At 43.8% G+C, this 121,896-nt stretch overlaps 1 protein-coding gene across 2 annotated transcripts; it reads right to left on the bottom strand.

Annotated features, from left to right (window-relative positions):
• Positions 1 to 24,181: 24,181 nt before the first annotated feature.
• DMBX1 (diencephalon/mesencephalon homeobox 1) lies at positions 24,182 to 63,140 on the bottom strand. 2 transcript variants are annotated; one of them, XM_074961807.1, is made up of 5 exons: positions 62,297 to 63,140; positions 41,314 to 41,478; positions 35,148 to 35,342; positions 32,205 to 32,559; positions 24,182 to 30,482 (listed from the first exon to the last, which is right to left on the bottom strand). In XM_074961807.1, exons 2-5 carry the CDS (start codon positions 41,464 to 41,466, stop codon positions 30,082 to 30,084), a joined length of 1,104 nt encoding a protein of 367 aa, XP_074817908.1. In that variant the 5' UTR covers positions 41,467 to 41,478; positions 62,297 to 63,140; the 3' UTR covers positions 24,182 to 30,081. The 2 variants fall into 2 exon arrangements, with proteins under 2 accessions (XP_074817908.1, XP_074817909.1); XM_074961808.1 differs by having other exon boundaries at positions 35,148 to 35,326; positions 41,313 to 41,478; positions 62,297 to 63,136.
• Positions 63,141 to 121,896: the final 58,756 nt, after the last annotated feature.

The following is a 121,896-nucleotide window of genomic DNA, read 5'->3' as shown; positions in this document are numbered from 1 at the left end:
GCGTAGATGCACCAAACCGCTTGTGACAACCAGTTCCGTTCTCGAGACGTGGCCGTGCTGTTTGAGTGGGTTCGGCAGAGGCAAAGCAAGTCCATCCCTCAAGTAAATGTGGTAGATTGTTGGCATTTGATTTTTATTTCTTTTGTAGGATTTCACTTACAAAAACAACAGCAGCAAAACCCCGAGCTGTTCACCTCTGGGATGCGCTATAGGATTCCTTAGAGGAGGCAAAGCCTTCTGTTTAATCAGGTCTGGCATGAAAGGGGTTAATGAGAGAATCTCCAGGCCCTCTAACACAAAGAGAAAGTGAGTTTCCTGATCCATAAAGGATCAGTCTGTAGGAAACCCCATCAGACTCCTTAGCGTGAAATTACACAGCAGCAGGGGGCTACAGTCCTTCTACTGTACAACATTAAAGAGATGAATTAGAACTTGACATTCGTGTGTTTAATATGCCTATTCCTGGCATTATCCAGCCCGGACCAATCACAATCAAGGACTTATGGTCATTGGGTCTATGAGGGTACTTAGGCTTGTTCATTCGCTTGCTGTCTCCATCCAATCTATCTAGCCGTCCTATCTAATCTCCCGATGTTTTGAACTGGAAAGCAGTATCTTCGTGCTTGTATCTCACAGCAATTGATTCCTCTGAATAATGGTAGCGGCTTTGTCATTGCACAAATAAATCCCAAGGAATTTCTATGAAATAGGTAAAAAATACCATAAAAATGTGAATTTCACTATTTAGGAAGATGAGGGGGAAGGAAATGAGGAAGAATCTTTGACTAGGATATTTACTGTTATATAAACTTTAAAGTACAAATCATCTCCACACCGAACTCATGGAAAGTGAGCCATTGGTCAGTGTGCACCCAGGATTTTTAAGCAAGTAGTTTTTAAGTGAGGTGGAACTTGGGGGTACACTGTATCCCTTTCATAAGTGAAGCAGTTCAAGCACAAGTTGGTGCATCCCCATTAGTCATGATGAATTGGTTTAAGTTTTGCCCCCCTAACAGTTGTCCCTACACTGTGTTAGTTGCAATAGCCCCTGCATACCTACCCCACAAGTCCTGGCTCAGCTCCCAGAAGCAATGCGTCCTGGGGGATTTCAAAAGGCAACAGGTGCATTATGGGACAGTATCCGGTGGACTAGTCCACCCCTTTCAGCTTCTCTGTGTCAGTGTTCAGACAAACCTAGTTCCGGATGAACTGTTTAACTTTGAACCAGCTGCTAAACCTGCTGGAAGGTTGTCTGTTCTGACTGTTCATTGGGCCATTCGTAGATAGGAGGGAGGTGTGGATGCAGATGTCCTGTGAGCTCTCCAGGTGCTCTCACTGGTTTAATTTCCCTAGAGTAGACCAGGCCACATAGTTCTGCTAGCATGTGAACTGTAGATTACGTGCCTCATGGAACCATAGATACCTTGAAAGGTTAGATATAAGCAGGTAGAGCAAGAGGATAAGGAATATGAGAGAGGAGGCACTCAGACTTTCTTTATTTTTCAGCATCAAACTCTGTGGAGACCCCTTTCTATTTAAATTTAAAATACGGCGGCTCTACAGCTGAAGGTATATACTGGAGTCAAAATGCATGCTGGTGTTCTCGCTCTTGTTTGTATGCTTAAGGAGAGCCAGGTTAAAGCTTAGTAATCAGTGAATAATCCATCTCTTGTGGATAACATTTTATTACCCAGAGTTGTCCTCACTGTCTCTGGGTAGGTCACATTGGCCAGAGTCACCATCTCTCTGGGTACTCCAAGAATGTTCACATGCCCGCCAACCTGCCACAGTTTGCAGGTGTTCCGAGCCGTATCATGGCTAGATACTAGGCTAAACACATCAACGCTCTTCATGGGTTGGGCATGTCCTTCATTTCAGGGCTCATGTGAATTCTCCTGAAACAGGGTTGTGGTGCGATCCATGATGGAATAGCCATAATGGTGTCAATAAAGCAGCATTTTGCCAGGGAACAAGAAACGAAACAAGCAGGAAGTATAAGAATAAGAGGCTAGAAGGTCACGTTTGCATGCCTGATGCCTCGCCTTTTGGAAGCACATGCTTTACCTATGTAAGACATTTAAGAGTTCAGTTGAATCTGTGCGCAGCTTGCTTTTAGGTGACCGGAGGACTTAAAGGTAAATTAAACATAAGTGGGAACAATAAGTTGAGCAGAATGAATGTTTATTGGCATCCTGGCATTGCCGTGTTTTCTGATCCTTCTGTCCTCTTTGTGTTGCAGAGATGAGACGCGCCCTTTTGCATTCAATGTTCTGCGGAGGGAAAAACAAACAAACCAAAAACAAATCAGTGCAAAAGTGATTTAGAGCTCAACCATTTTGTGATAAAGCTGCCCAGTCTAAAAAAAGAAAGAAAAGAGTGACAAATTTTAAATGCTTTTGGCTTTTGTCTTCAATTAAATTAGAGGCCACCCCTGAGTCTAGAGTTTCAAGTCGGGGTAGCAGTTTCTACAGAAAAGAATTTCCATTATTGTGTTGGAAACACTTACTTAATCCTGCTTTTGCCGCAGATCTGCCCGAGATTTTCACAGCCACCAGGACTCTGGATTCCATTATTAATCATGGAAGACATTTCAGTCAACCTGAGAAAGAAGGAGCCGGGCTGTGGATCCCATAGGGAGAGTACCATTAACCAGTAGCTGGGAGGAGCTCATCGTGAGTGTATCATTAACAGCTAGGATAATTAACCACTGGAACAGTTTGTAATGGATTCTCCATCATGGGCAATTTTTAAATCAAGATTGGATGTTTTTCAGGTTCTAATTCAAACAGGAATTAATTCAGGGATGTTCTCTATTTGGTATTATGAAGGAGGTCAGACTAGATCAGTGGTCACCAACCGGTCAATTGCGATCGACTGGTCGATCTTAGAGGATCTCCCAGTTGATCGCGATCTCCAGTGGTGGCTCCCTCCTACCCCGGCCCCACTCCGCTCCCGGAAGTGGCCAGCGCGGCCCCACGGCCTTGGGGGCGGGAGGGCAGGGGTCTCCCTCCATGCGTTGCTCCTGCCTGCAAGCACCATCCCCGCAGCTCCCATTGGCCGGGAGAACGGTGGGGGCAGTGCTTGCAGAGAGGGGCAGCATGCGGAGCCATGTGCACCCCCCCCAAGGGGCTGCAGGGGCACGTTGGCCCCTTCTGGGAGTGGTGGGGAGCCGGGGTAGGCAGGGAGCCTGTCTTGACCTCACTGCTCCCGCTGCCGACCGGGAGCCGCTGGAGGTAAGTGCTGCCCAGTGAGAGGCCGCACCCCAACCCCCAGCACCCTCCCAGAGCCAGCACCCCATACCCTCTCCTGCACCCTGAGCCCCCTCCTGCACCCCCATCCCTGACCCCCCTCCCAGAGCCTGCACCCCAAATCCCCTCCTTCACCCCATCCCTGATCCCCCTCCTGGAGCCAGCATCCCATACCCCCTCTGCACCCCGAACTCCCTCCGGCAGCCCAAGCCCCAGCCCTGACCCCCCTCCTGTACCCCAGCTCCCTTCCAGAGTCCATATCCTGCACCCCCTCCTGCACCCCAACACTCTGCCCCAGCCTGGAGCCCCCTCCTGCACCCAACCCCCTACCCCATTCTCAGCCTAGAGCCCCGTCCCACACTGCAAACCCCTCAGCCCCAGCCCAGAGCCCGCACCCACTCCTGAACCCTAACCTCCTACCCCAGCCCAGTGAAAGTGAGTGAGGGTGGGGGAGAGTGAGCAACAGAGATGATGGATTGAGGGGGGTGGAGTTTTGGGGAAGGGGCAGGGCCTTAGGGAAGGGGCGTGGTAGATCCTGAGTTGCCCTTAGATTCAGAAAGTGATCTTGGGCATAAAAAGGTTGGAAGCCACTGGACTAGATGATCATAGACTGGCTTTGTAATCTGTGAATAGTGGAACCTTAATGCCACACGTGGTATGAAAAGTAAATAGATATTGCTAAGACACTGACTGACCCACTGGGGAGAGATCTCCAAAAATACCCAAGATTAATACACTTCTCACACAGGACGATCTTGTTCTCAGATGCTCCAGTTCATCTTGGGATATAGCAGCCTCCAAAGGATGAGGAAGCATGGTGCACTGGTGAGACCAGAGTTCAGTTTCCCTGCTCTGTCACAGACATCTTTTGTGGTCTTGGGCAAATCCCTTAGTCTCTACATGCCTAGCTCCCCATCTGTAAAATGGGATATCAACAACAGAGGATGAAAACATTAAAGATTGTAAAGGGTTCATGGTAATGGGGCTTATAAGTACCATAGACAGGAATTTGCTATAGCAATGTTTTTCAATGGACAGCTGGCACCGAAGTTGCATCTTATTGGAGGGGATGGATGTGTCAATATTAAATGCAACCAATAAGATGCTCAAAAATGGTGAGATTGCAGAGACCTAGCACATATTTAGGGCTAGACTGCTGGTGGTGATAGCACCCCCTAGTGATTGTTCTTTTAGCTAGCTCTTGATCAGGTGTACTGTGGTAGCAAGATCGTCAGCTGTTGGACGTGGAGTGTTTCTCTAGCTTATGACTGTTATCCACCCAAGCTTGTGTTTGTGGAAAGGGTTGTCTGGCTTTAGAAATATAATGGGAATAGCATGGAACGCACTCTAGGAAGACTGGAGTTAATACCAGGGACCTAGCAGACAACTGGATGGAGGACTTGGATCTTGGTGCCATTTGGGTGCGTAAAATTGCTTGAATGTCTGTCAGAGATGGACAGTAGTGCATCAGAAGGCTGCTTTGGTGGCTGCTTATTTGCTCTTCCTTCTGTCAAGAAGCACAGGACTGGAAGGGACCTCTGGGGTCTTCAGTTCTAGTCCCCTGCTGTTTCAGGCAACCCTATCCTATAATCCCGTTCATGACTCATCAAACTCTATCTTATAACTCGTTAGGGTGTCCCCACAACTCCTATTGGGAGGCTGTTCCCGAGCCTCACCCCTCTGATGGTAGGAAACCTTCTCATTTCCAGTCAGGGCCAGTTTATCCCCATTTGTTCTCGTGCCAACATTGTCCTCTACTTCAATAGCTCTTCCCCTTCCTTGGTGTTTACCTCTCTGATGTATTTATACAGAGCAATCAGATCCCATCTCAGACATCGTTTTCTGAGATTAAACTCCTAGTGCTTGTCCACACTTGAAATGCTACAGCGGCACCGAATCACCGCTGTAGGGCTTCTACCTACACTGTGGATGCTACCTACATTGACAAGAGGGGTTCTGTCTCCCCGAGAGGTGGTAGCTAGGTTTACAGGAGAATTCTTCCATTGACTGAGTGTTGTCTACACTAGCGGTTAGGTCGGCTTAACTATGCAGCTCAGCAGTGTGGATTTTTCCCACCCCTTGGCGATGTAGGTAAGCCAACTTAATTTTCTAGCATAGACCAGGCCTTAGGGCATGTCTACACTTACCTCCGGAGCGATTGATCCAGCAGGGGTCGATTTATCGCGTCTAGTGAAGACGCGATAAATCGACCGCCAAGCGTTCTCCCATTGACTGCGGTACTCTGCCGGCGCGAGAGGCGCAGGTGGTGTCAACAGGGGAGCGTCAGCAATCAACTTACCGCAGCGAAGACACCGTGGTAAGTAGATCTAAGTACGTCGACTTCAGCTACGTTATTCACGTAGCTGAAGTTGCGTAACTTAGATCGATCCCCCCCCCCCGCCCCCCCCCGCACAGTGTAGACCAGGGCTTAGTCTCCTCTCATACGATCAGCCCTCCATTCTCCTGATCATCCTAGGAACTCCTCTCTGTGCCTGTTCTTACAGCCTCTCCTGGGTTGTCAATCGGACCTCACTCCTGCATCTAATTCTGTAATAATAGTCCAAACCACCACAGTTTAGCATAATGCTACTGCAGTGTCTAAAGTGCTTATTAAGAGCTGATCAAGATTTTTTGTTTGCAAAATTTTCCATCCCACCCTTTTAATAAAAAACAAAATATTGAAAAAATAGTTCAGCTCTACAGCAGGTTGAAAAATGGAGGGAAATTAATGAAACTGCCATTAAAATATGCTTTTTTAATTTCACAATTTCAACTTTAATCTTTTATGAAATTCAAAAGCTGTAGTGAGTACTTTAGTGTCCTTAATAAGGTGCCATTTGTTGGTATGGAATTCACTTTAAATATTTAAGAAGGAAACACTGAACCAAATCACACCCTGCGGTCCTTCTGCCGTACTAAGTTTATGTTGCAGAATAATTTGGTATTGTCTGGTTGCTAAAGATTTCCAAGTGCAGAACTTGCATCATCTGATGCAAATCAGGGTGCTTTGCTGTCAAACCCTGTTAAAGGTTGCTTAGGACCAAATGGCAAATGGTAGAATGTCTGTGCTGTATTGTGATTAAAGCTTTTTTCTCATTGGATGAGGTGAGTTCTTGGAATTTGAAGCAGCATCAGTCCCAGCTTTCTCTGGAAGTAGCACCGTAAATATGAAGTGTGTTAAACAGAAGGAATCGACTGCAGCTGGAATGTGAAAATTAAAGCGACAATTTAAATGAAATATTCCGGTTAAGGCAAAAAGTTTGTAGGCAAATGCAAACCATCTGGACTGTACGAAGCAATCTGTGGTGATGCAACGTCCTCCATCCAGAATACTGCAAAGGCAAATGAAAGTTGTGGTGTAAACTCAAAAAAAGGAACAGATTTCTGTTCTCTCGTGGGCTCATCTGGCAGATCAAAGGACCTGATTCAACTGCCATTAAAGTCAATGGAGAGACTCCAGAAGACAGAGTCCAGAGGACAGCTACAAAAATGATAAAACTTCACCTGTGAGGAGAGTTACAAAAAACCCCCAAAAACGGTCATGGTTAGTCCTGAGAAGAGAAAACTAAGGGGGGGTCTGATAACAGTCTTCAAATACGTTAAGGGCTGTTATGAAGAGGACAATGATCAAATGTTCTCCATGTCTACTGAAGGCAGGATAAGAAGCAATGGGCTTCATCTACAGCAAGGGAGAGTTAGGTTAGATATTAAGAAAATCTTTCTAACTATCAGGGTCGTTAAGCTCTGAAATCGGCTTCCATGGGAGGTTGTGGAATCCCCATCACTGGAGGTTTTTAAGAACAGGTTGGACCTGGCAGGGACAGTCTAGGTTTCCTTGGTACTGCCTTAGCGCAGAGGGGTGGATTAGATGACCTCTGAAGGTCCCTTCCAGGCCTACATTTCTATGAGTCTATTACACAGGCCATAACATCTGATTGAACGAGAGGCTATCTTTTAGAAAGACATCCAGTCTTGCTGGACTGAGTTCCCCCTGTGTTTACAACTGGATACAGGATTCGTCTTTGCTGCCCTGCACTCAGCTCATGCTCTGCCCTGCACTTGGCTCATGCCTCTGCCCTGTTGAACAGCTGCTGTGTTCCATCCCAGTGATGAGTGGCATGACCCTGGTACAAAACCAAATCCTCCTCTTAGCTTCCAGAGGGATGACTCAGCCCATCAATGAGAGTTAGTTTTCCTATTACTCAGTGAACACCCTGACCCCAGGAGGACTTTGGGGGCCCATAGCAATAGCTAGGGGGGGCTTGGAGGCATGAGGCCCTCTATACAGATCTCGCAAGATCTGGAGTTGTAGGGGCAGAACTCCCTGCCAGTTCCCTCTTGCCCAAAAGAGATCATCAAGCAACAGCTCTGTGTGTCCAGACTCACCGTTTCCTGTCCCCTTTGAATAAACAGCAAAGAAGCATGGAATGTTGCAGGATGGGAGGCCCTATATAATTGCAAGAACATTATAATTAGCCTGTATGGACACTAGGATGCAAGCTCCCCTATGCAGATTTGAACCTAGTCTTGGTTAAAGGAGAAATCTTCTACATTAATCCACTGGCAACAGCATCTCTCTTCCATCTCTGGCCTGAACAAGCTGGTGTTTTTGTGTAAACCCTAGAGCCTCCATGCTTTTCCCCCAATTTTCACTGGAGAAAAAACATGTCAGGTGAGAGCCAGATGAGCAAACATGGCCCCTAAACAAAAGGAAGAGGCTTAATATGGGTGAAAGTGTGTAGATAGCATCGGGTTTTCCAAGGGCAACGTCTTAACAGCTCACTGGCAAATTCCACTCAACGCAAGATAAACATATTTGAAAGGACATACTGCAAATGAATGACCAGGAAGGACCTTTCCCCAACTCTCCACACTGGCTTCCATAGAATACTGAATCAGGTCTCGGTCCTTGTCTTCAAGGCATTCAATGAGCTGGGTCCAGCATGTCTAAAAGATAGAATCATAGGACTGGAAGAGACCTCGAGAGGTCATCTAGTCCAGTCCCCTGCACTCATGGCAGGACTAAGTATTATCTAGGCCATCCCTGAGAGACCCAGATCACCTGAAGCTCTCAGGTGAATATTGTGGTCAACTGCTCTGCTCCTCCAGCACAATGGAACTTTCTGCCATACAGTTTAAGCTTGACAGGGCAGGAGACAGACCTTTCTTGAGGCTTTCTATTCTGTCCAGGAGGTCAAATTGGATGATCACAATAGCGCCTTCTGGCCTCATAATGTATGGTAGTGAGTAGCTGTTGCCTATTTCCTTTTGTGTTGGAGTGCCGTGCTTGATCATCCTCCGCTTTGTTTTTAATTATTACCTTTATACTCCCAGCCGTGGCTATTGTCACATAGGGTTCTACTGGAATCTCCATCTCTCTGGATCTAGGGCAATTTCACATTTATACTGAGCTCAAACTCTCTCTTTTCTATTTTCTTCCCACCTCTATTTCCTGGGCTGCTGATTCTTTTCAGTCTCAACTTTTAAAAACCTGTTAAAATTGTGGTTTTAACCTGAAAAAGGAAGTTGTGAAAAGGACATCATAGCTCAGTGGTTTGAGCATTGGCCTGCTAAACCCAGGGTTGTGAGTTCACCCCTTGAGGGGGCCATTGGGGACTGGTCCTGCTTTGAGCAGAGGGTTGGACTAGATGACCTCCTGAGGTCCCTTCCAACCCTGATATTCTATGATTCTATCTCTCAGCGCCTATCAGATCAGTTTCTAACTGACTGGGGTTTTGAACCTGGAACGTACAGACCTAAAAGCCGACTGGATGGCAAATTTAAATGCTGTTCGTGGCCTCAGACAGTGGCTCATTCCCCAAAAATGATGCTGAGTGAGTGACATAAGCCAGTTCTTATATTACAAGGCTTTTTGGGGCAGGGCATCTGATTTTGTATGTTTATGTACAGTGCTGTGCACTATGGGCCCTGATCCTGGCTGGAGCCGCACTATAGAAAGGAGAGGTGGCTTTTGTGATTAAGGCCCTGGATTGGAACTCGTGACATCTAGGTTCAGTTCTGAGCTCTGCAACAGACATTTGTGTGACCTTGGGCAGATGATTTAATATTCCTGGGCCTCAGATCCCTGTCTGTAAAATATTCTTCCTTTATCTTCTCTATTTCGATTGTGCAAGTTCTTTGGGGCAGGGACTGTCTCTTACTACGTGGATGTACAGTGCCTAGCACCCCAGGGCACTGATCTCAATTGGGGGCCCTTGAGGTGCTATTGTAATAGACATAACAACATAACGCTGGGCAGGTCTGGATGGCTGATCTTCAGAGTGCAGGAGAGAGTCCGAAAAGCTTTGGAATGCAATCAGAGAAAAATGCAACGAGGTGGGCGGTGTCTTTCCACCAGCCCCTCTTTCTCCTGCTGTGTGAACCTACTGTAGATTTCTGAATCCCCTTTGATGTTTATCTCCCTAGTAATTCTATTTGGGGGATTTGCTAAAGCGACAGTTAGAAGAATACAGCATGGAATTGGGAGGCCGAGTGGCGAAAAGAATGTTGGAAACAGGATTAGGATCATATTCTACCAGCGCTTGTCAGGTTGTGAATAGGGCTAAAGTTCCTTATCGGCCCAGGGTGGTGGGACTCTTTTGTCCCAGATGGGATTTCTCCCCCCTCTCCGCGCCCTCCCCTTCACGTAAAGCTTTCAGTGTAATGATGAAAGAATAATCATTGCCTTGAATGGGGAGATGTGATATTGGAAATTCCACCCGATGGAGCAGATGATGCTCAGATATACAACAGAGTTAGGCAGGGATTCCTGGGAGTTCTAGGTTGGGCCCCCCTGTTGCTTGAAAATAAGTCAGAAAAGGCTATGGCTGAGGTATTAAGGGAGTACCAATTTTACAGTAGCAACTCCAATTGGTCAGACTGGTCACATGGTGGCGTTTGTTTAATTTGAACATGTTTAACTTTCCCCCAAAGTTTCTTATTTGGAAAACAACAAAGTTCCAGAACAGCAGAACACTTTGGAAACCAAAACATTGGTCAGGTTTGCAAACCAATGGAATGCAAATGCTTTTGAAAGTTTAGAAATTCTGGCGATTTTTTGGGGGGGCAGGAGTGGGACTCACCTCTACATAACAATAATAAAAATGCACCATCTCGGATATACTGGTCTGTAATGTTCAAACTGGATGAAATCTACACGGGAAATATTCAGGTGCTAGCCTCAGCAAGCTAAGACCAGAGGGAGTCTCAACTTTTTCACCTGTAAATTTGAAAGCTTTGATTTAGCTATGAACCTAATAGCAGCAAAGATTTGCTGGATCCTTTCTTCATAAGGTCTGGACCAGCATTAGCACCTTTCTAAACCATCTGGATAAACAGACCCTTTATTCGCTCTATGTTAAACATACACGACCTGTTTGAAAATGCGAGAGCAGATGAAGTGTAATCAATGATCCTTCAAAGAATAGAAGATTGGAAAGTGCTTTCTTCAGGGCATAGGATGTACCAGTAGAAATTAGGTAGCGAAAGAGAGAAATGGATAAAAATATTCAAGCCCTTTGAAGGGAAACTGCAAACTTTGTTTCATCCTAGAATTTAGATTTTTGTTTTACGTTTGACGAAATCTACGTGAAATGAATAGAAATATTTTCATGAATTTTGTTTTTAAATTTCAGTGAAAACAGTGTATGGGGTGCATTAATAATAATTAAAAAACAAAATTCACACAAGCACCAGAAACCCAGGACTAGCGGCATTGCATTAGTGCATCAGAAACAGAAACTCAGTGTTGCCAGCTCTTGCAATATTTTGGTGTTTTTCTTAAAGCCCCAGCTCCTGGAATCTTGTGAACATGTGAGAATCTTAGCTTTCATTTAAAATAAAAAAGGTTTCTAGCCCTCATGGTTACAGTGAAAAGATAGAACACATGACCTGAGTGTAACCTACAGGCTCAGAACCAGAAGGCAGAGAAAAAGAACCCCACATTTATTATTTATTACAAATCTCATGGTTTTTAAGCCAATCTCACGATTTTTAGGGCCTGTCTCGTGATTAGGACTGGGAACTGAAACTAACTAGAACTGGGAAGTGAAACTCACTGATCTGGTTTCCCTGCCCAAGCTGAGTGAAATGCAGGAAAGTTAAACAGCCAGCAAAAATGATGAAATATACATTCAATTTTTAAAGTTCTTTCCTTTTTAATTGTCCATGGGTTTATTTTTAGTAACACAAACAACAATTTTTCTTTCAAAATCCGAGGCCATGTTCTGCAGTCTTTTACGCCATTCTTATCTATTTCACTCGGAGTTTGGCCTTAAATAAGGCTTGGGTCAATGATTTTTATTTTGACAGTGTCTCTTTATATCCAATATTCATACTTATTAGTATTTTAATTTGTAGTACAGTGACCTCTGTGATGATCAGACCCCATTGTGTAACTCAATGCACACACACAGTAATAAGGGACAACGAGATCACAAACTACATAGACAAAATGGACAAAAGGAAGGAGTATTATATCCACTGTGCAGATGGGGAACGGAGAGAATGTCGACACTGCAATAAAAAACCTACAGCACTGAGTCTCAGAGCCCAGATCAATTGATGCGGGAAAGCGATAATTAGTCCTGTAAATATTTTGAAGTTGATGGAGTTAACAGCAAGGATGAATTTGACCTTTTAGCGCTTTGTATCAACAAAATATGCACCACTGTCTTTTCGTTCTGGGTATGTACAGCCCCTAGCACAATAGGGCTCTGATTGGGCCTTGTGTGTGATATTATGGCTATGTCTGCTACAGTCATGGTGACGTGTAGAGCACAGGCAAGTGTAGCTACACGCTGCAGTGAAAGGCTCTGGTGAAGGGGAGGCAACAGGGAAGCAGTGTAGACTAGGAGGCACTGCTTGGGAATGTAGAAAGCTCGTGTAGGGTATATACCGGGGGGTTCAGTTGTGTAAGGCACTCTAGTCTACTCTACTCAGCTAAGCTGGGCCTCTCCGTCTACACTGCTGTTTATATCCACACTAACCGGGCGTGCAGCGTCTGCACTGTACATACCGCCGTAAGTTTAGACCTTATAAACCCAATAATCATTGTCAAACTGGTATAGCTCCTGTCTTTATTCCCTTCTTCTTGTATTCCTCTTGTAACCAATACTGATGTAATATAAAAGTTGGACTGAAGGCATCCTCCAATAAGGGGGAAGCTACCTGAGTCAAATACTTTTTAAAAAGGGTGGGAGGGGGAACACCTCTGCTCTTCTATGCCCACAATGGTTAAGGAGAGTAACAGCATGTGGGGAAGTTTGCATAAACAACCAGCACAAGAATGAAATTATTAGGCATCAAAATCTTTCCCGTTCGGTACAACTTAACATACTGTGAAATACTCTCCCTTCTCCAGGCCACAGAGCGTTCAAAGCAGCCGTCTCATGGTACCGAACCAAACCCGCAAAGATAAATATTTCATTTCTCAACACCTGCCAATCCTCTTTAGGGCTGCATGATTCCAATGTGCTTTTAAGTGGCTTAACACCATTTTAACTCCGCTGAGGTCAGTGGGGTTTACTCACATGAGTAAAGTTGCTCCTGTGTTCAAAGCTAGGCTCACACCCCAGGTTTGCAGGGTTGGCAAATAGCACGGCTGATTCTAAACACATGCTTAAACACGGTGCTATTTGCCCACTAATCAGTAAAACAGAGCGCGCGATGTTAAGCAAAATAATAAATTGTGTGTTTGGCTTCAAACTGGATTTAAAAAAAAAAATGTTTATTGTGTGAGGATTTATTCCGTTTGACAAACCATGCTGTTTAGAATACAATAGTGGCATAATCACAGCCTGCGGCTGTCATTTTTCATGATAATGGGATACTTATTCATCTAAGGCAGGTACAGGTCTGTCGTTGGCCTTCATTTTACAAGATTACATGTATTTCTGTCTCACTTGGAATAGGTGATATCTGACAGGAAGCAATTTCCCCCAATTTGGCGGGGTCTTATATATATATATATATATATATATATATATATATATATATATATATATATATTTAACTATTTGCTGCTGATACTTCTGCTCCAATTCTTGATGTAGGTTTGGCAAGGAACCCAAAGACAAACGTGAGCAAAAAATTATTTTGAACTCTTTCCATAGCATGACAATTTATTAGCGAAGCGTGACAGTGCAGGAATTTTTCCAGTGCATCCGACGTTTGGGCTGGCGTGTGTATTCGACTCCATCCTTAAAAAGAAAACGGTGCCCATTTTTGCTCTGCCTGAACCTTCTCCAGACCAGAGGCACCGCGGTCAGATTGCGAAAGTTATTGTTTGAAATTCCGTTTGGCGTCGCTGAGCGGAAGTCTGATTCAGCAAGGCACTTCTGAGACAGAGATGCGCCTGTCCTGAAGTGCTGCGCAAAATTGAGGTCCTGATGCCGCAGCCAGACAACTTGCTGGAAAGTAATGTAAAGCTGATTGAAAATGCCAATATTTTTCATGGGAATTTTTTTTAAATTTTGTCCCTTCCCCCCAGGTTTCCCATGGGAAAAACATCAGTTGTTTGAAAATAGTCAAATTTCAGTTTCCAATTGTTTGGGGGAAAAAAAAAAGAACCAAAATGGAATTTTTCTGCAAAAATTGTTGCTTGAAAACCCATTTATGGTCTAAAAAAATATTTAGATGAAAAAATATCAATTAGTGCTCATCTGTGACTGGTAGCCATTCTGCAGTTCCCTGTTAAACACATCACTCTCCACTCTTCCTATCCCTCCTTCCTTCCTATCATTCCCTTTCCTCTATCTAATTCTACCTGTCTGGACTTTGAGATTATTTCTTTGTATTATGGGCTGTGCCTAGAGATCCAGCCAAAATCATGGCCCCATCGTCTTCGGTGCCGTGCAGAGACATAAGAACAGACAGTCCCTGCCCAGATTTTATGGTGTAAATACATAAGACACACGATGGCTGGGAGAAAAGAAGGGTTACTAACCTAATTTTACACGTGGGGAACGGGGACACGGAGAGATTAAGTGACTTGCTCAAGGTCACACAGGGAGTCTATGGCAGAGATGGGAATCGAAAGCATGTCTGCCGCAGCTTAGTCTAGTACTCTTATATCCCCACGCAGGACAGAAGATTTGTTCCCTCTCTCATCCCTCTCCCATCCATGTGTTCCCTGCTTATGCTCGGAGCAATCTCCTTCCGCCTGTGTTGTGGTAGGCTCTTTTCGTTCAGTCTAAAAATGTTCTGCTAGAGAAAAGTAAACGGCAATGCAGATACACGCTCGAGGTTTATATCTTCCGAATCTCTCCCCCTCACCCCGCCCCATCCCACCCCCCCCACTCCCCCACACACACTTTGTAGCAACTGGAGCATTTGTGGCCCTACCCCCTCTGAGCTGTGGTTACAATGCTGGGCGTGTCGGGAGCTCTCCCCTAGCACTCCCTGGGTTGCTGCCACTGGTGTGTCACAATGGGGGTAGGGAAGTGAGGGGGGGGGAAAGACCCTCCCATAGGCACATCCAATGGGCACAGGAAACCCGGGAAGCTCTATTCATGAAAGTGATGTGCACCAGCCATCCCCCACCATTGACCCCAGCCATCAGTGTCTTGGCAGCTGGGATTGTTTTGGTTCTCCAGTCTATCATTTTAAAATAGCCCTGGTCGAACAACGCTCACAAAGAGTTTATCATCTACAGGGTGGGTTTTCTACTGCCAGCCATCGCCGCAGAACCTGAGCACGGAAAATCCATCACAACAGCAAAGCCCCTAGCATGACAATTTCCCTCCTGTCAATCATTATTTTAGGGAATGTGCTTTTTCACTATTCCCCCCTGTGCCAATGCTGACCATCTTCTGTTTAGGGTGGAAGATCCCCCAAACACTGTGAACATGAAGATCCCCCAAACATCGTTACTCTGTAGCAACTTGGGCCATTGCTATTGTTTGTATTTCAGTAGCATCTAGGAGCCTCAGTCCAATGTGCTAGGTGCTGTACAAACACAGAATAAAGAGACAGTTCCATTGGAATGCTTTTTTACATAAAGGCTACAAGTTATTTGGCCTCGTAACTGAGCAGTATTTGCTCCAGTGATGCTCCAGTTCCTGTCTAAGATTTTGTCAGGCACTGCTGTGATTAGTATAGAAGGGCCCGATCCACAGCCCATTGAACTCCGTGGAAAGATTCCTGTTGATTTCGATGGGCTTTAGATCGGGCCCAGCGACCTTTACCTGTTGGAAGGGAGGGAGGCTGTCCAGTGCTTAGGCTGCTCGCCTGGGACTCAGGAGATGTGGGTTCAACCCTGACCCATCACCAACCTTCTTCTGTGCCTTGGGCAAGTCCCTTAGTCTCGACGTGCCTCAGTTCCCCATCTGTGCAATGGGGATAATCAGCCCTGCCTCCCAGGGGGTTGTGGGGGCAAATGCATTAAAGATGCTCGGATACTGTGGTAATGGGGGGAGGGCATGAATACTTTAGACAGAGAATTAGTGAGGAGGATTCTGTGTGCCACGCAGGGGTGAGCCAAACCTGGTTTTCCCAGCAGCCAAGTACAGGCATCATAGAGTATTACGAGGGGATAATCTCTGGCCTCTGGGAGGAGCAGTTCATTCAGTTCACAACACTTGTGTGTTTGTTGTGGCTGTCCTGTGTTACCCTCTGTAACCCCATCCTTCCCAGAGTTAGCATGTAGCAGATTCGTACAGAATGCGAGGCCCAGACCTGGCACTTTATAAACTTCCTCCAATGGGGCTGTTAGCGTAATTATACGTGTCGCGCGATGATCAAGTCCATACAGGCCGCTCATGAAAGGAGACCTCTCACGACATGCCTTATCTCAGGGGTTTCGTCACAACAACAGAAGGGGGCGGAGACATGGAGTCCAACTCTCCTTGCCCTCCAGTTTGTCATGTTCTCGATCTATACCCCTGTAGCTGAGAGGAGAACCAAGCCTGCTTTGTCTAACGGCTAAGGATTCTGTGTCCTGTCTACGGTCTATGGAGCCCTGGCTCCGGCACCGCTCCGACAGAGGTCAGCGGCAGCTGGGCTTGTGCGTCCGAACACCTTCCATTGAAGACCTTGGGAGTCTTTCCATTGACTTCAGTGGGAGCTGGCTGGGGCCTTGCGTGAGGGCTGCAGGATTCGTCCCCATGGTAGCGAGGCCTCTCCTGGTTTGTACTGTAAAGGCAGCTGGTAGGAAGATCACCTTGTGCAAGGAGCGTAGGTTCCAGCAGGAACAGGCAGACAGTTACATGTCAGGCCCCGATTCTGCCAGGCGCTGAATGTCACCACCTCACCCTCACCTCTGGCGGAGCAGAGAGTGCTCAGCAGGATGGGGCCCCTTGGGGGGAGGGGTAGCTCAGTGGTTTGAGCATTGGCCTGCTAAACCCAGGGTTGTGAGTTCAATCCTTGAGGGGGCCATTTAGGGATCTGGGGCAAAAATTGGGGCTTGGTCCTGCTTTGAGCAGGGGGTTGGACTGGATGACCTCCTGAGGTCCCTTCCAACCCTGATGTTCTATCATTCTATGACCCCAGGAGAAGGTTCCAGAAATAATCTGGCAGCTAGAGGGAGCTGGATTAATTAGAGGGACAGGGGAGTTAAATCAGTGGGGCCTTCAAGCCAGGTTACAAGAACCAAAAATCCTACATGTGCACCATGACTATTAGCCCAAATGCAGGACTGAAGCCAGGGATATAAACAACAAACAGGGTGAGCAGCAGCCCAAACCCTAATGGTCTGGCACCCATCTGAAAGACCACTTTTCCCTCTCATCTGAGGTGCTCTGGCTGCTGGTCCAGGCCACGCACCTGTCTAGGACCAGCTTTAAGGTGTTGTCAGCTGAGGGCTTCAGCATGTAGAACTGGAGCAGGACCCTGGCCACCAGAAACCTATGTATGGCCATCTCAGGAGACAAGAAGGCCTTTAGGGTAAATGAGCCTCTAACGTGTTTATTTCAATAACTGGTTATCGTCAGGGTTTAGGAGCTTCCAGTCACATCAAAGGGGAACGGATTCTATGAGGTGAGCTCCGGGATTTAGCTCAGGTGAGTTTGTTGTTAAATTGAAATCCTGAGGCAGAATGACATACCTAGGGCCCGGCTTTTTCCTGTTGCTCTCAACGGAAGCTGCTGGGGACCGCTGAGCAGTTCTGAAAATCAGGCCCCACTTTCGAGTGCTTGAGAACTTGTGAAAATCTTGACCCTCCCCTGGTTCATATGGCCAGAGTTATAACAACACAGTTGTGTGAGGCAAAAAAGGCAAGCTCCCTGGGAGGTTAAAGCACAGGTGAGAGCAAAGCAAGCAAACAACATTGGGGACTTGAATGAAATCAAAAGCACATCTCTGATCTCTCTGTTTAAACAGGTTAGAGAAGCTTGGCTGAGATAGAGGTATTATTTTTAGGCAGCCCTGACACCTTTGAGTGTGTGTGTCTGAAAGCAAAACTAATTCTCTCTCCCTTCTGCTTCACTGGTTCTTCAACCCTTTGTTAGTCACTAATGTAATTTTTTTTTTTTTTGGTCCTACTTCAGAAACATTCCTGCTTGGGTCGTAGGCTCCAACATGGGGTGAGTGGGGTGGGAATTATGGTGTTATTGTGGGTTCAGGGATGTGTCATGTTTCACCATAGATCAGAATGCCTTTCTTTAAGGTGGGTGTGATGGGGATCTTAGGCAAACATGTTAGCAGGATTTGGGAGGTGTGAGGAGAGAGATTCACGGAGCTGTAATGTTTCCTGACTCTCCCGTGCTAAGCCAGTCTCAGGCGTAGCAATAAACCTGCTCCACCGTACACAGGTCTGTCCACAGCAGATGACCTCGATCAGGATAAGCTTGGCATCCCTGGTGGGTTCTGAAAGGTGAGCTCAAGTTAGTTTGCACAACAGCAGGTCGGCAAGTTCCAGTTTTATTTCTGCAAAAAAGTTGTGGAACGACACAAATGCCAGTGGAGATTCTCTCCATCCCCCCGCCCCTCCCAGAATGTTTCAGTGAAAATGAAAAACAGATTTTGATTTTGGTTTTGAATTTTTTCAACAAAAATCAAGAATTTGGACTGAAGACGTTTGTTTTATTTCTTATTTACCTGAAACCACATTTAAAAAAAAAATCAAGTGAAAAATTTCAACCAGCTACTTAATACTATGTAAGATATACCTATACCCCATTACTGTAGTAATCCTCACAACCTCTCTGTGAGGTGGGGAAGTGCTATTGTCCCCAATTTATAGTTAGGGGAAACCGAGGCAGAGAAGTTAAGTGGGTGAGTGAGGTTCTGTGACGGGGATCTTAGGCAAACATGTTAGCAGAATTTGGGAGGTGTGAGGAGAGAGATTACTTAGTGGGTGGGCGACACATTACTTCTGTGGTCGACAATGTTCAGGAGGTCAGACGAGAAGATCATGATGGTCCCTTCTGGCCTTAGTCTATGAGTCTATTATGGTTACGTTGCTGAGATCACATGGGCAAAGGCTAGTGTGCAGCTTGGAGGAGCACTTTTAAAAAAAAATAAATTCAGTATTTTTGTTTGTTTTATGACAATGTAGCTACAGAAGTGAGTCTCGTTATTTATATCCCAGAAGCAACTTCAGGCCCCAACTGAGATCAGGGCCCCATTGTGGCAGGTACATAGTAAGAGATGGTCCATGCCCCCAAAGAATTTACAGTCTAATTAGGCAAGATGGACAAAGTGTAGGGATGGAGACCAAGGAAGTGACTTGTCACATGTCAGGTCAGTAGGTGAGGTGGGACTAGAACTCAGGTCTTGTGAGTCTCAGGCCTGTCTCTTATCCATCACATGACACTGCTTTTCCAGTGATGGAGTGGGAATGCCCTGGTGTATGGAAGAACAATCTATGGTGTGACAGGCAGTGTTTGGCCACAGGCTATAGCATTCCATGGGGAGTCAGGAGACACCTGGCTTCTGTTCCTGGCTCTGCCACTGGCTTGCTGAGCGGCCCTTGGCAAGTCACTTCATCATTCTGTGCCTCAGTTTCACTACTACTAAAATGGGAATAAAAATACTTTTGCTTTGAGATCAATGAAGAAAAGTGCTATATAAGAGCATATTATTCTTACGATGGAGTGAAAAAACGGTCATGGATGGGATTTACCATAATTAATGAACTTGTATTTCTGTTTCACATTGATAAATATAAAACTACCTGCGTTTCCCTTTCATGTAATAGAGTGGGAAAACTTTTCCCTGATTTTCCCATTCTGATTCCTGTAAGAAAAAGCTTGAAAATATGGAGGAAGTGTTAGTCTCCGAGGAGACTGAAACCCCAAGCAGAATCACACTTCCTATTGGTTGTTTAGCACTGTTATTTCCCCCCCCCCAACACCCATCCTCCCCTTTTATTGAGTCTCCCATGTATTTTTGTGTGGATACAGTGAATCTAGCAAAGCAATATCTTGCTTTACTAATAAAGACAGGATGTGTTGGTAACGAATTACAGCTCAAGGGAATCTCTTTGCCCTGCTACCGAACTGGGCAGCAAGGGTGTCTCCCAGGCAGCTGGCAAGCTCTCTGTCCCTACCCTGGTGAGCTTGCTTTGTTTCATAGATTCATAGATACTAAGGTCAGAAGGGACCATTATGATCATCTAGTCTGACCTCCTGCACAACGCAGGCCACAGAATTTCACCCACCCACTCCTGCGAAAAACCTCTCACCTATGTCTGAGCTATTGAAGTCCTCAAATCGCGGTTTAAAGACTTCAAGGAGCAGAGAATCCTCCAGCAAGTGAGCCGTGCCCCATGCTACAAAGGAAGGCGAAAAACCTCCAGGGCCTCTTCCAATCTGCCCTGGAGGAAAATTCCTTCCCGACCCCAAATATGGCGATCAGCTAAACCCTGAGCATATGGGCTCTCTGTCCCTGCCCTGGTGAGCTTGCTTTGTTTCGAACCCAGACATACCCGTTAAGGGATGGGTGACGAGAAGGTGCCACCAATCAAGGGCAAGCCTCAGGGCTGTGCTGGTAACACTAGAGAGACCAAGGCCTGCGTACACAGACTCATACATGTGTACGTGAGCAACTTCACTGGACTCAGTGAGACTAATCGTGTAATTCAAGTTAAGCTCATGGGTCAGTTCTTTGCAGGATCGGGACCTTAGCCACTAAGATGATAAGCACAGTCTAGGTAGGATGCGTTCTTACCCTTCCATCATCAGCTCCTCTCTCCCCTTCTCTACAGTCTTGCCACTACCAGTGTGAGAGTCTTCTCCCGTGCAACTCCTGCCGCAGACACAAGGATTACTCGCTATAGGGGCTATTGCAGATTAGGCCTCGAAACTGTAAAGTAGGAGTGTCTGTCTAGAGTCATTAAGGTGACAATACCCTAAGGGAATTTCTCTAGAAGTAGAACTGATATCAGGATTCATATCCACTTATTTCATTAGGCTGAGCAACAAGAGTGTTTTTATAACGCCACCACATATCCCAAAAAAACAGGTGGCAGGGGGCACAGCAGAACCCTGACCATATGGGGGAATGTGCCAAAACAGGTGCCTAAGTCCCTTTATAAATCTGGCTAACTCCCATAGACAGCAATGGAAATTCCTGTGAGGATCTGGACCTAAGTGATTTAGGTGCTTATGTTCCAGACACCTAAATCACTTAATCGCTTTTGAAAAATGTACACACTGAATTTATTAATGTAGGGTGAAATTCTCTGATGTGTGTTATGCAGGACGTCAGAGTAGATGATCATATAATGGTCCCTTCCAGCATTAATCTATGAAAATATAGACAACTCCAGCATCTAATAGGATCCCATTTTCTTTCCTTATTTTGAATAATATTAAGGGTAGTTGGCATAGATTTTTTTTAACTGTTAATGCAAATGGGAAAGATTTTTAACCAGGGTCAGATAATAAAGTCGAAACATGACGGATAGACGGGAACCTGGGAACAAAACCAACATCAGTACCATGCAGCTCCCTAGACATTCTTAGAAGTAATGCAACACACAACAAAAAATTGAATTACATTGAGCAGCAATGATGTGGTAGACACTGGATGTGAATCTTAGTCAGGAGTGCATTTTTATGAGAGTTTGAAAAATATATATGTATTTATTTGCATTGATATGTTTATATGGCTTTACATATCAACTTAGACAGGAAAAATTGAATAAAATGTCTCAGGTCTGGGAAATGAGAGGAGATTATGAAAAGCAGATTTAATTCGGCACCGTTTTTTGATGTTTGTGGCACATTTCATCACATTGCCGGAGACACCCAATTACACAGTTTGAAGAGGAATCAGCAAATGGGGTATCCATGGGAGAATATTAACTGTGGTTGGGTTTTTTTTTAATTCCCCCTTCCTACAGCAAATATTATGTATGCGTTATGGAAATGGATCAAAATACCACATATGCTCTTAATATTGAGCTCTGAATCTTTCTCAAATAGTCTTATTTTTCCTCTGACATATTTTTCTGGAACAAACCTGTCAGTAATTTTAGGGGATGGCTTTCCTGGCCTCGGCATCAGGTATGATTTCCTGGAACTATAGATTCCAGTCTCAGAAGGGGTTGATTGAGCCTTTAGCCCTGTCGACTCCCTGTTGTAACAGAGTCAGAGGGCCCAGTCACAGGGCAGTTGTCCCCTCACCAGGTGCCATTATGATCAAAATAGAGTCAGACCCTGTATGTCTCTCAACAGCCACGTTGAATCCAGGGATTGACCAAGACTTTAGCCCACTGCCGGTTCTATCTGTACTGCAGCTTTTTAGTGTGTTCTACTTGAGTAGGGTGACCACATGTCCTGGTATTAGGGGCTTTGTCTTATATCCGCAACTGTACTTCACCACCACACTCAAAAAAAAGTGTCCCGATTTTTCACATTTGCTCTTTGGTCACCCTATACCTGGGGCAGGGGACAACTGTGTTATAGCTAGAGTTGGTTGGGAATTGTTCAAAGGTCTGTTTAGAAAAAAATGTTCTGTTCCTGACTCTGTCACTGGTTTCCTGGGTGACAAGTGGCATCACGCTCTCTGCCTCAGTTTCCCCATATGTAAAGCTGGGATAATGATCCTGCCGTATATAAAACTCTTTGAGATCTGTGGATGAAAATGCAATAGGTGCTAGCTAGTAATTATTTATTATGACATAATTTGCATTTCTTTGCCAAAATTTCAATATCTTTTCTGAAAATTTCAAAATTCAGAAGTGTTTTGAAAATGAGGACAAAGATATTTGTGAAAGTTTGGTTCGATTTTTTTTTTTATTATTATTCAGCAATAAAGTTTAATTGAAAACTTGAATGTTGGTAAATTTAGTCAGAAAAAGTTTGGAAAAGTGAGTCTTTCCATTGGATTAACTGGGCATTGGATTAGGCCTTTTAACTCACAAATAGGGTAGGTGTGTTACTGCTCGCTGCACACCATCTGTACACTTTTCACTGGCTAGATAGATTGGTCTCCCTGTCCAAATGAACCTGGAGTTAAGAGCAGAGAAAGAGTTTTATATAGATTTCTTCTTCACTTCCCTGAGACTTGCCAGCAACCATCATTTGTCATTCTTTGGGCTAAACTGTGACTTTGCCTGGAACAAGAAAGAGCGCATTGTCATGCTGTCGTAGGAACAGGTTCCTCATTTACTCTGAGAGGCAAGTCCTCTGAACCAGCCATGTACCTGGTGTAGCCTAAATGCGTTGGCACAATAAAGCTTTCTTGTCATTCAGCTGAAGAAGCCCTGGTCTGTATGACCCCAGTGTGTTAGAAACAGTGATTCTGAGACATGGCAGCTGGAAATAACCAGTTAGGTTGGTGTGATGGGGTGTATTGGCCCTTAAAGACTAAAGGCTGGGCCAGAAGACGCTGTCCCAGGGATGTTGGTGTAAGCATGAGCTCAGGAGCTGCCCGAAACTGGAAGAGAAGAGGTTGTCCTGGGCAAAGGGGTAGTGGGGCCAGAATACCATTTTGGCACTTATACAGAAACTAAAATGGTACCCTCCGCACAGCGTGACATCGCACGCTGCCTCTTAGCACTGGGTGCGTGCTGACCGAGGAAGGAAGGCAGAGCCAGAATGCTAGGCTTCTGCTAGATAGAATAAAGGCTCCGCAGTCAACCAGCATGGTGGAGATGGGCCCAAGCTATGGGGCTGCTAGAATGGACCTTGTGTTTGGGACGCTGAGGACTATTTTGAATTACTTTGGGCTACTGACTCAGTTTCCGGGGATGGCTGATGACTACCCTGAGAGAGACTGTACAGCAAGCACTCCTGAGGGGGCAGACAGAGGGCCCTGTGGAAACACCTCTGGCCACAAGAGAGAGTGAAATGAATGGTGGCCCGACTACAGTTGGCTATTCTATACCCAGCTGCCAATGAAGGTTCCCTACTCTGTGTTCTCTAGAGTTTTGTCTGGTCTGGTCTCCTAATTGACTCAACTATGGGGCTTTTTACCATGTGCAAGTTCCTCTGCATTAGGAAATTTCCCCATACACAGTAGAATCATAGGACTGGAAGGGACCTCGAGAGGTCACCTAGTCCAGTCCTCTGCACTCATGGAAGGACTAAGTATTATCTAGACCCTGAGAGGTGTCTGTCTGACCTGCTCTTAAAAATCTCCAATGATGGAGATTCCATAACCTCCCTAGGCAATTTGTTCCAGTGCTTAACCACCCTGACAGAAAGTTTTTCCTAATGGCCAACCTAAGCCGCCATTGCTGCAATTTAAGCCCGTTGCTTCTTGTCCTGTCCTCAGAGGTTAACGAGAACAATTTTTCTCCCTCCTCCTTGTAACAACCTTGGCATAATAATGATGATATTCAGCCAAAATCGCCACAAAGCCAACACAAAACAATTCAGGCCACTCACCATCTCTGTTTCTGTCGATCCGCCCAAATCACTTTTAATGAATGACTTGCGAGGGGCAAACAAGCTTTCCTTGCATTTTTTTATTAGCTGAGTATGAAAACAAGCACTAACTATACAGAAAGCAAGACTGGCACAAGTGGTACATAGTATCATGCGGCCGCTTTTTCAAAATGAATATAAATTCTTGGTTTTTCTTTTAGCTATCAGAATAAATAAATATACACGTTTGGGTTTGCAGAGAGTGACTTCTAAAGCACAAATTATTACACTACAGTTTAATTTTACAGCAGTTTGTACAGTACATAACTTTGATTTTTTTTTCCCTTTAAAAGTCTTTGTTCCTTTGCAAGATATGTTTGACACACACATGGTTACACTTTGGAGCTAACTGGACAACTCTGGTCAGTAGTCAAAAGGGCCATCAATACTCTTGGAGAAGAAATACTAAAAAATTACTTTAAACTGCAAAGACACATCTAAACTTCAGCAGCATACGGCAGCCTTTCTCAATAGCTAGAAAGGTTATGAAAGGTGTGGCCATGAATAGTACACCAAACAGGAGATTAACTTCCTGTGGGGTTAATTAATGTCTTTATCAAACAATTTACAAATGGCTGTTTCACTGGGTGTGTAGTAGATCATCTAGGCTGGAAAGATGGTCTATTTTGAGTATACTACAAATATGCTGTATTCTTGGGCTGGGTTTTGTTCTCAGTTACATAGATGTGAATCTGGCATTACTCCAGTGAAGGTGGTGGAATTACTCCAATTTTACACCAATACAATTGAGAGCAGAGTCTGGTTCCTCCTCCAGCTTTTATAAGTAATAACTGATTTCGCTCCACGTGGCTCATAGAAACCGATAAGATTTCATGCAAGTGGCCAATCCTGAACCTTGTTGGCACTTTTGGGCATAAGTCAGCACAGCTCCATTGGAGTCAATGGAGTTGCAACTCATTCACGGGAGTGGAGAATTTGGCCTCTTTGTCTTTAAATCAAGGTTAAAGCTGTCCCTTGGCGTAGTGTTAGAAATCTGAGAATGAATTGAGTGGCTCTGGCCATATGGTCAAGGACAAAACAGTGGATCTACAGAACATCTGTTGAATATACAGAATGTTAATTGTTACTAGATTTGGTTTTGAATCTGATGGAGAATCCTTCCCAGTTGCTATGGTAGGATTCCTTCGCCTTTTCTCTTTCCCGAGCCTATCATTGTGCTTTGGATTCAGGTGTGAACCTCAGTCACTTAAGAAATAAATAGCTGTTTAGATGTACCAAACAACACAGGCTTTTTGTCTCCTTCCAGAGTAAATTGTAAAGACCGGCAAAGAGGCACACAAGGGGTAAAAAGACTAACACAGCTTGTATAGCCAAAAGGAAAATTCTCTGAATTCACTAGTTTTGGCTAAATAATTAGACCTTTATATCATGGTGGTTTTGATTTTGGTTTTCCTTCATAAAGGTTTGTTTAATCCTTTCACACATTAAACTCCAAGGACGATCTTTTTGTCTTCAGTCTTTGTTAAAAACTCTGTCATGACAATGAGAGTCTGATGCAATGCTCCAGGGTAGAAAACAGCCCCAAATTTCCCACTTATGCCCATGCCACTTCGGTGTTTCCTGATCAGAGATGCACAAGTCTGTTTGGCTGCCATGGTTACAAGAACCTAGAACCGGCAGAAATTCTTCAGATGTTGAAATTTTTAAAGTAAAAAAATAATAATGTTGATGTAACATTTGCAGTTTTTTCAACCATCTGTAGACCTGCCTGAAATGTTTCAAATTGGAAATTTTGAATTTTTTGGGGGGAAAAGAAATGCAGACAAAATTTGCCCCTTTTATTTCAAATTCAGGAATTTCAAAGATTGTTTGCAAATAAATCCCCTGCCTTTTCCCCTCCCAACCAGCACTAAAAGAACCTTCTGTGGTAGCAGGCCTACTCAGAATCAGCATTTCTTCTCTAAGCATCTAATTCTACACTCTTTTACTTAGAACAAAACTCCCACTGATTTCATTGGTCCCAGGACATTTTCCTTGCATCACAAGTTAGTCAGTCTTACTGCAAACTCCTACTCTGCATTGTTTTAACCCTTTTACTCAGTAGTTTTCTCAGGTGGGATCTGATCCTATGAGGCACAGAGGCTCGCAGCAATTCACAGGATGGGCTCGTACTTGGAAAATCTATTCTGAACGCAAAATTGTAGGTTTTGGCCACATGTGGTGCAGACGGAAGGTAATATGAGCAGAGTTAGAGGGGAAAACAAAAATCTCATGCACATTGACACAGTCCCCCGGTTCATATTCTTTTCATGGCCCATGTAAAATAGAAGTTGTGGAGATTCTGGAGGTCCTTGCCTGGTCATCGATAAGGAAGCCAACATGTTCATTCCAACATCTATGCTATGCGTTTTGTTTGGGGAATATTCTTCTCCCCAAACAATTACATAAACCATAAAAGTTAATATTTGACAGTTTGCTGTGGACTACAAAACCCTGCTAAGTTAAAAAAAAAAAAAAAAAAAAAAAAAACAACCCAAACCTTTCATTCAGCCCCAGAGTAGTGACACTGTCAGGGTGATGGTGGGAGAAGCGTAGGGTTTGTTTTTGTTTTTTTCAGTGCACTACTTCTGCTTGGAATGCTAGGACAGCAAATTGAAAGCAAGATAAAGATAAAGCACCATCTAACTTGGGAGGTGCTATCTGCACTGATCATTACACTGTCTTCTACTGAAGTGACATTTGGGTCTTAGTATCTGCACTACGTGTGATTTACACGTGGTGTGTCAACATCTAATGTGAACAAGTGATAAAAGGGGAAAAATTGTGAACCAGAAAATTTTGACCAGATCTATGGCTGATTTAAAGTGGTGGTGGTGGGAGTTAAAAAGGGGGAAATCTTCCAAAAAAATCATTGAAAGTTTTCCTCAGTTTTGTTTTTGAAAATTCATCAAAACTTTGAAATTCAGTCTAGTTTGGTTGAATGTAAGAGAAGATGGAACAAGGGTACCAGATTTTGTCAGACTGAAATGAGGGGTGATTTGGAACAGGATTCTAATTTATTTGCACACCTACATCTCCTGGGAGTGGGATACATGATCTGTCTTCCTTATGTATTTATGGTTGTGGGCTACACTGGCAAATTTGGCATAGACAGTCCTGGAAATAAACAAAAATGTACAATTTGGAAAGATTCCTCCCTAGAGAGTGATGAAGATTGAAATTCTCTGCCCCGGGATCAGCTGCCATTAGGATTAAAAGAAGACCAGGAGTCTGACTCACTGTTCTATTGCTCCAGTTTTATCCATGTGACACTCTATTGATTTTAATGGAGTGACCCGAGCAGAGAAGGGAAGGAACTCAGTGCTCAGAACAGGACCTGTATCTTGGATACCAATGCTATCTCCGGAGATAAATGGGATTAGATATGTAACATGATACACATAAGGTTCAATGGATTGCTACACTGCGATCCTCCTGAGGCAAGATGACAAGAACCTTAGGGAAGTTTCTGCTTCCTCTGGAGGACTGAGGGAAGTTTATTGTAGGGTCAGGTGGGTGTATCTGCCACACTCCATTTCCTGAGCTTGCTGAGGGCTACAGGCAGAGGTCGGGCACTGACAGATTTTGATCCTGGTAATCTTCTATGGTGTGTTTCTATATCCCCTAGCGTAACAATATTAGTGTCCTGACCTGCAAAGGGATGTCACTGACTCCAGTCGCACCATATCAGAACTGAATGGCATGTCCCTTAGGCCACCCTTCTCGATGTCTCGCTCTATCACCCTTCCTGGTCTGCCATCAAAGTTGGTGTGTGAGCATGAGAGGGAAGGAAAAAACAGCTTGAGTAGCTCATCAACTCAGTTCCGGGGGCAAAATTTAGCCTTGGGTGCTTAAAATGCTTTTCAATTGCTCTGCTGTATTAAAACCATCTTCACACCTACCCACCATCATCCTTAGGGCAGTAGGAGATGGGAGGAGAGGAAACAAACAGGTAATTTGGGGGAAAATAAAATTAAAGCTCATATTTGGTGTCCGTCATTTTGGGTGGCAGGACCCAAGTGCTATAAAAAATAAAGACTGGGATTTTCAAGAAGGCCTCAGGGAGAGGGTGCCAATATGGTTTGGGTTCTTTGAAGATCCCAGACAAAATACCCGGTATAGGGCTGCATCTTGCAGCGTCGGTGACGTGCGTAATCCTGTCAACCCCTCGAGCCGAATTAACATTTTCCATCAAAACGTTTGACTGAACTGAAGTTTACACAAACTTATTTCCACTTTTGTTGAAAATGTGTCTTCAATAACTCACCCCCCATGGGGGAAAAGAGTTCTTGTTGAAATTTTTCAAAGAGGGGGAGGGAAATCCTTTCCCAACCAGGTCTGGTCACCACTGGTAACTCACCGAGAGAGACTTTGAGCAGAACAGCTTGAGAGAGACTGTTGTAGTCCAGCAGGTTGTATTCTTTTTTCCACATTTAGAGAAGTGAGTTGGCCATTATCCTCTGTGCTAGTGTAATCGCACTGGTAATGGAACAGAGCTAGGCAAAACAGAAATCAATAAAAGCTTTTAGTTCATCAGATACCCATGGTGTGTGTGTGTGTGTGTGTGTGCATACACACACACACACACTAATCACATATGGGCCAGATTTTAGCTGGTGTAAACTGGCATAGCTCCATTAACAGTATCAGCGATGATCAGGCTCATGTATAATTTTGATTCAGATCTTCAGCATCCCACTGGGTTGCAGGATGTCTGGATCTGGGATTTTGGTTTGGCCTTCTACCGAGAGGAATGGCCATTTGCAAAATTGAGATCCGCCTCTGGGTTTGGATTTAAGTCATCTCCTAAGCTCAGGAGTGTTCAGATCTGGGTATTGGTTCAGGTCCATCTCTAGTCTATCTGCATTCATTCTCTACTTAGTCAGTTTCTGAGACAAGCAGGGGAGCCCCCAGGGTTTGTGGTCTGAGGACAGAATTTGGCACGGAGGCAGTTTTCCTAAACACAGCTTGAATTAATCACGGTTTTGAGGAACCGCCACATAATGCAAATGGTGTATGAACACAGCAGGAGTTCATACCAACTTTTTATTGTTCTTTGTTGTCCAAGTTAGACCAAAATGCTTTTTTACACATCATTTATAAATAGCAGAGTGTACACTTCAGTGAAGAACAAAGCTGCAGCAACCTCGGTAAAAGTCTTGTGAATTTGACAAAATCTAGTGCTTTCCTTTTTCCTTGCTCTCTAACCAGCAGAGCCCGGTGGCAAATTCTTTATCCTCTGTCTTCAAAGAAGTGCTTAAAAAAAAAAAAAAAAAGAGTCCCTACCATCAGGAAGTGCTTTAACAGGAAACAACCCTTTACATCATTTCCTGGCGTTTGCAGGATTGCTTTTAACGGAGAACTGGAGAAGATATGATAATGGCATTCAGAATCTTTTCTCTGAATTTCTCTTGCTAGACTCATTCAGAACTCTGGCCAAAAAAGCACCACCCGCTCAGAGCCTGCGGGGGTTTTTTTGGATTGTAATTTTGATTCTAGCTACTACAAGTATAAATCTGAAAGGAAGGGGGAGGGAGGAAAGAGCAAAATGCTCCATAGTTCTGCATAAGGCATCACAGACAGCAACACACAAGTGAAGGATGTTTTCAACAATAGAATCTATATACAGTACGAAACTGGGGTGGGTGGGGGGACTAGGTTTTCCAGAGAACAAAAATAAAACAAAAATCACAGTCGGCACATTATCACAGTATCAACGAAAGAGGGATCTTTCTGGACATTACAGTTTTAACGCCTCGGTCCTCAGGAGAGTTTTTTAACATCTAAGTACATGCCCTCTTTCCTTCCTTATTAAATACTTCTGTGGAAGTGGGGGCAGGAGCAGTAAAATGGAGTGAGTGAAGAAGTAAAGGATTTAAAGTATCCCCCGAAAGGGAGCACCTTGATCCAGGTGGAGATGAGAGCTGTGCATTGGCAAAAGAGCCACACGTTTAGTGCCAGCGGAAGGTGCCTTCTCTTGTGGCTGACGGTAGGGTGGGCATTCCCCTGCTGCCTTGCGGTCAGTTTGGTAAGGTGTCGAGTCCGAGGGAGGCAGCGTGCTGCTTTGCCCGGAGCCTTAGATTCTCAATACTTGTCGTTTTACTGTTCAGGGTAGGGAGGGAGCTAGACGCCTGCAAGATGGGCGAAGACCAGACCTGCTGGGCGTGGGAAAGCGACTGGTAATACGACTGGCAGTGGAGAGAGCTGAGGGGCGCCATGTTGACATTCATGCCCAAGTAGGGCATGGCCGATGGGGTCCCCATTTCAAAGGAGGAGTAATGGACCAAGTTGTTAGTGGCTGCCATGTGCTGGCGAAATTGCTCCTGGAGACGGAAGAGGCTCAGAGGCGAGGAGGAGTAGGAGCGAGTCTGAGACATGCCACTGCTGGAGGAAGGAGTCACCGTGGCGCTGATGGGAGAGTCTGCGTTAGAAGACAAGATGTAGGGAGCGGGGTTAGACATATGTGGTAGCTGAATAGAACAATCTCCCTAAGGAGGGTGGTGGTTGAGGTTAGACATATGTGGCAGCTGATTTACAGAGAAGGAGGAAGGAGAGGGATGCAGTGGACCTTTTATACAAACTAAGTTCTCTGGAGCAGGGACGGAGTATGCAAATCACCTCACACATTTGAGTGCTAATTAACCAGAAGCCAAATTGCAGCGAGGGTGTTGATGAATGAATTATCTGGACCAGCGTTCCTGTAACTGCCTCCCCTGATCCTTTCCAGGCAAGGCTCAGACAAGCTCATGGAAAGCGACAAAGTGGGGCTATTATTGTGAAAACCCAATAGAACCAGAATGGAGCACTGATTTTTCCATACTGACTGTTCAGAGGAGACCTTGTTTGCTGAGTCCATGGTGGAGAAACCCAAGCAAACGAGACTGGGGCCCTATAATACTCTTCCAAGTGGCACCACTCCAGATTCAAGACACCTTTTCTCAAAATAAAAGAATGGGAGGGGTGCAGGGTTGGGGATGTCATTCAAGGAAATTGAAAAGTGACCAATTTAAATCTGACCAGAAAGGAAATACTTTTTCCACAGAAGGCACAAATTGGCCTGGGGAACTCATTGCCACAAGATATATCTGAAACCGAGAGATACACAGGAGTCCCAAAAGGACTGAATATTCAAAATCAATAATAATAATTAATAATAATTTGGAAGAGGCATAAACTCTCATGTTTCATGTTATAAGCCAATCTCTAACTGATGAACACTAGGAAGAAACTTGCCATGGGCAGATTTTTCTATAGCTGCCCACTGCAAGAGCTGGCCACCATCAGAGTCAAGATTAGATGGCTCACTAGCTGGATACAGTCTGTCAATTTCTACGTTCCTCAGTAAGGGCCATCTCTGTATCCCTGTGGCCTTCCACTTCATTCTTGAGAGGGTTTACATGTGTAAGAGGGACATATTTGTTCTGTGTTTAGTGGGGAAATGCATTGGCCAGGCATGAGCAAACCTGCCACTGTCTTCTCTGGAGAAAATAGGCCTGGTTGTCTGTCTTGCAGGTTTTGTGGTATATTCACAACAAGCTCTTGGAGGGCTAGGATTTGACCCCTTTCTGACCCTTTACAAGCCATTACAGTCCATCAGGAGAGGAGATCCTGATCCCATACTATGAACTATTTCTGTGCTAAACTCTTTGGTCATGTTTGCCCTACTGGGTCACACACAACTGGCACCTACCTCATTAAAGTGCCTGGCAGACCTGGCTTGCGAGAGGGAGCCAGGTTTTTTAGCAAGTGTGTATTCCCCAGGGGGCATTTGGACTCTTATCCAATGGGGAAGTGTGTGCCCAGTATGCCTGTGAATGGCATGCTGTCACTGAGCAGTGTTCTCCTGTTCTCATCTAATCTAACAGGGGGATCTCAGCCCTCTCTGCACTGGGACCCCATGTTACAACAGAGAGGACCTCCCTGCATCGCGTCTAGCCATAAAGAAAGGAAGAATGGTCATCACACACCTGGACCAGTTTGTTTTCCTCCCAGGGGATTGTGACCTCCCCCTTCCAGGCTGGGGGAAGCCCATGATCTAGGGCATATCATACTGCACTAGCCAATACTCAGCCTCTGGGATTACAAATGCTTGGCTCCCAATCTGGCCCTGTGACCAGGCCTCCACACGCGCATTGACCCTCACCTGCTTTTGGACTGGCTCTCTTGCAGTTCAGAGCTTTGCTCTCCACACCGGGACCTTTGTCTGCTTTGGACTCCTCCAAGGGGTTCTTAAAGTCCTCCTCTCTGTCCGTCTGGTCCTCCGCTGCGGACTCGCTGGCCGACTGCTCTGACAAGGTGAGGTTCAGCTCCGTGCTCACTGCGCTCGGCTGGCTCTGTGGCTTGTCTGTGTCAGGGGTGGACGTCTGGCTTTCCAGCACAAGAGCTTCTGTCTTCCCCTCGCCGTGGCTCCCTTCTGAGTCCTTCTGCTTCTGCAGCTGCTCCTTCTGGAGGCTGCGCTGTTTCTTCCGGAATTTGGCTCTTCTGTTCTTAAACCAAACCTTCGTAGCGCAAACAGCCCCAGGGAGACAGGATAAAAACCCCAGTTAATGCAAAAATCAAAAAGTCAAATAGACTGGGATTTTGAAGAGGACCCCAGGCACCACTGCATTTCAATGGAATTTGGGGGCCTAACTCCCTTAGATATGTTTAAAATCCCAAGACTTAATGCTGGTTCTTTAAGAAAACACAGCTCTGTCAAGAAAAAAAAAAAATCACATGTGATGTATTAAACCATGCCTGTTACCCACAGACCTGAGATATTAAATAGGTAGAGAGCACAATGTTCCGCTAGCTTTCTAAAAACAGCCTGTATCACGTTAATTTGTACCAGAACTACATAGAAACACAGTCAGAATAAGTCGTACTATAGAGGACATACATACGCATTAATTACTGCCAACACTTTAGATTATTTGTCTTGAATGATTAGCTGAATGGATTTAAATAACAACAACCTCTTATGTAGTGCTTTTCATCTCAGTAGATCTCAGAGCTCTTTACAATGTAGGTCTATAGTCTTATCCCCACTTTACAGATGGGGGAACTGAGGCACAGAGGGGGGAAGTGACTTGCCCAAGGTCACCTAACAGGCCAGTGGCAGAGCTGGGACTAGAACCCACATGTCCCGAGTCTCAGTGTTCTGTACACTAGAATACTCTAGAGTCTCTAGACTGTAAGCTGTCTGGGGCATGAAGTATGTTCATGCATATTAACTAGCACTAATACCTTGATCCCTGAGTGTGGACTCTAAGTGCTACCACAAAACAAAATGATACATTTTGCAATTTAACTGATTTTGTTATATATGTCGTATACAAGCCCCCTCTATGATGAATGCACCTCTGTTGTGGTACTGTGGTATTTCGAGACTGAACTGGGAACCAGGTCTCGAGTGGTTTTTACCCTTGCTGGGCCAAATATATATCATCTGTGTGATGCCATGTCTCACATTAAGATATCTGGTCTAATCCTTTAAAGCTATACAGCAGGACATTTGTATCTGATATCATAGGACATTTGACTCTAGTATGCCAGGTCAGGTGGTGAAGGAAGTTTCCTTGGTGGGAATTGAACCAATAACCCTTCGGAGCAAAGTCAAAGGTTCTTACTCTTAAGTTACAGGAAAATATCCAATTGCTAATACTCGTACAACCTCTGTTCACAGCTCCAAGTCATGGTGTGTGTGTATGTGTGTGTGTGTGAGTGAATGAGAGAGAGAGACCTTTTCAACACAATATCCCGATGTATCTCAATTTGGGAATAAATTCAGGAGACAACCTGCTCAAGATTGTAATTTGTAGATTCCAAAGCCCGAAGGGACCATTGTGATCATCTAGTCTGATCTCTTGTATAGCCCAGGTTGCAGAACTTCCCCCAAGTAATTCCTAGAGCAGATCTTTGAGAAAAACATCCAATTTGAGTTTAAAAATCAATGATCGCAAATCCAGCACAACTTTTGGTAAATTGTTCCAATGGTTAATTGCTCTTACCATCAAGAATTTACACCTTATTTAGCCTGAATATGTTGAACTTCAACTTCCAGCCATCGGATCATGTTATATCTTTTTCCGCTAGATTGAAAGCTCATGTCCCCTTCCCATTTGTCTCCGTTAAGGCTGGCCTGCTATGTAGCGCCTTAAACCCATACTGAGCAGGCACTCATACTATCATTAAGTCATGTGACACATTCGTATTTGTAGGGCTAGGTGAGAAGTGGTTTTCCCATCCCACAAGGATTTGAGATTTTGAAGAATATTTTCACCTCAAATTGTGACAAAAAGTCCATCTCAAATTTTCAGGAACAAAAAATAAATTCAGCTCAGGTCCATCAAAATGAGGTTTTGTTTGGACAATTCTGTTTTGGTTTTGATTTTTGTCCTTTCTATTTTCCTTTTTTAAAAGGTAAATTTCTCAAGAAGAGTAATGTTGATCCAAAACCTAGAACTTTTCAAATTTTGTTTTTTTTGTTTTGAAAACATCTCATTTTGACAATTTCTAAGCTTTTTTTATTATTATTATTTTTTAATTCAAACTGAAAAACCCCTCATAACCAACCGCCTCTTTCAAACAATTTCAATTCGGATGAATTGGCAGTTTCCACTGCAAAAAGTTTTGTGAAAAATTTCCCGACCAGCTCTCGTTATTTGTTTCACTGGAGGAGAACAGAAAATGTTGGACAGATGGTCTGAGATGTTATAAATATTGACATGGTTGGGAGGGAACAGCTGGAATTACTTGTGCTCCCAGGCCTCTGAGGATGCCAGAGAAACAGTCATATAAGTAAATAAATAAATAAGTTGACTTTTGTGGCCATTTCCCCTCCAAAGAGAGTTGGAAGCACAAATGAAAGCCAGGGCTACCCTCAGACAACACAAACCCTCAAAAATGTGTGTGTGGATTGTTTCTTTTGCAGCTCCCTGAGTCTGAAGGAAAGATTTAAGTCCAGTTTTTGCTGCAGAGAAAACCCTCCTCCTTTGGTTACTATGGAAGCATTTTGAAAGAACTACAGATCAAGCCAACCCAGTGGGCCCTATTCGTATAGCTCTTAAATAGCCCTATTAGAGCAAGCAAGGTAGAACGTGGATACCTGTACTCTGGCTTCTGGTAGGTTGGTGCACATGGCCAGTCGTTCCCGCATCACCACATCTGGATAGTGAGTCTTCTGGAAAGTCTTCTCCAGGGCTTCCAGTTGTTGGGCAGTGAAGGCTGTGCGGCTTCTCCTCTGTTTGCGATGCTGGGATCCATAACGGGCCTCCAAAATGATGTCTTGAAATGTACAGCCGTTGGAAGACAAGAAAAGTGGCCAATTTAATTATTGGAATTTGCATGTTGACATCTGAAATAAGGCCCGTCACTGGCATGAAACGAACAAGGAGGTGGGGATTGTGGCCTAAAGGTGGAGCAGTTCTCCCAGTGGCCCTGATCTTGTTCTCATTGAAGTCCAACTAGCTTCAATTCTGCAGAGTCAGGCTCTGTGTCAATTAATGGGGTGAGGACATGTAACTCATAAAACAGCTGCCTCTGTTTTGTTTTGTTTTGGGGTTTTTTTGGGGTCCAGCTGTTAGGAGGCACACTGCTGTCAGAACTAGAGGTCACTTTGGCTTTTGTTGTCTCTCATATATAACTTATCACAGTCCTCAGAGCACTAAGTTGGAGAGCCAGACTTTAAGGTCATGGGCCCTGATACAGGAAAACACATACACATATACTTAAGTCCCATTGATTTCAATGCACAGGCTTAAGTGCTTTTCTAAATAGGAACGCTTTAGTGAAAGTAGGCCTATACGTTCCCATCCTCTCAACTCCCCCCACATCAACCCATGTTCTTTGGCAGGGTAATGAGTCTTGTGGATAGGAGGGAAGTGGTAGACGTGGTATATCTTGATTTTAGTAAGGCTTTTGATACTGTCTCACATGACCTTCTCAGAAAAAAACTAGGGAAATACAACCTAGATGGAGTTACTATAAGGTGGGTGCAGAACTGGTTGGAAAACCCTTCCCAAAGAGTATTATTAGTGGTTCACACTCAAGCTGAAAGGACATATCGGGTGGGGTCCCACAGGGATCAGTTTTGGGTTCTGTTCTGTTCAATCAGTGATTTAGATAATGGCATACGGAGTACACACTTATCGAGTTTGTGGACGATTCCAAGCTGGAAGGGGTTGCAAGTGCTTTGGAGGATAGGATTAAAATTCAAAATGATCTGGACAAACTGGAGAAATGGTCTGAAGTAAATAGGATGAAATTCAACACGGATAAATGAAAAGTACTCCACTTAGGAAGGAACAATCAGTTGCACACATACAAAATGGGAAATGACTACCTAGAAAGGAATACTGCGGAAAGGGATCTTGGGGTCATAGTGGATCACAAGATAAATATGAGTCAACAGTGTAACACTGTTGCAAAAAAAGCAAACATAATTCTAGGACGTATTAGCAGGAGTGTTGTAAGCAAGATATGAGAAGTAATTCTTCCGCTCTACTCCGCACTGATTAGGCCTCAACTGGAGTATTGTGTCCAGTTCTGGGCTCCATATTTCAGGAAAGATGTGGACAAATTGGAGAAAGTCCAGAGCAGAGCAACAAAAATAATTAAAGGTCTAGAAAACATGACCTATGAGGGAAGATTGAAAAAATTGGGTTTGTTTAGTCTGGAGAAGAGAAGACAGAGAGGGGACATGATAACAGTTTATAAGTACATAAAAGGTTTTTATGAGGAGGAGGGAGAAAACCTTAACCTCTGAGGATAGACAAGAAGCAATGGGCTTAAATTGCAGCGAGGGCGGTTTAGGTTGGACATTAGGAAAAACTTCCTAACTGTCAGGGTGTTTAAGCACTGGAATAAATTGCCCAGGGAGGTTGTGGAATCTCCATCATTGGAGATTTTTAAGAGCAGGTTAGACAGACACCTTTCAGGGATGGTCTAGATGGTCTAGATAATTACTTAGTCCTGCCATGACTGCAGGGGACTGGACTAGATGACCTCATGAGGTCCCTTCTAGTCCTCTGATTCTGTGTCTCAGAGGACATACAAGACCAACAGGGTGCTGATGGGGAAGAGTTAACCCAGCTAATTGGACTCGATGCAAAAGATGGATTTTAAAGGGACCCCATGCCAACTTAGGTGTGACCCAAATTTGAGATTTTAACGGTTGTTTATAGAAGGCTAAAGTTTGCTAGACAATTTCAAGAATAAAAGGGGCTTAACTTTTATAACCTGGTCTTCTTTTTAGCCTCCATGTTTTAGAGGACTCTTTAAAATAACTGTATAGAGAGATAGAGGGAGACAGACCTGGTCCCGAAGAGCTTACTTTTAAAATAGGCAAGACACACAAAGAATGGGAGGGGAAACTGAAGTGACTTGCCGACGTTCCGTGACAGAACCAGCTCTCCTGAGTACCAGTCCGGAGTCCTAGTCACTGACCCACCCGTCCTTTCCAAGCAGATGAGCTCGTTAGGTGTCTCAAGGATACAAATTATGCCTTCAGTTTGTTTGTGCCCACTAAACTGGGGATGCAAAAAATTAGGTATGGGCTGGAAAAAATCAGGCCTCTCGATTCTGCCACTAAAAGCTCAATAAATAAGAGGGGTTTATGAAAGCTACCAGGAGTAGACATGTGTTTAGGGTTGGTTTTTGAAAAGTCAATGAAAATGAAAACAGGCTGGTTTTATTTTAAATTCTGCAACCCAAACGCAACACTGTGGTAGCGCATGGGAATCAGAGCTAAATGGAGCAGTAGTGATTCCCGGTCTAAGATGAAGCGCAAAAGAAGTAAACAAAGAGCCTGAATGAGAAATACATTTGATTATTTTTTCCTGTTTAAATTCCAGCTTTAATAGTCTATGGCATCATTTTTAATACAGCTAAGAATGTGATCGTTCAGACAGAGGGAATGGACACACTAGAAAGCAAACCTAATTTTACACAGGCAGAGTAAGGCTCTTGTTTTGCGGGCGTTGCTATTTATGTGAGCTTTTGTCGTAAGTCCCATGGCATGAATGTAAACAATAAAACAAAGCCGGCTGTCAGGCCAATCCCAGAACCACACAGTTTGGTTCCAAATATGTTAGTTAACGAGCGTAGCAAATGAGCTTTGCGTTATTTGAATATTCCAGTTCCAAACTTCCAGCTGTTTCATTCTAGGCCAGATTCTATGATGCTTCCCCAGACTATTGCCAAAGTAAGAGTGGTTTTGGTGACCCAGGGAAGGCTCAGTCAGGCTAAAAGTTTCCAGAAGAATACAAAACAAAGAGACCTCTGCATTCAAGGAAGCAATGAGTTATTAGATGCCAGTAATACAGCCACTTTTGTAGGAGAAGGCAGCAAGTATCCTTTATGCATTCAGAAATACCTCACAATGCTGCCTGGCTGCTTTTCTGAAGAAAGGAATATTCTTTCAGGACAAGAGATCCCTACAATATTTTTGTTAAGTCCCATGGCATCTAACTTTAATACATCGGGTATCAAAACCAAGGAGGAGAGACCATGGTTTAACATCTACCGGCTGGAATATTCCCAACATTCCACAGTGGAGGTTAAACCTGCCAGTTTCTCAGAGGTGGTGGCTCAAATATTTAATTTGGCTACTAACAAGGATCTAGACAACAATTATTTCAATGCTTTAACTATGTTTTCAGGTTCAGTGCAAGGAGGAGATTATGAATTGCAGGTGAGGCTTTGCAGTTACAATCTGAAACCTCTGTTTTCCAATTTAAGGTTGTTTGCTTTTGTGCTGGTTTATTCCTACTGTCCCCGGAAGGCAAGTGTGATCTATAACCCTGTGCTAAAAGATATTCAGTGGTAACAAAATGTGAACTAAGTAATCACGTTTGGAGCCTGCTTGCTTCGGTGTAAACTGAAGCCAGGTCCCCTCTGCCGCTCACCAGATTGGTGGAAGGTATATTTGAATCAGAAGAGGACAGTTTGACTAATTTACTGAAATTATCCAGATTAGTTCTCTTTGTTAACAAAAGGTTGAGATAAAATAAGTAGCCAGAAACCAACTTGAATCTTTGCTCTGAATATCAGTGAAAGGAGTCTCAATACCTTCCCCCCCCGCTGATTTCAGCCACCCCTGTGTTTGCCTGTTTGTTTATAGCTAGGGCCAGAAATGTAAAACCACAGTGTATGAGCTTAGCTGTTTTCTTGGGATTTCCTGGTCAGAAGCCTTCCAAGAGATCCTTATTCTGTGTATTACAGTAGCACCTTGAGGCCCCCAAGTTTACTATCTGCTATATAAACACCTAGTGAAACAGTCTCTGTCTCCAACAGCTTACAAGCTAAATAGACAAAGGGTAAGAGGTGAAACAGGCCCACGGAAGGGAAGGTGACTTGCCCAAGGTCGCGGAATCAGGCCCTCCTGACTCCCAATCCTTTGCCCTCTTCAGGGGTGAAAGTGGGCCAGTACAGTGTGCCAGTAAGAAGCCGGTACCGACCCGTACCCAGCCGACGTTGACGTCGCTACCCCTTTTGCCCCCCCACCCCCTCCTGGGCCGCTCATGGATGGGGGGCAAAAGGGGCAGCTGCCCCAGGGCCAGTGATTTAAAATAGCCCAGGGCTCCCAGCCGCTACTACCATGGCTGTGGCCAGAACCCCAGGCAGCACGGGCCAGGCAGCGCGGATGGGCTGGCTGGAGGAGGCTGACCCCCCCAGCCCCGCCTCTTCCACTCAAGGCCCCGCCCCTTCCAGGGGCCCAGAGCCAGGCCCCTGTACTGGTAAGAATTTAATATTACTTTCACCCTGGCCCTATTCCAGGGGTACTCAAACTTCCTTGCACCACGACCCCCTTTCGAGAACAACAATTGCTACATGACCCCAGGGGGACCAAAGCCTGAGCCCACCTGAGCCCCAATGCCCTGGGCCAGGGGGCCAAAATCTGAGCCCCGCTACCCTGGCTGGGAGAGCGAAAGCCTGAGCCCCATTGCTCCGGATGGGCGGGGCCAAAGCCCAAGCCCAAGGGCTTCAGCCCCAGATGGGGGGCCTGAAACTTGAGCCCTGTCGCCCAGAGCTGAAGCCATTGGAGTTTGGTCCCGGACCCCAGGAAGTCTAACACCAGCCCTGGCGACCCCATTAAAATGGGGTCCCAATCCACAGTTTGAGAACCCCTGCCCTATTCACTAGACCACACCACTTCCATGAGATGTCTATCCCTCATTTATACCCTCAAGGACCAGGGAAACACCCAGATGCTTATCCAAAGTTCTTGAGATTCATCTTCATCTAACCCTAGTTTATCAGTGAGTTCTGATAGTCAGCTGGAGACTGCCTAGTTTTACTTACAACTTAGCAACTAGTTTTTTATACATTCTTGCAACACAGGTCGGGATGCAATTGCCCTCCAGCTGCTGCTCAGCAAGATCTGCCTTTCCATGCCAAACCCGTTAGACTGTGAGCTCTTCAGGGCAGGCCCCCCTAGCAACCGCCACATCAGGGCATTATTATTACTGTCCATCATTTGTACTGCAGTCGCAAGCAAGTGACCTCCAACGAGTCAGAGCCTGCATTGGGCACACACTACACAGTCCCTGTCCCACAGGGACATTTTCTTGTCTGCTGCCCCTGCTAACTTTGCCCCACGCCTCCCGACCATCATCCTGTCAAGCCAATAAGTGGGGTGTCTTGCACTGCTTAGTTCTCCTTTCAGTATTTCTACAGTGCTGTACATTGATACAGTGCTTTACAAAGGCTAGATGGTGACATGGTCCCTTTTCTGAAGCTCTTACACTCTGATGTAGATGTACCAAACCCCAGGGCGACAGATCGGGCAAGGGATGCTCTGGAGGGATCCAACATCAGAAGTGCTGATGGAAGAAGAGGGTTTGCAGGAGAGCAAGCACTCGGTGGGACAAGGGCTTCAAGTGTAAGAGGCAACATGGTACCACGTAGAGAATAAGCAAGTATCTAAGCCCGTCGGGCAAAATTCACCCCAGGGCAGATGGCTGGCACAAGGTCAATGCACCACTCCAATCCCACTTCTGCTCTGAAATAGGACATAGATGGGGCACTGGGCCTCTGCCCAGGGTGAATTTCACACTAAGGACCTAGTGGGTCTTTAGCGGGAGCCTCGTCGTTTGTATCTGTGCTCAGGGGTGAGTTGACTACCCAGGTATCTCTGATCCAGCCATGTTTGTCCATGGGGATCTATATAGTTTGCTATAGAACATCCAGGCCTCTGTAAGATTCTGCACAGTGGAAGAGTCTCGCTCAGCGTGAGCCAGGCTCAATGCAAAAATCCATAAATTGTTCTTACCAGCCAGTCTCTCCGCCAGCGTGAGGGCGTGCACCGAGGGTCTGTAGTCAGGGGCGTGCTGGGCTTGTTGTGCTGCCTGCTGGTGAAGGTTGTACATGGCACTCAGAGAATTCATGGCGTGAAGAGAGTAACCGTTCACTCCATAGTGCTGCATGGTGGCCTCCCCCTAAAACAACCCAAGCAGAAGAGGCCTGGTTAGAAACTCATTCATTCCAATCCAAAGGAGTTATTTAGAGGGAAGTTCTGTGGCCTGCTTACACGGGTGGTCAGACTAGGCGATCGCTGCGGGCCCTGCCGGCCTCTCTGAACAGTCTGATTAGTTAGATCCTTGGAAGCTTTGACGTGAAATACAAATAAGGCTCATGGGTCTTGACCCAAAGCCCACTGAATGAATGGCAAGGCCCTCGAACTGCGGTGAGCTTCGGGACCTGAGACAGCGATGCTGAGGTTAAAGTCAGCAATGAAAACAGCACGATACCTGCCCTGAGGCCTACCTGCCACCATAGGAAACAGCATGTGAATGTATCCCTCAAAATAGTATTAGGAAATAAAAACAATTTTTCCAAGTGACATTTAAATGAAAGGCAAAAAAATTGTGTGTGTGAGAAACTTGTGGTGAAATTGCTGATAATTGAGTGTATCTGGCATTTGGAGAGACTCAGTTTCCCCAATATCAAGGACATGCTTTGTAGACTATCCAACCCCCCCTCCCCTGTTTTTTTCTGCTATTTACTCACTGGGCAAACTCAAAACAAGTCACTTTACCTTGCTGTGCCTTAGTTTCTCCATCTGTAAAATAGGGCTAATACCAATCTCATGGCGGTGTTGGGTGGTTGAATTAACTCATTCCTGTAAAGGAATTTGAGATCCTCTAATAGAAGGTGTTAAATAGAGATGAAATAGCAGTCACCAACTGAGGATGGAGAAACTACAATAAGAGAAAGTGGCTGGGACAGTTCTCTTTAGGTTATTTACCAGGTTAAGATAGTGGCTGCCTGAGAGAGAAAACCATGGAGCTACCATCAGGTGCTGGAGGTCATGCCCAAGTCTCATTGACCTCAATTTGAGGTCTGAATCTGAAGGCAAAAATTTAGCCCAAATCTTATCTTTGCATAGATCTATTGTGTCAAATAAATTAACCATCATTACTCAAAGAACAACAACTTGTTTCTCTAAATTTCACCTTTATCCCTAACAAGTTTTCATTTTTCCATGTAAAAGATTTATACCACCAAGGAAAGGAATCTCAATACACAGGAGGGTGCGAATCCTCAGTCAAAGGTCTCATTGCCTGAGGACTTCTGGAATGCAAACCTAAACCTAAACTTACAAGGACTTCATAAGGCATCCATAGAACTTTTGTGCATCTGGAATCAGAAGCTGTATTGCTTTCTATGGGAGTTTGCAACAGAGTAGGATGTTTATGGGATCTCACTTACTGAGCAAACTAGGAGTCTTTCACTCGTGACTAGAATCAAAGACCTATTCAGCTATCTAGTTCTTTTGCTGCATCGATGCGGGGAATGTTCCTTACCACAGAGATATTTCCATAGGTCCGAAACATTCTTGAGGCTTTATACAGTGTTGGAGTAATTTTGTGCAATCATGAGACAAACTGAAATCAGTACAGACAGGATTAACAATCGGCAGACTGGAAATATGCCTGTTTTCCACAAAGCTCCATCCATGTTGTCGCCATTGAAGGAAAGGCCTTTCTAATACGCTAGACAAGTTACTCCATGGAAACCTGATCCAAGACCAGCCATATCCTGGACCTAGATTCAGTTTGTGGTGTTAGAGCCTTCATACTGAACAGTTCTAAATTCACTTCAAGGCTGTTCTTCAGTCTTATATTTGAAGAAAACTAGCTGGCAGCTCAACATATCTCCCACATCACTCATGCTATAGGGTAAATTTCTCTCTTGCACAGACAGTGCACACAAAACCTATGTGCTAGTTTAAGCCTTCAAAATGGAGCTTAAGTGGGACTTAAGCAGTGCAGAAGCCTTCTGCTAGTCTTCCGTATATGGGGACATTTTCTAGTAGCGTGCACTAGAAGTGAACAGGGCCAGAGAACTCAGAACCCGAGTCTGGTATAGGTAGCAGCATCAGCGAGTATTTGGGCCAGATTCTTAGTTGGAATAAAAATAAATAATAAGCCGGGTAGCTCCACTGAAGTCTGTGGAACCAAGACAATTTGAACCAGCTGAGGGATCTGACCTTGGGCAGCTTCTGCATTTGCTCATCCAACTTAAAAGCTAGATTTGTATTTACAAACAACTGTAAGCCAGGTTCATGATCTGCATAGGAGGTTTTGAGAACCAGAGCTTGGATCAGTTTATTTTCTAATGCAGTTTGTACACCTTTGGCTGTAACTTAGAATCCCAAATAAACTGGTGTGTTTGGAAACCACCACTGAAATGGAAATTCCCCTTGCAAGACAGAATTATTGGAGAGGATTATTCATGGAGGATAGGTTCATCAATGGCAATTAGCCAAGGTGGGCAGGGATGCAACCCCATGCTCTGGCTGTCCCTAGCCTCTGTTTGCCAGAAGCTGGGAGTGGATGACAGGGGACAGATCACTTGATGACTGCCTGTTCTGTTCATTCCCTCTGGGGCACCTGGCATTGGCCACTGTCAGAAGCCAGGATCCTGGACTAGATGGGCCTTTGGTCTGACCCAGTGTGGCCGTTCTGATGTGAGGCTCCATAAAGGCCCACTTTTTCCAATGGGAAAGCATTTTCTTTGGTAAGATTTCTATTTATTTGGTTGTTAAAAGGCTTTTCTCTGTGTTAAACTCTTCTTGCTGGCCTGGAAGAAAAGGCATACATTTGAAAAAGGAGATTTACAAATAGTTAAAGTAACATGAAACCAGTCAATAGATGTTCCAGTTTTCTCAATAACTGTCTGGAATGCTGCATTGGCAGATGACAGATGTAACTTCTTTGTAACCGTGCACAGTAAATACAGATTTCAGAGTAGCAGCCTTGTTAGTCTGTATCTGCAAAAAGAAAAGAAGTACTTGTGGCACTTTAGAGATTAACACATTTATTTGGGCATAAGCTTTCGTGAGCCACACGCATCTGATGAAGTGAGCTGTAGCTCATGAAAGCTTATGCTCAAATAAATTTTAGTCTGTAAGGTGCCACAAGTCCTCCTTTTCTTTTTTTAGTAAATACAGAGTGGCAGACAGAGTAATATGAAAGAGCCGGCTGGGATATCGGCGTTCTATGTTCATAGGCTATTTAATCTAGCAGATGTGAGTTAACTGAGATCGCACATAGGCCTGCTTTCATTGTCATTTACCTCTATGCACATTCCGAAACGGAATAAATTAAATATTTAAAAGACACAGTGCAGCGATTTTTTTTTAAATTGAGAAGGCCATTCATCAAGCCACCGCTGGGTTTCTCAAGCTGTCGAATTGTGCTTACATTGGTTAAAATAATCTTTATATTTCATTAAGCAACCAAATAAGCTGATCCTCCCCACCGGCTGTATAGATGGCTTTAATTTTCAAAATCTGCAAATGCATCTTTTATGTCTCTCTCTGGCTGGAGGGTCTGGGTAATAACCACAGCCAATTGGAGAATAAAAGCAGAGTTTGATTAGGTGTTACTTTGTGTAAATTAACGCCGGGCAGCAAAGGAGCAGATCCTAAGCTGTCATTGATTAAATGGGGCTTGGACCTTCATCTTCTCCTAAATAATAGGGTGTAGCTTTCCTTTCCTATGCAACTCCTGCATGTGCATGCCACAGGTGCCAAGAGGGGTCTGCGTCATGGAGAAAGGAAATGGGGACTGCGGGGGTGGAGGGGAGGGGAGGGTTCTTACAAATTAGTTGTCTGCAATGAGTGTAAACATTATAGGGTCCAGCCATGCATTCCTTGTGCATCCAGAACATCCATTGGATTTTGGGGTTGGGACTTAAAAGTGTGTCCTGCTGCTATATGTAGCGCACACTGCAGGGAACAGTGGGTTTTACTGGGGCTGAGCAGAGTCGTAGGGATTAGTAAAAAAAGGTGTTTTCAAGGAAAGGCTGCCATTTACTTCCATCGGGCCTGGTCCAACTCTCTGGCTAACTGAGGATTGCAAGGTGCTCATTGCTCTCAGCTCAGTGATTTCAGCTGGGGTTGAGGCTTATGACTTTGCAGGATTGGGCCCTACGTGTATGCTTTTTGTTGGCCTGATCCTTCAACCATTACTTACCCAAGTATCCCTCGCTCATGCAAATCACCCTTCTCAAGTCAATGGAATTACTGGAGTGAGTGGGAATGGTGGGTTTAGGTCCCATGTATAGTGAGCGACTATTACAGTAAGTGGTACAGTTTAACATAGCTTCCCCGGGATGTGGAGAGCCAGATCCTGAGCAGGTGTAAACACTGTGGTTCTGTTTACACCAATTGAGGATGTAGCCCATATGCTTGTGTGAATGGGGAACTTTGGTCGGGCTAGAGTCTCAGGGGATGTAAGCAGAGCTACACTGATTTACACTAGCCTGACAATGTGGCCCTATATATTTGTTCAATAGGCCAGGGCCAAAGTTCCCAATCAATGCTGGATAGGCATTTGATGCAGGTATCCAGGGGTGTAATTCTGTCCTAAGTACAAAATGTGCAAAGGAAACACACAAATGTCTTGCGTCCTCGTTAAAGGGTTTCGTCCTGGGTTGTTGGGGTTTTTTTTAAATTATTAAAGTAACTTCCTGGAGGTTTTCTAATAAAAAATAAAATGTCTATTTAAAAATGTAAATATACACTTCGCCAATATATTGTATATTGGTAAACACACACATTCTCACTGAGATGTTCCTGATAGCGTGAAGAAAAGCTAGAACTAAAGATTTATTACAGCACTGAAAAATCTGAGTGTAGAAATATTTTGTACGCTTGCTTTAATTTGTCATTTGATTAAAGTGCCTCCATTGTAGTCTAAGTGAGCAATCCATATTTGAATATAATTTACATGAAACTGACAAAGCAAAGTCCATTAAAAAAATATACTCCTTCCAGCCTGCAAATCCAATTTATTTTCCCATTCGAACCTCAAGAGAAAGTCTGAGGTCTTGTCTACACAGGGAAATTGACCAAAAGAGCTATTACAGAACAAGCTCCTTGTGTGGACCCTCTATTTTGATATAAAAGTCACTTTGTTCGGGAATAATTACTCCACTTTGGAAACAACTAATTATTCTAGAATAGTATGATTTTTATTTCAGAATAGAACGCCCCCATTCGGTGCTATTCTGCAACAGCTTTTCTGGTCCATTTCCTCATGTAGATAAGCTTTCTCCTTCTGCAGGGCTTATCACACATCCTGAAATTAGATGGGAAAGATGGTCTTGTGATTGAGGCACAGTGCTCTGAGCTGTGTGGGGTTCTTGGAGCAGTCACTGTACTTCTATGCCTCAGTTTCCCTTCTATGAAAGGGGATAATCGATACTTCCCCACCTCACAGTGGTGGTGCAGGGCTTAATCCATTGATATTTGCCAGCTGGTCAGATACTACAGTGATATGTGCCATGGTAATGCCTATTTAATAAGCGCTGAAAGGTTACATTTTGATGCTAATGGAGCAATGGCAGAAATAATTTCAGAGCCATAGGTGGACTAGTGTTTCTTTAGTGGTGAAAGCATGTAAGGAGAGGAGGTTAACCAGGACCAAAACACACTTAGGTCTCTCTAGGCTCAAAATCAGCAGATCGGGTTGCACCTCCGAGCAAAGTGCAGTCTGCAGAATTGTAAAAGCCAGTGCGAACTGTGAAAGCGCTGTGTGGATCACAGGAAGGAGCAATCGGGCACAATCTACACCAGCTGGATTTTTCAGCACTCTTCAAAGGTAGCCTGTGTGTAGATTGCACTGAAGTATAATATTCTGTAGTTGACAAACGGGGATAGCTTTGGCCCCTGGGAGAAAAGGCTGCAGTCTCCTAGCCAGATGGGGATGATCATTAAAAACACCCAGCCACCTCCCAGCAGAGCAAAGGACTCTTGGCTCCTGTTGCTATGGGGGGAATCCAGGAGCAGCCTGCACAATCCCTCAGGTTGGGGATGTCACTAAAGGCACAGGTAAATGAATGTTAATATGGAACTCAGTGGAGCGTCAACTTAGATCCGTCATCTCTGTCTGTTCCAAAGCCCACTGGAGTCAGGGAAAAGATTCCATTGGATGAGATCTTCTGGGTATTTATACCATGCTCCTCACTCTGATAACTCTGATAACTCACATCTGATAACCTAGCCACCTGCCACTAAATAGTTTGCAAAAGCCCAGCAACTTCAACGGGAGATCCAGGCACAGAATGATGGCAGGGTTTACAGTGCAATTACAATCAGGTGAGTGACTGTCAAAAACGTGCTCCTTCTTCCACAACAGAACTGCTCCGGGTGTGTGAGGAGAGCTATGTTTGCTTAATGCAGTGACAAAAAATAAGCTATTGATGGATTTTTATTTTTTTTAGCAGCATTACCTCTGCAAAATAAAAGCAGCCATCGGAGATGGAGTCTAGCCTGGCTTGTGCATCATAGACAGAATTCTTAACTGAGTTCCAGTTTCAGAATCTTTATTACTAGGGATGACTCATGAGCCTGAAAGAACTCAGCTTGATTTCCAGGTTGAGTTTGTAGGGTTAGCAGTAAATGGAGCAAATTTAGCTCCATATTAACAACGCGTTTAATCATGCAGGATCCCTCACTAAAAGGGCACAGAAAAATCCATTTGTTAATATAGTGCTCAATGCAACTCAAATTTTGGGTCAGCAGTTTGGGCCTGATTCAAAGCCCACTGAAATAAAAGATGGTATCTCCATATTCATAACACTTTTGTCACAATCGCAGCCAGTCAATAAGGTGCACTGAAAATAAAATTATGGCAAGAAATGGGAATATTCACCCATTTTTATTAGCTTTTTTTTTTATTCCCTTTTTTAGGGTACAGCCACACTTTAAGTCAGTGAGACAAATAGCGACTTGCTCTGCTTATGCTTATCTGACAAAATATATGCAAAAAGGCACATTCTAACCCCAGATATGAGGTTTTGTACGTCTTTGGTGCTGAATGCATTACATGTCTGGGGAGCTGTAAATAAATGACTCTTGCAAGACATGTTCCGCAATTTCTTCTTTTGTTTCTTAAATCTTTAAGATCCAGATGGTTCAAAATTCACATCATATAATAAATAGTAAGTCTTCAATCAGTTTTGTTGCTCTTGTGAGAATGTGCTGAATGTCTAAGGAAACTTTTTTTTTTTTTTGCAGTGGATGTAGTATAAATAACTATTTGAAATATGGCAAAACCATCATTTTCCTCATTCAACCTTCAAAGAGAGTGAGGGTTATGCATCATAAAAATGAAATTCAAAGGATTTTGTTAAAATACTGGAATAAAGGTGTTATTGAGGACAGCTCTGGAAAGTGAGGCACTCCATTCTGAGTTACCTGCAATATTTTTACACCTGTGTAATTACAGGGACTTAAACTGAGTTACCGTCCCGGTTTGCACTGATGTGAATGATCCCAGAATTAAGCTTCGTCTGTTCAGCTAAGTGTAAACCCACAGAAAATAAAAACAGATTTCTACATGGATTTTCGTAAATTCTATTCAAACTTCTTGCTGATGATTTAGATATAACCACCCCCATCTCGTCTCTGTCCCCATCCCATTCATTTCCAAGGTCTCTTAAAACCATGACAATATTTTTCATTTTAAGAAAACAATAATGAGATATTGAAGCATTTTAGTGAGTGAAATTTTGAATTATTTGCATATAGGCCCAGTACACTAGTCTCTTGTATATAAATACGCAGAATAAGATATTAGGCAGATTTTCATCTTAATTATATTGTCCAATAGTTTTGAGAGCTATGATTAAGGAATATCATAATAAGTATATTTATAAAAAGAACAGGAGGACTTATGGCACCTTAGAGACTAACACATTTATTTGAGCATAAGCTTTCATGAGCTACAGCCCACTTCATCGGATGCATTCAGTGGAAAATACAGTGGGGAGATTTAGAGACACAGAGAACACGAACCAATGGGTGTTACCATACACACTGTAACGAGAGTGATCAGGTCAGATGAGCTATTACCAGCGGGGGGGGGGGGGAGGGGGGGGACCTTTTGTAGTGATAATCAAGGTGGGCAATTTCCAGCAGTTGACAAGAACGTCTGAGGAACAGTGGGGGGGGGGGGAATAAACATGGGGAAATAGTTTTACTTTGTGTAATGACACATCCACTCCCAGTCTCTATTCAAGCCTAAATTAATTGTATCCAGTTTGCAAATTAATTCCAATTCAGCAGTCTCTCGTTGGAGTCTGTTTCTGAGGTTTTTTGGTTGAAGAATTGCCACTTTTAGGTCTGTAATCGAGTGACCAAAGAGATTGAAGTGTTCTCCGATTGGTTTTTGAATGTTATAATTCTTGACATCTGATTTGTGTCCATTTATTCTTTTACGTAGAGACTGTCCAGTTCGGCCAATGTACATGGCCGAGGGGCATTGCTGGCACATGATGGCATAGATCACATTGGTAGATGTGCAGGTGAATGAGCCTCTGATGGTGTGGCTGATGTGATTAGGCCCTACGATGATGTCCCCATATGAAGTATATTTATAATGCTAATCGTTTTCACTCTAGGTATCATACCAGGATCTCTAGGGGTATCATAAATGTTCCACAAACCTCACAATACCCTTATGCGGTAGGGAGCTCTGATTATATTGATTTTACAAGTTCATATGCTGGGGTGCAAAGGAATGAGAGAACTTGCACAAGGTCACCCCGCCAGCGTTTGCCAGGCTGTGCACTTTTATCACGACTCTTATGATACCCAGCATTTTCCCCCCAAAGCCCCAGCTCCTGAAGTCATGTGACTATGGGAGACTCTCTGCTTCCATTTAAAGAAGCAAGTTTCTCGTGTTCCCAGAGAAAGAGAAGCATGAAAGTGTGGCCCAAGGCAAATAAAAGAAACCTGCAAATATGATTTTTAAAAATCTTGATTTTTGAGCCAATTGTCTGATTCTGGGGGCCCGACTCCTGATTTTCAAATGCTTAAGTTTGGCAATACTGGATGGCAAGTTACTTGGGACTAGAACCCAAGTGTTGTCTTGACACCTAGTCTCTTATTTTGACCACACTAGTTGTCAACTGAATATTTCAATTGTGTGTTTACAGGTACAGTAGGTTTGTGTAAATACATATTTTATGCCTCCCTTTCTTTTCCCTTATTCTTACCCTAAAAATGAAACCAAATAATTGGGAAAATGTGTCCATATAGTCGCAATCTTATTCAAAGCTCTTACATTCTTAGTCAAAGTAACAAGGGTTCCTTATCTGCCAAAGGAAGTTGAAAGCATTAGGAATTTTACTCTGGATCCAAACTGAGGCTAGGTCTACACTGCTGCAGGATCGACGCTGCGGTGATGGATGCACCAGGGGTCGATTTAGCGGGTGTAGTGAAGACCCGCTAAATCAATGGCGGAGCGCTCTCCGGTCGACCCTGGAACACCACTGGGAATGAGAGAAGTAAGGTAAGTCGACAGGAGAGCGTCTCCCGTCGACCCAGTTCAATGTGGACACCTCAGTAAGTCGACCTAAGCCGTGCTGATTCCAGCTACGTTATTCACATAGCTGGAGTTGCGTAACTTAGGTCGAGTTACCGCCATAGTGTAGACATAGTCTTAGAGTCCCATCCTGCTTCCACTGAAGTCAACAATAGAACTACTACTGGTTTCAGCCATGAAGGATCAGGACAAAACGGAAATGTCTGAAGACAGTTTTCATAAGGATAATGGTAAATGTGCCGTCGTGGAAGTTAAATCTGTAACGCTGCTTGATCTACTGGGTTATAATATAGTGCTTGCAGCAGAACTGTTGATGAAGAGAGCTTTGGTTGCATTCTCAGATTTAATGGAGCTAAAATGCAAATACTCCAGTAGCCTGGTCGGTTATAAATCTATGTCACCGGTATGTCTGAAGGACCATAAAACTCAAGCCATGTTGCACCTTTTTGGCTTGAAATAGGACATTGGCTCACAGCTGTGGCTTTCATTAGCATTAAAGCACCGTGCAATCAAGTGACTGTCAATTTACAAGCAGTTTAGATGTGTAACCTGACAGTTTATATGCAAAAAACCAAAGAATCCACTCTCATGTTTCTGGCTGGCAGTTCACAAGTCTTGTTTGCACAGGTTTGTCTGGCTGATGCCTACCACTCCATTTGTTTCTGTAAAATGGGCTTATTTTAAAGGCAAATGACATGACTTTTCTGAAAAGTGGCAGGTAGGGTTTTCAAAACTGCATAAATAGGTAGGTCTAGACCTTTTCAAAGCCCACGGTTCTGTATGGATGCTGGCATCCAGCATGAGAAAAGTTCTGGCTAATTCTGTCTGCAAAGTAGTTGTGGCTGCAGTGTATTTGACTCCTATTAAATGGAAGATCATGCCTCAGTGTTAGCTTAGGGTTTGATCCTCTGAGATGTCATCCTGATCTCTGTGGGAGTTGAGAACACCTTGCCATGATCAGCGCCCTACAGAATTGGGCCCATGGACACTTGCCACTAGAGAACCTGGGTGCCCATGTTTGTCTATTTCTGTGCCAAAATGTGGCTTTAGGTGCATGGAATTAGGCACCCTGCTTGAACCTACGGCCCCTATTTGTAATAAGATGCCTCCTTGGAGAAAAAACCCCTCAGTGCTCCAGACTTGGGGCTCTGACCTTGCAATCAGCTATGTAGCCCCGTCGATTCGTTACGTTGAAGTGGAAGTGGTAGAGCTCTTTTTACAATTGTTCACATAGATGCTGGAACTAGGGGTGCTGCTGCACCCCTTGGCTTGAAGTGGTTTCTAGTAGCTACAGGGTTTACAGTTTGGTTCCATGGCTCTCGGCACTCCCACTATGCAAGTTGTTCCAGCACCTTTGGACTTGTTCATAATGTCAGCAAATAAATTATTTTTGAGTTGGACCTTATGATGACTCTTGGAAAGCATCCGGACATTGGAGTTCAGTCTATGTATGTTTTAAATGTATAGCTTTCCAATGTACACTTTCCCCTTACATTCTGATCAGAAATCTTTTGCACAAACAACTCACCCATAGCTAAAGCAATTTAAAATTTAAAAATTGCTTGTTTTCTAGATTTCACAGAGATCTAAGGAATAAGCCAGTTTTGAAGAAATCTAGTTCAGAAGCGGAGAACTTAATGAGCATAGAAAGAATTTTTTTTCCCCCATGGATGTTCAGCAGAATAATAGGCTTAAGGCTTTATTTGGTCTACAACTGCTAATAATGAGGATGCGATGCACAGTGGACTTTCTGTTAGGTGTTTCTGCTCATACTAAAGCTGGTTTGGATGAATGGGATGCCATTAAGTGTTTTACCTTATTCTAAACTTGCAAAGATGTGCCAAATACCAGGTTACCTAGGCAGGTTGTGGAATCCCCTTCTTTGAAGGCTTTTAAAGAGCAGATTAAACAAACACCTGTCAGGGGTGGTCTAGGTATAATCCTGCCTCAGTGCAGAGATGGACGAGATACCTCTTGAGGTTTCTTCCAGCCCTACGTTTCTAGGACTGTCCAACAATGCTTACAACTCCAGGACATTTTAATGTCCCAGGAGAAGAAGCTTTTGTATGTAACTTCTCTCCTGACCTTTCTGTGCTTGATTTCACAATTTTGGCATTGGATTAATGCTAGTTTCCCTCTTGCCCATGGAATAATCTTTAAACCATTTCTGCTGTGGTGAATACTCAATGACCAGTTCAGGAGGGGGAAAAAATATTGTGGCTATTTGTGTGACCTTAATTATGGGATCAATACTTTAAATAATAGCAACATGGAAATAAAGCAGATGGAGATAATTGTAACTTCATCTAATGCTTCCCATTCCTCTAAGCACTCAGATACTGTGATGAACGCAATATAAGAATCTAGCATAGGTGGGTAAATTCTACCCATCAGCAGGCAATTTAAAATGTAGGAAGTAATGTATACCAGGCATGACAGCCCTGTGTCATGTCTTACAAGGAGATGCACAGTGCTGCTTTCTCCTTAACAGACACATGTTTACTCTGTTCATTTTAGCACCACCGAAATTGGAGATAGAATAAACCCATGAGACCCATCCTTATCACTGCAGCATTGTTGCTTACAGAGCTTTGTACAATTTAATTTTAAAAGACTTAAAACAATGGGGTTTTTACATCACTCTCTTTGAGACACTATTCCAGGGCCTAATAGACTAATCTGTTAGGATTTTTTCCCCTCTCCACCCTCACCCCATCCTATTATTCTACCTTGTATTTCACAGTGTCTTTTAGAATATCCTAAAGGATTCTTGCATGCACCCTCCAAATACTAAGAGAATCAAACTAAGTAAAAGAACAAAGTAATGTTATCTGCCGTATTCTTCTCCATACCTGTAACTCATGACACCAAGTCCTATGGAAGATGCATTGCTATACAATCTGCGATAGTGGTTTTATAGAGCCAGATCCAACACACACTGAGGTCAATGGAAAGCTTCCCATTGATTTCATAAAAAGAAAAGGAGGACTTGTGGCACCTTAGAGACTAACAAATTTATTTGAGCATAAGCTTTCGTGAGCTACAGCTCACTTCATCGGATACAGACTAACACGGCTGCTACTCTGAAACCATTGATTTCAGTACACTTTGGATCAGGCCCACAGTAAAAATAAGAGTTTGGATTAACTCAAAATAAACCCAACCAGTTAAATTCGTGTAATAGATAGGTAATTGCTTTAAAAAAAATTGCAGCATTGCACTTCTTGAATTAGTTTTTTAGATCCCCATTTTTCTCTTTTTATAGAGACTCACAAAGAGGAATGGTTGCTTTCTCCTCTGTATCTTCACAATAATCGGAATCTAGTGGGCACCTCAGAAAAGTAGGTCAGCCTTAGCAGCAGCTATATAACGATGAAAATATTTTGGCTTATTTCAGTCTCTTAATTTTCATCTGCATTTTCCCTACAACCAGGTCTCCCATGATTTTGTTTTTAAAGTAGTTAATGACGTCGCTGGGACTATTCCCGTTTCACTCACCGTGATTTTTTTTTTTTTTACATCTAAGTCCTTCATTTAAAATCAAATGAACAATTCACACCAAAATACAGACTCCTGAACTGATCAGTGAGTATTCACCTAAGTAGGCACCTAAATAAAAGTGTCTTTGTTTTAAAGAAGTCCCCACTACCTCAGAATCCTATTGAAATCAATGGAAGCTCCAGGCACCTACCACCTTTGAAAAATTAAGCTACTTTTATTTAGGGGCCTAAATATGGATTTAGGAGTCTAATTTCACACAACCAGATTTGAAAAGTTTGGCCTAATACTGTTCATGCTGATACTGTTTTTTTTTTTTTTTTGGCAGCTTCTTTTAGCTTTGATCTCTCTGATCTTGACCCAAAAGATAAAGCTGAAGGTGAGAGAGGTCCCCATTCAGGTCCGGTGTCTTTTGAGCTAGTTCACCCTCTTTGCTATGGTGCCTTTGGTGTTTAGGAGAGATTGCTGGTTTGGGGAACAAAATCCATTGCAATCATCCGCTGGCTACAAAACCAAATGCTGTGCAAAACTTGCCTGGCCCACCCTGCCACTGTCCCTTTCTCCGGACCCGAAGGGGAGCCTCTTCTAACATTTGGTTCTGTTCCTTTATGACACCGATAATGGGGCTGATGCCAAGGAAAGATAGATGCATACTGCCTGCTGACTGTGGTAAGATTTGTTGGCGCACTATAGCAGGTACCAATTGACTCTCCAGAATGGTAAGGGGAGCTTCTCATTGGGACACTTGAAGATTTATTTAGATTCATTCGATCAGCTGGGAAAGAGCCACTCTGCATATAGAAAAGGAGGACTTGTGGCACCTTAGAGACTAACAAATTTATTTGAGCATAAGCTTCTGTGAGCTACATCTGATGAAGTGAGCTGTAGCTCATGAAAGCTTATGCTCAAATAAATTTGTTAGTCTCTAAGGTGCCACAAGTCCTCCTGTTCTTTTTGCGGATACAGACTAACACGGCTGCTACTCTGAAACCTGTCACTCTGCATATACTTCAGGCATCTGTGACTGTGTAAAAAGACCAGCACAAATCATACTCTAACTGCAGCAGTACAAGTTAATATAACCCCCACAATCAGCAAGGTGACTTAAAACTCAAATTCACCCCCTCCCACATTTTTTCCACCCTTACCTTTCCAGTTATTTAAATGCCAGGGAGGGAAGAGGAGCTTTGAGATGTGTCCTGAAGGTCAGAGAGATGCAGAGCCCTGATCCTTCTTTCACACAAGGAAGGATCAAGAGTAACTCCATTGAAATCAATCAAGTTACAATGTTAGAAAGCTAATGTAAGGACAATCACACACCCTGATCCCCCCAGGTACTTTTCTCATGACAGTAACCTTGATTTAGATCAAGGCTGTGAGTGCAGTTAAGTGGAAATAAGAACATAAGAATGGCCATATAGGATCGGACCAATGGTCCATCTAGCCCAGTATCTTGTCTTCCGACAATGGCTGGTGGCAGATGCTTCAGAGGGAATGAACAGAACAAGGCAATTATCAAGTGATCCATCCCCGGCTGTCCAGTTCAAGCTTCTGGCTGTTGGAAGTTTAGGGACACCTAGAGCATGGGGTTGTGCCCCTGACCATCTTGGCTAACAGCCGTTGATGGACCTCTCCTCCATGAACTTATCTAATTCTTTTTTGGAACCCAGTTAGACTTTTGGCCTTCACAACATCCCCTGGCAATGAGTTCCGCAGGTTGACGGTGTGTTGTGTGAAGACGTACTTCCTTTGTTAGTTTTAAACCTGCAGCCTGGTAATTTCATTGGGTGACCCCAGTTCTTATGTCATGTGAAGGCGTAAATAACACTTCCCTGTTCAGTTTCTCCACACCAGTCGTGATTTTATAGACCTCTGGCCTATCCCCCCTTAGCCATCTGTCTCTTTTCTAAGCCGACTAGTCTTTTTCATCTCGCCTCAGATGGAAGTTGTTCCATCCCCCCTAATAATTTTTGCTGCTCTTTTCTGCACCTTTCCCCCATTCTAATGCATCATTTTTGAGTTGGGGTTGGTAGAAGACACCTTTAGTTTGTACTCTGCTTGCAGCGGAGGCATGAAGCCGGATTCTGTGTTCACATTACATTGGAGTAAATTCAGAGTGACTCCCCTGGGTGCACTGGTGTAAATGGAAGCAGAATCTGGCCCTAAAACTGCATAGATCGGGGGAAATGAAAAAATGGTTCTGCTGAAAGCTTGGTTGCCATTACAAGTTAGGAAGCTGCTACCAGATTCTGGTATCAGACCAGTAAAGGCGCTGATGCAGGCAAACGGTCAGCACTTAAGCATGTGCTTTTGTCCCACTGACTGCACACTCCAGGCTGGGGAATGGTTTCAAGAGGATTTAAGTATGCCTGCTTAGATGCTGTCCCAAACAAGGACTCAAAATCAGTTAAATCTCCACTAAAATCAATGTAGTGCTAAAAAAAAGTGAAAGTAAGATCAGCCTCAGGCCCTGGGCATTTAAACTGCCCATTTCTTCCCTTACCTGGAATCACAGGATTTGGAGTGTGATGGTGACACAATTTAAAACCCGGAGGAAGTGACACTAAAAATAAACTCAGGGAAGGAATTTTTAAAATTCAGGAGCAAATTGGGGAGGTGAAATCCAGAAATGGAAACAGAATGAGTTTAAAACTGACACCTTTGACAATCCATTGCAGTATTTCTAGTTATAAGGAGTCAGATTACAGCCAGCTAACCTACAAGTGATTGTACCAATAGCCATCTGTTCTGTGTACAGGATCTGGGGCTATTTGCTGTTGACTTGGGCTGTCCGCCTGAAATAACTTCACCCAAAGCTAGGGAGGATCCCAAGTAGGCAAGTGACTTGGAAGGTTTGTTCTTGCAGTTTTGCTTGGTATTTATTCTACTTCTTCTGGCTCCCTGTTTGCATCAGGCCTCAAACCACAAAACCTCCTTGAAAGCAATTCCCCCAAGCCCTTTCCATTATGATTGATATCACTGAATCAGCTAATAACAGATTTATTTCCTCATTTGCTTTGTGCTGCCAGCAGAAGTAGGAGGAAAGAGAGAATGGGGGGGGGGGGGAAGTGGGGGAGGAACCACCCTCAACCCCTGCCTTAGGGGAAGCTAGAGGCTACTTCCAGACAAAACTGTTATCCATTAACATCCAATTATCACTTGGTCCAAGCCATTAATTATAAATCAGCCTCCTAATTGGGATAATTAGCTCTCTGCTTCTTAATGTAGTGTGACTGATGCGTTTGGAAAGAAATGTAATCACTCCATTTGTTTAGCGTGAGGAGAACAAATCCAACTCTCATGGTTTAATTTTAGCCTTATCCTTCTCATCATCAGCATTAAAAGCTCTTTACGGCCCTATTAGTTGTTTGGGAACCATTCTTTTGATGGGCACATGCCACTTCTCTGTGGAGAAACCCCTTGGAGACAATCTCGTTTTAAGAGATCCGTTTCAAATGCTTTTAAAAAGTGCAGTTCTGATCGTGTGCAGATTCAAGCTGGTTTGTTTATTCTTTAAGCAAAGGGGGTTATACTTTCTGTCTCTTCTGTATTTGTCCTCTGTTTTGTCTAGTCTCCATTTATTTTGTCTACTCTCCGTTTAATTCTTTGCTTTTCTCATTTGCAAAAGAAAATAGACTTTGCAATACATCGCAGCCCTTTCTTACCTTTCATTTCTGTGGGTTTTATTCCGGGAATGCTCTTTTTTTAGTTAGAATAACGAGATTTAAAACAGTGCGTTGACAGCAGTATATTTAGCAATTATCTGTAAACCTTTTTCCAAAAAGAGAGAGAGTTTGGGAGACGGTACGTGCTACAAGTGTGCTTGCTCTGAAGGTATTTCTAAAAGATTCGTAATGATGAACTGCAAAAGAGGGCGGCTGGGTTGGTTTTTTTTTTTTTTTTTTTTAAATCCCTAAATGATTCAAGGCTGTTTGCAGTCTATGCCAAAAGGAAGATGATTCGTGTGCACTGTCACTAATTTAGAAGGCGAAACTAGCCATGAGGCAAATGTCCCAAATGCACATTTTCTGGTTTTAAAATAAATTAGCAGCACTGTAATTCTGGGCAGTTTTCGTTGTCCTCTTGTGACTTCCTAAATACTGTTTTCATAACGTTTCAAAAATCGTTTACAGGAACCAACAAACTTTTCTGTGACTTGATGTTTCATTAATGAGGGCTGCTCAGAGAACGGACTACAGCTGGGGGGCATGATTAGATATTTATTACTGTCATTTACATGGAAAACTTGAGGAGCCAACCAAGTGGAACAGAAGGGGATTTAATTAATTATTATTATTATTTAACAATAGAAACCAGTTCAAAGATCGGGAAAGTGTCCTCATGTTGCATCATAGCAGTTGTGTGTGTTTTCTGAAGAGGTGGACAAAATGGTGTTTCCGCTTCAGAGGTGTAATCAGATTAGAATAAAATTTTGAGAGCTAACCCTCAAACTGTCACATAATTATCCTTCCCCCCCCCACCCTCCAGTCACCACACACTTCGTCCTGAATTTAGGGAGACATGGAAAAAGTTTTTCTGCCCTGATTTGCATTCCCTAAAATGAAATTGAGATGCTGGGGGATGCATTTAGCCCAAACAGTATGCTGAGTTTAAATGACTGTAACATTAGCAGTTCAGTTTTCTCCTTCTCCGAAGGTTTTATTTTGTTAAGTTGTCAACAGTGTCAGAAGTTCACCTCATCTGGGGTGATGGCCTGGGACCTGTTTTGCGGGCTTTTGTTTTTTATATATATGTATATAGTTCTGCCTTAACTGAACTAAACTGCTTCATCGGAGATATAAATAATCACTCTAGAGAATTAAATGTGAATATTAAATACACCCAGGAAGGACTGAAGAATTTAAAAGGCTCGAAATAAAGTCTCCTGTTTCATGTTAGAGAAAAAAAAGTGAATCTGAGACTTGAGTGAAATCATTTTTAAATGATATTCCACATAAATGTGTGTAGATGTATTTCACTCACACACACACACACACACTTCCGATCATTGGATACACACGCAGATTTTGTCTTACTTCCAAATCGGTCTCAACAGAAACATGTACAAAATGATAGATGAAAAGAGGGGTAGTTGGAGAAAGCTTAAGTGACATTCAAGCTACTGTGAGTTTGTGTATAAGCACAGATGGGATATTTTCGGCTGAAATGTCCAATAGACAAAAAGTGCCCCCAAATCTGTAGCTGGAATAATGCACCCATCGCTGTAAGATAAGAATATGTGGCTAAGGAGGGGCTTTTCCTATTGGAAGAGGATTCCTTTACATCAGAAATACCAATATAAAGGTTTTACACAGGAAAAGCAAGCGCATTGGTCTTTGCCTCGTCGTTTCCCATCGTTTTGACGAGTTACATCTGGCAGAGGTTTCTGCGCCTACGTGGAGGATTTATGTTGTTTCCCCACCTGATCTGGGTGCGTCAGAGAGAGGCTGCCAAGTTGTTCGCTTTAAGCTAATTTTTTTTTCAAGTCGTGCACATTTCGAATTAAAACCAGAACTCGGGACCTTTTCTGCGGGGGGCCGCGAAGTTTCCTGGCAGTAGACAGCCGGAGCGGCTCGATCGTTTTAGGATTAAGCATGCCCTTCGATTAATAATTGTATCACTTAAGAGGGAAAGCCCTTGATTCCAACTGTTATCACTTAGCTGCAGGCCTGCTTGCAGGCTGCCCTTCAGAGGCACAACTGATTCCAACTTGTCCCTGTTTCTGAAGCTAGCAAAAGTTTCCGAGAGTCGGCTCGCCCCGACAAGCAGCTTCCCGTTCAGGACAAGGGCACAGAGAACAGATTCCCATGTGCGCTCCCCCCCTTCCCTTTTCAGGGTTTGCATCAGGAGAGCGCCTCAGAAAAAGGAAAGGCGTGTGTGTTCTACATTGTCCCTTCTGTATCCCATCCTCCCCCCCCCCCGCCCCCCAGAGTCTGAGAACCCCACTGCCTGGTCGAGTTTGGTGGTTAAAGAACTTGACACTGTTACTTAGATGCTCACGTTTGCAGGTTCTGTAACGTGTCTTGTAATCACACGCGTGTGATGGTGCTCTGTGTAAGGGGAGAGACGTGTATCACCCCCCTTCCCCCCCCCGTATATGCATTCAGCACATGTGTGCTGCTGATGAATGGGAGGGTGTAAATGGCCGATTGCCTAGACAGAAGGTACTTGGCTAAACATTTACTTCCCTGCCTAAGCAGTGGCGATGAATGCATGCCGTGTCCCTCTGCCCCCATCCTTCTCCTTCCCTGCTCTGTCTGTTATGCCATGGCCTGAGGGAAGACTCTGGCTGAGATGTATGAGATCTTTTGCGGTAAAATATGCATGCGGATCCCCATTTGGTTCGCCGGATAATGGAGGTGCAAATAGGTTTCGACTGCAGAGCCCTTCATTTATCAACTGCGCCTGACAATGCAAGTCCTGAGTTTATACACATCCTAAGCGAGCGCTTCTCGGAGTCTTGTCTCTACCCTCCCAGCTCAAGTTCTGCGTTAGATAACTCGTGGCGAGAGAGCAGTTCTTTCCCTGCAGGGCTCACTATGAGTTGTGCGGACCTACATTTAAAAGGCACGGGAGGAGGGAAATTCGGTGTTAAACTTCAGATAAGTTTGGGCTTCGTTTTTGTTTATACTCTGTCAGACGCACAATCCGAATGTTCACTCCCATTCGGATGCCCACCTGGCAGAAGAGACCTGCCCCAACCACTGCTGAGCTTTAGTGACACTGGGATCCGTCACCCCCTTTTCTTGTGCAAAGGGCTTTTTGTCTCTTCCCAGAATCTGTCTGATTTTTGCCTCCGGCTCTCCCTCACCAGGCTGTTTGGCTTATTAAAACATCATTATGTAAATAGGGTGAATTTTACAGTCTCCTACTTTGATTCCTATAAATGAAGAGATGCGTTGTTAGCTATGTAGGCCCTTTGGCAAAAAAGAAAAAAAGACAAGAGAGAAAGAGGAAAGAGAGAGACTCGAGCGGTAAAAGCAAAGTGTGTTTACAGACAAGCCCAAACCTAAACCAACCTCTCTCACTTTTCTAATTGTCAGGTTTCAGAGTAACAGCCGTGTTAGTCTGTATTCGCAAAAAGAAAAGGAGGACTTGTGGCACCTTAGAGACTAACCAATTTATTTGAGCATGAGCTTTCCTGAGCTACAGCTCACTTCATCGGATGTGTATCTGGAGCGCTCAAGAGGGAACTGCCAAAACTAGGAAGGTTGACAGACATTCAGAGATTGGAAATGAAGCATTAAAACCCATATATGTGACCTGCTTCCTTACATGCGGTGTAACCTAACCTTTAGCTAAACGAATCAGTGAGTCTGAATTTTATTCACGTAGCCATCTGCTGAAAGTTACATTTAAAAACCTGCAAGAAATTTGTCTTTCTTTTTTTTAAAAAAAAAAAGAAAAAATACCCCACAACCTTATTTAGGAGTAAACTAATATATTCCAAATGAAGCAAAACCAGAACAAATAAAAAGCTTTCTCTCTCAAAGGGGCGAGTTAAGAGACTCCACAAAATCGGCAAGCATATGGCACAGGATTTTGATGGCACTCGAGTTGTGAGAGTGGTTTTTTTCCCCCCCTGTTTCCTCAGTCACACATCTACATTTGATTTGCTTCCTTCAAAGGATTCGTTAGGGCATCAAATACACCCGGAGGGGTTTGAAGTGTCTACAAGGAGAAAAAAACAACAACTCTACACTTAAAACGTGTCCTAAAACTTTATTTGAATAGAAAGAAGCCGCTCTGTAACGCCCCTTAAGCCTTCTGCAAAATGCCTCACCCCAAAGCAAACTTTCCGCACTTATGGATCCCCTATAGCGGCAAACCATGCGTGCTAGGTAAGGAGAAGCCTACTGCTCAAGTTAAAGCGCCTGGTGACTGGTTTTTTCTTGGAGGAGATCAGAAAGCGTCTTACCTTTTGAATGTTGTCCTAGGATCTCTTCCGTGGACCCGGTCAAGCGGCGGGTGTAAAGTCTCACTCTGGAGTGTAGCCAGACACCGGATTCGGAGCGGAGGGGCTGGGACAGCGGAGCGGAGTACCTGCCTTAAGAGCAGGAGTCTGAGCACTTTGCTGTCCCTGCCTCCCCCTTTCCTCTGTTCTCCTGCCTTGTTCCCAAGTTGTCTCAGGGTCCAGCGAAGCTGCCATCTACCGGGGGAGAGGATTGAGGAAGGATTTTTTAAAGGAGCTTCACACAGACCTAGCAGCTACCCTGCAAGATTTTCAATGGTCCTTCACCCTGTCAATCAAACCAGGGCTTGCGGATACATTTCTCTCTGCTCCCCTCCACCCCCGGTTTTCTTTTCTTTTCTTTTCTTTTTTTTTTTTAATAAGACTTCTTACTAGTCATTTACTCCAAGTCTAGTCAGGTGTAAACGCCTAATTCAATGACTGGGAGATAATGGGAAGCCAGTCGTGGGAGGAGGGGAGACTGTTCTATCCTGTGTATAGGGACTGAGAGCTGGATGTGACGAATCTGGGACATAGATTTGATTTGGGGTGGGCAAGGTGAGTACATATTTATAAACATGCCTACACACAGAGAGACACGTGTGTACACATTTATAAACATGTCCACACACACACAGACCCCTTTTGGCTGAGGTTAGGCATCAGGAGGACTCTAAGGTAGACTCCTGCTTTATGGGGAAAATCCAAACCCCCATAATGCTCTCAGATATGAATAAAGGGGCCAGTTTGGTTTCTTTCCTCTCAGGATCGCAGTGGAAACCAAACTTCTGGACACTTTCTTAAATTTCAGTGAACACAGCTGTCTTATTTCTCACACCGCAAAGACATTGGCCGCGTCTACGCTAAAAAAGCCAGGCCGACCCATCTCTACAGGCTCTGGGATGTAGACATGTTTGTTATACCACGGGCCCGATTCTGCCCTCACACGCAGCTTCTGTGTCCAAGCGAAAGCAGAAGGAACAAGGTGTATCTGGGATATTTTCTATAAGTATCACGCCATGTGGGAGTGGAACTTGCCGTTGTCCTATGCCCTAGTGGGGAATCCTACAGCCCCAACCCAGGGAAGTTTGCGGTTATCTAGATTTGTAGAGGTCGAGGTTAGTCTGGGTCTATTAGAAACATTGTTGATGTTTTAGTTGTTTTTAAACATTCTTTCTTGCAAAAGAAAACAAAGAGGATCCGGGGGGAAATTAACGAAGCCCCTTCCCCTATTGTAGGAAGACCTCCAAGGAGCACACTCCAAGCAAGGTAAGGATGACGGAATGTGTGGTTACTTGTAGACCACTTCAATACAGCCCCCCTGCTTAAGGGGAAGAAGCCGCAACCAGACTGTGAGAGATTTGGTTTTCACAAATCATCAGTCCAAAGAGAGGAACAAGAGGGAGGAAAAATAAATTAAATAGGAGAGGCTAAGTGCCTGGATGTGAAGGGAATAAATATTAATATTTTCTTCCCGTGCTTTTTACTCTCATTTTCCCCTGAATACTCCTGCACTTAAACTTTGCAGGTATCTTCCAGGCTGTCTGCAGTCTGAAGGCAGCTCTCAGGGCTAGTTATTTGGCCGAGTTGACTAACTGGAGCGTTAGTTTTATTTGCTTTTCAGCTTTGTCATGCCTTTGCAGCAGCAAAGAGCAGTTTAAAGCCTTTAGAGGGATTGCTAATAGATGCCAGGGTACTTGCCTTTCGATTCTCTCCCAGCCCAGAAGGATTTAGGATGGGATTGAGGAGACAAGACGCCATTTCAGGCTCCAAAACACCCTGTTTTAAAATGACTGCGGGTAAGAGGATTAAAACAATAATACCCTTCTCTTCTTGAAGGGTTTTTTCCCCCCCTCTCCCTTCTATAGAAAAGATTTTTTCTCCCAGAGCAAAACCGTTTAGGCAAGGGCATTAAGGGAACAAGAAAGAAGGGGTGTGGGGGGGGGAGGGGGAGAGGGAAGTACCTTTTAATTTAAGTTTGCATATTTTGTATACATTCTGTCCCAAAAAAGGGGGGAGGGGCGCATCTGAAAGTGTTCGTATGTGCAGGGCCGCAGAATACCCAAGAGGTCATTTTTGCCGGGGGATGGGGAAAGCGAGTGAATGTCCCAGAAGTGGGGGGGGGGGGAATCTATTTAAATATATTCACATACAGCCCGTGCTGGAAGAGGGCAGGGGATAAATGGTGAATAAAGGCAAAGCAAACCTCAGCCGGAGGTGGTGCGTGGGATATTTGAGTTTCCCCTGTGTCCCCCACCCCAACTTCCAACTTGTGGGGTGGGTGGGTGTGCAAAGAACACAGGGTGGGGACGGGTCCGCATGCCTCTTACGCAGTTTTGTAGAGGGGAAAACCCCAGCCTTCCCGTTGCGTCGACTCTTACATTTTCCTCCCTGGCCAGGCAGAGTCCGATTGCGAAATAAAACGGGGCCACTTGGAAGGGTACCCAAGAGTTTAATCCCCTTCGTGTCAATTTCCCTCTCTCCTACACGTGCCCCCTAGAAAGCATCCCCGTAGTGTTTGCATGCGGCAAACAGGCTCCCAGCAAAAGAGAACCAAAACACAGGGTGTTGGCGGGGTTTTTGGTGGTTGTTTTTGTTGCTATTATTAATGATCACCAGCTCCTGTACTTTAAACCGATTTTAAAAAAAATGAGACATTAAGGTTTGGTTCAAAGTTTTGGTTTTGGTTCAAGGTTTTGGTTCAAAGGTTTGGTTCAAAGCTTGTCACCCCGATGAACGGTGCCATAAAGCGGAGGAACTAAGCGCCTACCCACTCACCCTCAACCAAATAAGGTCGCGTTTAGATAGTAGATTTTTAAATTCTAGGATGAAAACGACCAAGGTTTCTCCCCGGTTTTTAAATCACAGTCTCCTCTCAACTCAAGTGAATTAAAATTAGTTCATCAAATGCCCTGGCAATGGCATAGGCGGAGCACGAAGAGATATGACACGTCCCAATCAATCGTTTTCTTCAAAACGACACACGAAATCGCCATGACCCTTCCCCCCCGCCCTTCCTCCACACCAGCCCCAAGAAAATCCTTGGTGAAGGAACTTTTGGTTGTCTGGGGACGCGCAGTTAATGGGAGTTGTGCCAGGGGCATCTCGGATTTGGGAAGACACTGTCCTCCCGCTCTTTTCCAAACCACCTTCTCTCCTGGGCATAACAGCGCCTGGGAAGTTTGTAACAACTTACTTGAGCCCTCTCATTTATTTGGTGTCATCCCATTTCTCTTTCTGTCACTGAATATTGAGTGACTGAATATTGAGGGTGAGGTGGGGAGCCCATGACACGGGTTTAATCGGTGGTGGCGGAACTGTTGCATAGAGCTCAGAATAATAATGCCCAGTTCCCAATTCTCCCTGCATAGGATCCCCGATATTCTCTCTCCCTAGCAACTGGAAGTCCTGACAAAAGGATATTTTTAGCTGGCTTTAAGTTTTTTCTTGCAGAAGAAATGACAAAAGGGTAACCGAGAAGTAAATAGCTCCCCAGTGTGTATGTGCAGCATCACAAATCAAATGAACAGATTTCTGCTTTTAACTCAACCTTTACAAGTAACTAGCTCCATTTAATTCTTTGCGTATTTAGACAAATAGATGAACGATATATTTAGCATATACTGGAGGGAGTAACTTGAGTCTCTAAGGTGCCACAAGTCCTCCTTTTCTTTTTGCGGATACGGACTAACACGGCTGCTACTCTGAAAGCTTGATTAAATAGTTCTTTCTGGCTAGTTTGTTCTACCTGATCTATTGTATTTATGCCCTGCTTTAATGTATAGATGTGGGCAATATATCAACGCACAAATAAACCAAAGAGAGTTATATTGAAAATAGACACAGTTTGCCTCTAAAACACTGGTACACTGTATGTAGCTCGCTAGGGATGCGATTTATACAGGAAAGAAGAACACAATGTCAGAAATACTTTGTTTTCGTTTTGAAAAATGATTTCGTTTTGCTGGGACACTTGGTAAAACATTTCTTCCCTGTCGATTCTCCCCTCCCCTTTTATTTACCCAGTGGAAATAAGTTGCTCTACAAAGTTTCAGTTTAAAGTCCATGCGACAGGATTTTTGTTTTTCTTGGGGGAAAAATATACATCTCTATTTCAAGCATTGTAAAAAAACAGGAGTGGAGCAAATATTGCAAATGTTCATTTAGAACCTTTTCCTCTGCAACCCAAAGTGACACACACACACACACACACACACACACACACTCTCTCTCTCTCTCTCTCCAAACGCTATTGATCTTAAGCTTGAGAGAGAAAAAAAAAATCTATTCATTCTCCAGTTGGAAAGAATATTTTATTAATATTAACTGGAATATTTTGGTTAACTGATTGGGTCTAGTCATTAAAAAACCCTCACCTTTCAAGACTATTCATTACATCTTTGCTAAGTGATTACAGACCCTTCCGGGTTTTGTGTGTGCGTGTAAATATTAATCCACATCCACCTGAATAGCTAGAAGTTAAATACAACTGATTCTTTTCCGTTTGAAACTGCTACATTTAAAGTTTCAGTGGAATAAGCACGGCATGAGGTTGGAGGATATGTATGTGCTTTTCTCCCATTTCATTTGTAAGTGAATTTTGACATAAGTTCCCTATTTCGTGGTGGTGGTGGTGGTGGTTGGTTTTTTTTAATCCAGCAAACATAAAAATCATATGTTGAAGAGAATATTATTTTGTGTTAATGGTTCAGCATCAGCTGGAAAAAAACACCCCAAGTTGTTCAATCTTTAAACAGTGCATTAAACACACACAACTAACTCTCTCTCTTTCTTTCATAGTTTTGGTAAATTATTTGCATCCTAATCAGGGCAGCAAGAGGTTCTAAATATGTTCGCAAATTAATTTTTAGATCGCCAAAGTTATTTTTTTGTCTAACCCCTTGGAATATGGACCGTATAGAAAACTGCAAACAACTGCAAGCTCTCTCTCCCTGCATCTGTGGCAGGTACAGTTCAAAATGATTTATAGTCACCTCAAATTATAATGGTAACAAGGTCTTAAAATAGCTACTTAACCAAATCAAGGCCACTTCTTTTTGTTTTGTTTTGTTTTTCGGGATGGGGCATCTTTTTTTGGTTTGAAACGTTCCAGACATTGTCCAGTACTTTGTCCTCTATGCCAACTGCATTCGTGTGAGACTGAAAGGGGATTAACTTGTGAACTTTTAAAAATCAGAACTCAAATGAGAAGCAAATCTAGGCCACAGCTCATTGTGGGAACCGTTTCTTAAGCAATTAAAGCGAGAAGAAATTCCTCTCAGCCTTTTCCCTTAAAGCAGCTTTCTGAAGGATTTAAGGAGGACTAATGTCCAGTCCATCAAGAAAGATTTAAACTGCACAGTGATATAGAAAATCTCCACTTGCTGTTATTTAAAGGGGCACTGTCACCATTTCCATAAGACCCTTGACATTGTTTCTTTAATCTTGTTTATAAACTTAAACAGATTTAAAAAGTTTTTTTCCCCTGCCTCCTTCCCCCCCCCCCCCATGAATTCATTGAAAATATATTCCATGCAGTATTTGAAAAAGTCCTAAACAGGCTCACTTTTAAGGATTTTCTGTTACTAAAATGTCTCAAGCCATAGCTGCTGTATTTCTTCTTTTGCTCTTGGAGACTTGGAGGCAAGTCCAAGATTAGTGGAGGGGGAGAGAATTTATATTTCGCCAGGGTCCACACTGCCATAAAAGTTCCTAATTTGGAACACACAACACATCTCTAAACAAAAAAACCTGCTCCCCAATACAACCACCCACCCACAACTCTCATACCACATTTGCTTCACCTTTAGTGTGTTCCAAATATCTAATGTGAACTGATTTTTTTAAAAAATAAAAGCCCCATGCCATGTCAGATTTAGTCCCTTTATTTTCCCCCTCCAATGAGCCCCATGGGGATCACTGTAGTTTGGAGCCTGTACTGTCCCTCTGCTAAATCCTATGTCCTTGACATGAATTCTGGACCTATTATCTGCTTGATGCTGCATTCTACACAGTTCCCCAGAAGTGAGCAAGGCTTCTCTGCCCTGTTCCTAAAATCTGGACTATATAACCCTGTGGGAAACACCTGCTAACCTTATTCCAACCAACCAGTTCTCCCTTAAGCTTTTTTTGCTTTTTTTCATGTGAACACCTTGGAGTCACCAAACCTTGGGTGCTTATAGCTAATTAATAGCCCTAATGATATTTTTCCAACTCCATGAATACATTATGTTTGCAATCCAAAAAGGCTGTAGCCTCTGTGCCTCTATTCAAGGGTACTTCAACATCTGCTCATTTAAGGGCAATTAATCATTTTGATATATGGTTTAAAATTGACTGCTTCCAAGGGACTTTTTTGACAAGAATAACAAAGCAATTTGCCAGGAGCCATCTTCTGGACATGTTATTAGCAAAGCCTTCATCTTAAAGGTTTTTTCTTTTTTCTTTTTTTTTTTTTCAGATCAGATTTAGGTACCTGCTTTAAAGGGACCACCCCCTTTCTCTTTCTTTTTAACACCTCTTTGGAGTCTTCTCAAATCCTTTTATTCATGACAAGAGAGCTCTCCCAACTTGAAACTCTCTACAGAAAGTTTATACCTTGATTGCAATGTCACGTCTTTTATAATTTTGATCCTCCAACATAAGGTGAGCTGAATGTCATGAAACGTGGAGAAAGCTTGATTCCCCCTCTCTCTTTCTTGCTTTTCTGTTTTTGCTTAATTACAGTAGTTTGGCTATTTTTATGTTTTCAGCAAAATCCTGCAGCATTATTATTATTATTATTATTATTATTATTTATTATTAAAAAAAATTGAATTATGGGCCCAATCCTGCTCCCAATTGAAGTCAAGAGGATTTTTGCCATTAACTTCAGTTTGTAACAGAAATAAACCATTTGCTACTTTACCCTATTATTTCAAATATACCAAGAATATTAGGAGAACTCAGGCCAAAAGATCAATTTTTTTCAGCCTCTGGTTCCTGGTAAGGAGGATAGCGGAAAGAATGCAAAGGGAAGTCTGTAGTGTGGATGGAATATAAAGTTTGGTTACAACAGGTCGATGATATTATTTGTGTGTGTGTGTTATGGGAGTGCTCAGAGGCCTCAGTCAAGATCAGGGCCCCATTTGTGCTCGGAGCTGTACAAACACATAGTGGAAAAACAATCCCTATCCTGAAGTGCTTTACATAGACAAGCCAGACCAAGGGGAATGAGAAGGACAAAAAGGTGAAGTGACTTGTTTAAGATGCTCTAAACCAGAACACCCTGACACCTGTCCCCCCAGCTATATTTATCAGTGATACAAGCCCATGAGTACCGTTACCTGTAATATATCCCTGCTGATCTGAACACACGACCTGGGGAAAATGTTGCTTAAGGAGCTAAACTCCATCCTTTTTTGACTTATGGTGTCATCTACCAACAACTAACTTGCAGTGCAAGTCCAGATCTGAATCCTCTCAGCTCACTTGGAGAAATACACAAATAAAAAACATTCAATATGTATTCATTTTCTTTAGGATAGTTTTCACACTTGAGGGATCTCAAGATCTCCTAAATGTTAATTTAGAGTGTGATCCAAAGCCTGTTGTAATCTTGCCATTGACTTCAGTGTGTTTTGGATAAGACCTCTGGTGAACATTTGCCGATTTTAGCTGCTCTTCGGAACTCTACTGCGTATTTATCGCTCAGGCCGAAGCTAGAATGGAAACATCCATATTTCCTTATATTACAGAGAGCTTGTCAAAAATAGGTTTCTCCCATAGACAATTTCAGTTTTCATTGGATATTGGCATACCAAAAAAATTCAGTGGAAAACTGAAATATTTTGATTTAAACTAGGGCTGTCGATTAATCGCAGTTAACTCACATGATTAGCTTAAAAAATTAATCGTGACTAATTGCACTGTTAAACAATAAAATACCAATTGAAATGTATTAAATATTTTGGATGTTTTTCTACATTTTCAAATATATTGATTTCTATTGTAACACAGAATAAAAAGTGTACAATGCTCACTTCATATTATTATTTTTGATTAAAAATTATTTGCACTGTAAAAGTAATAAAAAAAATAGTATTTTTCAATTCACCTCATACAAGTACTATAGTGCAATCTCTTTATCGTGAAAGTGTAACTAACCAATGTAGATTTTTTTGTTATATAACTGCGCTCAAAAATAAAACAATGTAAAACTTTAGAGCCTACAAGTCCACTCAGTCCTACTTCTTGTTCAGCCAATCACTAAGACAAACAAGTTAGTTTACATTTACGGGAGATAATGCTGCCTGTTTCTTATTTACAATGTCACCTGAAAGTAAGAACAGGCATTCTCATGGCACTTTTGTAGCCAGTATTGCAAGATATTTTTGCCACATATGCTAAACATTCGTATGCCCCTTCATGCTTCAGCCACCATTCCAGAGGACGTGCTTCCATGCTGATGATGCTCATTAAAAAAATAATGCGTTAATTAAATGTGATTGAACTCCTTGGGGGAGAATTGTATGTCTCCTGTTCTGTTTTACCCGCATTCTGCCATATATTTCATTTTACAGCAGTCTCAGAGGATGACCCAGCACATGTTCCTTTTAAGAACACTTTCACTGCAGATCTGACAACATGCAAAGAAGGTACCAATGTGAGATTTCTAAAAATAGGTATTGCACTTGACTCAAGTTTTAAGAATCTGAAGTGCTCTCCAAAATCTGAGAGGGAGGAGATATGGAGCGTGCTTTCAGAAGTCTTAAAAGAGCAACACTGATCTGGAAACTACAGAACCCGAACTACAAAAAAAAGAAAATCAACCTTCTGCTGGTGGCACCTGGCTCAGACGATGAAAATGAACATGCATCAGTCTACTCTGCTTTGGATTGTTATTGAGCAGAACCCGTCATCAGCATGGATGCATGTCCTCTGGATTGGTGGATTTTTTTTTTTTACCAAAAAATACCAGCATCTTTAAAAATAAAAAATAAAAATAAATAAATAAAAAAGCTGTGCCATGAAGGGACATATGCATAGCATATCTGGCACATAAATCTCTTGCGACGCTGGCTACAACAGTGCCATGCGAATGCCTGTTCTCACTTTCAGGTGACATTGTAAACAAGAAGTGGCCAGCAGTACATCCTGCAAATGTAAACAAACTTGTTTGAGCGATAGGCTGAACAAGAAGTAGGACTGAGTGGACTTGTAGGCAATAAAGTTTTACATTGTTTTATTTTTGAATGCACTTATTTTTTTGTACATAATTCTACATTTGTAAGTTCAACTTTCATGATAGAGATTGCACTACAGTACTTGTATTAGGTGAATTGAAAAATACTATTTCTTTTGCTTTTTTACAGTGCAAATATTTGTAATAAAATAAATATAAACTGAGCACTGTACATTTTGTATTCTGTGTTGTAATTGAAATCAATATATTTGAAAATGTAGAAAACATCCAAAAATATTTAAATAAATGGTATTCTATTATAGGTTTCAGAGAAACAGCCGTGTTAGTCTGTATTCGCAAAAAGAAAAGGAGTACTTGTGGCACCTTAGAGACTAACCAATTTATTTGAGCATGAGCTTTCGTGAGCTACAGCTCACTTCATCGGATGCATCCGATGAAGTGAGCTGTAGCTCATGAAAGCTCATGCTCAAATAAATTGGTTAGTCTCTAAGGTGCCACAAGTACTCCTTTTCTTTATTCTATTATAGTTTAACAGTGCGATTAATCATGATTAATTTTTTTTAATCACTTGACAGCCCTAATTTAAATATGCTGCTGTGGTGCATCATGGGAGTTGTAGTTTGGTTGCCACAAGCTCCCATTCTCCTCTATAAGTTGAGCTCTCTGGTTGGACTACATCTCCCATGATGCCCCATGGTCTCCCTTCTTGGTGCATCATGGGAGTTGCTGGCCATGGTGCAGCACGGCAGATGTAGTCTGGCTGGGGATCCTGGCCCACAGAAGAGAATGGGGACATATGAGGTAACTGAACTGCAACTCCCATGAGGCATAATGGCAGCATTTCCAAAGGGATATGTTTCAGTTTGGGGGCATTTAGGATTTTTGACCCAAAAAAATCATAATTTTCCACAGGAAGCTGATGCTTTTTGTGAGGAATTTTATTTTGTCAGAAAACTGTTATGCTGAGAAACAGCATATATGGAAGATTTTTGACCAACCTTAGTATTAAACATCACGTCAGTCAGTCAGGCCATAGTTCAATCCGACTCACGCATATGTGTAAAGTTAAGCATGTGCTTTGCTGAACAGGGATGGCCTTCAGCGCATTCTGAAGTACTTTCTTGAACTGGTGCCTGAATGGCTAGTCCCAGTGGTGGGGAACTTTGTTTGAAATTCACTCGTGGATTAATTTAGCAGGAAATAAACCTTTATGGCTTTGCAACTGTTCTGCTTAAATTCACAGCGAACAAATCCATATACCTGCCTTCCTAAGATTCCTTTATGGCATGGTCTTCCCTGTGATTTTTACATTCTCTCTGCTCATTGGAAACACTGTGGGATGCTGGCTGGCTAGAGAAAAGCATTTCATTGCTGGAAAATGATCCAGCCACTTCTTTTAAAGGTTGGTAGCTGTACACGTGGGTGACGATTTAGATTTTGTTATTTGCACATTGAAGAGACTTATCAAAAGACAAAAGGCTGAAGAAGTGCCCAGGAATGTGGGTATTTCTAGGCACTGCTCTCTAGTTCCTGGGGTGACATAAAATATTCCAGTTTCTTCTGTGTTCTACCACTTATGCACTGCAGGAAAAATAATCCTTGATACTCATTTTTTTCGCCTCCTCTGCTTCTCCTAACTCAGCTTTGTAAAATTCAGCAGCAAAGGATCTCAGACTCTCTCACTTGTCTTTCCTTTTGCAGCTCTGCCACCTGGTTTAGTTCCTTTTGCAGTTGACTTATGCTTTTCTAGCAGTACTGATCAGCTTCTCTCGGTTTGGAAAGGTGGTCTTGTGGTTCAGGCACTCCAATGAGACTCAGGGGATCTGGGTTGAATTCCCAGCTCTGCCACAGATTCCCTGACTGAACTTGGGAAAGTCATGTGATCTCCATGCCTCAGTTTCCCATCTGCAATAGTGCTGCCCTGTCACACTGGCAGGGCGTGAGGACAGATTCATTCACAGCTTCCTGCGTGTAAAGCCTACACACTCGCACATCTGTGTTAGATGCAAAAGTTTTGGAACTCGGCTTTCAAGCTTGAATCAAGGACCTGATACGAAGCCCAGTGAACTCAATGGACAAAACTCCCATTGATTTCACTGGCCTTTGGATCAGGCCCCAAATGAGCATGGGACTAACAGCCTCTTTTAATTCATTGAATGTTTTGCCATATTCACCATGCACCACAAAAGTCACAGTGTTCAACAGATCAGCACTGCAGAAATGATGCAACAGGTCTCAGCTTCTAGGACTTCACCTGTCACAGTGATTTCCATTCAAGTTTCGTGAAGAAATGAACACATTCAGAGAGAACATGTGACAGTCCTCATTCATTCCTATTTTAAGGAATTTGGGAAAGGGATTGTACTTTTTTTGGTTGGCATGGATCGTCTCTTCATATGTGAATATAATACAGTCCCTCCTACAAAAGGATCTTGATCCTAACCAGGGCCTTTAAATACTACTGAAATACAAATACAGACAGAGAAGTCCCCTAGAAATCTTTAGATTTTCAAGTAGCATCATCATCAAAGGACTGCTAATATTATGTAGTTGGAAATAGTCCATCACAGTGGTTTAGAGAGACAAAGTGGGTGAAGAAATATCTTTTATTGGACCAACTTCTGTCAGATTGCTGTAATAAGCTACAAATCCCTATGAAGACCATGATTTTTAGTGTCTAGCAAAGTTTATCGCTTAATACAACCATCTGTAACCCAGTAACTCCCCTTTTTGTCCTTTGACTACAGGAATGTTAATGGAATAACCACCTCAAATGGGCCCTTAGAATACGTGCTAACTACTTTTGCTAAACTATCTGTTCTACCTTGTATTTAGCTATGAACACTCAGAGAACCTTTCCCAAACATGAGGAAGAGCTCTGCGTAGCTCAAAAGCTTGTCTGTTTCACCAACAGAAGTCACTGATTCATATTGCCTCCCCCACCTTGTCGCTCTCTAATCCTGGGGCCGGCACACCGACCACAATGCTGCATATCACAGTGGTTCTTCACCTTTGCTACTCCTGGTGCTTTTCTGGCCCCCATTTCCATAATATCTGGGCACCTTATAATCCATGATGAATTAATTCTCACTATACCCCAGTGAGGTAGGACAGGTCTGTTGCCCTATTTTAAAGATGGGGACCTGAAGTACAGGGAGAGCAGCGAATTGCACCCTGGTCATCCAAGGCACAGGCTAGTGCCCTAGCCATTGCATGATGCTTCCTCTCCTTTTTCCATCCCAGGACTCCCTCCAGCACATGTAGCTAGTGGGAAGAGTAGGGCAGCTTTGACTCTCAGGTTGAGAACCTACGGTCTGTTATGTTTTACCCCTCTACAGAGCTGGTAGTGAAAATGGCAAGGCAGCTCTCCTTCCCATGAACATGAACCCAACCCAATATAGCCGAGGCTTGACAAAACCCGGGCTGGGATGATTTAGTTGGTGTTGGTCCTGGTTTGAGCAGAGGGTTGGACTAGATGACCTCCTGAGGTCTCTTCCAACCCTAATATTCTATGATTCTACCCCACTCTGACCCACTGAAGTCAATTGGAGTTTTGTCATTGGCTTCAATGGGACTAAAAACTGTTCCAGAACCAACTTATCAAGACCGGAATTATCCATCTAACTCCAATATCTTTACAAAACAGTTTGAACCAAATCCTGGTCTCTTCAATCTCAGTGGGAGTTTTGCCTTTGACTTCAGTGTTGCCGGTAGGATCAAATTCTGCTCTGGGAATCTTGAGTAATTTCACGGCAACCAATGGAATTTATCTGCATTCACTCCAGTGTGATTTAGAGTTGAATCAGGCCCTGGGATAACTGGCACTTAGCTGTATGACTTGCAGAGGGTTGTGATGCTTTCACTTGGGCTGTACGTTGGCCCAAGTGTGAAATAATGGATATGTTTCCTTTGGGTCAAACCCACTTCACACACAGCTTTCAGGAGGAGAAGTGTGGGAATATAGGTGGAGTCGGAGAGAGGAAATAGAGCTTGGTTAGCAGCTCCAGTTCTTGTTTTCAGTTGGAGCTGCTGGGTCCTCCCTTGGCCGTCACTGCTACAGTCCACACTGGCTTCCTTAGGTTAGCTTGGAGACCCTGACAGGGTCTGATGCAGATTCCGTGGTACGGCTCCTAGATCTGCCCTAATGTGGATCATGGGTTGTGCCGAGGGCCTCTGCAGCATGGACTTATTTCAATCTTTGGTGCTTGATTTTGTCCCCATTGAAGTCAGTGGGTGTTTTGACATTGGCACCAAGCGCAATCAGGATTGGGCCCTTGGTGTATTCATTTATGACCCAGCAGCACTTGCAAAACAAAACCCTAAAGTACCAAGCTCCATAAAGCCCGCACTACTGAAGATTCTTTCTATGCTGGTTTAAAAAACAAACAAACAAAAAAACAACTTTAGGTAGGTAATGCATGACATGAAATATGTTGAGCCACTACATTATTAGAAAAGATTTGTCATCTCTCTCTTTCTCTCAGTTGCATATAACTCTATCTCCAGACTATTATAGTATAAAATATATTTTACAAGAGTTTTACCTACAGGTGACTTGCTCTTTATTACTGGATGTGGGAAAATCAATACTTTTGTAACTAGAAGATCATTTATTTTGCTTTTTGAAACATTTTTCAACAGTGGGAGTACAGCTAAGCCTTGCAAAGCTATGATTAAGAATTATAGACTCTACTTTTCCCATCCTCTCCTACCCCCTAACCTATTGTTGACTCAAATATATGTGAATTTTCAAACCCAGACCAACATACCTTGTAGCCAAGGCCGGCATTATCTATAGAAAGAATTTTTTACACTTGTGATAATTTCAGAGGGGGAATCAACTTAATATAAATGTAGCTGTCAATATTTGGAATATGAACACATTCTGGTTCACTACGAAGCCCATGTCTACAATTCCACACTGGGGACAAATCAAAAATTGCTGCTGACTGATAATGCATTTCTAAAGCCATGCAGCTCTTGACGGAGTCAATGAGACCACTATGCCAGCTGGGTTTTTACGTTCTGATTTGTTTTGAAGGTCGTCTGATGCAAAAGAGACTTTAGATGACATGATTTGCTTTTAGGAGGTTCATCATCAAGTCACACGACCCCAGTTTCTTGCAATCATCTATTAAAAATAAAAAGCCACAAGATTTATACAGGATAAAGGAAAGATTCTTTTTCTAAATCAGGATGAGTTTGCTATCTCGGATTTATAATTCTTTCTGCAATAGCTGGAGCTGGTAGAAAGCTTAATCAATCATAGATAATCGTAAGGAGAAGAAGTGTACGTGTATTATGTAGTGTTTGGGAGGGAAAAATCAGAATACACAATAGAAAGGTCAGTTGAAAATGCTTCAGCCTTTTGGTGCAATAAACTATTCATAGCTTGATACAAAGTCTGCTTGGAAAGAAAGCAGTTTGCCTTCAGATGCATGGGAAAGAAGAAATAAATGGCATCTGTATTCCACATTAGCACTGGGTTTTATTCACTGTCATAGTCGACTTATGCCAACCAATTGTTGGAACAACAGGTAACCATATGTAATTATGACAGATGGGAATATAGGCAGACTGCGTGATTCATAGCAGAGGAAAGCACTTTATTAGCAGAGACGTTAGTGAGAACTGCGTGACCTACACCATGAAGGCAGCTCCATCTATCCGCAGCAGCGACATTCAGATTCTAGTAGCAGAAAAGAAAAATTAGCCCTCAGTGAAGAGCAGCTAGCTAGAGATGAACCCAGGCATTGTATAGATGATGCTAGGTAGGTAGAAGGAAGTCCTCCACCCCCCATACTATTGAGCACATCTGCGTCTGAGAGCCCACAGCCTTGGGGTCCTTTTGGACTCTTCAGTGCTATTAGATATCTAACTAGCCACAGTGGTATAAAATGCCCATCGGGCCAGAAGGCTGAACCCTGTCCTAGTGGACACAGACCTGGCCATGCTGATCCATGCATTCATGACCTCCAGGCTTGCTTAATGCAGCCTGTAGTTGGGATGAAACCATTTCCTCCGTGGACAAGTCCAAGTGCTACCAACCTGAGCAGCCCCTTCTGCTTAGCCACGCATATCATCCTGAACCCATCAACATTTCGATATTTCCAAACGGATTTTTTTTTTTTGGAATTTGCATTCCATGGAAAATGTTGACATTTCAATTTTTGGTCCTGTTTTGGGATGAACACAGTTGTTGAAATATCCAAGTTTCCTGTGGAAATTCTGAATTTTCCTCACTGCTTCCTGTTGTTATTTCTATTTTCAGGTATGTGGGAAGTGCGAAGATAAAACAATGATGGGGCCATATAAGTGCCTAGATTGATAAAATAACCGCATTTTGTCATCAAACAGGCTTAGGGAAGGGTTAAGCATGTTTAGAACAGAACAATGAGTGTGACAAGTTTAATTAACATGGTCATCCAATCAGATAAAGGTTGGAGTGCGAGCTTTGTTAATTAGAGCTCACTGAGGGCTCTGACTATCTGTCTGTCATCAGTTTGAAGAAGTCTATTAATGGCACATCAGCCACTGTGTCTATGGCTTTACTCAAGTGTTGGTTGCACTGGTTAAGCAGGGGTGAAAGTGGGCTGGTATGGCATACCGGTAAGAAGCCAGTACCGGCCCATACACGGCCGACGTTAAAGGGCTGCCACGGCAGTGCTTTAACATCACTGCCCCTTTTGCCCCCACCTGTCGGTGGCTCTGCCGATAGGGACAGTGTTGGCAGGGGCCAAAGGGGCAGCTGCCTCGGGGCTGACGATTTAAAAGGGCCTGGGGCTCCCGGCTGCCGCCTCTGCTGCTACCACCGCTGCTGACCCCCCTAGCCCCGCCCCTTCCACCCGAGGCCCTGCCCCTTCCAGGGGGCCGGGGCCGGGTCCCCGTACTGGTCAGTGTTTAATATTACTTTCACCCCTGGGTTAGGTACAAGGGCTACGGTGAGCAGTCTGGGTAAAATGGATATTGGGTCATTGCTGCAGAGCTCACCAAGATGATAGACTCAAAGAACTCAATCTATTTAGCTTAACAAAGAGAAATTTGAGGTGACTTGATCATAGACGATGGATATCTACATGGGGAACAAATATTTAATCATGGGCTCTTTAGTCTAGCAGAGGAAGGTCTAACACAATCCAATGGCTGGAAGTTGAAGCTAGACAAATTCAGGTTGGAAATAAGGTGTAAAGTTTTGACAGTGAGGGTAATTAATGATTGAAACAATTTACCAAGGATCATGGTTTATTCTCCATCACTGACCATTTTTAAATCAAGATAGGATGTTTTTCTAAAAGATCTGTTCTCAGGATTATTTTTGGGTAGTTCTCCAGTCTGTGATATACAAGAAGTCAAATTAGAGGATCACAATGGCCTTGGAATCTATGATGTTGGATAGACTTAGACTTCATTTGGTTTGAATATAGTAATTTTTGTGATTTTTTTATTGGGGTAACACATAAAGGCCCAAGTCATAAACTAGGTGCTGTACAAACACAGCACAAAAATATGGTTCCTACTCTAAAGAGCTTGCAATCAAAGAGGTTGTCTACTGTAGAAGGTTTTGCCATGTGAATTATACTGGCAAAACTTTCTGCGGTAGACAACCCTTTTGATTGTAAGCTCTTTGGAGCAGTGGAGTTCAAGTGGTATTGGTATAAAAGACCTTATATTGTTGTAGCCTAGTCCCGTTCAGGAAAAGGAATAAGACATACAGGTATGAAGGCACCTTTATACCAGTGTAACTGCGTCCACACTATGAGTTGCACTGGTATAATTATACTGGTAGAAATTCTCACCCCTAACTGACATAGGTGCATTGGTAAAGCTCTTAAGTATAGTGTGACCAAATGCAGCCTTGTATTCACACACTACACACAACTGTAATGATCTTTTTACAAAATATGCCTTGTCAGGTATAATTGGAAAACTAATAACTCACTGGTTAATAATACCATGGTGAAATATATGTAAAGTTAGGAACATAAGCTGAAATTATGACTGACGTCTTTACCAGACAAGCCTGGGGTAGGGATAAATCAGTTTGTCAAAGGTAAAGGGCGAGCTGACACCTCTAGCCAGGTGTCATGAAAGTTGATTGGCAATCACCTGTCAAGTGGCTATATTTTGGCAAGGAAGCAGGGCGGGGTGTGTGTGCGTGGAAGATCCATTTGCATTTGAGCAAATAACAGGGAACTCTTTCACCATGAAACTCCATGTCTCCATCCTCACAGCTGGACTCAACTTTACCTAGGGATGACCTTCAGGAAAATACATTTCAAAGGGTGACGGCTATAAAAGGGAGAAGCGAAAACTCCCAAGGTATTCTTTCCCCCCCCTCACCTAAAAAGACAAAGGAGCCAGCCCTCTGATTTTGGGAGGAGGTGGGGAACCCTGACCCAGAGAATTTGTTCAGTCCTATTGCTGAGAACAGGTGGTAAGGATTTTACCTTCTATCAAGTCTACTTTGTTGAATTTTAGCTGACAGGAAGAGTTTTGTCTTTATTTCTCTTGCAACCATTTCTGACCTTAATACTTGTACTCACTTAAAATCTCTCTCTCTTAGTTGTTCAATAAACTTGTTTTATTCTTTAATCAAAACTAATCCAGTGTTGTGGTTAAACGGAACTGTTTGGGTAACTCCTGTGAAAGTTGCAAACTGTGGAATATTCACCTCTTACAAGACCGTAGACCTCTCATACTGAACTGCCCACGAGAGGCCCGGACAGCGCAGAACACACATTTTGGGGAGAATTTGGGACTGGGAGCATGGTGGGGTCACCCTGCAAGGGGTAACCAAGGCTGGTGGAGGCCAGAGTGTGACTGGAGTGTTGCTGACAGGATGCTGGGATGAGAATTGCTGGACCAGGGCTGTGGGTGTACACAGTCACTCAGGGTGTGACCTACCTGCTGTTTGTGGGTGGCCTAGGTTGAGAGCTACAACAACAAAGCATTACGAGGCACCCAGGGTCTCAGGGCAAGTGGTGACACAGCCTGGTTTGCACCTGGTATAACTGTTTTTGGAAGACATTCACAGCCCTAATTGACATAGTTAAACTGGTAAAACCCTTCAGTATAGGCCGGTCCTTGTGCAGAAATCAAAGAAAATGTTAGCGACCAACCTTGCTTGCTACTGGGTTGGCAAGGCTGGCAGACTAATGATATCAACACAAGAGAGAGAGACTTTTCCTACACAGTGGAGTAATGATTATGGTCAAACTAGACTGACTAACTCTTGGTGAGCTGGTATCCATTCTCCTAAGCAGTGTCCTTTGCAAAGACATGCTATGTATGAATACAGTCCAGTACATGGTGTACTTTTGTAGCTTCCTTCACCACCGTCTCGGGGTGGGGTGGGGGCAGATTTTTAAAAGGATTTAGGCATTGCTTGGCTGTAGGCAGACTGTAGACAAGGGGAATTTTCAGCCTGGCATTAGGTGGCACACTGTGCCACATGGGCTCCTATCGAGTGTCTGGGGATAGTTAAGCACCCAAGCAAGGGATTTTCAGAAGCTGGCTCGCTGGGCAAAATTCAGGAGTGAAATCCTGAGGAGAGGGGCAGGGTGTAGGCACCTAAGCAACTGAGCTGCTCCTGGCTGACAGGCCAGAGATAGGTGCCTCCTTCAGCTTGGGGTCCTAAGCCATGACCACTGTCCTGGAATCGGGCACCTGAGCCAGGTCATCTGCTTAGGTCGCTCATGCCCTAGCAGCTGACCCAGTCTCTCTCTCTCTCCTGCTCACACCCAATACCTTTCTCTCACACTTGCCCTGCATTTTCCTACAGGATCAGGCCCCACTGGCGAGAGACAGACGTTTCCCCGCCTAGTTTGAGAATCCCACATCAGGGCCTCTGGGGCTTCGGCTGCAGCCAGGGCTCTGAGCAGCTCGTTAGCTGTGAGATGCCAGCAACGCTTCGGCTGCTTTGGAAATGCTGACAAGTTGGGACTTAAAGGCCATGGGGACGTAGGCATGTAGGGATGTTATTAGATGAAGGGCAGGTCATGAGCCAATGTAGTCAAAGCAGCAGCAAGCACTAAAGACTCTGGCTTATAAGAATGGCCAGACTGGGTCAGACCAAAGGTCCATCTAGCCCAGGATCCTGTCTTCCAACAGTGTCCCCATGCCAGGTGCCCCAGAGGGAATGAACAGAACAAGCAATCATCAAGTGATCCATCCCCTGTCGCTCATTCCCAGCTTCTGGCAAACAGAGGCTAGGGACACCATCCCTGCCCATCCTGGCTAATAGCCATTGATGGACCTATCCTCCATGAACTTATCTAGTTCTTTTTTGAACCCTGTTATAGTCATTGGGTTTGAGGTGGCTGTACTAGCGAGTCAGTGGATGGTTACCTAAGTGAGCAATAGGGCACTGTAGGGAAACAGGGATAAGAAATATATGCTGAATTGTGATGGTTAACGACACTGCAAGTGCTGTGCTTAGCATTTCCTTTGCTGCCATCCTGGATAACACCACGGTCTTAAAGTGAAACCATTGGGGGGGTCATTTTGAGAGATCTGCTACAAAAAGGAATTGTGATAGTCAAGTCTAGAGGGATGTGAGCAGCCTTTCCGTGTCATTCTTAACAAGCAGAGGTCTGCAGACGGAAATATTCCTTAAGTTGTGGAGTTGCCTCTTAGGAAGAGCAAGAATATGACTGTAGAAGCCAATTTGGCACCAAATATATATTATGCTAAAAATTGTACTGGAAGAACTGAAGGGAAAGGAAGTTCCCAAGAAGGAAAAATTACCCAGAATGCAATGAAAGCATCCCAGATTTCACTTAGTTTCATTTTTATTAGACCATCAGCCAGATCCTCATCTGATGTAAATCAGCTTAGTTTCATTGAAGACAACAGAGCTACATCGATTTACTCCAGCTGAGGACCTGGTCCCTCATGAAGTCATTCAATTAGGGCCTAGAGAATGCTGGGCTAGTTTGAAGGCAGGACTAAGTAGACCTACAAGGAATGTACATGAGGTTGGAATCTCAGGTGACAATGACGAAATATAGACCCTTAAGGAGAACATGCAGTATGCAAGCTAAGGAGAACAAGGTTTCCTAACAGGGGATCTGAGTTTCACCACAGCATAGACCAAGGGGATCCGATATAAACTCATCCATCGGCACAGTGTGAGGTACCGTTATATGCCGAAAATGGAGCCAAATTAAGACGCTGCCAGCATCCTGGAGTGGACGCTAGCTGGCTGAGAAGAATTCCATGACCGATGGTATCAGATTCCACCTAGAGATCCAGTGTAACCAAAGGAGAATGAGAACCTGAATCAGCCACTGGTAAGAAACCATTTAAAAACTTGCACAAGTGAGGTGGTGGTATCATGATGGCTTCGGAAACAAGACTGGGATTTTTCATCTACATCAAACAACAAGTTAAACCAACTGCACCTGTGTAATGACAAGTTTTCTAATCTCCTTCCCCTTTCCCTCCCAATTGCCCTTTAGATAGAAGATTTAAGTCAGTAACCAGGAATCAAGCGCTGCTCACCTGGCTCCGCCAAGTAGCCCCCTTGATTTCAAGACTGGAAGTAAGGAACTCCTGACACTTGCAGGGTGACCACCATGGGATTGTCTTGGGGTTAAGGTACAGGGCGGGGGGTTAAGAGAGCTGGATTCAGTTCCTGGCTCTGCTGCAGAGTTCCTGTGTGAGCTTTGGCAAGTCATCTGATTTCTCAGTGCTTCAGTTTCCACATCTGTAAATCCATGGAGGCTGGGGTTGACTCTGTAAAAATCTCAGGTGAGCAGCAGGGATCGTGTACCTGGCTAGTCAATGCCAGCCTTGTAATTTTCAATGGGCTACATTGCAATTTGGACTACTTGCCCACATAGCGATGTATGAATCTCATCCTTCTCCCCCAGCCCCCACCCCATATACCTCCTTATGCCACTCTGCACAGGCTACCTTCAACTCAGGCATACAGGGGAGGCAGGCTGTGTACAAGATCACTCCTTCCCTGGAGCGGGGCAGGGATTAGGTGGCACTTTGGATCCATCCTTTCTCTAATGGCAGGTCAGTGCAGCTGAGTTGCTTTGGTGGGGAAGGGTGGGGGACTCTCTGCTGGTATAAACCAGCTGCAAATTACCGCCCCAGTAGGGCAAGGTAGGCCAAGGAAGGGAACTGTGACTTCCTGAGTGCTCTTGGGGCAGTGTAGTTAAATACACAGACCATAGTCAAGGGCAGCAATATTGGGCAGTTTGGCATAGGTGCATCCTGGCCTAAGCTTCCCCAAAGGTCTTGCATGTAGTCAGGACTGGGCTCCTCTCTGCTATTAGTACAGTCTATGGTACAATTCGTTCGCTGCTGTTATCATTTACTGTGTATTTGTAGTGCTGTCGTAGGTGTCCTAGTTATGAACCAGGAGCGATGCCATTGTGCTAAAAACAAAACCAATTTTTAAAATGTTCTACGGACTCTTAACTGTGGTGTTCGTTGTTGAGGCTACTTCTTGATGGATCCAGACACCTTCAGAGTCACTGGCTTCCTGTACAAATCACATTCAAAATGAGACTTTGTCATGATAACAGCTTTCTTTCTTTCTTTCTTTCTTTCTTTCTTTCTTTCTTTCTTTCTTTCTTTCTTTCTTTCTTTCTTTCTTTCACAGGAATGAATTCACAAGGAGAAGACTGACGAACTCCCAAGCAGTGGAGATCAGACATTTCCCTGCAAAAAGGCATTCTCTCAGCTTTAATACAAGAACGAGGTGTATGGCGTTTCAACCACTTTTCCCTTAAGGAATGGAGTTTAAATATAAAGTAAGGGGAGGCACATAAATTACAGTTGCCTTGGGACGGAAATAACTTGCACGTCAACAGTGTTGTTGGATTTTTGTGAATTTTTTCCCTTTTCTCTACCACTCAGTCCTGTTTTTTACAGTGTACTCTAGGAACACAGGTGAAATGTGGAGCTGTAAAGCGTCCAGCGTGCGTTCAAACCGTGGGTGTTTCCATTTTTTGGGTGCCCAACCTGAGACACTTGAAAGGAGCCTGATTTTCAGAGACACGGTGCTCAGGCCTTTTTGAAAATCAAGCCCCTCTAAGGCGTCACCAGTGGGGCCTCCAAAAATTGGAGGCACTCCAGATCCCTAGTCACATCTCTGAAAATTTAGGCTCCTATGTGTAACAAACAAGGCCACCCATCGATATGTCAGGCAGAGGGGCCTCTGCGTAGGATCAGTGTTGTGTTGTAGCAACTTGGCATGTTGTTTTGGTTACATTATTATTATTGTATTATTTTATTTACTATTTAAAGCACTTTTATAAAAACATTATTTGGATTCTTCTAGCTTTTTCCTCCGAATGCTGCTCCTTCCCCCTACTTCTGAAAAAAACTGAGTACACTTTTATGTACAGCATACATTTAAAAAACAGCTCAAAGTTACATTTGACCTTGTCCTTCTGTACTGCCGGTGCTTTCTTGCCGCTGTGGGAGCTCAGCATGCTTCGTGGCTATACGACCGTTTTATGACACAGAGATGTGTACGAATTCCAACAGATCAGCCTGTGAATCAAACCGAACAGGGTCTATTCCCACCTTGCTATGCCGGCCCATAACTCTTTGTGATGGAGAGGATGGAGTCATACACAGTGCTGAGGTGGGGAGGGGGGAGAACAGACACAGCCCCCCACAAACACACACTTGACATTTGCCTGGAAATCCGTGTTTCACAAAAACCTTGATCACAAAAAGATTTTTTTTTTCTTGATGGCTCATAAATGGAATGTGCGTCCGTCCCAGCTGGAGAATTAAAAAAAAAATTATTTGGAGAACATCACCCCAAATATGGAAGGACTTTGTCCCACCTGGGAGAAGGCAGTAATGTTTGTCAGTTTTTGTGTCCTTGGGAATGTAGTTAATATTCTGACAGATGCCACAGCTAACTGGGAGGAAGAGGTAATGCCCTGGCTATGATGAAATAAGGAGGGGCTAATCTGAAACCTGGGCAGTGTACAGCGGAGAAGAAAGGGAATGGGTTTTCCAAAGACTGATCTGCAAGGGGAGAGACTCAAAGTCTGCCCAGATCCCATCATCCCAGGCTCCACTTCCCTGGATGGAACATTGCATGCTGGGACTTGTAGTTTCTCTGTAGCGAAGTGTGGGCAAGAACTTGAGAGGCCTTTTTCACACAGGGACTCCCCCCTGGGAGAATTTTGAAAAGCTGCTGGAGAGGAAGAGCCATTTCTGCTTCCTCCCAAGGCCATGCAGTCTAGCAATTTAGGCATAGGATTGTGGGAATTGCCGGACTGGGTTAGACCATGGAGCCATCCTGTCCAGGATCCTGTCTCAGACATGAGCTAGCACCAGATGCTTCAGAGGAAAGTGCAAGGAGCCCCACAGTTAGGGTGACCAGGTATCCGGTTTTCGACTGGAACACCCAGTATAAAAGGGACCCTGGCGGCTCTGGTCAGCATCGTGAACCGGGCCATTAAAAGCCTGTTCGACGGTGCTGCGGAGCTAAGGCGGGCTAGTCCCTACCAGTCCTGGCACCGTGCTGCGCCCCAGAAGCGGCCAGCAAGTCCGGCTCCTCGGTGGGGGGGCCACAGGGCTCTGTGTGATGCCCCCCAACCCGAGCACCGGCTCTGCACTCCCATTGGCTGGGAACTGGTGCCTGTAGGCGAGTCCTGGAGTGAAGTCCTGGAGCCATGGGTTCCACAAGCTAATGTTGTGTGCTGTGAAAAAGTATTTCCTTCTGTCAGTTTAACTTGCCATCTTTCCATTTATTGAATGTCCCTTTCTCATGAAGTGAGGATAAGAGAAGTTTCTCATCTACCTTCTTGAGACCATTTGTAGACTTTTTTTTATCATGTCTTTTTTCTTTTTTCTACTGGGTGAAATTTTTTGGCCTGCATTGTACGGGAGGCCAGACCAGGTGATCACAATGGTTCCTCTTGGCTTTTAGATCTATGAGTCTATGGATGTGTCTCCTCTCGAAGGGAAACAATTCCAGTCTTTTCAAACTCTCTTCAGTGGAGATTTCTTCCAGGGTTGGATTCCAGGCACTCCTGGGTTCTGTTCAGCTTCAGGAATACTTTGTACTTCTGGGTGGATAGCACTTTAAAGACATCACAGCTGACTGCTGGCAGTGGCTTTTAGATAAAAGTCACTTCCCCAGTAGTGACACCTTCAAAAAACAAAAGTGCAGAGGAAAACGCACTTATGCCCTGGAGGCTTTGGAGGGAGAAATGAGACGTGTCTCTGATCTTCTAGGCTGTCTGCAAAACTGTGCTCAGAGCTTAGGCCCTGATCCTACAAAGATTTATTCACATGCTTAACTTTACACAGGTGAGTAAACCCCTTGAGTGGAATCCTGGCTTCAGTGAAGTCAGTGGGAGTTTTTGCAACAGAACCAGGATTTCACCCATTGACTTCTGTGGAGCTGCTCACATGTGCAAAGTGAAGCATGCACATAAGTCTTTGCCGGATTGGGGCCTTAGGTAGCTAAGTGAGAGCTCTTTCCTGCCTTGTACTTTATGGAATCATTTACACCGACGCAAAGAGGGGAAGGAAGTGTTACCGAGTCAGCTTGGAGTTGTCTCACACCCGTCTCACACAGGTCTAAGTGACTCCCCCAGGTGCAAGACAGAGGAGAATTAGTGTCTTTGGCTGCTGTGTCTGTTAATCAACCATTCTTGTCTCCCTCTATTAGATAAATTTGCGGTGGCCGGTTCTCAGCGACGCCGCACCTTCCATTTCATCAGCCAGCACCTGTAATGTTTCAGTTGACATGATTAGATGGCACAGGGTCTTGGTGGCTCCCCAGCCTGCTGCATTGTTCTGCAGCAGCAATGCCCGAACCATGCCGGATTCTTGTAGTTTCTTTACTCTCTTTGCTCCAAGTCAGTCTTTCAGGGAGGAAAGCGAGTCCGGGAAATGGTGGCTCATGCCACCTTGAAATCAACCCCATTCAGCTCTGCCATCCAGCATTCCCACTAGAAGTCTTGGCAATCTTGCATTCACGACGTGTCCAGCGATGTTTGTGTCAGTGGATTTAAACTTTGGATTTGTGTGACCAAGGAATCCCAATTCTCTAGCCTGTGTACCCCCGTCTCGGCCTCTCCCCCCTTCCTTCTCTGGGCTGTGAAACAGCACAAGGAGACTCTTTGTACGCTCCTAATCCTGAAGCAACACAGCTTTAGCAACATCCAGGGATAAAAGCACCATCAAACCACAACTTTATGGGGGCAAATCTCCTCTAATCCCTCGCTTTAGCTAAACAAAGCTTCTTGCCCTAATCCGCTATCGCTTTAAAAAAAAAAGCTCAGATTTTGTTTTTAGTAAGAAGATGATCCAAAGGACTAATTTTGAGAGAGACTAACCAACTCTGACAGCCTTTAAAATAGACGACGAGAAAATAGATGCAAACTTCCCTCTCAATTCAAGGTTTTTTAGGCTATGCAGTAAGAAAAATATCAAGGGTTTAACTGCTTTCCCTTAAGCTCACTCTTATTGTATTAAATGCTCTGGCCAACTCAGATTCAAATCGCCAGGCCTAAATGCCATTTGATCTTTAAAAGGAGTGTAAAAAGTGTGCATATTATCCCCAGCAAGGCAGTCCAAGGAAAATCAATTATCATAAACAAGGATTATATTACACACACCGTCAATATCGAAAAACAAACACAATGCCGATAATAGGCTATTGAAGCCTCTTTCATTGGCAGTAGCTTTTGATTGCATTAAAAGATAGTTCTGTATTAATGGGTTTTTTTTTGGGGGGGGGAGGTGTGAGAGCTAGGGACGGGTAAACCAGCGTACAAATACGCAACCCAAATCTCTACCCCAAACTTGAACCGTATCCCAGCTTTTGTTTGCAGGGGGAAAAGTTTGGTTGCTTTTTTGTCTGGTGCTTTAAATTTTTGTGCCACTTGTTCGACTGGGAGTGGAAATGCCATGACAGTGGATGAATCACTAGGTGCCTTTAGAGTACAATGCGGGTCCTGTTTATTTTGACAGGTGTCGGTCTGTCTAACCAATGTACAGGGTGCCCGTCACCTTTGTCCATAGGTCCATATAACACATTATAATAAGGCTAACACCCAGTGGACCCTGCTCTCTTCTTCTCTGGATTTAGCTGTATCAACTTGAGTTTGGGGGGCCTTTTTTGTTCTTTTAGTGCTCAGATTACTCAGGGTAGATTTCCAGGTGCCCCAGGGGCAGAGATGTGATGGAATTATAACTCAGTGGCATAATTCAGTCCCTGCTTGTCCTTTGTTCCAAGGGAGAAGGAACATGTGCCAGCACGTTTCCTGCCACAGCTTGCTTCCAGCTCCACTCCAGCTCAGCTGCACCGCTAGGATGGGAAAGAGTGACATCTCAAATTGTCCTCCTGATGAAGGGAGCCTACGCTGAAAAGTGAGGGTGATTCTTCTGCCATTTTGCTCTGGTCAGAAAATGGCATTTCCATTCCATGGGAAGTTCTGACATTTCCAAGTGTGCTTTGTGCTAGGGGGGAATGAAAAGTTGAAATTTTACAATGGAAATTCTGTTTTGATAATGTGGAATTGTTTCATTTTGCTCCTGTCAAAATGTGAGCATAGAATAGAAAATGTTCAATCAAACACATGTGGTGGATATTAAATGAAAGATAGAAAATGGAACATTAAAACCAATATGTTGATATAATATAAAAGTCCAAGCAAAATGAAATGAGAGGAAACGGTTTGACCTCAACAAAATGAAAGGAGAAGGTCCAAATAATTTGTTTGGATGCTTTCCCATTGAAAATGTTGTCATAATGAAGGTGTTTCCTGTGAAATGTTTCAGTCTGACAAAAATACATTTTACAATGGAAAACTACTCTGTCCCCTACCCCCCCACCCCAAATGTGACCAGCTTTAGCACAAAGCCAGCTCACAAGTCAGCCTTTGAAGTTTTGTTTGTTAGCATCTTCTCATCACTATTTGCATCAGCTGGGAACAAATGCCTTTTGTCCATTGGGCTGGCTGCGATGCAATCCTTTCCCCTTGTGACGCACACCCTTGAGTGCTAGTGGCCTGAATATTTTGGCCTTATTCATAAATGTGAGTTGAATATTTTGCATTGGTGTATTACGCGGGCTTTAGACATCCATCCAAAGGCAGCTGATCAATGTTTTTAAGAAGGAATGATATTTAGTACGGACTCCAGGATGCAGTGGAAATCTTGCAGGAAAGCTTTGTTCTAGACTAAAGAGATGTGTATAATCTTTGGCTAAGCTCCAGATAGTCCCCAGCCTTCCTACGCTTATCCAAAGTGAATGGAACCCTTTGTAGTTCGCCCATCATTGGTGTGTGTGTGTGAAACTGGTAAACACTATTTGTAAATGAAAATCTCCACAGTCCATATCCTTTTATACTAGAAGTTTCCCTTCCTCATTGACCTGTGCCCAGAGGTGACTCCTGATTTGAATAGCAAACAGTGGCTTTTCCTTCCTAGGACACGGTGGTGATGCCTTTTTCTTGCGATGAGCAGTGGTATCTTTCCACAGAACCATACTGATCTGGCCCTGCAGTGCTCACCTGGTCCCTTATGCCTGAAAAGCTCTCTGATGATATTGGAGTGGACCCAAGCCCTTGCAGATTTTAGCAAGGGCCTAGCAGGACCCCTGGCTCACAAGAAGGCACCAAGCCTGTCCAGTTTCTCTACAAGTAGATTAGAATCAGCCATAGCTCCTTGGGTGGTGGTGTTGCCTTCCAAAGGTCTTGTGATAGATCACTGGGTTTTGAGAAGCATCCTTCACTTTTGCTGGTGCAGTTCATAGCACTTAGATGTCTAATTCCCTGAATGAGACTGGAACTTACGCTGTCACATGTCTACGTTCCATGGATTGTGCTTTCAGTGTAATTGTAGGAACAACTATTTATTGGCCCACAAAATCAGGTGGGCTGGTCCTTTTAAAAGACGATGGAGTGATTTTCAAAGGAGCTGACGGCACGTCTAGCTCCCCTTGACTTCAGCAGGAGCTGTGATTGTCTGGCGCCCCTTGACAATCAGGCTCTACGTTTTCAGTCTTCATCTTGGATAAAAGTCCGCAGGAAATTAATGGCTGAAAAGAACAATTTTGGGGGGTTTAGAAATGCTCTGCACCCCCTTTTCAGATCCTTGGAGGTAAAGGGAGTTCTCACCATATCTTATGGAACAGCCTGGGATACTAACTCCCTTCCTTCAGCAAGTCATTGATACTTTGTAACCACCCGCCTTTTAGCATTCTTCCACTGGAGCAGGACAATGGGAACAGCACTTTCATTTGGGTTTGTGTTAATAAGGTCGAACAAGCACCAGGACATTTGCACTGGGAGCTCTGTTTTAAGGGCTTGATTTAAAAAAAAAATTCTTTGGCAAAAGCTTAGTAAAAAAAAAAAAAGTATTTGGTGGACTGAAGACATCCCTCTTGTTTTCACAAATTGGAAGAGTGTGAGAGCTGTGAATTACAGAGCTAGGTTTGGATCTGAATCTGAACTCCATTGATGGTTGGGGAGGGGATCAGATCCAAGGATGCAGTTGGGCTAATTGATCTGGCCTGCTCATTGGTTAATAAGCGACAAAAGGTGTGTATTCTTGCCAACTCTTGCAATATTTGGGTTTCTTTCTGAAAGACCCAGCTCCTGGAGTCATGTGATTATGTGAGAATCTCTGCTTTCATTTCTAGCCCTCATGGTTGTAAAGAAAAGATTCAAAATATGACCCGGCCTGAAGGTTTAGAAACCAGGAAGCAAACAGAACGCAGAATGTATATTTGAAAACATCTCATGACTTTTAAACCAGTCTCATGATTCTGGGAGGCCTGAGTCATGATTTTTGTAATGTTTGGTGTTGGTGAAATTGGGACCGCTACTCAAATGGTAGCCTCACTCCAGCATAGTTATCGATTAAACTATTTGATTAAGGGGATGTTATTAATAGCAACGTATCATAGGGTACATTGACACAGCAAAATTACCCCTGCGGCACAGAGTCTCAGAACCAGAATCAACTGACTCAGGCTCGTGGGGTCACGCTGCAGGGCTAGCAGTGTACATGTTCCCTCTGAAGCTGGAGCCAAGGTTCTGTTACCCGGCGATGGGGTGGGTCTCAGAGCCCAGGCTCATGTCTGCACTGCTATTTTAGCCCCGTAGCACAAGTCCTGCAAGCCTGAGGCAGGTGACCCGGTCTGAGGCTCACTGATGCAGTGTGTTTTTTGCGGTGTAGGCATACTCAGAGTCATTTAAATAAGTTTTCCGTGTGACACCTGAAATTACATGGGTACAGGCCTCCCAAAGTAGTTCCCACTTTGGTTCCAATCTTCCCTTTGCAGGATACATGTAAGTCCAGTTGCAATCAATAATAATAATAATAATTAATAATACTCAGCTCTTATCATCCAGATATTTCAAAACACTTTACAAAGGAGGTGAGTATCATTATCCCTCATTTTACAGCTGGGGAAACTGAGGCACCGGGTGTGACTTGCCCCAGGTCACCCAGTGGCAGAACTGAGACTAGCACCCAGGTCTCCTGAGTCCCAAGCTGGTGCTTTGTGCGCTAGGCTACACTGCTTTGCTGCCTCCCTAACTTAATGGGAACAGAGGGTGCTCAACAGCTCTCCGGATCAGGCCTGTGGAAGGACAGACAAAGAGTCTCTGCCTGTGCATGCAGAAAGCTGGGGAAGTGCTGAAATACTTTTAGAACCCAGCAGGAAATGTTCATTTTGAGAAGAGATGAACTATTGCCTGATGGTTAAAGCTCGGGGCTGGGGTGAAGGAGAGCTCCACCACGGATTGGAGAAATGTCCGCCAAAGTGCCTGGCCTCTGTTTACCCAGCTGTAGACTCGGGAGGATGATATTAACCTACCTAATTTAGTTTTTCATTCTGAGATCTTTGGATAGAAGGAGTTATAGGAATGTAAAATATTATCGATATCTATAGATATTAGCAGGCTATATAAGAGCTAGGCATTATTATAGTATTTGGACCACCATATTATGGACCACCAGGCCTGCTTAGTTAAAGTTTAAATGAGCTTTCTGTTTAAAGCACGACACTTGAAAATGCTCCAAAATCCATATGGTGTTATTATCTTAGACTATATGGCCAGGACAGTGCTGCACATGGGAGAAAATGAAACGTGGTAGGTCCAGCATCCATAAGGAGGAAACCCAATAATGCATCAGTATTTATCCTACCGTCTGGGTACCTAATAATAATGCCTAGCTCTCTTATAGCACTGTTCACCCATCAATTTCAAAGTGCTTTACAGGTGAGAGCAATATCATTATCTGCATTTTATAGATGGGAAAACTAAGGCACGGGGGGTGGGAGGGAAGTGGCTTGCCCTAGGTCACCCAGCAGGGCAGTAGCAGAGCTGGGGATAAAGCATATATATTCTGGAGTTGGACCCAGTGCCTCATCCATTGGTCTCCATTGCCTCTCTAGTTTAGGATTTCCTGCGGCGCGCGTAGTGTCGGATACTAAGCTCCATCTCACAAGAATAGAAAAGTACGAGCAAGCATCTTAAAAACATGTAGCATGCCAGCATTACTGCCGAAGCTGAAGAACCTGCTGGAAGGAAACAAAAGTAGTTGACAAATAGATATTTTTATTTTGCTGTATTTCTCTTTCTCTGATCAGACAGAAGAGCCGGGGGGTGGGAGGGTGGAATCCCATGATTGCAAAATGCCTTCAGTAGAGTTCTCCCTCTTCCTGACAGCTCAGTTCCAGCCACAAGAGCCTTAATGATTTTTTTTTTTTTTTGGCCATGCTGCCATCGGGGCAAGTAGGCGCCCTCAGAGAGAGCGTGAGCTTTCAGCAGACTGGAACAGGAAGTAGACAGCTGAAATGTATCTTTGAACTCAGGCAGGGAAAGGTATTTTGCAGCATGTGTCCATTTCAGGGACCTTTCTGCCCATAGCACGTTGTTGAACATTGCCTCCCTCCTTTGGAGAAGCCAGCCTTGTCAATGCGGGGCTGGTAAGAAACAGACGGCACAAAGCCCATTGCTGCGGTTGACACTCTGGCTGGCACCCTGGCTGGCAGCCTCGGCAGAAAGGGGACGGAGGTCTGAACTGGGCAGGAAGACAGAACTCCCTTCTCGTCCTCAGAGGTGGTCCCTGCAGCTCGGCACGGAAGCGCCTTGACAGGAGGGGGAATCCTGGCTACCCATGCTGTGTTTGTTCTGTGGATAAATAAAGGATCTCTCTCTCCCAGGGCTGCCAATCCAGCACCTTTCGCCGGCACAAGTCGTTTTTGAAAGGCCTTTGTATAGGGAGATAGTTGGGTTTTCCTAAGCTGGCAAGTGTTTTCTTAGTACATTCATTCTTCATGTATCTAAGGACAAGCTATAATACTGATGCAGGGCTGAGACAGCCCAAAGAGTAGGATTTAAATGAGTAACTGATTTTCAGATTGAACAGAGCCTTGTGTAGTGGTTTGGGGGAGCGGGAGAGACACCTGGATTCTGCTCCCAGTTCTGCCGTCAGCTTGCTGTTTGATTTTCGCCTCAGTTTCTCCATCTGCACACTGGGAGTTACCTGTTGCGTACCGCTTCATTCGCTCACAGGGGTGATGGGAGAGTGGCACTGACCCCATTGTGGACCAGGCCGTGGTGGTGGCTCACAAACACTGCAGATCCTGTGCATTGGCTGTGGGTTTCTGGCACTCCCCTCCTCCACCCCACTCCTTCTGCAGCCATCAGCGGACCCTGGAACCCCCCTAAAATGCAGGTTCTCATCCCAGCACAGGGTTGGGGTCACAGAAACATAACACAGACCCAGGCTGAGGTCTGTCAGGCCTGTCCTGCTCCATCCCACCCACTCTCTCCACAATCGCATACTGCCGAGCAGAGAGCTCTCCTCAACGTCTAGGGGCAGGGATGAGAGGCAGCTGAGTCCCTTTACCTCTCCCCTCCATAAGCGTATCTCATAGATCCAGAGATATCCACCCAGCCATCCATATCACAGCTTCTATCCTTGTATATTCCATACAGCTAGCTACCGACAGCATGGACTGGATAGGGAGCCAGGAGACTGGGCTTCTTTTCCTAGCTTTTTCACTCTCCTGCGGTGTGACCTTGAGTAAGACTCTTTCCCTTCTCCCTGCCTGTGTTTTCAGACCCACCCCTTGCCTGTCACGTCTATTTCCAGTTTTAAGCTCTTGCAGCCATGTGCGGGTGCAGTACCTAGCCTAATCATCTCGAACTGGGCTACTAGGCAGTGCCATAATCCAAATAACAGAGAATAAGAAATGCTTGGCCTATGAAATCTGTTGCAAAGATACGATCTGTTACAACCATCTGGCCAAGATCTGTGAGCATTTATTACCCATTGTACGTTACTCTTCTGCCTGGCACTAATGCGGACTGCTGTTATCATGCATAGCTGATCATACTAAACCAATTAGCTGGAATAGTTGATGACAGGTTCCCCTTTCATCCTCTGCCGTTTCGATTGTAGAAGCTGACTGTGGTGCTTCTCCTAGACGTTGATCCCAGAAACACCTCGACGGCGGTTGCTAATCTGGTTAAAATATTTACAAATCTCTTTCTCTTTCCTCTTTCCCATTACGGTTGGCTAGGCAGGGATTTGTTAGAAGTACACAAGTCCACTACTGTTTTAGTGGTGGGTTGGTATTATTCTCATATTGTACCTACACAATGGATGACAGATAAAAGGAGCTTCCAGACCCAAGCTTGCCAAGTTGGCTTTTCTTAGGCAGTATTAGGTTGCGTTTAAAATCAGTACAATACATTCCCGTCCCCGCCCTGGAGCATACAGTAGAGCAAAAAGTAACAGGTTAGGGTAATGAAACTTTCTGGTGTATTAATATTTACGACACAGTAGCCGCAGGTAAAAATAGTGAGTCTATCTTAAAACACACTCTGTGTATATTGTTCCCAGTCCAGCTCCAACTGAGGTCAATGGCAAAACTACCACTGACTTCCATGGCCTAGGATCAGTGTAATTTATGTCAATTTCCTATATAGACAGTGTGGTCTAATGAGTAGTGGTGCTGACAGGGCCTCAGGACTCCTGGATTTTCTTGAGTTTCTTACCAAACTTACTGTTTGATAAAGGCTGAGTCACTTACCATACCTCCATGCCTCAGTTTCCCTAAACTAGGGATGATAATATCTATGTACAGCAGGGCAAATACTGGGTGACAATTTTTGCATATTCATTCCAGTTTTTACATGAATTTGCATGCCTGTGTTTGCCTCCTGTTTTTCGTATTTTATTAATAGGCCTGATCCCAAACCCATAAACTCAATGGGACTCTTTCCAGTGCTCTTAGGATAATACCATCTATGAATCTAGTACTTAGATCAGTGATACTCAGACCTCAGAGATTCAGGAGCCAAATTAGCCATCAACATTACCCAGAATAGACACAGAAGCGTGAATTCATTGTTTCATTTACTATGGTGCTATATATTCATATTTAAACAGTATGAGGGGGAAATATTGAGTGTGTGTGTATGTGTGTGTGTGTGTATATATATATAATTCTCACAATAAATTAGTTAATAATTTAGTGCAAGTTAATAACTTAATTGGTTAATAACATAATAAAACATCCTGATTGGTTAATAACTGTGATTGGTTAATAATTAAATCATACAATGTTTTAATATCAAGTGCTGCAAAGAGCCACAGGACACACATTAAAGAGACACTTCTGTCTCTTGAGCCTTGGGCCGAGTATTACTGACTTCAAGAGAGCTTCACCACTCTCTAAGTAACACTTATAGAAAACCACCATCTGATAGTGGCTAGGCAGGTTAGATGGCTAGAAACCACACGGTATAACTGATAGATGGCTAGAACCAGTCTTATATGATTTATGTGGCCAATACCAATTAAGCAATGTGGATCAAAGAGCAAGCCACGGAATAGAGCTGGCCAGAGGACAACAATTCTATTTCCCAAGAGCTTTGAGGTTTCAAAATTTGTTTTCATTCCTCACTGGAACGGAAACAAAACCATTTTCATGAATCAGAATTGTCTCAAAACATCCATTTTCAGATAGCAAAGGTCAGGTTTTTGGATGGTAAAGGTCAGATTTTCAATACCTCTCTGGTCAGAAGTGACCAGAGACCCCTAAACCTTAGCAACCTTCTAGTCAAAAACTTTGTCAAAACTGGTATGTCTTCACGAAATATTTTGGCTTTCATGAAACAGCATATATGGCTGAAAAGACATTTAATCAAAAAAGTTCCAGCCAACTCTAACACAAAGCAAACAAGATTCATGAAAAATTGTACTGAACAACAAATAAACTTGAGAAAATTCTTCAAAAGAAGAAAGACCAAATTGATCAAATACAACATTTGCTTTGAATTATTTTCTCAGCACAGGCACCAATTCCGAGGGTGCTCTGGGGCTCAAACACCCACCAAAAAAAATATATATATATATATATATATATATATATATATATAGGGGGTGCTCGGCACCTGCAGGGCCAAATTAATCTTTTGTGGGCCCTGACTCGCGGACCACAGCTCCACCCCCACTCCACCTGCACTGTGCCCCGAGGCCACACCCAGCACTCTGCCCTGAAAGCCCCGTCCCTGCTAGGCCTCGTGCCCCCCGAGGTCCCGCCTGCCATTCACATGCTGGGGAGGGTAAAGAGCAGAGCACCCACCGGAAAAAACAAAAGTCAGCACCTGTGTTTCTCAGATCTAATATATACCTACCTCCCAGGAGTAACATTTAACAGTAATTTTATATTTGTAGTAATGAGTTGGAAGAAAAGATAAAATCATCACTGATAAAGTTTGCAAATGATACAAAAGTTGGAATGTTGCTAAATAATGAAGAGAAGAGGTCACTGATACAGAGCAATCTGGATCGTTTGTAAGCAATGCAAGCAAACAATACGTGTTTTAATATGACTAAATGTATATGTGACCCTGGGAGCCCAGCAGAGGGCCTCCCTTACTATAACTCACATCAGACCTGACACACTCATTGCCCCAACACACTATTGTCATAATATGTATCTCAAAGGTGTCATGTATGATATCATATGTAAACTGGTGATATGCTGGTCCCGAAAATCATTGTGTGATGTATGTATGGGCTGCGGACAAAGAGTTACAGATACGTGCTGGAAATATGTTCTTCCAATGTGTTTCGGAGGCAGGGCATAAGTCCAGTCTGCCCTAGACAAAAGAATGTGTATTCGTCTGTTTGACTGGCTTAATTGCAAACAGAGGAAAATGAAAGTACATTTACATATAAGGTAACAAAGCCATCAGGCTACACAAGCGGGGGAGAAGATCATTTAACAAACACATTGGGGGACAGAATCTGCACCCCAGGGAGCCTTCCTGGCTGGGAGGCAGAGACCTTGGACTTTGGAGGACATAAGGGGAGTAGAGAGACATTTTAGTTATTCATCACTGAGGGGGCATAAAGGGCCTGTGAAAGTTGGGTCCTCTTGTCCTGGAAGACAAGAGCTGCTGGAAACTTGATGCAAGTGAGAAGCTTGCTTACACACAGATTGTAACTTGCTAAAATTAAATTTTAGTCACTAGAAAGAGTGGGGTTTTTTTTTGTTTTGCTTGTAACCAAACCTTTCTCTGTTTTCCTGGCTTAGTATCACTTAAATCTCTGTCCTTTGGTAGCAAACTTTCCCTTGTTTTATTACCAAACCAGCTTGGTGCTGTGGAATATGAATCTTAAGCTAAACTAACAGACCTGTGTGTGCTCTGTCTCTTTGAAGGCATTGAACGTAATCACTTCGGCGAGTGCCACAGCGAGAGGGACCGGACATGGCAGGGAGACGTCTTTGGGGAACTTGGGAACTGGGTGTATTGATTGTTACTTGCAAGGCAAGATTTGGACAGGCAGAGTCTTGAAGAGTTTGCTGGCAAGGCAGACAGACTGGTGTATCTGGAAGCTGATACGTAGATAGAGAGGGGTAACTCAGTGACTCGCATTTCTGGGTGTCCGGAGCAAGACTTCACAGCATACTTCTAGGAACAGAGAATGTAGGACATCCTCACAGGGCGGGAGACTCTATCCTGGGAAGCAGTGACCGTGAAAAAGATTTGGGGGTCACAGTGGCTAATCAGCAGAACATGAGCTCTCAGTGTGATGCTGTGGCCAAAATGGCTAATGCAATCCTGGGATGCATAAACAGGGGAATCTTGAGTAGGAGTAAAGACATTATTTTATCTCAGTATTTGGCACTGGTGCGACCGCTTCTGGAATGCTACATCCAGTTCCGGTGGCCACAGTTCAAGAAGGATGTTGATAAATTGGAGAGGGTTCAGGGAAGTGCCACAAGAATGACTAAAGGATTAGAAAACCTGCCTTTTAGCAATAGACTTCAGGAGCTCAATCTATTTCGCTTAACAGAGAGAAGGTTAAGGGGTAGGTACTTACATGGGGGAACAAATATTTGATATAGGCTCTTCAGTCTAGCAGAGAAAGGTCTAATACAATCCAGTGGCTGGAAGTTGAAGCTAGACATATTCAGACTGGAAATAAGGTGTATCTTTTTGATAGGGAGGGTAATTAACCATTGGATCAATTTACCCAGAGTTGTGGTGGATTCTTCATCACTGGTGATTTGTAAATCAAGATTTGAAGTTTTTCTCTAAGATCTGCACTAGGAATTATCTTGGGGAAGTTCTCTGGCCTGTGTTATACAGGAGATCAGCCCGGATGGTCATCGTGGTCCCTTCTGGCCTTGGAATCTATGCGTGTGGTGAGGATTAGTTAACATTTGTAAAATGCTTTGAGCCCCGTAGATGAATGGTGCTATACTCAGACTAAAAAGACATGAACCTAAAACCCACACTTCTGTCTGAAAATTCAACACCTATTATTGTAATAATAATAATAATAATTAATAAATAGTTAATAATACCTAGCTCTTCTATAACCTATCACCTAAGATTTCTACCACTGAGCCATAGATTTTAAGGCCAGAAGGGACCATTTTGATAATCTAAGTCTGACCTCCAGGTCAGAGAATTTCACCTAGTAATGCGTGCGTCAAGTCCCTAACTTGTGGTTGAGCTAGGGCTTAGTTTTAGGAAGACGTCCAGACTTCAAGTGATGGAAACTCCATCACCCACATGGAAGAGATTAGGGAAACGATATATGTCGTAGATTTTTTTCCAGTTTACGTTGTGCATTTGTCAGCATTTTGTGTATGACCCTTTCACTGTTTCGCTTGTATGGCCAAAGAGGGTCTGAGCCTTCTAACCGTTATTCCCATCAGCGTTTGCATGCTTGAGTCCATCATCATCTTCCCCGGTGTTTGTGTGAGTCTTTCATACAGAGAAAAGAACATTTTGTAAAAGAAAATAAGAAAATGTGCTTGTAAACCCACAAGTGTTGGCAGGGAAGCCTGCGTACAGGTAGAGAACTTAAAGCATCTTTTAGCTCATTTCTGGAAACAGATGATGTTTCAAGTTGATGGTGGGTCAAATTTTCAAAAGTGCCCATGGCCTTAGGCACCTAAAGGCCAGATTGTCAGAGGTATTTAGATGCCTAAAATGCAGTGGGATTTTCAAAGGCACTTGGGGGCCTGATTTCAATGGAAAATCCCACTAAGGGCCTAAAAATCTAGCCCCAAGTCACTTTTGAAAATGGGACATAACCTCCGTGTCTTGGCAGACTATGTCAACACAGCCGGCGGCAGCATGCCTCCCAGTCCGGGTCAGCAGACTGCTGCTCGAAAAACAGCTGCATAGAGAGTGCTTTAAAGTCGTAGCTCATGCTGGAACTCAGGCTCTGAAGCCCACCCCCGTCATAGGCTGCAGAGCTCTGGTCCGAGCTGCAACATCGACATAGTTATTTTTAGTCCACTGGTGTGAGGCCCATGCTTCTGAGTATGTCGACCTGTGCTGGGTGCTGACTGCAGAGGGCTTTGTGGATTCATCCCTAGATGTTTTTGAAAAGTTCACCTTGTGTCTTTTTAAAGCTTCGTTAAGATTTGACAGAACCCAAGCTGCAAAAGAATGTAATTAAAGCAATTGGAAATTATTCCTAATTTACCACTAGAGAAGACTAAATTATAAATAAGGACAGTAATTTCGGACAATGGGTTAGTTTTGGAAACTGATGCTAAGAAATTGGGTGAAATAATGCAATAGCCATTCCGGGTATTTTTTTTCCTTTTGAGGTTAAACATCTTATCGTGAACAATGACAGAAGGTGGAAGAAAATTTTGGGCCAGCCTCAGTGGATGTAAATGGGTGTAGTTTCATTTGAGCGCCCATGGAGTTATACCAATTTACATAGAATCATAGAATATCAGGGTTGGAAGGGAACTCAGGAGGTCATCTATTCCAACTCCCTGCTCAAAGCAGGACCAATCCCCACCTAAGTCATCCCCAGCTAAGTCAAGCCTGACCTTAAAAACGTCTAAGGAAGGAGATTCCACCACCTCCCTAGGTAACCTATTCCGGTGCTTCACCACCCTCCTAGAGAAAAAGTTTTTCCTAATATCCAACCTAAACCTCCCCCACTGCAACTTGAGACTGTTACTCCTTGTTCGGTCATCTGCTACCCCTGAGAACAGTTTAGATCCATCCTCTTTGGAACCCCCTTTCAGGTAGTTGAAAGCAGCTATCAAATCCCCCCTCATTCTTCTCTTCTGTAGACTAAATAATCCCAGTTCCCTCAGCCTCTCCTCATGAGTCATGTGTTCCAGCCCCCTAATCATTTTTGTTGCCCTCTGCTAGACTCTTTCTAATTTTAACATGTCCTTCTTGTAGCGTGGGGCCCAAAACTGGACACAGTGCTCCAGATGAGGCCTCACCAATGCCGAATAGAGGGGAATGATCATATCCCTTGATCTGCTGGCCAAGCTCCTACTTATACAGCCCAAAATACCGTTAGCCTTCTTGGCAACAAGGGCACACTGTTGACTCATATCCAGCTTCTCGTCCACTGTAACCCCTAGGTCCTTTTCTGCAGAACAGCTGCCTAGCCACTCGCTCCCTAGTCTGTAGCGGTGCATGGGATTCTTCCTTCCTAAGTGCAGGACTCTGCACTTGTCCTTGTTGAACCTAATCAGATTTCTTTTGGCCCAATCCGCTAATTTGTCTAGGTCCCTCTGTATCCTATCCCTACCCTCCAACATATCTACCACTCCTCCCAGTTTAATGTCATCTGCAAACTTGCTGAGGGTGCAATCCACACCATCCTCCAGATCATTAATGAAGATATTGAACAAAACTGGCCCCAGGACCGACCCTTGGGGCACTCTGCTTGATGAGGATTTGACCCACAATGTTTACAACTCCAGCTGAACAATGACATCCTACCTAAAATCTTCCAGCATACTGGGACCTTGGAAAGGTGAGTTTCTTGTAATGTAGTGTAAGCAGAGTCAGGATGAGCTCCACCCTGACATCTGGTGGTGAGGTGTGGCAAGTTGTGAAGAACTTCAGGGGCTGATCTCATTTGCATAGGCACACCCACCCCGCCAAAATGAGGCCATAGCTGCCCAAATGGTCACTTTGGCTGCTGTGCGATCCCCAGTGTCTCTGTTATTGGGGCAGGAAGAATAAATTGTTATTACCCTGATTATGGGAATCAAGGACAGTGGAACTGTACTTGGCCTTTTGTTATGATGGAGGGACTCACTATCAACTAAGCAGCACTTGCTAGGCAAGGGTCATGGGTTCCAAAACCCAGTGAATAGAGAGAGGCTGGGGACAGGTATTAATACTTGGTGGCATGGGCCCCCTGGTGAGGGTATGATATGCTAATTGCACTTCCTTCTCTCTCTACTGTGGACTATCAGAGCTAATTTTGATTCCATTAGGAGTCTAGTTACAGGCTGCTGAGCTGAATTCACTTTGGGCTAATGGTGCACCAGCACTGAGGCTCCCCTACTACAAGCTGAAATCACGGAGCGTTGTGTTAAGTAGTGGGGGAGCCTGAAGATATATGGTAGAGCAGTTTGCGGGACGGCTGGAGCAGTTCGTGGACCAGCTGGTGCGGAGCAGTTCATGGGACGGCGGGAGCGGCTTGTGGGACGCTGAGCGGAGCGGAGCAGTTCGTGGGGTGAATGGTGGAGCGGAGTGGCGCGGCTTGTAGAGCGGATCGGAGTGAAGCCCTATGGAGCTGTGGGGCAGTCAGCTTCAGATCATGTAAGGTGCCCCTTACCTTCCCCTCCTCCCCCCAATCTCCACCCAGGTTGGGAGGTAAAGCTCTGCAGATAAACTTTCGAACTCTGGGGCTGCCCTGACCAGGGACAGAGACTTTTGGGTCGTTGGACTTTTGGGCCTTTGGGTGATTTTGGGTTGCTGGACTCAAGAACCAAAGGGAAAGAGCATGCCCCAATTTGCTTGGGGTGGGTTTTTTTGCTCATGGGTTGTATTATGAATCCTGTTGGTGGTGTTTCCCCAACATAATGCCACATTGTTTCTCTCTGTTATTAAAAGGCTTTTTGCTACACTCAGACTCTGTGCTTGCAAGAGGGGAAGTATTGCCTCTTGGAGGCACCCAGCGGGGGTGGTATATATTTGGCCCAGGTCACTGGGTGGGGGCTCGAGCCGGTTTTGCATTGTGTTATTGGAAAGGATCCCCTAGATACTGAACCCGGCCCTTGTTGCTGCCAACTCTGACGGGCAGAAGGGTTACAGTAGTATAACTTGGGATAGCAGGAGATATAACTTAGTATTGTTACCTCCATGCATGCAAATAATGTCTCTCTCCAACTGCTCCTTCTACTGGGGCTTGCTAAAATGCACTATATTTTATAAGAGTTAATCCCTCTGACCCAGTTGCTGGTCTCGCCCTTTGGAATTGGATTAAGATTGATGCACCATAAACAGTTTTTAATGCCAACAAACCCAACGTGTTATAGGATGTGGACGTTGTAAACATGGTGCAGATGCTGTTAACGGAATAGCCTTAGGTCTCTGCCTTAGGAAGAGCTGAACAATGGCCTCACACCCCATTTAATGACACGGGACACTCAGGCAGGGACAAAAATAGATGAGATGGGTAATAATAGTATAGGCTGGTTTTCTGTCATTATCTCAAGTGGGCAAATATCCAGGCAGAGTCAATGCCCATAATGTGACCTTTCTGAGATTCCGATTCAACTTCGCAGCCCAGTGCTGCATTCGCTGAAAGTCGAGGCAAGTTTTACTACTGATGAGAATGGAAAAGGGTTGGGTATTTAATGTTGGTTCAGTGTAATATACATCCCTCCCTTCCCCCCACCGTTGTATTTGTGTCGTTAGGAGTAGCACTGTGCACTAAAGTGTTCTGTTTCCATGTGTGGCTTGCAAATCAAATCCTTTCTGTCTTAAAGAACAGCCTTGTATTTTCAGATTAAGGAAAACAATAGCAAGAAAGGATTAAAAGTGAAGTCTGCATGAGAGAGAGTACGGTGTGTGCGCCTCTTCTTTAGCAGGCTGGAGCAGCTTTTCTAGGAACAAAAGGGCTACTGTGTCTGCGTACAGGCAGAGTGTTTAGATATTTAAAGGTGAATTACACCTAAATAAAGGTATTCACACTAGATTGAGAGGTGTTCGGTAGGAAATGTTTTTTCCCAACTTTGTTAAAATTTTGAAACATTTTTCTGTCCCAAATTGGAATAAAATGTCAAAATCTCAAAACCGTTTGGAATTCAAATGAGTTCAAGTCAATCAAAATATTTTGTTTTGATAATTTCAACACATTTTGTTTCAATTTTGGCCATTTTTTTTACTATAATTAGTTTAAACTTTGAAATGAAAAGTTGTTTTGAGAGGGAAAACCAAAATTTTTCACTTCAAAAATTTTCAAATGAAATATTTTGACAATTTAAAACTTTTTGTCGGGTCGAAAGCTTGGTTGAAATCTGATTCCTTTGCCACAAAACGTTTCCACTGTTTCAAATCGACATTTTCCAGTGAAAAACATTTTGTTGAAAAATTCCCAACCAAGTCTAACTCACATATACCGCAGACATTGACTTTATTCTTTGGGTGTTTTTACGATGATTTATCCTTTTTTTAATATTGTCCCCAAAATGAAGAAAATTAAATACCCTAAAACAGATGCCCTTCCCTGCTTCCAGCAAAATGTATACATAATTTGAAACACTACTTTAAACCACAGGAATAATTTATTAGAGGTGACACTGTTTCAGACCTGTTTTAAACAGTTTATACTTGGCTACATCTCCATAAACCAGGATTTTTTAAAAAATGTTTCAATGAGCTGTCCACTGCTCTCTGCTGGATGGAATGAGAATGGCTCATCTGTGTGTCTGTGGACTGCTAACTGCGGGGTCTCCACAGCTCATAATAGAACTTGTAGAAGCCCTCTGTTGTACCCTAACAACCACCTTTTGTCCCCTCTTTTCTAACCATCTCCAGTAGTAACAATCATAAATGTTTCATGTGTCATGGGCTGGGTAGTAACATAAGAGGACTCTGTGTTTCTAAAACTAAACTGGCTCTTTATTAAGGGAATTATTTGCAAAGGTCCTGCAACCACAGCTAGCATTCCAGCCATGTGCATGCAGACTGTCTTCCTGGTGCCCCCTCCAAACTCTGCCCTCCTGCAACTTGTGCTCCTCTCTCCAAGTTCCAGACAGGTGGCCCCAATAACATCCTTTTATAGTTGTTACATGTTTTTAAGCCCTCTCCCACCTTCCTACATTAGTCTGAAAGACCCTATCCAAGAGAAAAACAAACAAACAAAAGTCCATCTCAACCAGTATTGGCAGGTTCATTTCCAGTAGTTAAAAGTTTTATTTCATTTCCAGTAAGCAAAAAGCATTTTCCTGAAATTATCATTAGTCATATCACGGTGGTACCCAGAGGCCGCAGCTGAGATCAGGGCCCCATTGTGCTAGGTGCTGTATGCATGTAGTAAGAAGCAGTCCCTGCCCCAAAGAGCCTGCAGTCCAAATAGACAAGACAGGCAGTATGTGGGAGGAAGGAAGTGTTGCCGTCTCTGTTTTACAGATGGGGAACTGAGGCACAAAAAGATGAAGTGATACCCAAGGTCACACAGAGAGTCTAAGGCAGAGTTGGGAATTCAACCAAGACCTTCTGCATCCCAGTGTCGTGCCTTGACTGGAATACAGCCCTTCCTCTCTACAAGCTTCTATCCAGTGTTCCCAGACACCCAATCTGTTATGCTAATCCCAGAATAAACTGCAAATACTGGGGATTATAGCACTTCCCTACCTCAAAGGTCTGTTGTGAGGATAAATACAGTAAAGATTATTAAGTGCCCAGCTGCTACAGTTATGGGGGCCATATAAGTGCCTAAAACAGGTCCTAGAAGTGCATAATAGCATTCAGGAGAGAAGTCCCATTGACTTACATTGGACTGCTCATAGAAGTAAAGTACTGTGTGTGCATAAGTGGTTGCAGGTCTGTAGGCAGAGTGTGCAATAAATACATAAACGTAGCTTTTTTGAATAAATTTGGAAATTTATTTTAACCCCGCCCCCTCAATTTAATGTCTCCTGCACTGTTCAGTACGTTGTTGAGGCTAAACAAATAATGAATGCGGTGCATCCGATTTCTATAGCTGGTTGAAATTTGGAATAAGCACTGAGATTGCAAAATGAGAAAAAGTAAAAGGGAGAAAAGGTCAATAAAATGTTCACCAATTTCCCTCCCTTCTTTGTTCTTTTAAACCAATGATAGAGCTGGTCAAAATGTTTCAGATTTCAGAATTGGAAACATTGTGAATTTTGAGAACCATTAGAAACAAAAACTAACCAACCAAAAATCACAACCCCCCTTTTTTTCCCAACCTGCTCTACTTATTACCTTTTACATTGTGTAAATTGAGGACAGTGCGGGACTGACCACCACTGTGCAAATGGTTCTGCTGGAACCCAACTGCGTCGTACCCCACAATCAGGCTGAATTTAACATTTTAGTGGAACTGCAAACCGTAAGCCTAGGGTGATGAACATTTAGAGCCCTTGCTCTTCTGCAGTTTTCCCACCCATAGATTCATAGATTCCCAGGCCAGAAGGGATCACTGTGATGTAGTCTGACCTCCTGTATAACACAGGCCAGAAAACTTCCTCAAAACAATTCCTAGAGCAGATCTTTTAGAAAAGCATCTGATCTTGATTTAAAAATCGTCGCTGACGGAGAATCCACCATGACCCTTGGTAAGTTGTTCCAATGGTTCATTCCCCTCCCTGTGAAAAATGTGTGCCCTTATTTCCAGTCTGGGCCCATTTTGTAAAAGCTCAGTTGTTGTTTTTTTAAACTTAGCCTGCATTTGGAGCCAAATTTGGCCCTTTGAGCAATAATATTTTGACCCTAAAATAAAATTTGTTCAGGGTTGGGAGGGTAGGTGGACCTTTGTCCTTTATTTTATCCAGACTGGCTTGTCCAAACCCTAAGTTATCCCTTTCACAGTATTAAACTTTCCCATAAAGTCTCTTTTGAGGAGCATTGAGCAGCAGGGTCACATTTCGGTATTTTAAAATGCCACACAAGACCCTCGCAGCAAACTCTGGGTGGGGTGAAAAGGGCTAGGGCACTTTACATGTGTCTCCTACCAAAGGTTTACAAACACATCCGCACAATAATAACTAACATTAAGAAGGGCTGGATCTTCAGCTGGCGTATGCTGATGTCGCTCCATTGGCCTTGGAGCTAGGCTGCTCCATACCAATTAAAGATTCTTGACCAATATATTTCCCCTTACTCTTAGATGCTATTTTTAATATCCTTTGTTTTTCAGTTCAATAGGGAGGGAAAGGTGTTTGCTTAGCCCTGTGCTGGCTGGCCATTCATTCAATCGTGGGGCTTGAAATTGCAGCCAGATGCCTATAGTCTTTGATCAATATCTTATCACGCTTCCCACGTTGCACCTATCGATGGACTTTGCAGACAGTCCCAGGTCCTAACTTGGGGGGAAGATTACTGACACAGGCAGCTGCTGTTCCGTGGTGACATTCGGAAACCAGCGTAAACAGACCCCGGGGACTCAGCCCTGACATAAAAAACAATGTGATGGATAGTCCAGGGTGATCAACGGCTCCATTGGCTGGAGGACAAGAGTCAAAAAAACCCAGGACAAGCAATCCGCAACCAGCCTAGGAAGATTACTGCCATAAAAGCAATGCTGGAAGGGGCTAGTTATCAAGTGGAAAACAAGAAAGTACAACTAGCTCCCCAGTCACCAGATTTAGGGGGCTCTGGTTAGAAGGTTGAGACTCCTGTGGGCCATTAGAACCGAAGCAGAAATGGATGCAGTAATCCAGAACGTATTGAGTCTCTAGGTTACCATGAAATGTAATGCAGGAAGAAATGAATTATTTTCAAAGGGAAGCTGTAGAAAGCACATATCGATTTTTTTTATTGGAACTGTGTTATCAGCAGCCTCTCTTAATAGTCAAAAACAGCTTCTTTTGTTTTTTATAGCGTTTTAAAGATCCCCGCGGACATGTCTGTAGGGGTCGTGGGCAGAAGGGAGGAAGAGGGGTGGGGGAGATGTCAAGGGAGGATAGATTGCAGTAAGAGTAAGAGCAAGAGCAATGCAGGTTTCTTTTTGTCTTTATCAACAATTTGGCTGCTATATGTTAATGGAACTTCCTTCCTGCTTAGAAGGGGTAGCGTGTCTCCATAATGCTGCACTGAATCATTCTTTAAAACTAGACGTGAACCTGGCATCTAAAACCTCCAGATGCTGGATATCTGGACCTAGTTCTTGATCCAAATGTTTGGCCTTTATCTTTGAAATGGGATGAAACCCAGACCCCAGTCATGAACCACTTTTGGGTTGTTCCGTGTCCCCAGAACTGAACCCGGATGTTGCCGCTTGAGCTCATCTCTGGGTTTGAATGCCTTTGTTTGCATGTTGTGAGTTTTCACTTGCGACAGCCTTTGTTTTAGGCAGTGTCCTTACCAGTCTTCCTGCCAGCAAGATGGTTGGCCAAGCCCGCTGGCCAGGATCTTTCACGAAGTCCAAAGTGCTTGATTCCTTTGTCAGCTGACGTGAAAGATAACTTGGGGTTCTTCACCCCTTTCTTTTATAGTCTAGTCCAGAACAGGTGCCTATATACCTTTGGGGATCTGGACCCAGACCTCTAATAGCTCTCCTGAGAACCAGAGGTTCCTTGGGTCACAGTGCATTAAAGCAGGATCTGTTGGAATCACAAACACTGGGCCAGATTAAGTCTCACGTAAGCCCTGTTGTGAAGGGACAAGTGATACCTAGGTGTGAGGTCAGAGGTTGCCCTGACGCTTTCTGAGAGGGAACGATGAAGCAGAAACACTGCAAGCCTAAACTCATTGTTTTTTCCAGCGCCAAGTGTGGGAATATCCCCTGGAAAGTACAATTGGGCCATCAGTTGCAATACAGTTAGGTTAGCGCCACATACCTCCCAACATTTCAAATGGCTAAAGCGGGATACAGCAAGTGCCACTTAAATTTGGCCTGTCTGTCTCCCGGTAGATGGAGATAGGGGGACATCTGGGTCAAACGTGAGTGGGGCTGCAACCTCGTGTGCCACGTCACAATGCCACTTGGTTTGGGGGCCCTATCAAATGGGGATCCGAGGGCAAACTTCCCCTTCCCCTCCCTTGCCCCGGCAGCCCTGACTGAGGGAAATGTTCACTTTAACTTGGACAAGGGGCTGGGGCGGGGGGATCCAAAGTGGGACAGTCCCATGAAACCTGGGACTTTTGGGAGGTCTGGCACCATGCAGGAAATTCAAGCCATGATCTGCATATGGCCCTTTGGTAGGGATGCTAATAAGTAGCAGTGTTGCCAAGTCTCATGATTTTATCATAGGTCTTGCAATATTTGGTGTTTTCCCTCAAAGCCCCAGCTCCTGGAGTCACGGGAATACATGAAAATCTCAGCTTTCATAAAAAAGGAAGTTTCTAGCCCTCATGGCTTCACAGGAAGGCTTGCAAAGGTGACCCTGAGTTCATCCTAACAGCTTAGAAACCAGGATGCAAATAAAAACCATGATTTCTTTTTAAATAAAAAATGTATGATTTTTAGGCCGATCATCAGATTTTCGCTTGATTTTGAATACTTGGGGTTGGCAATACTGAAGTAGAGACAGGGGCTCTTGTAATTTTCCCATTCCTGAAGGGTGACCTGGCTCTATAGCTTCAGTCAGAAAGACTTTATTTCACATCATGAGAGAACAAACATTTTTTTAAAAGTACCACCCAGGAGAGAGAGCACAGTGTGTAGGTGCTTCCCAGCTACACCAGGCTGCATCTGCATGGAAAATGGCGGCTGCCTTCAGCAGAGTCTCTGGAAAATTAAAGGTGCAGTACACAGAAAACAACAACAAAAACCCAAAAAGAAAAGGAGTACTAAGCTTATGCTCAAATAAATTGGTTAGTCTCTAAGATGCCACTAGTACTCCTTTTCTTTTTGTGAATACAGACTAACACGGCTGCTACTCTGAAACAAAAACCAGTTACTTAATGACATATTGCAAGCCACAAAGTTCAGATAATTTCAGTGAACAAAAAATTTCAATAACAGGTTTGAGAATGATGTGATTAAAATTTCAGTGAAAAGTTTTCCCCCAGTTTCTTTCTTTCTTTCTTTCTTTCTTTCTTTCTTTCTTTCTTTCTTTCTTTCTTTCTTTCTTTGTACTGTCATTGCATCTAGCTGCTCAGTGTAAGAAATTATAGATCCTGCTTCAACATAAAAAAGAAAGAAAAGAAAAAAGAAGAACTTTACCTTAAAGGTTTGGCTTAAGGTGCTTCCAAGGTTAAAACCAACATTAGAGCAGAATCTGCTGGAATCACAAATACTGTGTCAGATCAAGTTTCACATAAGCTCTTTTAGGAAGGGTTAATTGATGTGTAGCCTGGACCCATGCTCAGGAATGAATTTCACCCAGTGTGCACAGATATGGTACAAAATCATTCCAGAGTACTCAATAAACAATGCACTATAAATTAACTAATATTTTATTTATTATGAAATCATAAATAGGTGCCCGTCCCAGGTTCTGTGCGCCCTGACATAAATCAATTTCATTAAAACAAAGCTTAAATACCATGAGCTGCTTTTCCTAGCATAGCACCTGCCAGCAAATAAAATAACTCCCACCCAGAAAACTGCTTCCACCCATACTTCAAATGCCTAAGACAAAAGATGGGCCTTGCGGCATTGAGGCTGGCAGACCTATGATCTGGCAGGCTGGGTGGAGGAGCAGTTTCCAGAGACAAGATCTCATGAAGCAACCGCATTGCTATCTCAGGATTGGCCAGGATGCAAAAATTACAGTGGGCAAAGTTCTGTAGAAAACCCGGTGTGCCGTGCAAGAGACTGTGTAGCCACGACATCTTCCCAAAGAAAGACTTGCTTGGGCTTCTGCAGCAGGACATGTATCCTGAGGAACAGAGGCTCTGACATGGAATGCTCTGGAATTTCTTTCTTGCAGTGCCAGTTTTCCGATCTCCTGGAAGCTTTGGGGAGAATGGCACAGATTTATACGCCGTACATTTCTGCAGCTCTGACTCTCCGCACAGTCCCGCATGGGCATCCTTTACTTCCATAGCCTTTGGTATGAAATGTAATTGAGATTGCCCTCTAGGAGCTATTTTAAATGGCTCGTGACGATGTAAAAACAATTAGGCAAAGCATATTTTTGTTTATACCCTCCCCCACCCGATCCCTCATCAGAGAGTTTTAGAACTCCCTGGCTGGCCGTGTTATTAAAACGTTGCACTTGGAGCCAGGGCCGAATGAATCTCACAGGGCAGATCCAAGTCTCTGCTGCCCCCAGGCTGACTAGGGCGTGGAGAAAGGGGAGGTGAAATGAAAAGGGGGCGAAAAGCCAGAATAAAGTCACATGGGAAGTAACAGGTTCAACCCCCCTGGAAGCCAGCTGGAGTTTTTCCATTGACTTCAAAAAGCTTTGGATCAGGCCATAAATTCATTTACTCTCCTGCAACCACCCAACCCCCCTGATAAATAAAACCTGGGCAGTGTCATTAAAAATATTTCCAGGATCAGCACCAGCATCAGAATCAGCGTTTCGCTGGCTGATCCCATCAGCTCGAGTAATTTGACAGATGATCTAAGCATTGTGCGGCAAATGCTCATCTCTGAATTGCAGGCTGGGGTTGTTTGGTAAGTTTCAGACCTGAGCTGAATTATTCTGTTTCCCAGGCTTACTGATGGCTGCCTGCACCCTGGAAAACATGAGAACTAGCCTCTGAAAAGCATGGTGCATGTGTTAGAGAGGATTTGGAGAGGGGTGGAAAAACAAGGGCTTACTTCTGCCACCTGTACTCCTGTGGACTAATGGCTTATGTCATAACTTGTTCCATCAATCCGTTTTTAAACGATGAAGGCAGATTGCATTGTTTGCCGTGTCTTAATTGTTAGAACTTCTTGGGAAACAGTTTCCCCACGCAGCGAATATTTGGGGAATTCAAAATTTTTTACCCCCCCAATCAAGCCGAAATGTTGAAATCTCAAAAATGTTCACCACCAACAACAAAAAAAAAACTTTAAAAAGATTAGTTTAGGTCAATCAGAGCATTCCATTTCGATGTCAACCTTTTAATCATTTCTTGTCCCCCCTCCCCCCAGTCTAATTAGCTTACATTTGGAAACAAAAAGCTGTTCTGAATCAGAAACTTTTTCCAACGTGGTTCTGAGTTGGGGGGATTCCTTGAAACCTGTTTCACAAACAATTTTTGGTTTCCACGAGTTGGCGCCTTTTAGCGAAAAGCAAATTCCCGACCAGCTCCATCGGTTGCCCTTTGGAATAGTTCTGTGTGGTAGTTGAACCCACTGAGCTCCGAATGTTTAGCCATTGGGCTAAAGCGCAGAGAAAGATACTTCCGAGGCCTGACCCTGGGCAAAGTGGGTAAAAACAAGTGCAGCGGGAAAATGACATGAGACCTCAGGAAGGACGAAGACTGGGGATGTCAGCAAATGCATGGAGACATAAGGGAAGTTATTCCATGTTTGTACTGCACCTAGCACAACAGGGTCTTGCTCCATGACTGGGGCCCCTTCCCATTACCATAATATACCTAATAAACCACCCCCAGCACCTTGCACAGTGGGGTCCTGATCCATGACCAGGTTGCCTTGGCATTAGCATAATACACCTAATAAACAACGTACAGCACCCAGCACAATGGTGTGCTGGTCCATGACTGGGTTGCCTTGGCATTACCATAATACACCTAATATACAATGTTTAGCACCCAGCACAATGGGGTGCTGGTCCATGGTATTACTGTAATGCACCTAATGCAAACAATAATAATATAATATTTAGTTAGAGCAGCCCTAGGCCAAATCCTCAGCTGCTGTAAATGGGAACAGCCCTGTTGTGGCACTCTGCCCATTTACACCAGCTGGGGATCTGGCTCAAGGCGCAGCCTGCCAGCAGGAGTGAACTCCTGATATAGTGCGTGGGCCTGGGAGATACTAGGTGCGATTGATTCCCCCCAGGAGAGGGCCCTAGAGCCTGAAGAGGGCTGAAAGGAGAGAGCTGCATACTGTAGAAATTAGGTGGGTAAGGTCGGAAACGGGGTTGATCCCTAGAGGATGTTAGTGTTTGGCCAGGCTAATGCATGTGTCCCAGGTGATGAGAGTCCCATCGTATGTCTTGGGAGATGGAGTTGCAGACTCATAGCGATGCTGTTGTGTTCACCATCCCCTCCCGCCACCCAAAACTACTCCAGTTATATCAGTGAATCAAATTTCAGCAAAGAGCCATGAACCTGAGCAGTGGAATACTCTGGTTCTCTGCAGACATACACAATGCCAACCCCCCCCCCGTCCTCCCCACCTCTATTAGGCAGGAAAACCTCTTTGTCAGCTTAACGAGTCCAACAAGCTGCATGCAAAAAGGGCAGGCAGGGAGGGGGAATTGTGTATTTAATCACTGAAGAAAAGGGCTGATGATGCTTAGTACACACGGCCTGTCCTTGGGAAATTGTAGCCGGAGGGTAACAAAGTGTCCGGCTCTTCATCTGGCAGGGAATAGACTAGAGGCTGCCTTCCTCAGTCATTTCAAATAAATCTCAGTTACTGATACAAAAGGCTCTCAGGAGGTCATTGATAACCCTCAGTATGAAACCCAAACATGACTGCTACCTCCTGCTGGGGAAGGAGCAGGTTTAGAAGGGGTTAATTAGAAGGATAATGAGCTAACAAGGCTTCATTTCTGTTCAATGGCTCAATGAGGAATTCATTAGAGGGGCTTAATCTAACTGAACAATTCCAAGGTTTAGAGAGATTGGCCATTGATTGGCTACTGGACTATTTATTTGCGGGTTTTCACTAGACAGAAGGTCTCCTTTATTTATATTTTAAGGCCATGATTGGATGCACTGCAAGCAACAGCATGTTCAAGGCTGGATTTAAAAATAATAGCAATAAGCAGAAGGAGAAATATAGGATTAGGTCTTCTACCCCAGTAGAAGTTCTGGCCCAAAGGGTGTGTCTATACTTCAAAAAAACACCCATCACGGGGTCCCAGAGCCCGGGCTCCAGCCTGAACACTTACACTGCAGTTTTATAGCCCCACCGCCTGAGTCAGCTGACACGGGCCAGCCAGGGGTGTTTCAGTGCAGTGTGGACAAACCCAAAGAGTTTACAATTCAAGTGCAGCACAGAAGTAACTAAAAACTCACTGCTGAAGCAGAAAGCAAGCTACAAGAGAGTAAAGCAAAACAGCCAGGGCCAGCTCCTAGAAGGTTTCTAGGTGCCTAAATCCCACTGCTTTCAGAGTCACAAAGGTATCAAACCCCCAACCTTCCTTTGAAATCAGTGGGAGGTAGGTGCCCAAATTGCTTTGCGGCTCTGGGCCTGAGTGCCTCCTGCAGAGTGCTGAATATCCTGGTTTCTAGCATTCGCAGATCACACACTTGGGCTTTTTGCTGGCTGTTGGTAGAAAGGATAAAATGGGGTGCAATTTACAAGTCTGTTTCTGCTGGGTGCCCTCTGCAGCCATGCAGGTCAATGGACACTGGGGACATTCGCCCCTTGAAGAATGCCGGTAACAAATCAACGGTGACCACCAGTATAACTGGGAACGAAATATCTGCAGATAAATGTTTCCTCCTCTGCACAGTATTTACATCCTAATTTCTCTCTTCCTTGGCTATTATTTTACTCTGGAATAACACTGCTGCAACAGACGAGCTGAGGAGTTAACGTTTGACTGTAGATTTGGGCTAGGGTTCATGGCTTGGATTGGAGGCTGAATCAGGGCTAGATTTTGGATCTGGCTGTGCTGAAAGCTCTCGAGCTGTTCTTGTGAGATTTTAGCCTCCCAGGGCAAAAACCGAATGACAAGTGACAGCCTTGCAAGAGTTCTTGTGCCAGTTCAGCTACATTTCAAACAGAGCAAGAAAATAGTTCCCTTCCGGTTTTGGATCGAGTCCAAAACCAAAACGCACATGGGTTGAAATGTGAGCTTTGGGTTTTAGATGATTCTTTAACACTGAGTCTGTTTCTTTAACAATGTAAAGCAAGTTGGGTTACATTTTGTACAAAATTGGCAATATTAGATTGTTGCATTCTAGGAAAAACCTATGGTATTCATAGAGTTTAAGGCCAGCTAAGACCATTAGATCATCTAGTTTGACCTCCTATATATTACAGACTCTTAAATTTCATCCGATGAAGTGAGCTGTAGCTCACGAAAGCTTATGCTCAAATAAATTGGTTAGTCTCTAAAGTGCCACAAGTACTCCTTTTCTTTTTGCGAATACAGACTAACACGGCTATTACTCTGAAACCAAAAATTTTACCCAGTTACCCCTATACTGCGGCCAGTATATTGTGTTTGACTAAAGCATCTCCCGCAGAAAGGAATCCAGTTTTGATCTGAAGACAGCAAGAGATAGAAAATCCACCACTTCCCTTGGCAGTTTGTTCCACTGATTAATCTCCCTCACTGTTAAAAAACATTGTGTCTAATTTCTAATTTGGATTTCTGTGATTTAATCTTCCAGCCACTGATTCTTGTTCTGCCTTTCTCTGCTTGATTAAAGAGCGCTAAAGATGCACCAGGTTAGTGCTGGGGTTCAAAGAAGTCGAAGCCACCTAACTCCCAATCAAATCAATCAATCAATCAAATAAAGATGCATCTGAAAACATAAAAGACCAGAATCTGATCCGACTAGCACCTTTGTCCATCAAGACGAACCCCACAGAAGTCAATGAGCCAGAGCTGAGAATTGGAGCTGGTAGGTTTACACCAGTAAATGAGGACAGAATTGGGCCCCTAATCTTGGAAGCAGTTTATTAGAATCATATTATATTTTAGAAGGCAACTTTAGATTAACTGGGCCTAAAAAAATCCCACACCAGTGACACATTAAGTGTGTGCTACAGTGTATTAGCTGACAAAACCGAAATTGTGCTTTAATATTCCGAAAGCTGGTGTTAAGCACAATAACAACAATTTTCGCTTTCAATAGGAATCTGACCCCTTGTTTGCCCTCTGCCCTGACCCCAGTCTCTCACTGCAACCAGTCTTGTGGAGCACCAGTTCCCTGCAGCTCCATGCCCCCTTGAAATGATGATCATTAAAAGTGTTTTCCTTTGGATTTTCTCCTTCTGATGATTCCTTTCCCTTGAGCTTCTTTTCCATCCAGATGTATTTCTTGATTTTCCATCTCTTCTATATTTCCAGAGGATTCTGCTGTTCTTTTGGTGGATAACTGGAAATCGTAGCACACTGTCGTCTCACTTTTCGTTCAGTGTTATGCTGGACGTGTGATGCTTTTATTCATGAAAAAGAGAGGCTGTGTGCTCTAGTGGTTAAAACAAAGCGCATTGTTCTGCCATTTGCTTTCAGTCTGACTTGGGCAAATTATTAACCTTGCTCTGCCTCCATTTCCCATCTGTATAACGGGGATCATCATAGAATCATAGACTCATAGGACTGGAAGGGACCTTGAGAGGTCATCTAGTCCAGTCCCCTGCACTCATGGCAGGACTAAATATTATCTAGACCACCCCTGACAGGTGTTTGTCTAACCTGCTCTTAAAAATCTCCATTGATACTTGCCTACCTGATGGGGGTGTTGTGAGGTTTCATTTGATACTGACAATAACATAGGAACAATGGGTCATTTTATGAAATGGGAAGACAGCCAAATTACACATTGATGAAAGGAAATATTTTTTCACACAATGCATTGCTGAACTGTGGAACTCATTGCCACTGGAAGTCTTTGAGGTCAAGAACTTAGCAAGATTTAAAGTGGGATTGGACCTTTATGTGGTTAAAAAGAATATTCACTGTTCTAATAGCTAATGCTGACACACATTTTGGAAGGGGTATAAGGCTCATGCTTCAGGGTTTAACCAATCTGTAACTATTAAGGGTTAGGACAAGATCTTCACCGGAAGCAGATTACCCCACATCTGCCCACTGCAGGGTTCTTACATTTTCCTCTGAAGCAGCTGGTGCGGGCCACCGTGAGAGAGAAGATGGACCCCGGGTCTGATCTAGTATGTCAATTCTTATGTCTCTGTGATTGTAAAGCAAAGTGTTATGAAGAGAATTTTCAAATGTACAAAGAGCAATTAGGCATCCAATTCCTATGGAAAATCAATGGATGATAGGACCTTAACTCCTACCTGTGCCTTGAAAATCTCCCTCAGCAACATCACTGTTTTTTTCCAGGAGCTGCCTGACTTTATACATTTAGGGAAAAATGTTTCCCAGCAACTCAGGGCTCCTCATTGCTGTCCTTGATAAGGTTGACTCTCTGTCCAGAATGCTTGTGACCTTAGAGGGTCTAAACAGCAGTGATGGGACCAAGTTAGATCTGGAACTGGATCCACAGTTGAAGTTTCCCAAGTTCAAGTCAACCAGCATCCTCATTCTAGTGTGACCTGTTATAGAAACAGGTCTGAGTGCAAAGTTTGCATTCTGGAGTTGGACTTCCCCAGAACTTCAGGCCCCCAGCCCCATCTCTAACTAAGACAAGTCACAGCTCGCAACTGTTTGCAAACAACTTATAGGCTGAAGATCACAAAAGCTCAGAATTCAGGAATGCAGAAGTGTCTTCTAGTCTGACAGCAACCCAAGCCAGGAGAACAAGGCAGCCCCTGCAATGAAAAATCAACAGCAAGTATTTGTACCTTTTCCTTTACTGCGGAGAGGGATCCTGGTGCCAGATGGCTGTCTCCATTGTTGTGGGCGCCATTTGGTGCCTAAAAACAATTCTGAGCGTGAATGTTACCACCAAGAGATCGAACAACCTGAGGGTGCCCACTGAGCAGCTGCTGAGCCCTCTGAGTGAGCCATATTGTGATATCTAAGTTTAAGGAGAACTCCCCATGCAAATCATGGGGAATCGTGGCCATTTTCACCACTAAACTAGCAGTTAAGGGAGGAAGGATGGTCTTGGGGTTAAGACACTGGATTGAGACCCAAGAGATCTGATTTCTATTCCCGACTTTGCCCAGACTCCCTGAGTGACCTTGGGCAAGTCACTTAGTCTCCCTTAGGCTATGTCTAGCAGTGTGGTTCTCAGCTGGCGTAGACATACCTGGTCTAGCTCTCATTGGGCAATGCTACTATTTTTAGCATGCTAGCTCTCAGAGAGCTAGCACGATTATGTCTGTGTGAGCTGGGAATCACACCTCCAGCTCCAATTGTAGACGTAGCCTTAGTTCCTGATCTGTCAAATATTAGTACTTCCTTTTCCCCACTCTTTGTCTGTTTAGATTGTTTCGTCTCTTTGGGGCAGGGTTTGTCTCAATATATATGTACAGTGCCTACAGTGATAGGCCTCAGATCTCAGTTGAGGTCTCTAGGTGCTACTGTAATACAAATAACAGCTGTGTGTAACATCATTATGCTTTGATTTAACATGGCCGTCTGCTTTATTTGTTTATAATACTCATTTGCCTTTTACAAAAGTGGGTGCTGGGTTTTTGAAGAGGGCTGGTCGAATGGTACAAAAAGCACCTTGCAAATACAGGTAATGGATTCATCGGACAATATTTGTGGGATTGTATGTTTCATTGTTCACAAGTACTGAGACGACAGCCAGTTTGTTCATGATAATTGTCACAGAGCCCCCAAAATTTCACAGATGCTCATAGCTGATTATCCATCGGGAAAAAATATTCTCTTCTCTTCTCAATAGATTATTCCACACACTCATCACTGTACAGTAGTATCTGAGTGCCTGCCAGTCCTGAATAAGCAACGCCACTGGCATTTGTCATGTGTTGTGTTGTTTACTCTCCCTGTTAAAAAGTTTTAGCCTCCAACCAGGGAGCCCAGATAACATTATGTGAAGCAGGCATCATGTAACGCACCGTGATGAGCGGAAGCAAACCATTCGCAAACAATGCATCGGCTCAGATTTGTTTGCATAATTTATTCAGCAAATACTTAGAACTGGAAATGAGGAGTAGCAACCAGGGATTTGCAATCAGAAAACATGGGTTAAACTCACTGGATAAATTATTTGGGGTTGAGCCGTCAAACAGCTCTGTGGTCAAGCGTGGCAACTTTGTGAGCTACTGAGGGAAAAGGAGAACTCTCCCAGATTTTACTGTCACTGGTATTTGACCTCTTAAACTTAATCTTTCATTGAGGTTCTCCTAAGTATGAGGCTATGCAATTTCACTATTACAATGTTTGTTGGGAAAATGAGCCAGACATGTTAATTGTGCTGGCTGCGACATGAAATCAGTGCACGAATCTGTGCTTGGATAGTATTTTAATTTCCTTGATCAGGAAACTCTGCAGTGCCTTTCCCCCATACCCTAACATGTTTATTAGCTAGTTGTACAGTGTGGGAACTTTTTAACGCAGGGTCCATGTTCGTAACTTGTATCATCCCCTTTTATGCTTTGCAGTTTGGTTTTATGGACTTGCTATTTCAGAGAAACCGTTTAAAAAGAGGGAAAAATGTGCTTTTGCCCCGCATTGTTCTATGAAAGCATCTCCCATCAGCCCTAACCTTCTGTTCAGACGCCCCCAGCCTGCAAACAGAGAATGGCAGATTTGTGTTCTCTAGGCCCCAGATGGGGCTCCTTTCTTCCTCTTCTGTAAGTTAATGGCGTCTTGCTGAGACCAACTGGGCATGCAGAGATTTGGGCAAAATTCACAGCGGTTGTCTCATAACCCTAGCATTTCACGGCCTCATCCCAACATGACAGCCAGCCCCTGTTGGAGGACGTAGATGGCTGTAATGTGGTGCGAAAGGATACATGAAGGGTTACATTGATTACAGGGCGGATGGATTTGTTTATCAATTGTTAAATAAATTAAGACTATCCTAGACCACCAGCAGGCAAAGGTGCTCGAGAAAGACGCTTTATCCTGGCATTCAGAGGAGACAAGATCCCATTTGGCTGATTTATATGGTTCTACTGCTGAATCTCTAATGAAAGAAAAACCCGTTTTGATCATCAGAAAGATTCTTTTTCTTTTAAAACCGGATCCACCTCTCTTCACTATAGCAAGTTTATGGGCCAGATCCTCAGTGGATGTAAATCAGTGTACCCCCCCTGAAGTCAATGGAGTTATGCTGATTTACGCCAGCTGAGAATCTCGCCCAATTACTTAACAGCCAAAAATTGTTGTACAACCACTATATATGACTACAGCTGTCTACAGGATAGAGTTGGGGCCAAAACTGGCCATTGAGGATTTGTGGAATGGATATAAACCCTCATGCTTTAGGGAAGAAACAAACCTCTAAATACTGGCGGTCAGGAAGAAATATTCCCCATAGACAGGTTATTCCATAATTCCATTACAAGGTTCCCTGCACCTTCCTCTGAAGCAGGTGGTACTGGCAAGTGTAAGAGACAGAAACTGGACTAGGTGGACCATGGGTCTGATCCAGTTTGGCAAGTCCCATATTCCTAAGGTGTTGTAGGAGTGCTAGAAGCCGGGATAGAAAGGAGTGTTTGCAGATCTCTTGCAAAATCGTCATATAGCTCTATTGAGCTGTTGAACAGTTTCCAAGGTAAGTGATAGAATTTATTTTTATTATTTTTAAATTTTTTTATTATCACGGTAACACCTAGATCAGTGGTTCTCACCCTATTTATCATTGTGGGCCACATATGCAGCTCACTGTGTTATGTGGGTATGTGGGCCACATCCACGCAATATATATAGTACCTGTATGACCCTAAGGATGTCACATGGGCAGCAGCCATGTGCTGATTGGGCTGCAAGCAGCCCACGGGTTGTCAACCACTGATCTAGCGGTTCTAAACAAGGTCTGTGCCCCATTGTGCTCGGTGCGGTATATGTACAGAATATGAGATAGTTTCTGCCCCAAACTGCTTTCAGCCTAAATAAGCAAGACTGACAAAAAGTGTGAAGGGAAGTGATTTGCCTGAGGTCACATGACAGGTTGGCGTTTGAGGTGGGAATAACACTCAGGTCTCCTGACTCCCAGTCTAACATCCTATCTCCTAGGCTATGCTGCCTTACTTAGGGCTCTTAGAACTCGCCTGGACACAGCAGTAGGATAGGTACACTAGGGGACACCCCTGCATTGACTGGGCTGGAATTGATGACCTAATATGTCTCTCTCTCTCTCGCTCGCTCGCTCACTCTAATTTCTTTGATTCTGTGAGGAAACCCACCAAACCCCTATTTGGGGATTCTGCTAATTCATTCATAAGCAGCCAAATTACCAACATATGGACAAAGTATTGTAGAGACTGATTATTAAGAGAGAGCATCCTGTTGCCACTGTACCAGGGAAGTGCTGTCGGGTTTCATGAACAAAGATTTGAAGAGCAGCCAGGATGAAAATTCATCCCATTAGTGGCAGGAAAATATCTTCCCTGGAAACTCAGCGAAAGAACCAAGAAAACAAGGCAAATGGCTCTATAAAGAGAACCACAAATAACTGCAAAGAGTCTAGAGCACATGCCAGGGAAACAGGACCTACCGAGCTTTTCTTCAGGTCTGCCCAAGACTCATGTGGCTGGTGGCAAGCTGGGCGTGAGGAGGCCACAAGAAGGGTGATTAGCAATGGCCTTGATTCCTAAGCTGGCATCTCTGCTGCCCATGCTGGAGGTGAATATTGTCCTAGTCAACCAAACAAAATGCTCAGGTCCCAGTGTTCCAAATTCTAGTTGAACATCTTCAGAGGCTACCACTATTCATCTGGTACCTGCTGCCCTCAGATATGTCTGACATCTAAGCGTACATCAGCCACTCTCAGGACATCTAGCATACATGGGGCAGCAAAGGGGTTAAGAAAGGCTAGAATGAAAAAGCAATTATGAGGCCTATCATTTATAACCTATCGCAGCTCCTACTGAACGTCCTCCTTCGTACATTTACTTGGTATTTTACGATCCTTTAAGTAGCTTCCCCATACGTAAAGTGGCACCATATCCCTATTTGCTAAATCTGACCTCCAGGCTACCTGTGCTTAATGGAGCAGACGGCTAGCAAATTAGATCCAGTAATTGAGCATTTTCAGAGCAGCTGTTGTCAGGTACCACCTGT

Source organism: Natator depressus, chromosome 8 (assembly GCF_965152275.1).
Source record: "Natator depressus isolate rNatDep1 chromosome 8, rNatDep2.hap1, whole genome shotgun sequence".
In the NCBI taxonomy this organism is placed as follows: Eukaryota; Metazoa; Chordata; order Testudines; family Cheloniidae; genus Natator; species Natator depressus.
The sequence above is the reverse complement of the archived record's forward strand: the minus strand, read 5'-3'. Positions and strand labels throughout refer to the sequence as shown.

Excerpts from the sequence above, each read along its gene's own strand:
- DMBX1 (XM_074961807.1), bottom strand. The coding sequence starts at position 41,466 with ATGCAGCACTATGGAGTGAACGGTTACTCTCTTCACGCCATGAATTCT. Across the intron at positions 35,343-41,313 it reads CGCTGGCGGAGAGACTGGCT|GGCTGTACATTTCAAGACAT; the intron begins GGTAAGAACAAT and ends TTGTCTTCCAAC. Across the intron at positions 32,560-35,147 it reads TACCAGAAGCCAGAGTACAG|GTTTGGTTTAAGAACAGAAG; the intron begins GTATCCACGTTC and ends TGCGCTACGAAG.